The sequence below is a fragment of the Mesocricetus auratus genome, unplaced genomic scaffold (assembly GCF_017639785.1).
Source record: "Mesocricetus auratus isolate SY011 unplaced genomic scaffold, BCM_Maur_2.0 Super-Scaffold_100011, whole genome shotgun sequence".
NCBI lineage: Eukaryota > Metazoa > Chordata > Mammalia > Rodentia > Cricetidae > Mesocricetus > Mesocricetus auratus.
The window spans coordinates 41,882,520-42,026,698 of NW_024429195.1; the positions used below are offsets into that span (position 1 = coordinate 41,882,520).

At 40.8% G+C, this 144,179-nt stretch overlaps 4 protein-coding genes across 12 annotated transcripts in view; 1 reads left to right on the top strand and 3 right to left on the bottom strand.

Moving 5' to 3' along the window:
* The first annotated feature begins 1,331 nt into the window (after window positions 1-1,331).
* Window positions 1,332-40,605, top strand: Hps3 (HPS3 biogenesis of lysosomal organelles complex 2 subunit 1). 2 transcript variants are annotated; one of them, XR_005880434.1, is made up of 17 exons: window positions 1,332-1,599; window positions 7,840-8,331; window positions 9,200-9,371; window positions 9,471-9,556; window positions 14,636-14,825; window positions 16,047-16,128; window positions 17,073-17,227; window positions 18,021-18,129; window positions 21,028-21,209; window positions 22,218-22,398; window positions 23,203-23,436; window positions 24,813-24,998; window positions 25,272-25,460; window positions 27,099-27,206; window positions 32,231-32,437; window positions 33,044-33,138; window positions 39,518-39,715. XR_005880434.1 is itself a non-coding variant. In XM_040754644.1 (17 exons), the coding sequence occupies exons 1-17, from the start codon at window positions 1,383-1,385 to the stop codon at window positions 39,643-39,645; spliced, it is 3,009 nt and encodes a 1,002-aa protein (XP_040610578.1). In that variant the 5' UTR covers window positions 1,332-1,382; the 3' UTR covers window positions 39,646-40,605. The 2 variants fall into 2 exon arrangements, 1 of the variants encoding a protein (XP_040610578.1); XM_040754644.1 differs by having other exon boundaries at window positions 33,048-33,138; window positions 39,518-40,605.
* On the bottom strand, window positions 27,193-79,839 carry LOC101844412 (ceruloplasmin). Of its 3 annotated transcripts, XM_040754641.1 has the most exons (20): window positions 79,535-79,839; window positions 71,283-71,530; window positions 69,289-69,498; window positions 68,384-68,557; window positions 66,218-66,472; window positions 65,204-65,375; window positions 62,049-62,188; window positions 60,871-61,014; window positions 58,979-59,196; window positions 56,786-56,936; window positions 55,074-55,286; window positions 53,562-53,769; window positions 52,204-52,343; window positions 50,357-50,485; window positions 47,913-48,019; window positions 46,341-46,557; window positions 45,869-46,008; window positions 44,937-45,099; window positions 30,514-30,618; window positions 27,193-27,447 (listed from the first exon to the last, which is right to left on the bottom strand). In XM_040754641.1, exons 1-19 carry the CDS (start codon window positions 79,678-79,680, stop codon window positions 30,515-30,517), a joined length of 3,279 nt encoding a protein of 1,092 aa, XP_040610575.1. In that variant the 5' UTR covers window positions 79,681-79,839; the 3' UTR covers window positions 27,193-27,447; window position 30,514. The 3 variants fall into 3 exon arrangements, with proteins under 3 accessions (XP_040610575.1, XP_040610576.1, XP_040610577.1); XM_040754642.1 differs by lacking the exons at window positions 27,193-27,447; window positions 30,514-30,618 and adding an exon at window positions 39,854-40,078; XM_040754643.1 differs by lacking the exons at window positions 27,193-27,447; window positions 30,514-30,618 and adding an exon at window positions 41,218-41,507 and having other exon boundaries at window positions 79,535-79,835.
* An 18,896-nt stretch (window positions 79,840-98,735) lies between these two features.
* Window positions 98,736-115,465, bottom strand: LOC101844684 (zinc finger protein 431). Of its 5 annotated transcripts, XM_040754648.1 has the most exons (5): window positions 115,337-115,459; window positions 103,674-103,800; window positions 103,424-103,484; window positions 102,493-102,548; window positions 102,140-102,279 (listed from the first exon to the last, which is right to left on the bottom strand). In XM_040754648.1, exons 1-5 carry the CDS (start codon window positions 115,337-115,339, stop codon window positions 102,185-102,187), a joined length of 342 nt encoding a protein of 113 aa, XP_040610582.1. In that variant the 5' UTR covers window positions 115,340-115,459; the 3' UTR covers window positions 102,140-102,184. The 5 variants fall into 5 exon arrangements, 4 of the variants coding, with proteins under 4 accessions (XP_040610579.1, XP_040610580.1, XP_040610581.1 ...); XM_040754645.1 differs by lacking the exon at window positions 102,493-102,548 and having other exon boundaries at window positions 98,736-102,279; window positions 115,337-115,465; XM_040754646.1 differs by lacking the exons at window positions 102,493-102,548; window positions 115,337-115,459 and adding an exon at window positions 114,677-115,297 and having other exon boundaries at window positions 98,736-102,279.
* Window positions 115,466-120,839: 5,374 nt separating this feature from the next.
* The window catches only part of Tespa1 (thymocyte expressed, positive selection associated 1), a 30,355-nt gene continuing 7,015 nt past the window's right edge, over window positions 120,840-144,179 (bottom strand). For both annotated transcript variants that reach the window (XM_005079795.3, XM_021232839.2), the window contains exons 3-12: window positions 140,338-140,524; window positions 139,501-139,543; window positions 133,491-133,540; window positions 132,806-132,859; window positions 131,914-131,950; window positions 131,581-131,679; window positions 127,988-128,196; window positions 126,744-127,498; window positions 125,602-125,698; window positions 120,840-121,591 (exon numbers count right to left, since the gene is read on the bottom strand). In XM_005079795.3, the coding sequence (XP_005079852.1) occupies window positions 125,606-125,698; window positions 126,744-127,498; window positions 127,988-128,196; window positions 131,581-131,679; window positions 131,914-131,950; window positions 132,806-132,859; window positions 133,491-133,540; window positions 139,501-139,543; window positions 140,338-140,500 (1,503 nt within the window). In that variant the 5' untranslated portion in view covers window positions 140,501-140,524 and the 3' untranslated portion in view covers window positions 120,840-121,591; window positions 125,602-125,605. The remainder of the gene's footprint in view (window positions 121,592-125,601; window positions 125,699-126,743; window positions 127,499-127,987; window positions 128,197-131,580; window positions 131,680-131,913; window positions 131,951-132,805; window positions 132,860-133,490; window positions 133,541-139,500; window positions 139,544-140,337; window positions 140,525-144,179) is intronic.

Below are 144,179 nucleotides of genomic sequence, written 5' to 3' on the forward strand. Positions count from 1 at the left end.
ATGTTGGTAGTGCCATTGACTTTTGTGAGGTCGGGAAAAAAACTATTCTCCTCAATCTGTTTTCTGATCGGCCTGGGTGGAAGCAGTTTCCTCTGTGTTGGACCCTCTCTCCTAAACACTGACCTAAAACAAACATTTCCTCTCCTAATCTGATGGTCACAGCAGTGAACAGAGTGGTTAACAAAGACAAAATATCTCTTTCTAAAGGCCCTTGGGTGAGCCGGGTGCAAGGACTATATCAAGGGAGAAGAGGCTGTCTCTAAAGGAAGGTGGTACAAGTCTAGGATTGAATGAATCTCAAACTAATATCCAGACCAGTCTTGAAGAGGAAAATTAATCAGAAGGGACAGATCTTGTCCAAGAGAAAGAAGTATTCATGGGTGTCAGACCAGTTGTGATCTGCTTGATTCCCTCTATTACTTCTCGGTAGCCCGGTTTTCACCTGGAACCATTCCTTGTGCTTTTCTCTGATTACTGAGTTTGATGAACCTGTTGTCTCCCAGAGTGTCCCTAGTAAGGAAGGCTATCATTGAGAGGCACATGATTCATCTTCATCTGGAAGGTATGGAAGCAGGTTTGACTTCAGTCCACTTGCTCTCACTTTATAAATTCTTGGAATAAAGGACTCAATGATGACTGACACGGGAATTGCAGTTTGCTCCTTTCACTTTTGTCCCAATGTAATAAGAAGAGTATTCCTCAATCAATACATACATACATATACATAACATACAAAGTGCATGCATATATACACATTTCCTAGAATTGTTGAAAACTATTATCATATCTGGTTTATTAAATCTCCCAAAAAATAGAAATTCAGACATCAAGTTTCTCCTGTACCGGAATATTAGCCATCGGGGGATTTTGCTCCTTCCTTTCTATTATCTAGACCTCAGAGGATTCTTTTGCGAAATGCCTGCAAAATGTTCACAGATTCTTTCATTCAATACATTATCTTTTTGCTAAGCATATGCAAGGATTTGTCCTTTCCAAGAAAACTATTGTAAAATTCACAGTATTTCAGAATAACTCTGGCTTGTTTAATCCAAGTTGGGCGGTATACACCTAGTTCAGGTTTTGCAGCTCCATCTTTCAGAAGCTCAAAGGCTACGGGAAGCCAAGAGTGAAGTCGAAACCAGCACACGATCGAGTTAAGCACATTCAAAGGCCCAAATACCGGTCCAGCCAGAAGCAGTAAAGTGAAGTTCCAAGGGAAGGATCCCAGATCTCTGCCTCTGTCCAGTGCAGTGCATGTCAATGCATCCCCCAAGGAGGCAGGGCTTCTTTAAGAAGTCAAGCTCAGGGCGGGGGCACAGCGCTCACGTGATGTGGCGCAGCTAGCAAGCTTGCGGAAGCCGCTCTGCGGGGCAGTAGCCGGGATGGTGCAGTTGTACAACCTGCACCCTTTCGGGTCGCAGCAGGTGGTCCCCTGCCAGCGGGAGCCAGAGCAGTTCTGCTGCGGGGGACCGGACGCGCTGTTCGTGGCTTCGGGCTGCAAGGTGGAGGCGTTCGCGGTGCAGGGAACAGAGCTGTGCAAACCGCGCTGCTCCTTTTCCACGCTGGGCAGGGTGCTGCGCATGGCCTATAGTGAAGCCGGTGAGGAGCGGCTTTGGGGCGGGGTTCTGGGTGGGGCTGGGGCTGGTGCTTTTCTGTAATAGCTGGGGGCGGTCTGCACCGGTCACGTAGTAAAGTGCTGAAGGCATTTTGTGCAGTTGTCATAGCAACCACAGATCAGCTGGAGCGCCTTGGTGGAGTGTTTACCTATTTTGCCTGAAATCTTGGGTCTGATCTTCCGAACCAAGGTTGTTCAACTAGTAATCTCAGCACCTGGGAGGTGGAGGCAGGAGGATCAGAAGTTTAAGGTCGTCCTCTGGTATTTAGTGAGTCCTGGACTAGTCCGGGCTACAGGTAATCTTGTCTCGAGGCAAAATATAAATACTCCTCACAGACATGGGTCTACTGTGGGAAGGGAATGCTGACTGATCCCTTCCATGTCTTGAATTAAAGGCGTGTGGCTGGGTTCCGCTTATGCCAGACCCTTAAAAACATCAATGTAAGAAATTTCAAACATTGCACTAAAGAAAGAGGAGGGAAAATGATATCCTAAAGTTCACGGTATGCTCTACCTCAAAAGTTATCCTAAACCATAGCTAGCCCTTTTATGTCTGTAAGTCACTATTACTTCTGAAAATTCTTAAATACATAGAGAGAGAGACAGAGAGAAAGAGAGGGGGAGAGAGAGAGAGAGAGAGAGGGAGAGGGAGGAGAGGGAGAGGGGGAGAGAGGGAGAGGGAGAGGGAGGAGAGGGAGGAGAGGGAGAGGGAGAGGGGAGAGAGAGGCCCCTCTCTTTTAAAGGTATACTTCTTCCAAAATTTGAGGCAATGGGTGGTTTTCTTGCCTGTCATTAGTGTTGATTCCTGGAGTCCTTGCATTGCTGCTACTTGTGCCTAAGAGTCATTTAGAAAGCTTACAAGAAAAACAAACAAACAAACAAAAAGCAACAACTCCCATTCCTGGGCAACACCTTTGGAAACAATGTTAAATTTCTCTGGAGTGAAGCTAACATTGGAGTGTTTCAAATGCTTAGCTGGGTTGGGTACTAATGACCTGAGCCACACTGACTGCAGGAGGCTAGCACTAAACTGTGATAACCTCATTAATGAAACCTGGAAGAACAAAAATGCTTTTGTAATCAAGTTGGCTGCCTTAAAGAACTTCAGAGTCATGTGGGATGGTATTAGCATCATGGGCCATATAACTCAAAGGTAGCTTTCAGTCCACAGTTGAACTTCAGCCTCTGAGCGTAACTTCTTTTAATCCATGCATGACCAAACATTAATAGGCTGACTCCTGGCTGTGCCTATGCCCAGAAAACCTGCCTTTGACTTCTCCTTTAGCCTTTTTTTTCTTCCATATTCTCAGTATGTGGACCTGAAGATTTGTGTTCCCAGTGCCCAGTGTTCTCTGCTGTAGCAAATCTCTCCTTGTTTTTGTAGGTCTTCTACCCAAGCAGAAAGTATTTTCTTTTTCTTACTGTCAGGTCTAAAGGAAACCCCAAGCCCGAAACTCCAAAAGGCAGTCCAAATATCCAGAAATGAGGACTATAGGGGGATTTCTGGCAGTTGGATAAAAGCCAGCATTCCTTGTGAACTTGTGAAGCTGGTTCAGAAGGAGTCATTTCCCTTCCCTCCAGCAAAAGGGATGATGATTCTCAGATTAACCTGTGGTGCCTGTCAGCATGTCAGGGTTCAGCCTGGCCTCCAGGCTCCCTCAATCCCTACTCACAGGTACCTGTTACATCCTGGTGACCAGAAAGTAAAGTGAAACTGTAACTGGTGGGTCTAGGGTTGCAAAGGGTGGGGAGCTTTATGTCAAGTCACCTCAGGTACAAACAACTTATTAGTTAACTGAGACCATAGCCAGAGTTTGGGCTTCTGAAACTGCAATAGGGGTGGACTCCTAGCTCCTCTCTTATAGTAAGAAGTAAGCATTAGACATGGACAAAAGAATTTTTACAATCTTGAGGCAAAACAGGTACAGATTGCTCTTTACAATTCCCATTAACAAGGTATTTGACTAAATTGGTGTTTGAATTAGCTTATTGTTTCTCCTGTGCATTTCTAAGGGTGTTTACTGAAACTCTACACTTCTCTGGCACTGCCAGTTTCCCAAGGCAGGGAAGAACATGGAAGAATGCAAACAGAAAGTCACTTACAAACAGGTTCACAACAATTGTTGGTTATAAGTGGCAGGAGGTTTATCTAAGAGCTAACCCTTAGCTGCAGAGAGCCATTGAAAGCTGCTAACTTTTGGTCACAGACAGGGCTGCTGGTCATAAAGCAAGGAATGCCACTGGTAAAAGTTAATCTCTATACCAACCTACAAACACACCTCCAGAGAAGCTAGAAAACAAGGAGATCCCTAAGAGAGACATTCCTGGTCCCCCGGAGAAGGGGAAACAGACAAGATCTCCTGAGCAAATTGTGAGCATGGAGGGGGGGAGTTAGGAGAAAGAAAAGGGGAGGAGGGAGGGAGGAGGACATGAGGGACTAGGAAGACTGAGTTGAGTTGGAGAGCAAGAAAAGAGATTCCTTAATAGAGGGAGTCATTATATGTTTAAAGAGAAATCTGGCACTAGGGAAATGTCTAGAGATCCACAAGGATGACCCCAACTAAGAATCTAAGCAGTGGTAGAGAGGCTACCTTAAATGCCCTTCCCCTATAATGAGATTGATGACTACCTTAAATGCCATCCTAGAGCCTTCATCCAGTACCTGATAGAAGCAGAAACAGAGATCCACAGCTAAGCACTGAGCCAAACTCCTGTAATCCAGTTGCAGAGAGGGAGGAGTGATGAGCAGAGGGGTCAAGATCAATCTGGGGAAATCCACAGAAACAGCTGACCTGAGCAAGGAGGAGCTCATAGACCCCAGACTGATAGCTGGGAAATCAACATAGAACCGAACCAGGCCTCCTGACCGTGGGTGTCAGTTAGGAGGCCTGGGCAGTCTATGTGGCCTCTGGTAGTGGAACAGTATTTATCCCCAGTATATGAATGAACTTTGGGAACCCATTCCCCATAGAGGGATACTATCTCAGCCTAGCCCTTCCCCAAATGATGTGGCAGACTTTGATGACCCCCATGCAATGCCTCATCCTCCCTGGAAAGCAGAATCGGGATGGGATGGAGGGTCGGTGAGGGGCATGAGAGGATGGGAGGGAGAGGGAACTGGGATTATTTGTAAAATAAGATTGCTTCTAATTTAAATAATAATACGTATATTTGAAATAAACATACATAGAAATATATAAAAAACATTAGTGTGTAACTGCTGACAGGGCTGTTGACTGTCAACTCCTACTTCTTTGTAAACTACATATTTACATTTCTATATTTCTATATTCCTATTCCCGGGTTCTTCATTTTCATATTCCTATTTTTGGACCCTTCATGACAGGAAGGGACTAGAGCAAGATAGAGTTTCCAGATGTCCTGTTCCTCTAGCCAGACTCTTTTCTACAGTTCTACCTCCACCACACTAAAGTCTCCAAAATTTAAATCTACCAGTGGATTAATGATTCATTAGGCCAGAGATCATGATCTAGTCATTTCTGGAAATGTTCTCACAAGAAACAATGAGAGCTATTGCTCTAAGGTGTTTCTTAGTTCAGTCAAGTTGAAATGATGAACCATTGCAAGAATATTAAGGAGAAAGTGCTAACAATTTAGAAGGTAAGTTTTGAACTTTTCACATCATCAGGGATAATGGAAATTGAATTTAGGGTGCATGTGTGATGTTAAGAGGAGGGATAACCAACAGATAGAGAGACCAGTAGCTAGGGCAGTGATGAAGGCCCTATTGCTGGACATGTGTTTATGAGGTTTTGTGGTTGGTGGGTCAGGAAAGTGAAGACCATACAGCTCTCCTTGTGTACTGAACCAGCACAAGGGATTCTTTAGCACTTTAGTACAAGTATACAGAACTAGTGCCCCCCCTCCCCACTCTGTGCCTATATTTAAAGGTGCACCAGGAGCATAATTGTTTTCAAAGTTAGGTCCTCCCTTTAAAGGTTATATGGAACACTATAAGTTTTTATTTCCTTTCTAACAGTTTGCAGAATGAGCATAAGCCTTTGAACTAATTAAGTACGCCATTTGTTGACTGTTGCTGAACTATAAAATTTGAAGAAAGATATTTATCCCGATGGGGTCATGTAAGGATTTACAGAGAACTTAACAGTGGGCTCCTGAGACTTGTTAAGGAAGCCTGCTTCGCAAGTGCTACTTCAGCATTTACAGAACCAGTCATTAATCTGAAATCACATACAATACAATGTGGATATGACCTACAGCTTGCAGATACATTATTTCATTTGTAAACATTATATATATTTATAGATAGATGAATTAAGAGATTTTGTTGTAACTAAACAAATATACTTATTTTAAAATGTTATTTACTAACTTAAATATAAAAAATATAGGCAGTAAAAGGACAGTAGATGAATTAGATATTATCAAAATCAAAGATTTTGGGGTATGTATTCTACCAATAGGTGGAAAGAACTATTCAAAAGATTTGAAAAGGTATTTGTAAATTGGGGTCTAAAATATACAATAAGCTAATTTGGTGAGAGGAAAATCCATTAATTGATTTTTTTAATGAGCAAATGAAACTGGAGTGTATAGGCAACTGACCGAGCAAGTGAGGTGCTGGGTTTGAGCCCCAACAGCACACAGCTAAGGACTTGAATAGACATTTCTCTGAAGAAGACATGCCATGTCCAAAAGCATGCCAAAGGGACTCCGCATCCCTACTCATCGGGAAATGCAAATTCAAGTCCCAGTAATACACTCAAAACCCACAGTATAGTTCGTATTTAAAAATTATCATAAAGCAGCTGGTTGTGATTGCATAAGCACCCAAGAGGCCAGGGCAGGAGGATCTTGGCGAGTTTGAGGGCATCCTGGGCTATGTAGTGAGTTCAAGTAGCGACTGGTATATATAGCGTGCATGACCCCTGAGGTGGTAGCAAACAGGAATGTATAAATAGTTTTGCTGGCCGTCTGAATTTCAGTTATCTAATTATGGTGGTAACTTGACAGTTTCTAATAATGTTTGCTCTGTGGCCCAACATAAATTTCCAACATAAAACAAATTATATAGGTATCGGCTTATTTGTTACAGAATAAAGTATAGTGGTAATCTTCCTACATTAATACGGGAATTGTTAAGTAGCTGTGGCACGTGTGCATATAGGATATTTTTACAGATATTAATATATCTGTGTGTTACGTTGGGATGGTGCGTGATGGATAGCCATGTATCCGCATGGAGGAAAAGATTTATTCACTGTTTAAATAATTGAAGGTTGTTTCTTTGACTTCTTCCCCCCAAGAAAGTTGCTAACCTGTGTGCTTGAGGTTGTTAATTCATAAAGCAGGTATTGTTACAACAAAATGTGATTATTGAGTTAAACATGAATTTAAAAATGGCACATTGTTAAATATATTAGTATGGTATATAAAGATGACAAAAAGCCTTTCTTGACCCATGTTTATATGAGAGAAAGTGTTTAAAGTGTTTTGAAGGGGGGAGGTCTTTATGTTTTCATTTTGTATTTAATAATTTTGGTTTCTATAAAGAATGTTACTTTTACAGTTAAAACAATCCCATATAATAAACAGTTAAAAGACTACTAACTTGGATTTATATTTTATTTGGTATCTCTAGTTTTAGCCTCCTTTTTTATTTTTATTTTTATTTTTATTTTTTGGTGTTTTTGAGACAGGGTTTCTCTGTATTGTGTTGGAGGCTGTTCCGGAACTCGCTCTGTAGACCAGGCTGGCCTCGAACTCACAGATCTGCCTGCCTCTGCCTCCCAAGTGCTGGGATTAAAGGTGTGCATCACCAATGCCCAGCATTAGCCTCCTTTTTAGAGTTGTGACTTCTGTAGGAAGGGAAGGAGACGTCAAATGTAAATTCTGTTAAACTCAGAGTCCCTTAATTCCTACCTGAATTTTATAAATTACACAATATTGCTGCTACAACTTAGTAGAACTTTCAACTGTGATAAGAGTTAATAAAGTGGAAATTTTCTTTGTTATGTGAATAATAAAGGAGTTGTTGTAGGACACTCAGATGGGAAGAGACTGTATCTCAGAACTTCCATGGCTGACATCATTTAACACAGACCTCTGTCACTTAGAGGGCAGCTTTGTTCTTTTGAGTCAGTTATCCATATATTATACTATGCATCCCATTTTCAGGCAGCAAAGAAAGTGGTTGAATTTCCAAATCCAAATTCCAAATGCAATCTTGCTTCATTTTTTAGGAGACTATCTGGTGGCAATTGAAGAGAAAAGCAATACTACGTTCCTGCGTGCTTACCTGAACTGGAGGAGTACGAGGACTGAAACCTCCCGCGTGTGCATCCGGATGGTTGGGCACAGTGTGGAGGCGCCCTTCTGTGAAAGTCTTAGAGACCAGATGTCTATAGTTGAAATGCCTTTGTCGGAGGCTCCTTTGTGCATTTCATGTTGTCCTTTGAAAGGAGATCTACTTGTTGGCTGCACCAACAAGTTAGTCTTATTTACTTTGAAGTACTGTATCATTAATGAGAACTTCTCAGTGTTGGACTTTGAGCGTTCATTAATTATACACATAGAAAATGTCATTCCTGTTGAAATTTCTTTCTGTGTTGGGTATGTTGCTGTCATGTCTGACTTAGAAGTCTTAATCTTCAAACTGGAGTCAGACTCTACAAATGGAGAGAGAGCTAAACACCACCCACCAAAAACCAACAACCAACTGAAACAGAAGGAAGGTAAATGATGAATTTGACTTTCTAAAGAACCCCAGCATCTATAGTTTGCTGCTATTCTTATAGGTTTAGGTATTCTTATTACATTGGTTTGGGTTTGTGACTATCCATAGCTTATTCTGTTTCTACATCTATTTGTCAGTATGTGCGTAATGGAGCAATTGCTGTTAGATGAGGGGTTTCTAGAGAGAAAACAGTTGGTGTTCTTTTATTTTTTGAGACAGGGTCTCAATATGTTCCCAGCTGACCTGGAACTCACTTGGTTCAGGCTTGCCTCAAACTGGGGATCATTCTGTCTCAGGCTCCTGAGTCTAGGCATTATAGTTGTGAGTCCCTATGCCTGTCCTGCATGAGTTTCTAGTCTTGGCTGTCATATTCAATATTTAATGACATTGGATAGCATTGTCCTGGTTGCCTTTTTTGGTCCCCAACTTAAGTTAGAATTCTTAAAGAGTGAACTTTAATTGAAGTAGCATCTCTATAAGGCTGACCTCTAGGCAAATCTTGGGGGGCATTTCTTAATTATTGATGTGAGAGGACCCAGCCCATTGTGGGTGGTGCCACCTGTGAGCAGTGGTCCTGGGGTGTATATGAAAACAGGTTGAACAAGCCATGGGGAGCAAGCCAGTAAGCAGTATGCCTCTATGACCTCTCTGCATCAGCTGCTACTCAGAGTTCTGCTCTGACTGGCTCAGTGGTGGAGTGTGGTCTGAGAGTTGTGAACGGGAACAAACCCTTTGATGTTCAGTTGCTTTTGGTTATGATGTTGCATCACAGCAGTGGAAACATGAGGGCACATGCCATGTCCAGTGTTCATTCAGGCAGATGGTAGTACTTACAGTTGTTAAACTCTCAAATGTTATTTTTTAAGATGTCAGTAATGAAGCTTCACAGCTTGAATCAGAGGATTTTGTCATTTGCCTAAAACCCATGGAGCTTCTTGGTGAAAAATGTAAACAGTCTGGAATATCTGTTAAACTGGAGCCCACAGGATTGGCAGATGAAAACGTAAAATATTTAAGTGTACAGCACCTGCTGTATAGGTATGAGAGCACCTTTTATTCACCAGCATTTCTTATTTACAGGCCTGCTTAAAGTCTATGGAAGTTAGATCTGTCCTCTTTCTCTTCTTAAACCCACAGACGGTTTGCTCCCGATATTTCGTTCTATGCCTTGTCTGATAACATCAAGTTACATTCTCTTCAGCTGCTGCCTATTCACCAAACAGGTAAGTATAGTTGAGCTGTGGTGCAGAGAGGTGACAAGGCCCCGCACTAGAGGGAGGACCCGTGTGTAGGCATTAGATTTGGTTCTCCTTCAGAGTCTTCCCGAGGAGAGCAAAGTCACATTGGCTAGGAGAAGTGAATCAACTAGGAGGGTGTGACCAGAAAAAACTCAATTCCTTTTTTGTTGTTGTAGTTGTTTTGAAATAGTCTGTAGGCCCAGTAAAAGAAATTTGTGAGCACTGTTGGAGGAGAGATCTATCCAGGTTCCAGCTGAGTATGTGACAAAGTTTCTCTTCTTATTTTTATTTAAATTAGAAACAAGCTTGCTTCACATGTCAATCCCAGCTCCCTCTCCCTTCCCTCCTCCCCTGTGACAAAGTTTCTTGGGATGGCCTCATAAGCAAGGCGAGAAACCTGGTCTGAGTGGAAACTCATTCAGAACACTAGTTTTCAACACTGCTGCACATTACATTCACCTGGATGCTTAAAAGTACTGATATGGGAGATGTAGCCAGAGTCCCAAACAGTTCAATTAGGTCAGAATCAGAATCACCGGCATTATTTTAATTGAGGGTCTCAGATGATGACCCGTGGGTTCTAGGCTAGCCTGTGCTACATGGGACCTTCTATGAGAACAATGCTAGTGATTTTGATTCTGACTTAATAGGACTGTTTTGGACTCAGGCACCTGCATCTTTTAAGTACTCACCAGAAAAGCACCAAAATTGATACCAGAAGACTCTGCACTTGCTCATGATATGTTTCTGGAGAGATATAAATGTTGCTATAATCCAATGTCTTTATAATGTTATTTTTAAGTAAATATTGAGTAGCTACTGTTGTTGTGCTGAGTACTGAATAAAAGTAGGCAACATGCTTGTGCTTATGAAGTTAATTATCTAATGGTAAGATCAGATACTGATCAAATACTGACAAAAGTGTGGTATGGACCTAATGGCGACCATTGTGGCTTGTCAAAGTTCCAACATTTGAAACTGCAGACCACACTTTTCCAGCACCTTGTAACTTTCATTTTTAATGATTCTCAGTATTTGTTATGAGAGTTCCCTTATGCCTTTTCTTTTGAGAAATTTTGTGCGGGCTTTAAAGGACAAAAATGTGTAAAACAGCAGCCTCTTTAAAAAAATAGTTCACTGGAAAAAAAGTCCCTGTCACCAAGGAACCAGGCATCCCATTGTGCCTCCTAATTACACCAAGAACTGGAAAGTTAGAGATTTACTAGACACATCTGACCCCAAGCATGAAACTCCTACAATCCAGATCCCGAGTCTGAGGCCACTTGGGGGCAAGAGTTCAGTTAATAAATATAGAGAAGTCAGAATGGTACAGTACAGTGGGAAAAGAGCAAGACATCGGGACCTTCCACTTTTGGAGTGTGTGAGAGGAACAGGCTCGCATAGTAAGACTAAGACACAAAGGGACACACTTAGGGAGCAGCTCCATGATTACCCCCTTGAGGACGAAAATGCTCTGAAATTATAGTGGAATGTCTGGTCCCTGGGGAAGTCCTTTTCCCAAGTTCAGGCATTTGGATAAATAAGGGTCTCCATCCCTCCTGGGCCTTGAGGAAAGTTCCTGCTTGCTAAAAGCCGTCATTCTCCTTATGAACTGGCAGGAGGAACTTGTGCCCCTTCCTTGATGTAAGAGGGTTCCTGGTAGAGTTACTGAACTTCTGAGGACAATAGACATTTAGATACTAGCTTTGTTTTAGAAAAAAATGCTATAATTAAGTTAATGGCTGCTTTTTGTCCATGAATCATTGAATCTGCTTTCAATCTTTCCTGTGGCTAAACTATAAAGTACAAAAGGTGTATTTCTTTTTCAATAAACACTGCTGGCAGCCATCCTGATTTACCGTCAGACTGTGCCTCCCTCCTCCTTTCCTTTGCAAACTCCACTCAGCCACTTTGGTCCTAGACACCACTTTGCTACAGCAAGTCTCTGGCAAAATTAGACACTGGAATAATGCTCTATGGAATAATGCTTTTGCTCCTGGTAGCAAAAGCCATTAGCAAAAGACCCTGACTTTCTCTAGAGTCTAGGAAGGCTTCGTCTTGAGACTAGATCTGTAGGGTGAATTGTGCTGACTTGGGGATTCGGATGGGTTCCACAAAGGGAGGAGAAGAGAGTATTTTAAGTGGAGGAAGTTTCAAAGCTGGGCCGAGAATCTGTGTTTGAGGAACTGAAAGAGCCAAGAAGAGAGTGGAGTAAAGCAAAGGGGACGTGGTATGAGACTGCAGATCAGACGGGGCCCAGTCAGAGGGTCAGCTCTTTCATTCAGTGAGCCTCCCACAACAGCTGGAATAAAAAGTTCCAATCGTCCGTGGCCAATGTGACCTAACTCTGAACTCATCTTGTCTCAGCCTGACCTGTATACTGTTCTCTCTCCACAGCCGCCTTTCTGCCAGCCTCAGATATGGCAAGTCTCCTTGTCTGTAAAGTCTATTATTTCTTCTACCTAGACCTAGAATGTGCTTTTTCAGGTCCCGTGTGAGTGCTGTGTTCACACTATTTAGTGCACAACTCTAATGTCACCTTACCACAGAGGAGTGACTTCCCTGGTTCTCTCAGTTTGACTTACTTTTATTTTTAATTATATGGGTATATGTGAACCTGAATGTGGGCTTGCACATGTAAGTGGTACTGGCAGAGGCCAATGAAGATGTCCCAGGGGGTTATGAGTGTTATAATCTGATGTGAGGTGGGACCTCAGCAGATGCCATGGTGGGGGACAAACATGCCAGCAGGAAGAAATTATATGGGAAGGAAGTTTTTGCGGCGCCCGCGCCACAGTCAAATCCAGGGTATCAGGAAAAGAGAGACCAGACGTCCACTTGTTTGTACTAAGCATGTGCTGCCTTTATTGCCCAGAGAATGTGTGTGTGTGTGTCTTCATTGCAAGTACTAAGAGGTGTCTCTCTTGTAGGAGGGACGAGCTTTATATACAGGTTTATAGCACAGTGGAAAAACCCCAGGTAGAAGAGATCATGTTTTCTTCCTGCTGAATGTTGATGTCAGAGGGTCAAGGCCGGGGCAGTAAGCCAGGACTAGAAAACAGGAAGCACTTGGACTGGAAAACAGGTTGCACTTGTAGGCTGACCAGCAATTCACAGAGAGCCCGTGGGGTTGGGGCCCAACAGTTTTATTGGGGAAGGGAAGGGAGTGGAGAAGGGAAAGGGGGAAAGAAGAGAAAGAGACAGAGAGAGAGAAGAGAAAGAGAAGATACAGGAAAAGTCGTGCCTGCCCCTTTAGAGGAACAGGGGGTGGGGGATCAAGGGTGGGTGGAGTTTGCCTCTTAAAGGGACCTTTGCACTATGTATTGACATAGGATCCATTGGACCAGGGTATTGCCTGAGTGCATCCTGCCAGGTGACAGGCCAACATAATGCCTGAATCCTAAAAATGAGCCACCCAACTTGGTTGCTAGGAGCTGAACTCAGGCTCTCTGCAAGAGCGTCAAGAGCTCTTAATTGCTACGCTGTCACTCAGGCCCCTGGATCTCTCCATTCAGAAATCTCTCTTCACTTTAGTTTACTTGTTTGTTCCCTGTCCCAGTTCCCATCGCTAGAAGGTGAGGGCTCTGTGGAAGAAGTCACCTTGTTTTGTGCATCTCCCTAGAATCTCGAAGAGCAGCAGTGCAGGAGGCACCTAGGGAGAATGTATTGAATGCGCGAATGACTGTAGATGTGTGGTTTTGTTTGAGCTGGGTCCCAGCTGAGTGGGTATTTTAGAAGCGGAAGAATCTGGTAAGGTATTTCATAAGAGGAACCAACATATGTAAGCTGCAATATTGTCATGTGCTTAGAGATCAATTCTGTTTAGCTAGAGCTCAGATGTGTACTAGAAAGAGGAAATGGAGATGGCTTTGGGCTAGTGCAGAGTTGGACTTTCAGTATCAATGGGTATCGTAGAAGGAGGAATAAAACTTAAAAAAAAACAAAACAAAAAACTTTGGTTATGAAAAATTTGAAGCTTATTTAGATAGTGAGATAATACTGCAATAACTCCCCCATCCCAATCCACAATTTACCCATGGTAGTATCCTGCCCCATTCCCAGTTATTTTGATGAGTATTCTAACGTCTGTACATTTTCTACATAAATATCTCTCTAAACAGAATCTGAGGATGTTTTATTTTAACGAATTCAAGATGCTTCTCATGTAAAAATTCCATGCTGTTGTCAGGTCTCTTTTCAGGGTACTCGCTTTTCCTGACCCTCTAAAGATCCCTCCCCCAACACACAATCCATTTGTTTGAATGAGGTACATAAGCAAGTTAGATTTATCTCAGTTGATTTCTGTGTCTTATTTGGGGTTAACCTTCTCATTCTCTTTTTGCAATTTCTGTAGCAAGAAATTGGGCCTTTTACTGTAAAGCTTCTTATCAGAATTTTGCTGATTGAGTCTTCGCAGTATCATTTATCAGGTTCTCACTGTATCCACTGTGTTCTGCTGTGAGTAGTCATTCGCTCTCGGTCTGTGATTTTCAGTATGGTATTAACTGTAAGTTGCCCTTAAGCATTTGAAATATAACTTACAGAAACTGATATATACTGTAAGTATAAACCACAGACTTTAATGTTTAGTACTATAATCCAAAACATTTGTTTTTTTGTTGTTCATTGATTGTTGAAATGGCAGTGTTTTAGCTATGCTAAATTGCTGGACAATATTACTAAAAACCTTTTCCTGTTTCTTTTTACTTTTTGGAAACAGTAGAAAACTTTAAGTTGTAGATGTGGAATAATTACATTTTTATTGACCATGCCGATGTAGACTCAGGCTATTATTATTTGTTGTGCAAGCCCATGGTTACTGGTGAGCACTACAACATTAATAGCCATGGATGAGTGTGACTTAGTCCACTCGTTGTTGCAAAATGGTGCTTCCCTAATTAGCTCCTCCCCTTTACATGTCTTACTGTTCACGTCCCCTTAGCACCTCTGTGGTTCCGGATACAGTCGAGTCCATCTAGTCTTCACTGGAAAATCATGATGCTGATTCTCTCCGTTTGCTTACAAGCCTCAGGGCACGTCTCTCTCGCATTGTCTCCATTGCAGGTTTTCTTCCTGATGGAAAAAGTTTGTCTCAGGAAAAAGAGCTTCTGAGTCTCTTCTGTTTCTTCTCATTACCTCATGTGGGCTATCTGTACATGGTTGTGAAGTCTGTTGAGTTAATGTCAGTCTACTGGTATCCTGAGACGTCTCAGCAAGCGGTGCTCACACCACAGTTTTTGCACGTCATCACGAGGTATGGCTCTAACGCCGCTTGCTGCTCTTTGACTCACCTGCTTTTCTGTGAGTTTTCAAGCTGCTGCTGAAAACTTTGAGAATTTTATACCTGTTATAGTGGGCTTGTCAGGGTTAAATGTCTGGGCTCTGGCTTTGCCGTTGTGGTGTTCCCTTAGACTGGATTGGTAGTCTTGTAAAAGTTCTCCTGAAGCATGACTTCAATGGTACCACCACTTCTAATTTAATGCTAGCTACTCTTTGGTTTGGTTTAGTCTTTTTTTTTCCTAGTCTTGTTTTTTTTTTTTTTTTTTTGAGGCAGTGTTCTCCTTTTGTAGCTCTGGCTGCCCCAGAATTCACAATCTAGACCTAGCTGGCCTCTAACTCATAGAGATGTGTCTCTGCCTCCTGAGGGCTGAAAGGCATGTATCACCACACCTTTTCTCCTAGTTTTTAAGAGCTCATGTTTACTTCTCCAGGTTTCTAGTTTGTTTACAAAGTCATTCTTGTACTTTACAAGATGGATTTGGTAGTAATTTCTGAGTAACTAGTTTTTTAATCAATATTGCTATTGATTTAGATCACCATAACAGGTAACAGCCAGGTGTCTATGTGCCCTCAAAATATTCTTATGATTCTTTACCCTGCAGAATGACCCTGGGGTTGTAGAAAGAGGTAGAACCTCTCTAGAGGCCTCAGCCATCATGAACTGTTCTAATTTTCAAAGCAAGATGGTGAAGAGGCATTTCTGAAGAGTCCTTCTGTCTTTTAGTTTCATTTTATCGTTGATGTGTTTGTGTCATTTTGAGTTGGTCACACAGCATAATCGAGGCTGAAATTTGCTATGAGATTGTATGGTAGGCAGCAATCAGGACGCAGATTCTAATCAGGCTTCTAGCGGTCACCCATTCATACTGTGATCTGCTGTTAGGGGCATTTTGCTGTTAAGGGAGGATGTTAGTTCCAGCCTGGCCAGCCTGGCTCTCAAATGTGGGTGTACATCACAGTCAGTGCTTGCAATGGACTCCATGGGAATGAGATAGTCTACAACCATGCCTCAGGAACTCAGCGACTCTGTCTTTTCTGAGAACCAGACTAATTCACTGTCATGCGACAAGTCCTAGCACTGCCTCCGCCCTCTGCATTGCTGTTTGCCAGTGAAGCCCTTCCCACCTTCCCACCATGGTGGACACGTAGGTTCTCGAACCCCTCCTTGCTCAGTGGCATCTCCCTTCTTCCCTAGCCAAAGCCTACAGTGTTTCACGGTGCGGTGTAGCGCAGCAGTGGCTCACGAGGAGGACCTGTACATGGATACTACGTTGAAGGTTGGAGCTGGCGTCTGATGACAGTAAAACCCTGAGCTCAAGGGAGCACATGGATGCTTGCAAACTTGTTCTTAGACCTAAGCTTGGCAAAGACTAAGGGCCCAAGAAGGCCTTATTCATTATGCTGGCTAATTTTAAGTCACTATGACATAGGCTAGAGTTGTTTGAGAGGAGGGAAACCCAGTTAAGAATGCCCCGTAAGATCAGACTAGAGGCAAGCCCGTAGAGCATTTTCTTAGTTAGTGATTGATGTAGGAGGGCCCGGGCCATCATGGTGGTGGTGGGGTATCCCTGAGCAGGTGGTCCTGGGTTCTTTAAGAAAGCAGGCTGAGGAAGCCATAGGAGTGAGCCAGTAAGCAGCTCCCTCCATGGCCTCTGCCTCAACTCCTGCGTACAGGTTCCTGCCTTGCTTGAGTTCCTGTCCTGGCTTCCTTCAGTGATGGGCTATAACGTGGAAGTGTAAGCCAAATAAACCCTGTCCTCCCCATATTGCTTTTGGTCATGCTGTTTCATTATAGCAATAGTAACACTAATTAATACATCTATTAAATTTGAAGTTCTGGATAGAAACTAGTAAGCATTTCTGATGTGTGATTTGACAGTTTTTAAGCTTGTTTCAAAGTAGATGACATGCATAGGTTAGTAGTCTAAAGAACAGGAACTGGGTGGAGGATTTTTATCAAATGCACAGACTGATTTTGTCCGTTTGTCTTTAAAGACAGGGTCTCATGTTTCTCAGGTTGGCCTCTAACTCATTTTGTAGCTAACTATATAAGCCCTTGAGTAAGGTGTGAGCCACTATCCCTGGCACTATGCCATGCTGGTGATTGAACCCAGGGCATCATGTACTCTGCTCACTGAGCTACAGTCCCAGCCCTGATTTTTGAAGATGAGGTCCACATACCTCCATTCCTTAGTAAAGTGTGTAATTTTTCCTTTATTAGGCTTGCCCACCTGTCAGTATGGATGTGTGTGCTCTAAGAATACAGCTTTTCATAGGCTTGAAAGCCATCTGCCATTTTAAAAACCACATCATACTTCTGACCAAGGCAGACCCTGAAGCCATTCCAGAGAGAAGAGAGTCATCCAAGAGGCTTCTGTAAGTATTCCCCTAACTCCAGTGTCTGGAATGAAGTGAAACTGATATGTTGTATAAATGTCTTAAGTTTTATTTTTTTAAAATGAAACTCAGAATGATCAGATAGGTGTGTTTTCCAGAGAAAACAAGAAGGTGTAGTGATCTCTATAATATTGTATATAATTTACCATGGAACTTTTACAAGAAATCAATTTTAAAATAGTTTCAGTAGCTATCACCTGTACTGTGGATAAGAATGTAAAAGACACCCCTTCTCTGTAGGATTATGGGTGAGACAGAACCTGTGAGGTTAATCCTGGCTGCAAAGCTTTTTCCTGTTTCTCCTCTTAGGCATTTCAGTACTTTTTTGTCCAAAGGTCATTTTTATGTTATAAAAGAGCTTATTAGTGTATTTTTATATTAAAGAGTAATCTATATTAAAGAAAATACATCACAGTAAAAGTAAGAGATAACACTTTAAGCCAACTTACAGCGATGTGAATGTTTTACATTTTGTTTCTGTTAAGCTTTTTGTGATCCATAGCATACTGGACTCATAGAAACCATAAAGAAGAAGGCCTGGACATTTTTGGGGAGCTTAGTTTTGGAGAATTGGAGGCAAGTTGCCTTACCAGTATGTAACAGAATAGTAAATGCTATCTATATACCTGTGGTGTAAACTATGGAAATTGACTATGTGTATAGATAATTAACAAGGAAAGTGATGTCACGCCTGTATTATTTTACAGTACCCAATACTTACAGGGGAAAACAGTAATTTATTAATAAAATGCCTTATTCTCATCCTTTTCAGGTCTAGAAAAGATGCCAGTGTTAGGAGCAGAAACCCTCCTGTACCTGAGGCCGGATGGAGTCTATATATTGTGAATACCATTAAACCAGTTCAGCTATACAAAGAAATGGTACTTTTTCAGACATCGGATTCTTATTCATATAAATTTAGAGTGAAATTGAATGTAAGAGGGTGGTTCTAGACGGACATTGCTCATGCATATAAATTTAGAGTGAAATTGAATGTAAGAGTGTGGTTCTAGACGGACATTGCTCATGCATATAAATTTAGAGTGAAATTGAATGTAAGAGGGTGGTTCTAGACCGACATTGCTCATGCATATAAATTTAGAGTGAAATTGAATGTAAGAGGGTGGTTCTAGACCGACATTGCTCATGCATATAAATTTAGAGTGAAATTGAATGTAAGAGGGTGGTTCTAGACCGACATTGCTCATGCATATAAATTTAGAGTGAAATTGAATGTAAGAGGGTGGTTCTAGACCGACATTGCTCATGCATATAAATTTAGAGTGAAATTGAATGTAAGAGGGTGGTTCTAGACCGACATTGCTCATGCATATAAATTTAGAGTGAAATTGAATGTAAGAGGGTGGTTCTAGACCGACATTGCTCATGCATATAAATTTAGAGTGAAATTGAATGTAAGAGGGTGGTTCTAGACCGACATTGCTCTTGCATATAAATTTAGAGTGAAATTGAATGTAAGAGGGTAGTTCTAGACCGACATTGCTCTTGCTTGCTTTTGCCCAGTCTGTGCCCATTTTATTTCACTAAGGAAACATCAAAAGATGAAAATGAGATGGATTAAATTAATTATGCATTCAGTTTGCTGCATCCAGACAGCTTCCAGGCTCCATCAGGACAGGAAAGTAGTTTTCAGCTTCTGCCATTTGCTTTTACACTAATTTAAGCCATTGGGTCCTAGTGTACTGGTTGGTTTTTTTTTGTTTGTTTGTTTGTTTGTTTTTTTTTTTGGTCAACATGCCACAAACCTATACTTAATTTGGGGAAAGGAAATCTTAACTGGTTGATTTCTCCATCAGATTTCCCTGTGGGCAGGTCTGTGGGGTATTGCCTTAATTAATTGCCTAGCCCACTGTTAATGCCCTTCCTGGTCAGGTAGTCCTGGGTGATATAAATAAGCAGGTTGAGGAAGCTGTGGGAGCAAGCCCAGAAACTCCCCATGCCCTCTGCTCCAGTTCCTGTTTCCACACCTTGGCTTCCCTCATTGTAAACTGTTAGCTTTATGCAAATAAACCTTCTCCTTCTCCCAAGTTGCTTTTGGTCAGTGTTTTATCATAGCAACAGAAGCAGAATTAAAGCCCCTAGCAAAGAGAACCAGGAAATGGAGTTGAAAAAAAAATCTCAGATCATTTATTTTTCTGTCTTTGAAGTGTAATAGGTTCTCTCCAGGTACAGTAGCTGTAGCATCAGTCTGGTGAGGGGCCTAGAGTGCCATTCCTGTCCTGTTCCAAGAGTCATAGCTCCCTGCTCATCCCTGGCAATCAAAACACTTCTCTTTTAGATAATGCCAAGCTTAGACAAGTTTTAAGGATGAGAAGAATCCACAGAAAACCTTACAGCTGACACACCCATTGACTGGAGTCTGTACTCGTCACAATTTTCCCTCCTTTACTTCCCCAACACAGTTATTTTTCTTGGTCCATTGAAAAGTAACTGCATACATCACAACTTTTGGCTTTAAATAATAAGGTACTCTCCTATCTAACCACAGTAAGCCATATGCTTCAATAAATTTCATCTTTGCACAGTATCTAGTCCACGGGTCATATCCCACACAGTCAGTCAGTTGACTCAGCCATGGCTTATTAGCTTTCCCACCAGTCCAGTCAAGATTGGGTAATGTGCTTAATTGTCATGTCTCCTTAGTTTCCTTTAAGCTAGAATTTTTGTGTTGTCTCTCCTTTTATTTTGGAGCATTGGCATTTTAGGGAAATACAGATTTCCCCTCTACTTTCTCCTTTATCTGTTTTGAGAATGTTCTTAATTTTGTTACATTGTTTTTCATGATTAGATTCTGTTTATACATTCTCAGCCAGAAAACTACATAGATAACGTGCATTTTTTCTAGTGTATGACATTGTGGAAGCAGATAATGACCAATGATGCCTCACTGGTGATGCCAATTTTGGTAGCATGGTTAAGGACTGACTGACTTATTTCTGATATTTTTACACTAGTAATCATATCAGCTTTGTCTTGGAAAGTCTTAGCTCTCATCTAAAAGTGACTCCTAAAGTTTGATGATAAGTAAGGTTAGCCAGTGATGGTTCTTGTACACCGTGAGTATGGAATAGATGTCATATAGTTAACAGCACCAGGAGAAGCTCAACAGAGGAGCCTTGCTCTTAGTTTGAAAAAGTTAAGTCACAGACCTTTACATAAGAAGTTAATCATTTCAAATATGTTCAAAGCCTTATCAATAAGAGTTGGAGAAGGGATCAGTGGTTAAGAGCACTTGTTAATTTAGGGAATATAGGTTCACTCCTCAGCGCCCACATTATGACCACTAACTCTCCACACCTCCAGCTCCCGGTGATCTGATGTGGTACCTCTTCTGACATCCGGGCAGTCATGGAGTACACAGACACACGCACACACAAAGCACGCAGACATTCATATCAAATTAAATACATAAGTCTACAAAATAGAAGGAGGAGAAGAAAGCAGGCTGAGCAAGCCTAAGCAGTGGTCCTTTGGGGTCTCTGTTTCCATTCCCTCCTCCTTGGCTTTGATTCATGATAAACTGTGACTTGTAAGCCAAATGAACCCTTTTCTTCCCAACTTGCCTCTCAATGTGGTGCTTTTATCACAGCAATAAGAAGCAAACCAAGACAATATACAACCACTTGTTTACTTGCTTTTTGGTGTTTAATCTATATATTAATTTTATTAACAAATGTAACAGTTCTTAAGGGTGGGGACGGAATGGGGAACTGGTGGTCTTTCTTCAGCAGCTTTAGCTGTTTGTCCTCTTGTTTCAGGTAGACTATAGCAACACTTACAAGACGGTGAAAACCCAGAGCTGTGTCCATTTGCTCAGTGAGGCTCACCTGCTACTGAGAGCTGCCTTGATGGACAGCAGCCAGCTGGAGCCTTCAGAGAAAGCCGAGCTCTTAGAAGCTTTTAAGGACAGCTGTGGGCACCTTGGAGACTGTTACAGCAGGTTGGTGAGGCCTCTTAAGCTTTGCTACAGAGTTTTACATGTACTTATTGGGTTTTTTTTTTTTTAATCTCTGGGAGTTGGTTCACTTTTTCGTTATTTCACAAGCATTTGTTGAATGCATGCTATGTGCCAGATACTGTGGTCGGCTTAGAGGTACAAAATGAATATGACCCACCCAGTGTCTTGAAAGTGTCCCAGTTTCTTAGAGAAATGGTAAACCCTCTACTAACTTTTCAATTTGGAGGGTGGCTTTATTTACTTTTTATTTTATTTTATTTTTGTTTTCAGGATTTGAGGGGCACATGACCAGGGAAAAAGACCGGAGATAGCTTTGGCACTTGTTTCTCATCTGTTAGCTTGAGGGACATGTGCCACTGGAACAATCTGAGATCTTAATAGTAGCAATCAGTGCTTCCTTGATAGCACAAAGGAATACTAAGGTCAATAGAGATTTTTATTTCTGTGAACCATGTTTATAAAAGATTTGTAGACAGTTGTTTTACAGTCTTATTTGACTGGTGTAATTATAAATGACTGAAACAGACTATGCTGAACTATAAATGCTATTATTTTAGAGGCGTATTTAATACTAAAATTCACACCAGGTGGTGGTGGTGCACACCTTTAATCCTAGCACTGAGGAGGCAGAGGAAGTTGGATTTCTGAGTTTGAAGACAGCCTGGTCTACAGAGTAAATTACAGGACAGCCAGGGATACACAGAGAAACCCTGTCTCAAAAAAAAAAAAAGAAAAGAAAAGAAAAGAAAATCAAAGCTGAAAAATTTAAATTCACTTGATGAATGATTGCTTTTCTACCTTTATTGTACTCAGGAGAAAAGAAACTGCAAATTGGAGTGACTTTATAAAATCAAACTATATAGTTGCTAGAGGCAGAAGAAAAGCACTGTGATCCTTATTTTTCTGAAAGTATTATCTGTTTTATTTCTATGTTAAGTAGCTGTCTTAGAAATGCACATTTCAAGTCCTTTAAAATTTCTCTTTCTGTAGGCTTGACACTGAGCAATCCCACCTCGCCTTGCCGTACTATAAGATGTCTGGATTGTCTCTGACTGAAGTTTTGGCCCGTGTGGCCTGGACAGGAGAGTGTGAATCACAGAAATATGAGAGAGGATTAATATTTTATATTAACCATTCACTTTATGAAAACCTGGATGAAGAATTAAGTGAAGTGAATATAATTTCCTATAAAGTTACAGTTTCTGTTTTTAACTTTTCATTTTACTAATTTTTTAGTAAATAGTATTTAGAACTTGAGTTCCAAATATTTTCTTCTACTAAAAAAAGCAAAATGCTCTTTTCTCCTTTAATGATTTTAGAATTATGGCTTGGAAAAGAGTTTAGGGGTCACCTTTTCATATTTGTTTAGTATTCAGCATGGAGATGTTATCTGTTGTGATTGAGGGACCTGTCCAGTCATAGTGACATCTGTTCTGGAGTGAAGGACAGAATGAGGTCTCTGTTTTCTTTTGCAGTATGTTTTGTTCACAATTCCATTTAACTTTTCAAGTGTCCATACTTCAAATGGACCAGTGACCTCTTAAAACATTATTAAAGATTATTTTGTATTTTAAGTACAGTTGGAAATTGTAATACCATATACTTAGAGATTTCAAGGGAAGTAAAAATTTCTCTTGAATTATATTATTGAGTCTATTTTTGAACTAAGTTGTAGTTGTAATTTGAAAACAATTTAGTAGACTTTTAAGTATAATAATATTTTCTCCTATGTGATTGAAATTAGAAACGCTGGTCACAAATTGATATATATGTATCACTGATTTTTTTTTCTTATTGCACCTCAGCAGACAGATAGGTCATCTCATTTCTAGTTTCCTCAAATATTCTCATGAACACTGTGTCTCAATCATAATACTGTATTGTTTTCCACTGGTTTTGCATACTTACATTCCGTTTTTCTATTATTTTGCTTCCTATTGGCTAACCTTTTATTCTCTGTTCATTCTCATCAAAGGAATTAGCAGCAAAAGTGGCTCAGATATTTCATGTGGCTGAGCCGAAGCAACTGCCACATGTTCTCTGTAGTCCTTCTATGAAGAATATTGATCCTTTAACTGCCTTGCATTATTTAAAGAAGTTGGATACTTGTGAATTTTCACCAGTCTTAATGACCTTGACCAAGGCAGCAGTGGCCTTGAAAATGGGAGATCTTGACATGTACAGGAGTGAAATGAAGAGCCATTCAGAGGTACAGTACCATGTCTGGTGTTGACCATGGCCTGAAAGAGGATTGGAGGTGATCCTGAGGCATTTGACTTTCTTCTGGTTTCTTGAACCCCATGGCTTCCCTCCCTCCCTCCCTCCCTCCCTTCCTCCCTCCCTTCCTTTGTTTCTTTTTTTATTTTGAGACAGGGTTTCTCTGTGTAACTGCTCTGGCTGTCCTGGAACAGGCTCTGAACATCAGGTTAGCCTCAAACTCACAGAGAGCTGCATGCCTGTGCCTCCTGTGTGCTGGGATTAAAGCCATGTGCCTGCACCTCCAGGCCTAGCTCATGGTTTCTTAGTAATAGTTAACTGACAGCATTAAATGGGAACTAATCTAACTGGCACTTCATATCTGGCAAATGGAACAAAAGAATGAGCTTGATAAATATCAGCAGTACCACATATATTCAGAATATTGTTTGGCACACAAGAATATAAAAGCTGTGCCCAGAGTTAACAACTAGAGTAGGTGTAAGAGATGGTGTGTTTACTGGAAGCATAATATGGTGATGAGTTTTTTTTTAAAATATAGATGAGTTTTTTTTTAAGTATAGAAAGAAGGATATTAAATGTAAGCCATAGGAGTCGAATAGGTGCAAAAATGCTCTCCATTCCAGAAAACCACAAGAGACACCATGGAGTAGTGGATATTTAAATGGTACACCAAAGAAGGAAAGGTTTTTTTTTTTTTTTTTGAACAAGGATCATTTAGGGACAAAGACCAAAGAGGTTAATCACTTTAGGTGGGGGTGAGGGAATTATTTCTGCGCTTGTGTTATCAATTGCTTGCATGTATTATTTCATTTTATTCTTGTTTAGTGCTGAGGTCAATGTTACACACATGAGACCCCTGAGACACAGAGCTAAAATGACTTGTCTGTGATTGTGCAGTTGGCCAGCTTGAGCATCCAAGGTGCCTTTAGAGCCTGGGCCTTGTTGTTATTGTTGCTTGCTTGGCCAAATGCTCACACTATGAACATGTTTTCTAAAACAGACAAGACATCACTGTGCCTGGAGACAGTTTGCTAGGAGAAGACATCAGCATCAGGGCATCTGCTTAGAAGAATAGAATTCTGAAAATCAGAGTTTTCTTTCCATAATTTGGAGATGCTTAGGAGATATATCTAATCTAAAACTTTTTACAAAAATGGAACACGTCTAAGTTTAGTTGTCTATCAATAATTTATATAAGATAGCTAATAATATCCGTCTTGGGGTAAGAGCTAGTGTTTTGTGGCTAAAAAAAATGGAAATAAAGTATTAATATCTTTCCCCTAAATGGCATTAGGATATATGTATGCAATGAGTAATGTTGATGTAATGTACACTTCATTCCAACATTTCTTTCTCAATCTGAAGATGAAACTGGTGTATGGCTTCATTCTGGAACCTCGGCTGTTAATTCAACAGTGGAAAGGACAGATTGTTCCTACTGAACTTGCAATTCACTTGAAGGAAACTCAGCCTGGATTGCTTGTAGCTTCAGTCCTGGGCTTACAGAAGAATGGTAAAATTGGAATTGAAGAAGCAGATTCTTTCTTTAAGGTTTGTCCAGTTGAAAATACAATTTTTCTGAATGACCTGATAGAAGTTTATAATGTAATAATATATAATGTAAACCTACAGATTAAAAGAATGTTTCTGTGAAACTTCACACACACAACCTAGAATCTGTTTCTTATTTTTTTAAAAAAATGTATAACTTTGCTGTTACCATGGCAGTCAAGCCAAATTTATAAACTACATGTCCACATGGTGGAGAGATAGCTCTGTTGTCACATATGGCTCAGCGTTTATGTGGGGTACCCTGTTTTCAAGGTGCTGTGTGGAAAGGATGAAGACACAGTACCTCAGCTTTTGGTAGACTTCTGGGAAGCTCAGCTTGTAGCTTGTCTCCCAAATACGGTACTTCAGGAACTCTTCTTCAAGCTTACGTCTCAGTACGTCTGGAGGTTATCTAAAAGGCAGTGTCCTGACACCGTACCATTGAGGACAGCGGAGGATTTGGTAAGATAATGAAATAGTGACTTAAATGCATACAGCGCATGCCGCAATACTTTGTTCTTGGTTTTATTTTTGAGAGAGAGAGAGAGTGTGCACGCACTGTGTACATGCACAGATGCAGATGCTCTGTGTGCAGAGTTTAAAGGTCACTCTCAGATGTTGTTCTCAGGAACTCTGTCCATTCTTTTTGCAACAGAGCTTCTCAATGACCTGCAGGATATCAGTTAGCAAGAGAGCCCCAGGTATCTTCCATTCTGCCTCCTCAGCAGTGAGATTACAAATGGGTACAGCCACACCTGACATTTTTCTAGGTTCTGGGAATCAAATTCGGGTCTTCATTCTTGTGAGGTAAACACATTACCTCCTGAAGCTATCTTTCCAGCCCCTACCCTGTTTTTAATGCTTAGAATGTACCTGAAGTTACGCATATCTTATGTACTGTCCCATCGTATACCCCATGGGGCTGCTAAGGGCTTATCAGGTAAAGTCCTTTTCTGCCAAGTGTTATGACCTAAGTTCTGTCCCTGGGATTTACAGTGGGAGAACTGACTCCTGAAAGTTGTTTTCTGATCTCTACATGTGCTCCATGACACATAAAAACATACACACACAAATAAAGATTTAAAGACTATCACCCAGAAGGAAGGTGTCATGGCATATGCTTTTAATTCTACCATTCAGGAAGCAGGGGCAGGTGGATCTCTGTGAGTTCCAGACCAGCCAGGCTACACATGAGACCCTACCTGTGCCAGATTCCACACCCTCAAAATAAAGAATGCTCGTGTATTCCTTTGCTACCACCTCGCGGTGTCGCAGCGTGTGCAGGGCTTTTCCCAGAACACGCTACATCTGTGCTTGTCAGCGGAAGACTGAGGACAAAGGGACCTCTCTGAGGAACTTCAGAAGGCAGTGGACAGTAGTCCTGTGCTTCCATTTCCTGTCAGGGGCACACTGGGGTGTGTCAGGGGTGCTGTGGGCAGCTGTAGCAGCCGTTGCTACCCGTCCTGCTCTCTTTTCCTCTTCCAACCCCAATTCCACGACTGCTGCAGCTATGCTGTAGTTACTGAGAAGGTCACAATGCAGTTTGTTAGTTAAAGCATGCTCTGTGGAGATCATGTTTAAAAGCTCACACTCCCAAAGTGATAGAAGTAAAAATTATTTCCACTGTTACCTTTAACATTTTTTAATATAATTGTCTTAAGACAAGTGTTACTTTTTTTTTCCTAGAAAGCCCTTTGTAGAATATTTTTAAATTTCAAAATATTAGGAAAAAGTTATTGCAGATTATGTGGTATGGAAACAATGAGACTGCACCCTTTTCCAGGAAATATATTCTAAAAAAATCTTCCTTTTCCTAGGAGAGTCTATAACTGAGTCTGAGACATGGCAAAGTATTAATGGACAGATAAAGAAAGTGTTTGTCTGCTGGGCGGTGGTGGCGCATGCCTTTAATCCCAGCACTCGGGAGGCAGGCGGATCTCTGTGAGTTCAAGGCCGGGCTGGACCGACAGCCTCCAAAGCAATACAGAGAAACCCTGTCTCGTAAAAACCAAAAAAAAAAAAAAAAAAAAAAAAAAGTGTTTGTCTGTTTGTTTTACTGTTGTTATGTTTGGCTTGTGATGCATTTCTTTAATGTTCCAGATAAACGCCTGCAGTCATTATGGCTTAGTCTATCCATGGGTTCATGTCTTAATATCATCTGATTCCTTAGCTGATAAAAATTACACAGAAGACCTTTTGAAATTGCAGGTAAATATAATGTCTCTTAACTTTTTAAGTATGCAATATATTACAGTATAATATACCATTTAAATACGATGCGATACCAAATGGTTTGTTGATTTAGAATATAGCTTTTGGGGGCAAAGCTCTGTAGTTGATTGCATTCAGGAGAATTGGCATCCTGCTTCTGCCTGCTGACAGATGGGGCATCTACGCGGAGAGGCTGGTCTCATTGCAGGTAAATGGGTAAGGGTGTACTTGAAAACACCTATGAGAAATAAAAATATTCAAATATATAGGGGTGTTTTGTAAGCATGAGTTTTGTTTAATGTGGCCTCACACAATTCAGACTTCTTACCCAAGCCACCACTACCATCTGTCTCTTGAACAATATGTCAAAGCAGTCAGTTTATCTGACCCCAGAAGAGAATTTTTCAGAAGAATTGTGGGACACAATTTATGGGGAGTTCTGACTATAACTGTTTCTGCATGTGCTGGGGTAGGTCAGACAGGGCTAAATGTGTGTATCTTTTAATATTGTTTGAAGGCCCAAAGATTGAATATAACGTTTGCCTTTCGTTTGTTTGGTTTACTCACTGTAGCTGGCCACATATAAAAATCAGTGTTTCATGTTCGGAATTCCGAGTTCACAGATACTGTTGAAAAATCCAGGAGCACTGACCACCTGTGCCCTCTGGAGGCCTGCTCTGACAGATTTTCTTTTTGTTTTTTTTCGAGACAGGGTTTCTCTGTATTGTTTTGGAGGCTGTCGGTCCAGCCCGGCCTCGAACTCACAGAGATCCTCCTGCCTCTGCCTCCCGAGTGCTGGGATTAAAGGCGTGCGCCACCACCGTCCGGCTCTGCTCTGACAGATTTGAGTAGCTCCTGTCTGAGCAGTGCACAGTCTGCTGTGTCTGTACCACTTTCACCTCTGTGGTTTCACGTCCAAATGCTGAGGGCCCCATGTGGTTTTGTTCTGCTTGGTACCTTTAAGATTTTGGGTGTGAAATTCCTGATAACAACTTTGCGAATTGATGTAAATGTGGTTCTTATCGATTATAGAGCCAGCTGGTGAGTTAGGGAAGGAAAGTCGAGAGACTAGATTCTACGGACACAGACTTGAGATGACCTATTAAAATCACCAGAGTTGGACATGGTGGTACATGCCTATAGTTCTAGCACTTAGGAGGTTGAGGCAGAAGGATCATGAATTCAAGTCCAGCCTCAGTAATTTATCAGTTAACCGCAACAACAGTATATCACCAAAGAAGAGTCTTTCACTGTCTCTTATCTCTAGTGTCTGTGTGACACTGTGCTAGGTCCTTATTTGTTGATTTTTATGGCTACTGTCTGAGAATGAGTTGTAAAAATGTGGTAGATGGCATTGGGCCTTATCCTCCAGGACATCCAGAGCAGTGATGTATATGCCTAAGAGTGGAATTGCTGGGTGTCATGGTAGACTTATTCCCATTTTCCTGAGGAATCTCCATACTAATTTCCACAGTGGCTGTACGAGTTGGCACTCCCACCAGCAGTGGAGGAGTGTTCCCCTTTCTCCACATCCTGTCCAGCATAAACTGTCCTTAGTGTTTTTGATTTTAGCCATTCTGACAGGAGTGAGATGGTATCTCAGAGTTTTGATTTGCATTTCTCTGATTGGTAGGGATATTGAGCACTTTTCTTAAGTGTCTCTCAGCCATTTTAGACTCCTCTATTGAGAATTCTCTATTTAGTTCTGTAACCCACTTTTTAATTGCATCTTTTGGTGTTTTGGAGACTTGCTTCTTGAATTCTTTGTAAATTTTGGAGATCAGCCCTCTGTCAGATGTGGGATTGGTGAATGTCTTTTCCCATTCTGTGGGCTGCCATTTTGTCTTGCTGACTGTGTCCTTTGCCTTACAGAAGCTACTCAGTTTCAGGAGGTCCCATTTATTAATTGTCGATCTCAGTGTCTGTGCTACTGGCGTTATGTCATCCTGTACCAATTTGTTCAAGGGTATCTACCATTTGCTCTTATAAAAGGTTTGGTGTGGCTGGATTTATGTTGAAGTCTTTGATCCATTTGGTGTTCTGTGTGCTTCTTGTATCTCGTATATTTGCCTGTTTCTCTCAGTTACTATAGGGGCATATTTGTATAATTATTAGTATAAAATCTACAAGTCACTTATAGGTAGATAGATAGATATCTGAGAGAACACTGTCTCTTCCCATTTTTTCTTGGTTCCTATCCCTCCTACACCACCTCCTCATGTCCTTGCCTGTAAAAGTAGAGAGTCAGAGAAATCTTCCAAATCAGAGCTGAGGTAGAGGAATCTTGATAGGAGGAAGGAATAAATGTGTTAAAGGTGGAGAGAGTTGATTTTCAGAACAAAAAAAAATGAAAATGTCTAAGAAATCAACCTCAGCATTAGTTTATGAGTAACAGTAATCTTTAGGCCATTTTTAGTTCAGTGATAGAAGTTTTGTTGAGTATTTATTTGTTTGAGACAGTGTGTCATTCTGTAGCTAGGCTGACCTGGAATTCACTGTGTGGTCCACATTGCCACCAAATTCTGGGCTCAAGATTTCATCTATCAATGCTGAGTTTATAGGGTATGATGCTGTGCCTGATTATGTTGCAGGAAAAGTGAATGGACCCAGAGACAGATTTTGGGTTCAACCTAAAGATAGGGAAGCAAAGCAGCCAATCTACCAGACAGGTCTTACCTCTAACAGAACTGGGTTGTTCCTATTCTTAATGTGGCTGGAGAATGAATGCCTCATACTGAATACTGAAGACCCTGCTTCTATCTTTTATACCCCTCTAGTTCTGGGATTAAAGGCATGTGATCTATTACTCTTTTAGACTGTTGAATCTCATGTAGATCTGGGTGGCCTTGGACTCACAGAGATCCATCTACCTCTTAATCCTGAGTCCTAGGATTAAAGGTGTGCACCAGACTTCTATGGCTTGTGGCTGACTTTGGTTTTTGAATCCTCAGGCAAGCTTTAATAAACCATAAATAATACATAACCACATGATTAAGAGTTGTTTAGTATTACTTATACTGACTTTTAAATTTTTAGCAACGTAGTTAAAAGGAACTAAACCTTTACAAGTAATCCATTTTGTGCTGTTTTGGCTAGTTTCACTGCAGCTCTGGTTTGGTACCCATGCTTTTCCTCTTCCTGCTACACCCATTATCCCATTAATCAGGAGTCAGTAGAGAAGTAACCTGTGCCTCATTCTGTGTTGGGAGATACTATGAGTGGGAGAGCCTCTCTATTTCATGTGTGCTATCTTACTGCCAGGAAATTACTCAGAGAAATTATTTAGATTGGTAAGAAAAGATACCTTATTTTCCAGGCCACTCCTTGGTAGGCATCTGGCATAAAATGATCATGCTGATTATGAATGTGTAGTGGATGGTCCAGGTCATCCTGTAACTCTGAGAAGATGCTGTAGCAAAAGAAGATATAGTGAAAGAAAGCAATAATTCTGTCTCTCAATATGAAAAGGCAAAATGGAGATTATTTGGGTGGTAGAATAAAAAATGCTACAGAGTTTAAAAGTAAGAACTAGTAGAGTTGCTTAAAAGGAAACCCTAGTAAATGTATGAATATTGACATAATGCCTGTGCCTGTCATTCAGTATGTGACAGGTGGTATTGACACAAATGACTAGGTTCTAAACAGTTACTTTGAAAGGAAAAAATGCTATTTATCTGGGGAAGCAGTGAAATGCACATGCCACAGTATATGTGTAAGTCAGAGGAAAACTTGGGGGATTTACTTCTCCCTTTCAATCATCTGGGTCCCAGGGAATAAACCCAGGTCATCAGGCTTTGGTGGCATGTTTGCTTACCTGCTGAGTCATCTCCCCATCCTGCAATTACTTTTAAACAATAATATTCAGTTTTCTTTGTGGTTACTGTTCTAGTTTTATCCTGTTGCTGTGACAAACACCAAAAGCAACTTAGGAGAGGAAAGGGTTTATTTGGATTATACTTCCAGGTCACAGTGCACCACTGATGCAAGTCAGGGCAGGAGCTCAGTAGGAGCCGGAAGACAGGATGGCCTGCTATTCTATGCAACATTACCTTCAATAAGGGAACTCACTTAGAGCCAAGGAAGCATAGCAGAAATCATGGTGGATGTTACTCAATAGTTATCCTGTGCTCATGTTTAGCTAGTTTTCTAATGCAGCCCAGAGAATAGTGTTGCCCACGGTGAACTAGAGCCTTCGCCATCAATTAGCAATCAAGACATTACCTCATAGACACGCTATAGACCAAGCTAATAAAAGCAGTTAGTCCATTGAGATTTGTACATGTTATGATGACAGTTAATGCTAACAAGGATAGTTACATACATACCCCCCCCCATACACACAATGCTCCTCATTGGAATTTTGGAAAAGACAGGGAAATGTTAAAAGAAAGTAAAACAAACTTCGTCCCACCACCTCATTTCTGGCTAATCCCTGCTTCAAACTGCAGTACTCTTCCAGAGATCTTCCTGTAAAGGTTTTGTACACTGTGTGGATTTTACAACATTGGTCATGCTCTTCATGCAATTTTACCTCAAGACATCTTGGCTCAGTTCTGTCATAATTATTTTCCTCCTTAATGGACATTTGGAAATATAATATTGGCAATTCTATCATGTTCTGTGAAGTATGCGCCATAGTTTATTGTTCTCATTCCTTCTTGTTGGACATGTAACCACCCATGGTCTTTCAGTATTACGAATACACATGCAAAACATTGTGGGGCAAAAATCTCTGACCACATGTTAGTCATATCCTCAGGTTAGAGTCCTAATTAAAGAAGACCGCTTTGTATTTAATAGATTTATTTGAACTAGAACTGAATTTAAGATTGAATTTAAGATTATTTCATACTTCAGTACAAGCGTTTCAGGACCAAATTTATGCTTTCTAAAGTTGCATTTTCTTTCTTTTTTTTTTTTTTTGGGCAAAGTGGGATTTTATCATTTTGAAAAATGATACTATATGTTGTGTTTTAATTTGGGATGTCTCATTCCATAACATTTTGCTTTTCTGCCCATAGTCTCTTATATGTGGCCCTTCATTTGATGTAGCTTCCATTGTTCCATTTCTGGAGCCACTTCCAGAAGATACTGTTGCTGGCCTCAGCGCTCATGTGCTGTGTCATACACGATTACAAGAGTATGAACAATGCATAGACACTCTGCTAGAGAGATGCCCGGAGGCAGTCATCGCGTACGCTAATCAGGAACTCAAGGAAGAACACTGGGTATGCACTTCAGATTGTGTGTCTAGTCTTGATCAGTGGTGAGAAGACTGGGCAATTTTGTTGGCTTATCTGCAGAATGAGGACTATTTTTGTTAGTGTAGCTTTACTGGACTGTGTGTCCAAAAACATGTATGTTTAATCTTAGACATTTTGGGTACTTTTAGATGCTATTAAAATACATGGGGATGATCTATCTCGTCTTTTAAGAGCCCTTGTTTCTAGTTGAGATCAGTGAGTACTTGAAGGGCTGGGCAACATGTCTGTGGTGGAGAAACACCTTCACTGTATTGGGTCTTTGATTTAGCAATTAGTAGAGTTTTAGCTTTAGCATTTCTTTTGTTTCTTCTTGCCAGCCAAGATAAAAGGACATGTCTGTGTTTTTCTTTGAAAACAATTGTGTACATGTGTACCTCAAATTACAGGACTTTCCTTTTATTTTGGGTTTCATCAGACACCTAGCTGCTGATAAAACCCTTTTTGCAACAGAGGGGATGCCTTGACCAAAGGATACATTTTTCTGTTTGGTCTAGCCTGTACAGCCTTCTTACTCTCATAGAAATTTGAGAATAAGATGCAACAAACTAAAATGCATTCATTTTCCCTAAGATAGATTCTGTGGTGGAAAAAACTGCTGCCTGAACTTTGTCAGAAAGTCAAGTGTGGTGGAGAGAAACACCAACTTTATCTGTCATCTTTAAAAGGTAAAATTCTCTTTTTTGGATGATTACGAATTTTACTCTCAAGGACAAGTTCTTGATTTCTGTAGTATTGTTTGTTTGTCTTCATGATATTAAGTGAGATGCAAAGGTCATAAAAGTCATCTGGAGGGTTTTCAGCTTCCGTGTTGCACCTCACACGTGATTCTCACTCAGTATCAGTAGTCACAGAGCTGAAGACCTTTAGCAGAATATTGTCATGGAAACTCATAATTCCTGTTTTTAAAATATTATGGAGGTTTAGAAGTTTGGCTTTTTAATTTACTTCATGTAGGAAATTAAGATTGGTAGGGGCCAGGAGAGATGACTCAGAGGTTGGGACTTCCACCTTGAACATGTTAATTCCAGTTTTTGGCAGCTTCAGAAATATTTGGGTTTTTATAATTCATAAAATGCTGGAACAAACACTGAATGCTCTGTGTGATTTACCATTTTTAAGTTATTTTTTTATTACATTTTTTAAGAAAAGAGCTTGCTTCATATGTCAATCCCAGTTCCCTCTCCCTCCCCTCCTCCCGCAACCTCCACACCATCCCTCCAAGCCTCCCACCCTATCCCCACTACCTTCCAAATAGGGGATATCCAATACTCCTCAAAGTGTCCCAATAGAAGCGGGAGGCTCACTGCAAACTCTTTTTATGAGGCTACAATTACCTTGGTACCCAAGCCACACAAAGACACAACTAAGAAAGAGAACTATAGACCAATTTTCCTCATGAATGTCATTGCAAAAATACTCAATAATATACTGGCCAATCGAATCCAAGAACACATCATCCACCATGATCAAGTAGGCTTCATCCCAGGGATGCAAGGATGGTTCAACACACGAAAATCTATCAATGTATTCCACCATATAAACAAATTGCAAAAGAAAAATCACATGATCATCTCACTAGATGCTGAAAAAACCTTTGACAAAATCCAACACCCCTTCATGATAAAGGTCCTAGAGAGATCAGGGATAACGGGAACATACCTGAACATAATAAAAGCAATATACAGTAAACCAACAGCTAACATCAAACTAAATGGAGCAATTCCTCTAAAATCAGGAACAAGACAAGGCTGTCCACTCTATCCACATCTCTTCAATATTGTACTTAAATTTCTAACTAGAGCAATAAGACAACAAAAGAAGATCAAGGGGATATAGATTGGAAAGGAAGAAGTCAAACTTACACTATTTGCAGGTTATATGATAGTTTACATAAGTGACTAGAAAAACTCTACAAGGGAACTCCTAGAGCTGATAAACACCTTCAGCAAAGTGTCATGATACAAGGTTAACTTAAAAAAAAATCAGTAGCCGTATTATATACAGATGATAAAGTGGCTGAGAAAGAAACCAGAGAAACATCACCCTTTATAATAGCCATAAACAGCATCAAATATCTGGGGATAACGTTAACCAAAGACGTGAAAGACCTGTATATCAAGAACTTTGAGTCTCTAAAGAAAGAAATCAAAGAGGATACCAGAAAATGGAAAGATCTCCCATGCTCTTGGATTGTTAGGATCAACATAATAAAAATGGCAATCTTGCGAAAAGCAGTCTACAGATTCAGTGCAATCCCTATCAAAATACTGGCACAATTCTTCACAGACCTTTAAAGAGCAATAATCAACTTTACATGGAAAAACAAAAGACCCAGGATAGCCAAAACAACCCTATACAATAAAGGAACTTCAGGAGGCATCACCATCCCTGACTTCAAGGTCTTTTACAGAGCTATAGTCCTGAAAACAGCTTGGTATTGGCACAAAAATAGACAGGTAGACCAATGGAATAAAATTGAAAACCCTGTTTTTAACCCACACACCTATGAACACTTGATTTTTGACAAAGGAACTAAAATTATACAATGGAAAAGACAGCATCTTCAACAAATGGTGCTAGCATAACTGGATATTGGCATGCAGAAGACTGCAGATAGATCCATGTCTATCACCTTGCACAAAACTTAAGTCCAAACAAATCAAAGACCTTAACATAAATCCAGCCACAGTGAAACTCTTAGAAGAGAAAGTGGGAAATACTTTTCAACGAATTGGTACAGGTGACTGTTTCCTGAACATAATACCAGTAGCACAGACAATGAGATTGACAATTAAGAAATGGGACCTCCTGACACTAAGAAGCTTCTGTAAGGCAAAGGACACAGTCAGCAAGACAAAAAGGCAGTCCACAGAATAGGAAAAGCTATTCACTAACCCCATATCTGACAGAGGGCTGATTTACCATTTTTTAGACTGCTGTATTTCAATGGTTGGCATAGAGTTTTATTCATTTTCGTGGTACAGTCTCCTTATCAGCATTGAGTTCCTACAGGGAAGGGTCTGTGGCTGTGGCTATTTATTGATGGAGTCTCGTTTCGTTGAGGTCTTTCTGTTGGCAGCTATAGTACTCTGAGAAGAACCTAGCAGTAGAGTCTTTGGAATTGGGACTAAGTTCTAGGTCTGTCATTTATAACCCAGTTTTTTTTTTAATATTAGATTAGTGAGAAATTCTTAACTGACTCTGGTATACAGTATTGAGTAAACTTACAAGATCAGTTTGAAGGTGGTGAACAGGGACTTGCACAACACATTTAGGAACCTGAAGATTTCTTCATCTTTCTACTGTGGTATTACTCAAACTTGTCACTTTGCTTTGGAAAATTATCTGTGTTAGAAAGGCTTCCTCCCCATCCCATTAAGGATACTACTTAGCATTTTTGGCTTCTACCTCTATCACCACCACCCTAGTTATAATAAATCCAGTATCTCCAGAGGCTGCCAGTTGTCGCCTGAGGACAGAATTATACTAGTTGGGAACTAGTGCACTAATGCAGAGATGTTGAAACGAGAGTGAATGGGTAGCTTATTTAAGGAAGAATTTGTTAATTATTTTGAAACAATGAACTATTATTTTTTAATTTATTTTTATTTATGCACTTTTATGTGCATGCATGTTTGGTCTATATGTATGTATGCCTATCATGTGTGTGCCTGCTGCATTCAGAGACCAATAAAAGTGCATCAGATCCCCTGGAACTGGAATTACAGACAATTGTGAGCTACCATGTGGATACTGGGAAATCAAATCCAGGTCCTCTCCAAGATCAGTCAGTGTTCTCGACCACTGAGCCATTTCTCCAGCCCACTATTATTTTCTTAAAGATCTAATATTGCAAAATATTGTAAGCATATGGTTTTAAAAGTAATTTAAAATCTTGACAGTGAAATTAACTATTAACATTTAGTGAATATATTTTAGACATACTGGGGAATTTTAAGTATACAGACTTACTTCTATCTAGATCATTCTTTGATCTTGTAGATTTCAGTAGCTGGTGAATAGAATAAAGCAAGTAATATTTGTGTTTGTGCTTCTGCAGTGTGCATATGCATGGTGTGCACACATATGCATGTGTTTGAGCATACATGCTTAATTAGTTATCTGAAAAGATCCAGTGTTGACATCAAGTGTCTACCTTGATTGCACTCCACCTTACAGATCGAGGCAGGGTCTCTGTCTGCATCTAGAGGTGGCTGTTTTGGCTACTCTGGCTTGCCAGCCAGCTTGCTCTGGGAATTCCCTGTCTCCTGCTTCCCACACACTGTAGTTACAGATGGGTAGCTAAGCCCACCTGGATTTTTATGTGGGTTCTGAGGCTTCCAGTCATTGTGCTCTCATGGCAAGTACTTTTCCACATTCACAGCCCACATTTTTACATTTCATTCATTCATTCATTTATTGTGTTCATGTGTGTGTATACATGCTTGAATGTGTTATGATGCACATGTGGTGGTCAGAAAACAACTTTGGAGTTGGTTCTCTCTGTCTACCTTTTTGTGGTTCTAGGGATTGAACTCAGATCATCAAGTTTGTCTGGCATATAACTTTACCTGCTAAGACATCTCACTGCATCCTTCTGCCCCCTATTTTAATCTTTTCTTATCTTCAGTTTCTCCAACTGAACCACACATCATGCCTATTAGTATATTCTCTTTGGAATGAGGCCTGAATAAAATAAATAAACACATTAATGGATTCAGGGAGGGAACCAAATGAGAGGTTAGGAGGAGCCCTTCAAATATTGCACAGAGGGCTTCACTCTTGTGAGAAGAGAATTGAACAGTGGTAATATTTTAATGACTTTGTAACTGCTCAGTACTTAACCCCAGGGAAAAGTTCTTGTATCCAGGCTACTACTTAAAGGCTCCACATTTAGGTAAATAGAAGTGTTTGATAGGAAAACACGAATAATTTATGTGTTTCATATGAATTTTGCAAACTAGTTAATGGTTGCTGTTTATTAAGATCATTTTATATGTTAGAGAAGTACCCTATTGTACATCTCAGAGAACTCCTGAAGCTAGCAAATGGTACCCAGGATGTTGTAGAGGAAGACACTCACTTGGAAGACTCAGTTACTTTTTATAAGATTTATTTTTATTATTTCAAATTATATGTAGCTGTGTGTGCATCTGAATTTGAATGTATGTACATGAGTGCAGATGATCTCAGAAGGTGTGTGTGTGTGTGTGTGTGTGTGTGTGTGTGTGTGTATGTGTGTGTGTGTATGTGTCTGCATGTGGATGTGTGCACATGAGTGCAGGTGACCTCAGAGACCTGAGGTGACAAATCTGGAACTGGGGTTACAGAATATTGTGACACCTGACAAGTGTTGGGGAAGTCCTGTGTATATGTCAATAAAGCACTGTTGGCCAATAGGGAAGCAAGATAGGTGGGACTAAGAGTTGAGGAGGACTCTGGGTAGGAGAAACACAGGAAGTCAAGATGTAGCTGCCATAGGGATAAGAAGCCCGGAAAGTTCTCCAGTAAGAGAAATACTTAGATTAACAATTATGGGGTAAATACTTAAGTCAGAGCTAGCCAGTAAGAAACAAGCAAGACCAACAGCTTCCTAATTAATACAGCGTCTTGTGTGTTATTTGGGGACTACAACACAGCAGAGCCCAGGACACTAGCAGGGGATAAACCAAAGCGGCTAGCAAGGAAAGGCTTCACTTTACAGACATGGGTGCTGGCAACCCAAACAAGGGTCCTCTGGAAGAGCAACAATTGCCGCATGTAGGTTGAAGAGTATCTATCTATTCTCAGATGTATCTGATTGCAAAGCTGAAAGTTCTTCCATGTGTCACTGCTGTAGAGTTCTTTAACTTCTTAGTGACAGGACAGGCCATCCCATTGTGTGAAGGATGATTTAGATTGACAGATCCTGAGTGTGTTGTACAGTAGCCCTGCAAATGGTTTGTAAGGAGCACACAGGAGATGATACTGGAGTAGGGATAAAGATGGGAGAAAAGAGTGTTTTCTAAGGAACACTATTATTAGGAGAACAGGGTCTTGAAGACATTCTCATTATTTATTCATTTTTGTGGAGCGAGGGAATGTGCATCTGTGTGTACATGGTCATTGTTACTCAAGAGCCTTCAGCCTCTTTTTGAGACAGGATTTCTTACTAGATCCTGGAGCTAAGTAACCAGGCTGAGCTGGCTGGCCAGTGAGCTGTGGGGATCTACCTATCTTTGCCTTCCCAGGTCTGGTATTGCAGGCATGTATCAATGCCTGGCTCTCCTTCACATGGGTTCTGGGGATTGAACTGAAGTCTTCAAGCTTGTGTTACAAGCACTACACCGACTGAGCTATCTACTCAGCTCTCTGAAGTCTTTGTTACTAGGATAGGGCAGCACTGATTAAGAAGTAATAGAAACATTAAATTATCTATTTAAAAAGGTTTGGCAACCCCACCTGCACACGTTCTTTTATTGGTGCTGAGGAGTGAATCCAGAAATTGTATACCATAGTCAAGGGCTCTATAGTGCATTCCCAAACCCATTACATTCCTTAATATTGAAAATGTTTACTAGAGTACTTTATTATTTAGAAGAAAAGGTATATGGTCATGGCAAAAGATTTATGCTTATTAATAACATGAAATCTCATTATAGAGAGGAACCTATTTAGGAAAATGTTTCCTGGTAAGTAATGGTGTTAATGTCCTAGCAAATAGTCTTTATATACTAGCAACAGTCCCAAAATTAAAGCAACATCCAAGTGATTATATTTTTCATTAGAAAATGGTAGAAATGGATTAAAAGACAGCATAGCAATCTATCAGTGAATTAGTAACTCAAATTCCAGGGACTAACTACAAAATAAAATTTGAAGGGCTCTAGAAGGAAAACATTAAACATTAAGAATACATGATATATGAACTAAAGAGGTGTGTGTGTGTTTATAATTCTAACATTTTGTTACTTGAAGGAACTTTGAATCATTAAGAACAAATCTGTAAAAAGAAAAAAAGTGGACTTTAGTTGTAACCCATGCATTCTTCTTTTCCACAAACAGAAGCTTTGTCAGTTATTGCTGTGGGACTAGACCTGAAGGATTTCTTGAATGTTCTCCCAGAAGATGGTGCTGCAGCCTTTTTCCTGCCCTACCTTCTTTTTTGCAGCCAAAAGAAGTCACTGACTTGAAGTTATCCTTTGTAGCACATAAACGACTGTACTTTAAATGCTCAGCCCTAGATAAAATTATCCTAAAGGATGTTGTGTTAATGTGTATTGCAGCTAATTTATGGTGCTTGCTTCCCTTACCATGTAATGGTAGCTATTCACTTAATCTATAAGCTGAACCCACTTATTTGTCTAGAATGTAAAAAAAACCCTCAAGATACAAGATCTCTTCACATGCATTTCCATTTTAGTTTTTATTGTTTTTACTTTGTATCCTACGTGGGCCTGGAGCTCATTACAAATCTTGTGCTGACTTCAATCTATGCAAAACTCCCAAGTGTCACAGGTGTGAAGTATCATGCAGGCATTTTCAAAGCTGGACACAAACTTCTGTTGTGAGTAATGTCATGGATTCACTGCTGGGAGCATGACAATCCTGTCCACCCTAGAGCCACTGGAAGAAAATACATTGCAAGTATGCACAAATGCTCCTCTTGCTGGTCAAACAATATCTTCCTTATTACAGATTTTTGTATTTGGATTATTATTTTGTTTTTTCTTTTCACTTTAAGTATGGTAAAGGCGTAATGTTTCACTCTGGTGAAAGACTGCACACTTGGCTTTTGAGCTACTTTTGAAACTCATGGTGTGCTTCTCTCAGAATTAGATGAATGTACTCATTGGACTGTTAGCATGACTTGTTGAGTTCACATATTTTCAGTCAGTATTGTTTCTATTCTTTATATGTATATACCCTTAATCTTTCAACCACAGTATATGAGGAAATAAAACACAGTCATGATGTTCACATCTGCCTTTTTAATAACTTTCTGGTTTGTTGGTTGGTTGGTTTTTTGAGACAGGGTTTCACTGTATAACAACCTTGGCTATCATGGAACTAGCTGTGTAGACTGGCCTGGAACTCACAGAAATCCACCTGCCTCTGCCTCCTGAGTACTGACATTAAAAGTGTGTCCCACCGCTGCTTGTCTTGTTTGGTTTGTTTTAAAGATGTACTTTTTATGTGTATGTGTGTATGTCTGAGTTTATGTGTGTTCATTGTGTACATCCAAGTGTCCAAAGAGGCCAGAAGAGGGCCTCGGGCTCTCTAGAACTGGAGCCACTCGATGTGGGGGCTGGAACCTGAACCTGGGTCTGCTACAGGAACAGCAAGTGTTCTTAGCCATTGGGCCTTTTTAGTAACCAACCTCTTGTAAATTATAATGTCCTAGTCCAGCTCATTGCTAGAGCCTGTGAACCCAGTAAGGTCTACCTACTCAACAGTTTCTGTGGAACTCTGACTTAGTCTTCTTACTGGCAGTTTCTTAATTATTGTTTTATTATCTGAGTTTTATTTTTTAAATTCGATACTGTTGGACTCTACCTTTCTCTAGCTCCAGATAGCATCTTTTGACCATCTTTTCAGATTTCTGTAAAACGCAACTTGCCGTCTTCATTTTTCTTTCTTTTCTGTACTCTTAGCCCCACCCCTTGCCTCCTGGTTTGTTAGAGCGATTGATGAGAAGGCAAGAGTTGGAGACCATTCAGCGAACTTTGTAGTGATCCTGTGAGACAGCCAAAGACAGCATCTGGTCATGTGCTTTTGTTTATTTGGTACTGTTTTACAAAGTCCTAACGATGGGGGAAAAAGTGAACTATGTGAAGCAATTCTGTTACCCAATGAACAAATACATTTCTTGATTTGATCTGTCCATTGGAAATAAGGCCAGTTCCCTCACAAATGAACAGTTATGTGGCTTCGATTTTTTAAAAAAAATGTTACAGCCAATTCAGCGTAAGTGTTCTATTCAGTGTCACATACATCGTTATAAACCATTGTTCTTTTTTCCACTGATCACGTTTCATTCAGCCAGATTTAGTCTCTATAGAAAAAGAAATTTTAAGATGATTACTTAAAATACTGTGCTTTATATGGCTAAAAAGTCTATACATGGATGCTTTACATATATTCTATTTTTAAAATAATAGTTATTTTGATTCATTCTTAATTCATTTATTTTTTCATATGTTAAGGGCCTTACCCTGTCTGGGGAATGATGTGGGGATTGGGTCGGGGGCTGGGGGGGCTGGTTGAGGGACAAGGGAGGAGGGGTGGGAGAGGGAGCTGGGATTGACATGTGAAGCATTCATGTTTTTAATTTAAATAAAAACATATATTGAGGAAAAAATCTCTCATCCTGCTTTAATTTAGGAAAATTTGTTTTCTTCTTTGCAAAAGATCCTAATTAATCATAAGAAAAAAAAAGTAAATGTACTGTGGAAAATCTTGGCAGATACCACATTCACCCAAAGCTCCAAGTTCATCAATGATAGACGCATTAGGATGTAAGGCCTTCTGCTAGAAGGGATGAGCCTGAGTCTGACGAGGAACACTGAGTGAACTCACATCGCAGAGTCTATAAGGTGACAAGTGCTCTGTATTACAAAATGTACCTGGAGGGTTTGATTCCCAGCACCTACATGTTGGCTCACAACCATCTATAATTCAGTTCTAGGGATCTTTTGACACCTTTTTGGGGACTCTGTGCACTCCAGGTCCACAGATATTCAATCAGGCAGAACAGCTCTGGACGTGGAATGAAATTTAAAACAAAAAAGTTTGGGATGTGAAAGACAAAAGTGAGAAGTCTCCAAGGATCTTTGTGCGACCTGGGGTTTTCTTTCTGTGTAAAGAACACGATGGGATGCTTGTTGAAATCTGAAAAGGAGCTATACATTTTTATTATTTTTAAAATAGTCTTGACACTGATGGTGGTATTGGGTTATATGTAAGAATATAATTAGGAAATACAAGTTTATATATTTGCACACAGACATGTTCAAGGGTAGGATGGGTTGATGGGGTGAGAAGGAGAAGGCAACTGTAACTTTCTAAATATGGAAGGTCTGTGGGAATTCTTCTGCAACCTTTTAAGTCATGCCTTAAGCTATGTCCAAAGAAAAGTTCCAAAAATTCTACTTTATCAAACGAAAGTTTTTAGATACTCATCTAAAACAGTTTGTCATAGAATTGACTTTCAGTTTCTGATGGGTACAGGCAGTGATCCATAGCCAAGCACTGGGCTGAGCTCCTGGAGTTCAGTTGGAGAGGGGGAGGAGGGAATCATATGAATGAGGGGCTTAAAACCATGATGGGGAAAAACACAGGGACAGCTCTCCCGAGCCAGTGAGAGCTCAGGGACTCTGAACTGACACCTGGGGAACTTGCATGGGACCAAACTAGGCCCTCTGAATGCGGGCGACGGATATGGAGACTAATCTGTTTGGCGACGGGACTGGCAGTGGACTAGGACTTATCCTGGATATGTGCACTGGCTTTTTTGGAGCCCATCACCAATTGTGGGATACCTTGCCCAGCCTAATTGTGGGGTGGGGGAGAGGCCTGGTTCTGCCTCAACTTGGTATCCCAGACTTTGATGACTCCCCAAGGGAGGTCTTATGCCCTTAGTAGTAGATGGGGTGGGATGGGACGAGGTGAGAAGGAGGAAGAAGGGGAGGGAGGAGGAACTGAGGTTGTGATATAAAAATAAAATCTTTACAATAAAAAGTTTATCAGATGAAAGTTTTTAATATTCATCTAAATTGAGATCTTCTCTTCCTTCCTTCACTTCATTCTTTCCTTCTTCCTCCTTCCTTCTTTGTTTTTTTTTTTTTTTTAATTTGGTGTGGGCATTTTGTCTGCATGGCATGTATCTGTACATCACTTGGGAGCCTTGTACCCACAGAGACTAGAAGAGGCCACTAGATCCGTCACAGTTGCACAACTGGAGTTACAGAAGGTTATGGACATGTTGGTGCTGTGGATTGAACTCTGGTCTTCTGGAGGAGCAGCCGGTGCTGCTAACTGCTGAGATATCTCCCTCACTAGCCCCACAAGCTGGTTTATTTAGAGCAGTGGTTCTTCACCTTCCTAATGCTGTGACAGTTTTAACACAGTTCCTCATGTTGTGGTGGCCCACAACCATAAAATTATTTTCATTGCTACTTCATAACTGTGACCTTGCTACTGTTATGAATCTTAGTGTAAATATCTGTTTTCCAATGGTCTTAGGTGATCCATGTGAAAGGATCATTAGATCCTGCAATGGGGTCATGATCCACAGGTTAACAACCACTGATTTAGGAATTTTTTTTCTTTGTGTAGCCTCATTGACTTTTTTACCTTGGTCATGTTATTGGCATTAAACCCAATAGTTTAGTCTTGGGTGGTTGTGTATTACCAGTAACTACTTTTTCCCCCAAAAATGTCTTAAGACGCCGGGTGTTGATGGTGCACTAGGGAGGCAGAGACAGGCAGATCTCTGTGTGTTGGAGGCCAGCCTGGTCTACAGAGCAAGTTCCAGGACAACCTCTAAAACAATATAGATAAGCCCTTTCTCGAAAAAATCAAAAAAAGTGTTGTAAGAGCAAAGATGAAAAGTTTATTTACAATAAGGAGTAATCTTGAGTGACTTAGATTTGTAATACATTGACTTGGAATAGGAACACAGCTCAGTAGTAAAATGCTTTCCTAACATTTGCAAAACCATTGTCTCTGTCCCTAGGACCAAACACACACACACACACACACACTCATACTAACATGCACACACATGAACATACATGCCCACTCCTTTCTATTATTTTTAAAGAAGAATCATATTCTGGATGTAACTTAGCCATTTCTATTCCTAAAATTCTCAAGTACAGTGCTAGAATTTTACTTTTTGTTGTTGTTATGTATTCACAAAAAGATTGCTTATTTTTCTGTGCTCTGTGTATGTGCAAGTGTGTGTGTCTAGATGTCTGTGTACACTTATACATGTAAGAGTTGAAGAAGAAGGAATTTAAATTTTAGTTTTTCCCAGGTCCTTTAGAAACAGACCTTCTCTGGGAGCACACAAAGAACTGTTCTGGGTGGGGACTGAAGTTATACTGGGCTGGTTCTTGCTTCTTTGATGTGGGAGGTACTAATGTTTTCTCTTAAGAAAAATTAAATTCTAAATGTTCATTTATAAGTCATGTTGCGTTCTTGTTAAAAGAAATAATGTAATTGTTCCCTTACACCAGCTTTGGGTGTGATTACACTGCAAAGTTGGTGTTCATTGTACACTTAGACAGTCAATGCCATTCTAGATGAAGTAAATGATATCCCACTGACCTAGCACTAAAACATTCTGTTTAGAGGTAGAGAAGGAAGACATCAGGGCTGCCAGTTCATAAGGACTTCATACTGGAAGATGTATTTAGACAGAGCAAGAATCTTAATTGTACTCACAATATATACCTAGAGCTACTATCTGGATATTCACCTTGATTTGGTAAGACAGTGTAGGTAGTTTCCATTCCAGCATGAACATGGTCAGTCACGTGGCAGTGGAGTAACCAGGTTCCAGGTGTTTGTGGAAACATCTCTAGGGTTTGATATGTTCCAGGGAACAGGTCAAAGACATCAGAACTGTAAGTTCCCCTGTGCTTTATTAGAAAAATGATAAATATTAAAGTTTATTCAGTAGCCTTTCATTGGCCAGCTCAAAATATTGAAAAAACAGAAACATTAAAAAATGAATCCCTCCATATTTTGTGTAGTGAAATCTGTGGTCCTAACCTAAAGCCTCATCACTCTGAGCCATCAAGAAAGATGTGAAAGAGGACATTGATTAGTCAGGGTGACTGCGTCCAATACCATAATTCTGGCTTGCCTCTTTGTCAGAGACTTGAGCTACACAAAGCAGCCAAACTAACTTGTGCTTGGATCTATGGTAGTCTATCTTGTTTATGAAACTGTAAGGTAAAGATAGTATACAGGAAGCAGATAGAGAATTTAAATAATAGTGACAGTTCAGGCATTCTCAACCCCTGTCACTGGCATATTTCCATGTAAATGATATTGAAAGCCCAGTACGGTATATGTACAGAAAACAGTACAGATTATAAAATAGACATTCTGCAGTGTGCCTTTTTCTTTTGGAAACCAGTGCATTTCAACATTAGTTTAAAAACAGGGGAAAATGTATCCTAAGAGGACCATTGCTTTCACTATGTAGTAGTTCTGGGGATGTGAGTTGCTTGACACCTAAGTGTTAATTCACCTAATCCAAGATGTGAGGAGGCTGGTATAGCAGTGAGACTGCAGTGCTGTTTGAGCTTCCCCTTTTCATAGATATCTCTGATGAAATGCATTCTTGACTTCAATTAAAACATATTAAACTGAGCAAGAACGACTACTGTGGGTGGCTCTTACCTTGTATTGGAAGCTGTGGCCATGAAAGTGTACGGTGTGCAAGTCTATTTCATTGCCCATTCCCATCACATACCAATTGACTTCATCTCCCACATGCATTGTGAGGCCTTGTAGATTTCCAAACATTTTTCCATTAATAGCTGAGGAAAATTTGATACATTTCAGAATAGTTTAAACCCATAATGGCTTCTCAGGAATGATTACTAGGTCAACATGACAGAGCTTACTTCACCAATATCACTGCTACTTTTCAAGTTATTTCTTATTAAGAGCCTTAATCCTAATTGTGAATTTATTTAAAAGGGAACGAGGGTTTGGAATTGGGAGAGGAATTAGTAAACATAGCTCTATTTTGATTTTGAGTAGACTTTTACATTACAATATTTTTTAAATAAAACAGCCCTACAACATGATTTTCTTTGAAAGAAGAAGGGAGTAAAATAGGAAAGTGGTTTAGAATAGTGTCTCATACCATGCATTTTATTGCTTTCTATGAATTCCTCATCCTCTTTGTTTACTTTCTCTGGGTGGTCAGAGTACATTTTGATGTTGTCATCTAAGTACCAAGATTCATTCTCATCAAATACTAGAAACAAAAGGAAAAACTCCATTTTCTTTATAGGATTGAATACTTTCATGTAAGACTTCCGACAAACAATCAGTGGGCCTATTAGTCCACTATAGAGATCCTGAAAACAAGCAGAAACTGCAGTTATCTTGGAAGTATTGGTCAGCATTTCAGAGAGCCAGGACCTTATCCATCTTCCCAGCAGTTCTGAAGGGATTGGTTTTAGTGGGATACCTAGCCCAAAGGGAAACCACCACTTTAGTATCTTCATACTTGAAATGGTTAAGTTGAAACAATGATGAAATGTAGGTAGGTCATGTGAGTGATGTGGAACCTAAATTTAAAAAATGACTTAACTCATGATCTACCTGGATGAATAGTGTTGCTTGTTTATTTCATACGCTTGTGGACTTATCAGGATGAGCCAGTCACTATAAATCCATGGCTGAACCTGAATGAAACAAAACCTTTTGCTGTAGGAGAAATGAATAGAAGCCAAGGAAATTGTCCATTGTCTTGGAGAAACAGAATACTAATGAATACCTATGTGAAAGGCCACAATTAACTCTTAAACGTCTGAGGCATTTGGTGTGGTCAGGTGTCTGTGATGGCAGATTGTGTCTCATATCATTCTTGTATTAGTGCTGTACTAGTGAAATTCAGGCAATGTCATGAGTAGCCTCTGAAACACTGGACAGAGAACAACAGTAAATCTACATCTTAGTCCAGTTATATTGGTCAATTGAAAGAAGACGTGGAAAAGTCTGGAGCCTTGGAGGCAGCAGTTGAGACAAATTACAAAGTACTGAAGTGTGAAAATGGAGAGAAGTGGGCTGGGCAATTGTAGGAGCAAATTATCTGGGTTAGCTGAGTGGTTCAAAGTTCTTGCTTGAATGAATGGACAGAGCAGTACTTAGATTGCTGGTATTTTTCAACAGGAAATGGAGGGGAGGAAGACCCCTTTAGAAGGTGCTAGGTTTTAAGTCTGGGAATTTAAGGTGGAGGTACCCAGCATGAAGCTGTATTGACATGTCAGAAACTCAGAAGGGATTCTGATCAAGATTTTGTTCTGCAGAACAGTGTACCATCTCACTTGAGAGGGTTGTTGGGGATTTTTGGTTCTGTGATATTTTATTGAACAATACATACATACAGTTCTGATTGCCTGTTGGGATTGCTTTTTATTACAACAAAGAATTCTGAAGCTGCACATCTTACTTTTTGCACTTAATGTTTTCATAGCAAAAGAAAATTGCAATTTTTATCAAGTGTTAGCAATAATCAGCCAGAATGAGATAACTATGACTGTATATTTAAAAGCAAACAAACTAAAAATGCAAACTGAAATAGATTACAGAGCAACTTATTTTCCTGGGATTTTGACATAGATTGGAGCACAGGAAAACTCTAGCTTTCTCTTCTTTCAATTGTCTCTCTATCTGGAGAACTCTTATGGAACAAATGTTTAAAGTTTACCTTGACTTGATCCACAGTTGAGTAGTAAGCCCATGGAATACAAGGCGTGTCCTCTACTCCAGCACCTGATCTCTCTGGGATTTGCCATACATAAGTGCGAGTTTCACCTAAATTAATCGAGAGTTACATGTTAAAAATAATAGTAGTCAAAATTCTTTCAGGAATTTAGTGAGTGTATGTTTATGAGTGTGTGTGTGTACATGAAAGTTGGCATAGTTTGTGAGAGTGGGTTTTGGAGATGGAACTTAAGTTATCAGGCTAAGCACCTTTACCCATTTAACCACCTTGATGTCCCTGGAGTTCAGTTCTAAGATACACTAAGGTATTTTTATGTAATCATATACTTACTATGAATTAAGCAGCTCTCATTTACTTGTCAGAACAAAGTCAGAGGCTTGTCATTCTAATGTCATAGCTTGAAGAAAATGAGTGGATCCATCTTTCCTTACTCTGAATTAGGTTCCATTAATATCTTTTTATCTGCAGATACCATGTGGTTACTCCCCACCTCAGCACCTTGCTCATGGTGTTTCTGTACTGATGCTGCCCTGTAGATTCAGCTTCCCCTTCCCCTTCTTTCCTGCTTCCTTCTCACTGTTTTGCTCAATGAGCTGATGATTCCTTACAAGGAGCCATGAGACCATTGAAGGTCACTGATTTCTCCCACTTCTCTCTACTTCTGTTGTTATCTGATTCTGTCACACTATGTGCTTCTTTGTCACTATTCTGTCACAAGCAAGACATATACTGGTTCTTGCTGTTTTGAAGATAGTCAGTGACTCTACCCCCTTACTTTGTCATGACTCTCTTCCCATGTACTCCTGGCTCTCCTCCAATCTAACCAGTTACTTCAGAACTTCCTGTATATCTGTCCACAGACTTTGACTTATGACTACTTTCATGCACCGGTCCTGTCAACCGTCTGTCTAGTTTGTTTAGATAGACTTTACCATACCCCATGAACATAGTACTGTCAGAGTAATACTCTGTGGAATCAAGCAAGAATTGAGGTCTGTTCTGAAGGGATCTGTGGGTTTTTCTCCCTTTTCTCAAGCCATCACTTTTAGTCCCAATGTTATCATACCTTATCTAAGCAGAAATTCTTTCTTACCAAGAACATAAAATGTAAATGTAGCACTTCACTGTCTCACCTCTGCCCACCACTCTTATTTCCATAGGCTGCTCTTCCAACCTGCTCTGTCACCAGGGATTGATTCCCAAAGTCACCATAAGACTGTGCTCAATTTTCAGCAGGACTTTTTGGTATCACAGTCAAGTAGACTTGCAGTATGAGAACGTCTTACCCCCTCCTCTGTTTAGTCTCATTGTTAATTCTAATTCTGGTGTCTTTTCTTTCATCCGTTTGGTGCAGAATTTCCTTAACTGATCTTTAATGCTGCCATTTTTCTCTCCCACAGTCACTTACTCATATGTCACTCAGAAGAGCCTCTTAAAAATTGATAATAAGATAAATCCTCTTTAGCTCAAATCCTCAGGTTGAGTGTTTAGTATAAAACCTTGAGTCCTAGTCATAGCCTCACAGGCCTTTACTCCATCCAGTTTCCTCTCTCCCTGGTTCCCATCTGCTACCTTTCTGTTCCCTCTTCAGTCTGCTCTCATCTCTGGGCTCCTCACCATTTCTAAGAGACATGAAGCATGCTCCCACTTAAAGACCTAGAATCTTACCCCACAATTAACCTGAGCTGCACGTCCCTTATCATTTAAGTCTTCACCAGTGTCCAGGCCTACTGATTGTCCTACCTAAAATAACACCAGTTTCTCTCTTACTCTGATGAGTCTTTTTCATAGCCTTGGTTACAACTCAATAGTATCTATGTATTTCTTAGAAGCTCAAATGAGAAAATTTTGCTCTCTTTTTCCTTAAATTTATAAGAGTAATTCTACAGAGTACTCTTTTTTTGTTGTTTGATATATTTGGGACCTGATAGGTTTTAAAAACAAATCCCTTTCCTGTAAAATAATTTTAATTTGTACTTGAGTGCACATAATGTATCACAATTTTTATCTTAATTAAACATCTGTTGATCTCTTGGGACATGCCAGATACTGAAGCAAAGATCTAGGCTTTAAATTCAAAACCACAGACATTGTTTGAGAGTCTGCCACATAAATATTCTACCCCACAGTGTAGCAGATGCTACTTCAAATGTGCTCTAGCTGAGTGGAGGGAACATCTCTCTAATTCACTCTTCCATGTTTGTAAATGTTGGGTACTTCCATGCTTCTTTTTACAGCCCTTCTGCAAATTGGTTTGGTACAAAATACTTGTACTCAGTCACCCACACAGAGCTGGTCCCTGCGTCTTCTCTCCCCATCTTTACAACCCCCACAACGTACTCATTTAGAAGGACTGTTCTTTACAGAAGCTGGCACTTATGGTGTGGCTATAATATCTGCATGATACATCCCTCTGCCCTCAGTACCTGGCAATGTTGGAACAACTGTAGAACTCTCTGTTTTCACCCCATGGGCATGTATTGAATATGGCCTGGTTGCCATATTTTTAAAGACAATTCTAATTTTGTCTCCAACATCTGCATGAATTTGTGGACCTGGTAAGAGTAAAAAGGAAAATTAGTTTACTGTCTTGTATTTTTGAATTTCTGTGTTAGTGACAAAGACAAAAATCAGGTAACTTTTCCTCCCATGGCTTTGAGCTGGTCCCAGAGGATGTACATAAAAACACTAGATAGAGCTTCTCTAAATATGAAGTCATCTAGAACTCTAGGAGACACTGTTGCCTGAAAATCCTCTGAGGGTCAGAGTTCTAATACAGAGAGCTGGTGGCAGGCCAGGATCTGCTGTGCACAGTTTACTTTTAGGGCTCAGTGTCTGGACTTCCAGGCAAAGGGTTGTTCGGGTAAGGATGAAGCTGGTCCTACAGCTTCTGCTCTCTAGCCAGCTAGAGCTGTTTCCTGTCACATGCATTCCTGTCACCCTCAACAATGCCATTCGCTCTAGAGCTGCAGTTCTCAACCTGTGGGTCTGGACCCCTTTAGGAGTTGAATGATTCTTTCATTGGTATTGCCTAAGACTATCAGAAAACACAGATAGTAACATTACAATTCATAACAGTAGCAAGATTTCGGTTATGAAGTATCAATGAAAATAATTGTATAGTTTGGGGTCATCACAGCATGAGGAACTGTATGAAAGTGTGGCAGCATTAGGAAGGTTGAGAACCACTGCTCTAAAGTACTTCACTAGGGAAACTGTGATATTGGGGAAGTATTGAAAGGTTGAGGAGTTCAGCACCTCATGGGTTGCAGGTTATACATTCTGCCTTAATGTGGCTCCTGAAAACCTAGAGGCAACTTCCCCCTGACTCAGTGTAAGGAAACACATTTTTCATATATATATATATATATATGTATATATATGTATATATATATCTTTTCTTATGCTTAATTACATCTTACTTTTCAAGTAAATAGTTGTGCTTCTTTTTGCAGGGGGTGTGTGGTAACAAGAAGAGTTTGGTTAAGGTTTTGGTTAGGAGGTAATTTCTAGGAACTTCACCAAAGCTATAGGCATGCAGTAAAAAAAAAAATTTCTGAGACAGGGCTTCTCTATGTAGCCTCAGCTGTGTTGGAACTCATTTTGTAAACCAGGCTGGCCTTGAACTCAGAGATCCACCTGTCTCTGCTTCCTGAGTGCTGGAATTTAAAGGCTTATTCCACCACCACCTGGCTAAGTATAAATAATTTTATCAGTGTACGGATTAATAAATTATTCCTGATAGAAATAAGTGATATTATATTTATGCTTCAGCAATCACAAAATTCTCTTTTTTATTCAACGATTTTTAAAAATATTTTTGATATATGAACTAGAAAAATGCAATCTGATGGGGGAAGTCCTGTGTATATGTCAATAAAGCACTGTTGGCCAATAGGGAAGCAAGATAGGTGGGACTAGGAGTCGAGTAGGGCTCTGGGAAGGAGAAACACAGGGAGTCAAGATGTAACCGCCATAGGGATAAGAAGCCCGGAAACTTCTCCGGTAAGAGAAATACTTAGATTAACAATTATGGGGTAAATACTTAAGTCAGAGCTAGCCAGTAAGAAACAAGCAAGGCCAACAGCTTCATAATTAATACAGCGTCTTGTGTGTTATTTGGGGACTACAACGCGGCAGAGCACAGGCGACTGGCAAGTGGCTGACAAGGAAAAGGCATCACTCTACAGCAATCTATATACATGGATGCCTGTTGCTGCAGGAAGCTCTTGTTGCTAACCCAAGGCTAGAAGGATGGGGCTGTTCACCTTACCTAGGATGCCCAAGTGCACATCTTCATCTTTTCTCTTCACCTGTACTTTGAACGTACTGTCAGTAAATTGCCGATACACAGCTTTCTTGTACTTTGAACCTATGTAAAACTCTTCTTTATCCAAAAACACATTTGAAACACTAGAAAAGACAAATCAATGTAGGTTATTATTTGTTTTTGCAAAAGAAAAGAAATTGTTTTAATTTTTGAGTCAAAATTCTTGTGAACAGTTATGTTCATTTAAAATTGTCTTCCACCCCAGTAAGAAAAACAGTTGATTTTAGAAATAGCAAGGTGTCATATAAAGAGGACTCTGTAGTGTGCTGCTTCAGTCTTGGCCCTGACTCTTGCCTAGCTAAGCTGACCTTTCAATCAATGCTGTCTGTGGAAGACTTAATTGCTATACCCCCAAAGAGAGGCATTGATCAAATCATCTCATCACATTTTCCACTCTAATATGTTATGAAATCCAGATTCAATCAATCAGGAATTAATGCAGTATTTCCAGTCAATAGTAGCACATTTTTATGGTCATTTTCTTTTTCTAAAGTTTTAGTTAACTAATGATTTATTTTAACCACTATCCAAATCACAAAATAACCTTTTAGTCCTTTCTATCTCAGATCGCACTCATCACGGAAACCAAACTATCTGGTTAGCCACTGCTAGCCAGAATGTTTTCCTGGGCATTCTGGGCCTACCTGTCCCACAGTGCACCCTCATCCCCCAGATCATGTGAACATGAGGTCACCTGATGAAATGACATGATAGAGCAGACATGCCTGGGAAAATAAAAAAAAAGGGGGGGAACCTAGAAGTATCAGATAACGCTATATAATGCTGAGATAGATGGTTTTGATGTTCCTGTGGCCATTCATGGCTTGAATTTATTCTTACTGGTTTTTGTTGTTGTTGTTGTTTTGTTTTGTTTTTTAGTTTTTTTCAGTGTCGGTGACATAATGGCTTTAAACCTATTTTCCTTTAAGTTCTTAGAAGAAAGAACTGCTAAGCATTTAAGAAGTGTACAGCAGAATAAGGAATATGGAATGACTGATTATTATACTAGAAATAAAATCAAGAGGGGGAAAGAGGCAACACTGTGACTGTTCTCAATTTGGTTTGAAGGTGAGTGACAGTCCATCAGAAAAGCAATGATGCCACAGGATCAGAATAGGTCAAGGGAAGTTATCCTGTGATGCCAAGAGAAGTACAGGTGAATGAGCACAGAGTCCCAGAAAGTGGGCATTGCTATTGCTTAATAGAGCTGTTGCTTTTTCTAAGGGTTAGTGTAACTCTTTAAGAAAAGGAGACCTAAAATTACAGCTGAGCGCTTTGGCAATCTGAGACTGGAAAGTTACTTTTGTTCTTGCAAATGATGCAGCTCCTTTTCCCAGGCCCTGCTTGGAGAATAGTCCCATTCCACCTCCACTGCTGCAACATAGTATGTCCTTTCTCCCAGGTACAACGTGGGATCCTCCGAATGCTGCTTGCACTGGTTCACAGTATACTTTTGCTTCATACCACCTGTGTAGTGATCTGTTGTAAGACACTCTACATCAAAAGTCCCTGGAGTGGAAAAATAGAAAAGTTATCAATCAATACTTTTTTGCTCAGCGCTTTTATCTCTCACACTTACTTAGCATCAGTTATTACCTCAGATCACAAAGCTTCCCGCAGCTCTGACCCTCATGCCACCCACTGTTCACTTTTCTTCAATGGCAGAAATCTCCTCACTGTTGTAAGAACCAGCGAGGGGTGTATCTTGTCTCTGGCCATCAGCTCTTCCCTCTGCCTGGAACTTTACAGATGTGTGCATAGCTTATGGCCTTACTTCATTCTGTCTCAAGAGAGAATATCTCTCCTCGTTAGCCATCACCCCTTTTTCTTGCTTTAGCTTTCATGGGCTTACCGTTACCTGATCTTGAGTATCACAGAGTGAATCAAGTGTGGCTAAAAGCAAGTTAGTATATTTTCATGATAGGATTGAAGTTCTTTCATCTTTGTTTTAATATAATTTACCCACTGAGAACCAGGCCCACAGATGTGTCTAAATATGCAGGGCTACTGGTCTCATTTAGAATACCTAGTTGCAAGCAGTTAGAAGTCAACTCCACATCAAAACTGTAGAGACATAATGAAAGTTTACATGTTGAACACATGCAGGAGTCATTTTCTCTAACCTGCTTTATCACCGTTACCTTTAAAAGGATTGAAAATGAACCATCTCTCAGATTCTGCTCTTTGAAACAAGGAATACTCTCTCTCTCTCTCTCTCTCTCTCTCTCTCTCTCTCTCTCTCTCTCTCTCTCTTCTCTCTCTCTCTCTCTCTCTCTCTCTCTACTTATCTCCTCCTCTTCCACCCATAAATAGGAAGGATATTTGGTTTGGGAGGCATTGAAAGAGTTTGTCACCTGATATGTTTTTCAATAGGATTTTCAGCCAGAACTATATAAAATTTACTGTCATGGCTAGTTTTATGTCAGTTTGACACAAGCTAGAGTCCTCTGAAAGAAAGGAACCTCAGTTGAGAAAGTGTCTCATAAGATCCAACTATAGGGCATTTTCTTAGTTAGTGGTTGATAGGGGAAGTCAAAGGCCATTCTGGGTGGTGACACCCCCTGGCTGATGATATGAGATTCTATCAGAAAGCAGGCTGAGCAAGCCATGAGGAGCAAGCCAGTAAGCAACTCTCCTCCTTGTCCTCTGCATCAGTTTTGGCCCTGTTTGAGTTCCTGTCCTAATGTCCTTCAGTGATGTACAGTGATACAGAAGTGTAAGCCAAATGACCACCCCCAACTTGCTTTGGACATGATGGTCCATCACAACACTGGTAGCCCTAACTAAGACACTGACCAATAAAAGAAATGTACCTTCTGTATCAGGCTTCATGAGAAGGGTCAGACTTGTATGAGGGAAGAGGTTTGCAGTGTCTCTTCTTTCTCCTTTGGACAGATATGTGTTTCCTGAAAAGTATATCCCATGAACATCAGCCTCATTTCCAGCACTGAACAAATACCACACAGTGGTATCTTCTAGACACATGGTGAGGCCAGGCTGATTGCCGTACATGAATCCATTCACAGCTGCAAGCATTGGAGTGGGGAGGAGAAAAGGGGTTGAAGATAACATATCCTATTAAATGAAGATTTATTCTTAATGTGACTTCCTAATGTAAGGACACTTTCAAACCTGCCCATTGCTTATGTCAGAAATGTCTTTGCTGTCTCCAGAACAGTCTCTGGCTACAGGGAGCAGGTCTGAGTTAACAGAGCATGAAGTTCTGTCTGTGTCCCTACCTCACTGGGGATTTCAGTGTTTTCTGCTGGAATGAGATTTCAGCTGGTTTTCTCACTGTGAGTAATAACAGCTTACTCTGAGTGTCACACACTGGGAATGTATTTGTTGTTTTACATGAAAAATTCCTTAATTCATCTTGGAAAATGGGAACAATCTAGTGCTGGAAAATTTCTCTCACTGCTGTTTCCAAAAGATGACATTCTTGACAAGTCCAAAATGCAAAATGTAGAATTTAAAATAATATTGAAAGGATTGTGGGTAGTGTGGGTAGAATCATTCTAGCATAAAACAAAATCAAAACCAAAACCCAAATAGCAAAAACTATTAATTGGCACTGAAACTTTACAATTTTTTACTTCTACCAACCATAGTAAATGTTTACTGTTCTCTCTGAATGATGTGGGTCTTTGGAACAATTAGCCCACCGTCTCTAAACACTAATCACATATAAATTAGTTAAAACATAAAAAAATCTGATACTCATCCTCATTTAAGTAAAAATGATGCAGATTTCCTTGGGTCTTAGGAGTTTTAAAGTTGTCAGTTGATTTTGATGAGCAATCAAGCATGGGAATTATTATGGCAGAGTTCATATTTTTGAATCATAATGAAAGAGTTTATATTTTTAGATCATTGAAAAAAATAAAAGGAGACATCTGTCATTACTGGGCTACTAATGAGAATAGCATATAGTCCATTATTCTCAAATAGAGCATGTCATTGGAATCAATTAAGGATTTGTTAAATACAGATTCCTAGGACTTACTGCAGTGTTTATAATTCAGTAACTCAAAAATGGGTCCAAGAATTTGCTGTGCTCACAAACTCTTGGGCACAGCTGAGGCTGCTAATCTAGGAAACACAAAGAAACATGCAGGGACCAGCAAGATGGCTCAGCTGACAAAGGCCCTTGCTGGGAAGCCCACCAAACCCGAGTTCTGGGAAGAGAAAACTGACCTGTTTTGGCCCCCACAGGCACCATGGCATGTGTTCATTATCTCTTCCTCCCTCCCTTCCTCCCTTCCTCCCTTCCTCTTTCCCTAGTTCCCTTCCTCTCTCCCTTCTCAATAAACAAACTTTTTAAAAGGCACATTCATCATATTAGTATGTCTGTTATATCTAGTTATTCTGAGGTATTTTTATAACCAAAGATATTGCCTTAGCAGCACTACTACATTGTTTATTGATAATTAATGAAAGATGCTGCTTACTTTGGGCTTAGTTGGTACTATTACACATGTGCCACTGAAGTAGCCTGGGCAGGTGGAGTAGATGCAGTACTCACAGTGCATCTTATTGGACTCCTGGAAGTCTTTATCTTCCTTATCCACACGATCAGGTGCAGTTGTGAACATCCTGATATTATCATCCAAGAGTAAACTCTCATTCTCATCAAACACGGTGGGGAACAAATAGAACTCCTTGTCGACATCTTTCTGCAAATAAAAATAACAATGAGGTGAAGATAGAATGAGTAAAGCAAAAATATTTCTATTTACATAATACTCTGCACAAACCATTTTGAAGAAGGGCAACAGAAGTTTCTGTTCCCCTTTAAAACTTGGTTCATGATGAATTCCACTTGGTTACCCAAATTTCATTGGCGTCTGTTGAGGACTTATGGCTTAGTATGCGCCTCTGGCATCTCAAATTTCACATTCCCTTCTTCCTTCATGCCCACAGTTGCCCGTACAAATCGAAACCACTAAAACAGTTTATTAAAATAGATTTAGATTGATTTGAAATGTCCCCAAAGCTAATGACATTGTTGGAGACTACGCTGGGCCCAGTTGAAGGAACAAGATCACTTGGATTGTGCCATTGAATACAGTAGAATATCTCTATCCCTCTTCCTCCCTCCTCCATCCGTTCCCTTCCCCTCTCCCCCTTGCTTCCCCTGACTCATGCACACCTGATTGGCTATCATGAGGATGAACAGGTTCCTTTGACTATATGCAAGTGTGTTTGTCTACATCATAAAATGGAATGGAACTAGCTGGCTGTGATCGAACCCTCTAAAACCAAGAGTCAAAATAGACCCCAGGTATTTTGTTGCAGTGATAAAAATTTGATGTGGGAATGTCTGTGTGCTGGAATCAGAAAAGAAGCCTTCAACATTCCTGAAACCAGTAAGAACCCTATAACCCACACAGATCATCTTCAGTGAAGAAATGTTGTGAAGAAATGAGCCGGAAGAAGGATCCACACAGTCTTCAGGCAGATTAAAATGAAAACAAGCAAGGAAGTAGAAATACTATCTGGTTTTTGGAATGGTCTAGTCATTCAGAAGACAATCAGTCAGTGGAATCAAAACAAGTGAGCCCTTGGGGAATAGAATACTGAAGCTCTGTTTGTCTTCCTCCAATGATTCATTCAAGTGGACAACAGTTTGTTAAAGTGAAAAAGACCAACTAAGGTGCAAACATGAAGGTTAGATCCTACAGAAAACTTCACCGGTGATGAAGGTTGTCTACGATGAGTTTCTTGGTGCTGTAGCTACATTTATGTTACTCATGCTTCTGTAAGTAACTCCAGGAAAGCCACTGGTTCAAGGAGCTAAACTTGGGTAAGATCACTTCTTTGGTCCATCTGGGGTGAACAATACTTATTCCCATCTCCATGGGAAAATTAATACCACAGTAGCCCAGAATAGCCTCAGATGCCGTGTTTGTTTGTTTTATTGAGACAGGATTTCTGTGTATCCTTGGCTGTCCTGGAAGTCATTCTGTAAACCAGGCTGGCCCAGAACTCAGAGAGATCCATGTATTTCTGCCTCCCAAGTGTTGGAATTAAAGGCATGTGCTATGATGCCTGACTGACTAAATGTAGTTCTTTTTTCTCCCTCAAATACTGGGATGGAGGCATGTGTCTCCCTGCCCAGCTTAGGAGACCCTGTCTGTATAATTTTGTTTGAAGCAGGGTCTCTTGTAGCCTAGAATTGCCTCACATTCTAAGTAGATGAGGACAGTCACGAGCTCTTTATTTTTCTGCCTTCACTTCCCAAAGACTTGGCCTACAGGTGTGTAGGATCACATAACAGGACCCCTTATCTTCAGATATACAACATAAAATACTTCACAAATTTGAAAAAGTATGGGATTATAATAGTGAGTCAAGGGGTTATTTTCTTATTGCTATTTTTATCACAAAGACTATGCATTCCATTTATAATGAAATTTCTGATCAACTTAAAGTATTTCCACCAGAAAAAATGCATAATACATTTTAATGCATTTGATCTTACTATGAAACCCAGAATGGTTTCACACTTTTGATCCTACTGCCTCATCTTACCCTAGTGTTAAAATTATAAGTATATAATAGTATGGCCAACCATAATACAGATCTTAGAAATCTGAGAAAATTTTAAAATAAGACATATGTAGACTCTTCAGCACCTCAAAGCCCAGAATTCTCCTTGTAATTATAATTCAAAACAGATTGGGTGTCACTTTTGCTCTCCCCTGCCTGGGCTTACCTGTCTCCCATTTGCAAGTAAGCTGCCTTTCTTGCATATTTTCATTGGCCCAATCAGCCCAGTGAATATATCTTTGGTAGGGTCTACACCAGAATAATACATCCTAGATAAGCACACAGGATCTGCATGAGTGGGTCCCATTTCTGTGGGGACAGTCCATTCATACATAAAGGTTTCTTTGGGTGCCACATGAGAAGCTGCTTGAGGATGAGGCACACCTACAAGAAAGGTCACAGCAGAGAGGTTACATTCATGTTTTCTAAGGTGACTATAGAGCCACCCAGGAGGCTAAATTTAGTAATTCACGTCTAAGTTCCTTTGTCCCAATTAGAATATAATCTCCTTTGTGCTTTCCTGCCAGGTTTGACAGATTGGTGTGATAAACTCAGGAAACCCCTAACCCTGCTCCAAACCTTTAGGATTGATGCCCCTTTTTGTGCTCAAAGAGGGGATATGTGCATTTTCCCTCAAGATGCACTAGCGATGAAAGCAAATATCACCTCTTGTATCCTATCAGCTACAACACTGCCTGTCAGTAGGAGGTAATCAGTCTATTTTCTGTTGACCAAACTGAACAGAAAGTAATTGTAGAATTGAAAGAAACTTAGCCTGTGATCCTTTACAAATTATCTAATTTTTTTTTTTTTTTTGGTTTTTATGAGACAGGGTTTCTCTGTATTGTTTTGGAGGCTATCGGTCCAGCCCGGCCTCGAACTCACAGGGATCCGCCTGCCTCTGCCTCCTGAGTGCTGGGATTAAAGGCGTGCGCCACCACTACCCGGCCAAATTATCTAATTTTTCTCTTGAAACTGAAGCCAGAAAGCCTCAATAAGCTGCCTATAGTTACATTACAATTAGTGGCGAAATCATGAGATTTCATTAGTAAGCCTCAATAAAAACTGTTAGAATATATCCACATTATTAAATATTTTATATCACTAAAATTGTATTAATAAATACTTATAATGTTAAGAAAGCAAATATAACAAAACTGTAATGCCAGATATATTTGTATACTATGAACTCAACCATATTTAATGTATGTTATATATACACACATAAAAGCAGGAGGACTGCATATATGTGTGTGGAGGTATATGATTACTATGGAATTGTGGATTGTTAATATTTTTGGTTATACCTTTCTGTATTTTTCAAATATTCAAAAATGAGCTTCTAACCTTAATATTGAAAGAACTTTAAAAAGATCCACCTTAGTTAGGGTCATCCTTGTGGATCACTGGACATTTCCCAAGTGCCAGATTTCTCTTTAAACCCATAATGGCTCCCTCTATTAAAGGTTTCTCTTTTCTTGCTCTCCTGTATTCTTCCATGACTCAGTCTTCCTGATGTCTCATGTTCTCCTCCCCCCTCTTCTCCTCTTCACTTTTTCCTACTCTTCCCCCCATCCCCTGCCACCACTCCTGCCCTGTACTCCCAATTTGCTCAGAAGTTCTTGTCCCTTTTCCCCTCTCCTGGGAACCATGCATCTCTCTCTTAAGGTCCTCCTTGTTTCCTAGCTTCTCAAATGATGTGACAGACTTTGATGATCCCCCATGGAAGTCCTCACCCTCCCTGGGGAGTGGATGGGGGGTGGGATGGGGAGGCTGGTGCGGGGCATGGGAGGATAGGAGGAGAGCGAACCAGAATTGATAATAAAATAAGATTTAGAAAAAATTCACCTAATAAGAGTATTTCAGAAATGTATAATTAATACAGCCCAACCAATTTCGTATTAGGATTGTCAGTAGTTATTCAGTTAAGACATAACAAGATTCTATAAACTAATTGGAAAGCATAGGAAAGAGGTTTATTTGCATTTGCATAATTCTTGAAAGGAACATGATCAGTACTTGGCATTCAGCTTACTCAGGACTGCATTACCTACTCACCTCCCTTCAGGGAGTGGGCATAGTATGTACCCTCATTTTCCACAGTGAATCTCACCCCCGTTGGCTGAATGCTGAGAGGGTAAGGCCCTTTGTTATGAAAGGTGACTTTAATGATGTCTCCTACTTCTGCCCAAATGACAGGACCTAGGGACAAAGAGAGAATTTGTTATCTTTATCATTGTGTGACATATAGAAAGTGCAAAACAGTTACTGGATTTAGCTATGTCCTCTGACAAGCATCCCAGGGTCAAGGTGCAGATGTGGTGTTTAAAAAATCCATTATTGCTACAATGTGGCAAATTTGGAAAAATGCAAAATTCTTTTAATCCAACTTGAGGAAGATTAATTTGTTTATTATCTTTCTTCAAGTCAGTAAAATTTGTACACCACAAAAACTAATTCATAGTGTCTATACACCTACAAAAAATCTGGAATATCTACACATTCTTCAACCTAGTCTTCTGGGCTATGTGGCCTTTGTCCCCCAGTCATGGTAAGTTTAAGATGAATTGTCTTGGTTGTGAAGGGTAACAGTGTTTTAGAATGTACAACTCTAAAATTAATATTGTTATCAATTATATAGATATAGCTATATAGTATACAACTGTTTAATATAATATTCATAATGGCATTTATTGAGTGAATCTGAATCTTATCCCTACTTCTAAGTGTTTATGTCTAATATCTCATCTAACCCTTACTAAACTTTCTTCTAGTAGTAACCATTATTATCTCTACTTTATAGAAAAAACAGGCACAGAAAATTAAGTCACTTTCAATAGTCACCTATCTTGTAGATAAAGAGGAAGACTATCTCCTGACTGTGTTTACCAGTTATGAGAGAACTTGGTGCTCAATGGTAGCAGCCTCTAGGATAGATCCAGCCTGGGTCATCAGTAAGCCCATGTTTGGTTTCTGAGAAAGAGCACTTTGGCTAAGTCAGTTATTTAAATTGTCAGACATTTTCCCTTATCTCTTCACAATGTAGTGAAGATTTATGGCTGATAATTTACTTTTGACAGAGTAACCAGCTGCTATGTGCCAAGTGGTAACTGATCTTCTGTGTGCCTGGATTTTATCTGAAAATCATGCTGCAGCAGGTCCTGACACTTTTCTCTTTGAAGTTGGGACAATCAAGAAGAAAAGGTTCCAGCCTGCTGTGCTCTGCTTGGCCTTACCCAGGATTCCAAGATGTTTCTCATCAGGGCCTCTCTGTTTCCGGTTTGTGAAGGAGGCATCTGTATATTCACGATAAACCAATTTTTTATAAGAGCCACCAATTCTCATAGCACCTTGTTCAAAAAATACCCTCGAATCACTGCCAAAAAGAAAAGGGGTTAATTGTGTGTGGAGGTAGAACAGAAGTGGCTATATAGAATCCTAACTGAAGAAGGAAAGTCTGTGTAGTGCTTAGTGCTGCATTGCACCCATGAGTGACAGTCCACACGAATTTCACTGAAGAGGCACACAGACCTAGGCCACTCTTGAGGTGTAGTGAAGCAGAAGTTGTAAAGTGAAGTAAAAACAAGTTTCAGTATGTCTATGTCACCCCTGTTCTGCAAGAGGACCTTTCACACCATTGTATAGCAGCTGTCCTTTGTTGGGTATGACCATCAACTTAGTGTTTGCCTTTACTTGCTAGAAGTCACATGTAGTGAGATTGCTAGTTTTCTCCCATTTATAAACAAAGCAATTCAATTTCAGAAAGTGATAGGATTTTCACAAAGCCATCCTGTTGGTATTCAGGCATCCGTACTGGTCTACTCTTGGGGTTCCAGCAGGATATGCCCTCAGCTGCAGCCACTAAGAGCACCGCCTGTGCACATTCTCTTTGCCTCTCCTCTTTTGCTGTTACTGCCTCCAGAGGACAGTCTACTCCCTCCCCTTCCCTCCTTTTATGATCCTTTTCCCCTAATGAAAAAATACCTCCATGTGAATTCTATCTCGTGGTGGTTTTTGTTTTGTTTTGTTAAATTACAACACACTCCATTTATCTCTTCTTTTATTTGACAAATGGGTTAGCACCAGATTTTTGCCAGCATCCTTGTACTATGTTGATGAGGTAATGCCGGGCAAGCAGAACTCCTCATCCACATGGACCACGTGTCTATTAGAGGAGATCAAACTCTGATTATACAAGCTGACCGCATGTAGTCCAAGAAGTAGAGTGTTGTGGAGCATTTCTCCTGAGGAAAGCAGTTAAGGCCACAGTATAGAAGCCATTAGAGGTGATGTGTGGATGGTGGAAAGAAAGGGCAGGATGCCACTACATGTAGGAGACTTGAAGGAGCAAGAGTAAATATGTCATGAGTATGCCAGGCTCTACTGTGATGATATTTAGTTTATGCTCTAACAAATAAAGCTTTCTTGAAGATCAGAGAGTGGAGGTAGCCACTAGTTAAGGATAGCAGCCAAGCAGCGGTAGCACACATCTTTGATCCCAGCACTTGGCATCTCATGCCTTTGATCCCAGTACTTAGGAGGCACATGCCTTTAAACCAAGTACCAGGGTGTTGGAGATAGGAATATAAGATGGGCGGAGACAGGATCTCTAGGGACCTAGAGGAATATAAAGGTGAATGGAGACATGATCTTTCATCCATTCAGTCTGAGAATTCCTAGAGACAGGAGCTGAGCCCCTTAGGTCTGAGGATACAGTAGAGGTAAGACGTCTCTCTAGTGGCTGGCTCTTTTACTTCTCTGACCTTTCAGCATTTACCCTGATATTAGACTAAAGGTCTTTATTATTAAGACCAATTAGATTTATGCTTCACTCCGCAGCAGGGGTCCTTAAGCCTTCCTGCTCTAACCTCTCTTTTGCCTGAGAAGTTTTTACAAGACACCAGGTACAGAGATATATAAAACAGATTTACAGATCAAATATTGCAGATAAGAAACCATAAATTTATTTAAAGACAATTTTTGAAATGTTCATAATTTTACCTCCTATTTAAAATGAAATAAATTTGCATACTATTGAGCTGGCTGTGCTTGTTTATCCTCATGAAAAGAATTAAGTGTTGGCTGAATATCTAATACTGCAGAGTACAAGTCTTCAATATTGTTTAAAGCAGATTAATATTTTGGTTTTCTAATTGTTAGTATGGAAAATACAGTGTACAAAGCGATACAAGTAAGTTTAAGGTCATTTCAGAAACTGTTGGACACTCTGCTTTAATCCCAAGCAAAGGTCCATTTAACAATTGTGTGTGTGTGTGTGTGTGTGTGTGTGTGTGTGTGTGTGTGTGTGTCGTGAAACTCAGTCAGCAATGCAAACGACAACTTTTTTGTTTTGATTTTTTGTTTTGTTTGTTTTTTGAGACAGGGTTTCTCTGAACTCCCTTTGTAGACCAGGCTGGTCTCAAAGTTGAATTCACAGAGATCTCCTTGCCTCTGTCTCCTAGGTGCTAGGATTAAAGGCGTGTGCCATCAGCACCCAGCTCTAATGACAATGTTTAAAATCAAGCCTTGTGACAAATACAGTCCAAAGATATACCAGTCTGTGCTTGATGCTGAGTGACAGAGGGAAGCAGTGAGGTTTTGTTTGCTGTCTGTCAACATTACGCTTGTATAAGCACAGGAAACTCTGTATATACAATAACAGCACTACAACTCATAACATACAGCAAGTGCCTTGAGTCTGAGCTGAGGTTTTTCAGGCAGCTGAGATGACAGTGTGTGGCACAGACGCATGCAAAATGCATGTTATGCATTTAGGCCCAAGGCCGCAGAGAAATCATGCAATCTGTGTGTAGACATGGGTTAATGGCACAGATATTAAAACAATGAACACTTTGGTTTATTTTATGTATATGTGTCCATGTGTGCTGTGGTGTATATATATAAAGGTCAGAGGATAGCTTTCAAGAGTCAGTTGTCTCCTTCCACCCTTGTGGGCCCTAGGGATGGAAATCGGTTTATTAGGCTTGGCAGCAAGTACCTTTACCAACCGAATCATCTCGATGATGCCTACCGACTTGAGATATCGCCTTCTCTACTTTGTGGAAAGTTGCAGACAGGAAAGGAACACTAAGAAAGAAAGAATGCATCAGCTTATGAAAGAGAAACCTGTGTGCAGCAGACATTGTTCAGAGCGTGAAAGACTACACAACAGAAGAAAAAACTTGGCTAAGTATCTGATGAAGGACTAATATTCAGGTTAAATAATACTCCTAAAAAAGTAAATACCAACAGAAACAAATTACTCAAGGCAAAACTGGGCAAAGGACATAGATGGACATTTTTCTGAAGAAAATACATGTATGGCCAGTAGGCCTTGCCTAGACATTTAATATCATTGCTCATAAAGGAAATGGCCTTGGTGGGGAGCTACCTTTCCGGGGCTGTTAAGTTGTCTCCAGTGAAGATGTCTGTGCCAGAAGGAGCATAGTTCCAGATGATCTCTTCAGCAGCAATGTAATAGTGTCTCACATGTTTCGCCTGGGTATCAGCCTTTGGTGAAGGCTTGTTACAGTTTTGAACTTGGAAAAAGGCCTGCAAACCGGCTGAAACACCAAAGAGAAGGCTCTGGTGAGTTGTGGCAATTTCTGATGAGATGAGATGAGAGGTGGAAATTGAATCCATTGGCAGAGATAATTCAATAAAACATGGCAAACAGCTATGAACAGACTACCAATCAAAAATTTAAGTTTTTAAACAGATATGAAGCTTTTAATGTATTTATGACAGAAAAGAGACATTAAGAGACATGTGAGTTTTCAAAGTAAGATACCAGTCTTCTGTGGGATTCTTCACGAGACGCTAGTGAGTCTGTGTCACATAACCATTAAAACTTTCATTGAATAAGCCCTTTATTCTGAGGGGGTTGGCTGTTTTAAAATGAAAGACTAATTTCCTTGGGAAGTAAATTTCACAAATAGGTTTTAAAGGCTGAGAGTGTTCTTATAACTTGTGTTACAGAAACAGTAATGATATTTGCAAGTTAAGACAAAGAACAGATATATCACATAAAAATAAAAAAGCTTGGTTTTACTTAACACAAGTAAAAAAACCAAGCTACTTTCCAGCATAAAGTATAAATTAGTTTTTATAGAACTCTATTGAGAAACTACAAGTGGTACTATATTTTCAAGGCAGAAGTCATTGCTATATTCCAGAAGTTAATATTGTTTTCAGATTTCATTACTTTATAAACATTCCAGGCTTACCTGTTCTTGTTGCATTATGGTACAAACATTATGGAGATAAAACTAAGGTAATAATTCAGTGTTCAGATTACTTAATTCGCTGTTTGATTCTGCTTTTCCTAAACCATCTCCTACTAGTAGAGTAACTAATACACAGCTGTTTTTACAACTGACAGTTAACTAGAGGTGAAGATGATTACCTTTCAGGTGGTTTAGGTTCTGACAACTGAGCATCCAGACTCCAGGATTCTTGGCCACCATAAAAGCATCAAATAGGGAGGCAGGGAACAGGTTGATTGTGTCAGTACGGTAGTTCTTGCTGGTCAGTGCTTGTCCGTGAAAGAAAGCTGCATGTATATCAATTTCGTTACCCATGCCAAAAAGATACCATTTCACTCTGTCTTCTGCACACATGAGAAGTCCTGGAAGGCTTCCAAATGTATATCCATTCACAGCTGCAAGTCAAGATTAGAATTTTTGCCTGATAGACATTGGTGTTTGGAATACTGATAGCTCTACAGAAACAGAATCAGTTTGGTATAGAAAATATCTGCCACCCTTGCAGTTACCCCACCCCATATCCATGCCAGACATTGCTAAACAATCACATACTCTTTATTTGGGGAACCTTAGCTTATGCTAAGTCTCACTGTCAATACAATACTGAAGATGAATGTAATATTAGAAGTAAAAACTTACTTGGTCTCTGATGTTTATAAACTATTTACATTGATTTTATGTGTGTATGTGGTAGATGTAAATATAGATATATCTATATATATTTATAGAGAGAACACTCAGTTAAAGGTAAAATATTGAAGGTTATTTAATAATCAGTTATTAACCGTGCTTGTAGGCAAAAGGCAGACTATTTAAATTTCTTCTTTTTGCTTAGGATTTTTTGGAGTTAATGAATTTCTTTTGCAATAACAAAATCAAGTAAAAATATTTCTAAGATTGAATGACACAATTAAAAGAGATTTTAAGAAAGAAGAAATTCAGGAAATGGCAGCAGGGACCAAAGCCAGGAAGACCGTAAAGTTCAAAAGCAGTGTGGCTTGAGACCCTTGGAGAAAACTGAGGGTCATTGCATAAATTGGGCAGACCTAGGAAGCCCATGGGTAGACACATTAATGTTAAGGACCATTAATATACCAGAGGTGACAGGGGCACCAGACTAGAAATTGGACAATATTTTTCTAATGTTTGTTTTTGTTAGCAGGATGACAGAGAGAAGGTAAAATGTACAGGTAGGAGACATTCATGTCAGATGAAAACAAAACAAAACCTTTTAGGTAGAAGAAAGCTGTAAATAAATTCACTTTCTCATTTGGAAGTAAAGTTATTGTTTTCTCAGTTTTCAAGTGAAGATCATTTTAAAGAAGATAAATGAAAATAAAATCTGTATTTTTTGGTATAGATAATATTAAGGTACTTAATACTTAATTTACTATGTAAATTCTGAGGACTAGATAACTTAATTTCATTATTTATGTCCCTGGAATTAAGGAAAAGCTTGGACTGTCAAGAAGGCATTTCTAGAAGACACAAAGTGAACTAAAATATTTAAATGATATTGAATAGGGATCTTAATGAGGGCAATGTAGTATGTAAAATGGATACTTTTTAGAATTAGTGATCTGAATTATTTCATTAAACATAGTTGGATGATTTATAGTGTAAATCTAGTTTTAAACACTTGCTTAAATAATCCTAATTGGATCCTTCAAATAACCTACAGAATGAACTTGGAGGATAAACGTGTGTGCACTAAATTCCAACTGATGATTTTTCTTGTAAATTAAGGAACACCTTTGGTGATTCTGGCTTTTTCCTGGCCTCGTATTTAAGACAGTGTGTTGGCTAGTTTTGTGTCACCTGAGATAAGGGAGCCTCATTTGAAAAATTGACTCCAAAGATAGAGCCATAGGCAAGCCTGTAGGTCATTTTCTTAGTGTATAATTGATGTGGGAAGGTCCAGCCCATTGTAGGTGGTATTACCTATGAGCTGGTGGTCCCAAGTGCTGTAAAAAAGCAGACTCTGCAAGTCAGTAAGCAGCACTCTCCATGGCCCCTGAATTAGCTCTGACCTCCAGCCTCCTGTCCTGTTTGAGTTCCTGTCCTGACTGCCTTCAATGATGGACACTGGTGTGAAAGTGTAAGCCAAATCAACCCTATCTTGTCAAACTTGCCTTTGGTCATGGTGTTTCATCACAGCAATAGTAACTCTAGCTAGGACAGACAGAAATCAAATTGCATGTCCAACGTGCTTTTGTTATTAGGGCCTCTGTGTAGGAGTATGTATGTGAGAGAATAATCTTGGTAGAATTATTGAAACAAAGCTGATATATCTTTTGTAATCTTACAGTACATCCTGTTGCTCTCCTGGAAGTCTTCGTTGTCTTTGTCAACTTTCTCTGGTTCAGAGCAGAAGGTTTTGATGTTATCTTCTAGATACCAGCTGAGATTTTCATCCACCACAGAGAACATTACTACAAATTCTTGGTCAATATTTTTTTCTTTTTCCTTATCTAGAGAATCTGAAGTAGAAATTTGTGATTTAGCAGATCTGAATATTCTGCATGTGATTCAACATGTTTTCTGGGTGATTGGAGCTTCTTTTTTAAATTTAGTGTCCATTTTCTTAATAAACCACAGATCTGGACACGCTACTCCACTTTGTGGAAACACTCAGGGATGCTCATGTCCTGTGCACTGCATGCACTGACAAAACCATTAAACTTTGGCAACTGAGGAGGTTATAATTCAAATGCGTCCATTTCTTCTTGAACACAAATATAGCCACAAGCCAACACAAGAAGGCTTTGCAGGTAACTATTGGTGCAATAAATATTACATTTCAATCTCTTGAGTTATGCTTTCTTCATGAGGTGAGGAATACATGTACTATTATTATACTTATCAATATAATACAGGTAACTATACCTATTGCTAGAGGGTGCCCCTGAGGTAGTCACACATAGTAAAGTCAGGTATCGCCATGTAACACCATTGTTGGAAGTTATACCCAGCAAACCTATCTCACAGATAACTGATATCAAGTTTCACTGGCATTTCCCTCTAAAGGTCTATTCCATTTTTTCATGTCATCAGTGCCAATCCTGTACTTTATTTCCTTCTTTATTTACTCTTACCATTTATCTATTCAACTGCTACATAGAATAACTTATAGTTTAAAAAACGAATTGAAAAAAGAAAACAAACTGCCTTGCGCCTGTCTCTCATATTGTGAGCAGTGAAAAAAACATACCTTTTTTGCAGAGTATTAAAGGTCCTATGAGGCCTGATGCAATATCTTTTGGAGCGTCAACATGGGAGTGGTAAATCCTGGTCACACAATTGCTGTCTCCGTCAACAGGACTTCGCTCACTGGCATGCAGTACATACAAATATTGTTCTCCAGGAAATACTTTGTCATCTGCTTTTTGAAAATCTGTGGTATTGTCAGGGTAGACAGCCCCTGGAAAGCAGCAAGTAATGCCGTTAGAAAGTGAGTACATATGAACATAGTTGAAGGAATAGTCAGTCCTCAACACCTAGTGGGTGCCCTTTGGACATTCAGTAATGTCCTATTTGAACACACAAAAAAAGAAACAAGAGACTCACAGAAGTAATTATTATTAATTTGGTAATTTATTGAGTCATATATAGTACATATTACAAAATGAGCATAACTTTTATAATTTAAGGGAAAGCTTTCACCTGGGGTCATGGTATAAAGTGTAGGCAAAAAAAAAAAAAAACCAACAACAATAAAAACAAAAACAAAAAAAACAGCCTCTCAAATAATTGAAACTTCTTATACAATATCTGATTTGTGTGTATATGTGTGGAAATTACAGAATGCAAATATTTACACTTAACTTTAGAAATTTTCAAACATGTGCAAGTTGAAATGAACTATCTTCCTCTAAGTGTTACTGGATTTTAGTGTATCTATAAACCCAGATTTAACAGTGGTAAACTGAAAGCCATTCTTGCTTTTTTCTATAACCCCACTCAGCTTTATCTTTAGCCATATGAATTTTTTAAAAGAAAATTCTAGATATATCCAGTTTATAAGTACCTGAGTATGTATCTTTAAAAATTAAGATCTTTTCCTTTTAGCACACACGAGCTTCCTACTATCTCTTGAAAGTTAGCATTAACTCTAATATACCATGGTATTGTAAAAAAGAAAAAGCATGATAGCTGATCGTTATACTATTAGTTTAACCATTTCGTTAAGATAGAAACATAAAAGAGATGGTGTGATGTGGAACTCTGTCCTCTGGTCATGACATGCCCTTGCAATTTTGCAATCAGAGCAGCTGTGGTTAGCCACAGGAGACTCTCACAAGATTGGACCCAGAGAGGGCAGGCTCATGAGGTACCTCAGGAAACAGTGTTCCACGGCATCCCTGACTTCCCCTAAGGTATTACATGATGCTATGATGCTCTTCTTTCATATCACTGCCTGTGCATTGCCATGCTCCTGCAAGTGAACCCAGTTCAGCTCACTGGTTCATCATGCAAGACTTAGGGAGCATCATTTCTTGAGTGCCCTACGTGGGGTACACACTCAAAGGTCTATGTCTCTTCAGTAAAAGACACACAACATCATTCACTTTCTAAAAATTTACCTCTTTAAAAATGTAATTTATTTTACATTTACTCCTTTAGAGTGTGTGTGTGTTTGTGTGTGTGTGTACATGCACACACACATTGTGGTGCATAGGTAAGCTGAAAACCTGGGGGAGTCAGTGTTCCAGTGTTCTCCTTTCACCACATGAGTTCCAGGGACTGAACACAGGTCCTCAGGCTGTGTGGCTGGTGTATGAGATTATTCAGGCCACCTTAGCTGGCCTGCTTCAGGATGGAAGGTGATAGAAGCCACTGAATGATCACCGGAAGAATTCCAAAGATAAGACAGCCTCTTCCCTGAATCCTTCTCTTCCCTCTGGCTTCATGCCCCCTTCTAAGCTGTCTACATCTCATGTTCTCCTTCTGTTAGATGGGGAATTAATTACTGGTGGTTCAGCTGATATCAGTACCTAGTCTGTTTCTGCATGTATGGCATTCCCACTCCAGAAAGTCACATAACTAGAAGAAACAAAGCACTTATTGTGATGAGTTCAAATCCCATTATAAAAGAGATTGGTGTTAAAACTGTAGTTACAGGTTCTACCTAAAGATACTGATTTTAGAAGTTAAAAGGTTTTCCTACTGATAGGAAACTATAACCACAGTACACACTGAACTTACCCTCATTCTCCTTGTAGTAAGTTACCCCATGTGCATGAAAAGTGTAGGGCCTAGAGGCAAAGTTCTTTAAAAGAACATAAACTTTATCTCCAACTTCAGCTTTGATAATAGGGCCTAGAAACCCTAGCCAGACTGGTTTGTCTATAGTCTTGGTAAAGGTGTCATCTGTGTACTGAACATAAAGGGCCTTCTTGTATGTTCTTCCAATACGATCTGGGCCATTTTGAAGATACAGATTGGACTGTTCCCTGCAAAGGAAAAGACACTTTCATCAGAAGCCTTCATTTCTGGAAATAGCATTAGAATTTAGGAAAATCAATGATCACATCAACATTCAGCCTTTGCCTGTTGTATAAACACCTCCAAAGACGAAGAGGAGAGTCGTCGACTGTCTCTATTTTAATACATGAGATGTTTTGTATCAGAAGCATGGTAGAGAACCACCTGTGAGGGCCTTGCAAAACCATGGTGCCAAAAATAAAACAAATCAAAAGTTAGTGGAACTAAATTAATTTTATTTTTTAAATTATTGATTTGAGTGTGTTGCGTGTGTGTGTGTGTTGTGTGTGTGTGCACGCACATTTGAACGGGCATTTGTGCACGAGAGCACACCCACCTGTGGTAAGGATGTGGAGGCGGGAAATCTGTTTGGACCTTCCCCCATCACTTTCCACTTTAGCTTTCGAGACAAAGTCTCTCACTGAAGTGGAACTCCCCGTTTCAGCTGGCCAGTGAGCTTCCCAACACCCATTTCCAGAGGCTGTCTGCCTCTGGTCATGTGATTCATTTTACCCAGCTGTGCCCTGCTTTACCTGGTGTTGGGTATCAGAAGGCTTGTACAGCAAGTACATTACCTACTGAGCCTTCCCCACAGTCCAATCTGTCATTTCTTTTAGGAGTCCTAGAAGTATTGTGTAATCTGTATGAGTTTAGAAATTACCTTTACATTTAAATTACCACTTGTATTTTTAATCCTTGACTATCATAGATACTTCACATTGAATGCTTGCATTCTGATTAATGCCAAATAATAATTTGAAAATTCTCCTAAAAATATATCAACATGATAAATAGAACTAGGAAGGGGAAAAAAAGAAACTTGGGGGGAGTATATTTGATATTTACACCTATATTTGTTCTTACATACTGAGCTTACAAAGTTAGTTTTCAGTGGGATCTGTTTGTGAACAGTGCCATGCAACCATTTAGAAGGACTCAACTAAATCCTGATTTTAGTAAGGTCTTCCACAACCAAGGTGTTGCATTTGTACTGTGTATGTGAGTTGTCTGGTATAGCGCATCAGTTTTCATTTACCACACTCCACTTAACCATTGCAGAGCAGGATAACCTGACTGAAAAGTAAACTTTGTCATGTTCCCTGGGTTGAGAGCTCTTCAGCAAGGTTCGGATACACTTTTCTTCTCATGTTTAAGACAAAGATGGGGCTGGTTAGGGGCTCTGGAATTGCTACAGAAGTTGAAAATGTGATTCTCAAAAGTCTAGGGCTCTAGCCTCATGTTTTCTAAATGTTAACCTTAATAATTATCCACTAATACACTAGGCAATGCACAAATAAATTCCTGGCTTCCGTTTGAAGATTCTGACTGGGGCAGAGGGGAGTGGAGCACAGGCCCCTTCGGTTTTTAAGCAGCAGCCTAGTGTATTCTGGTGCAGGCAGCCACCTTGGGCTTGCGGGAACCTGTGAGGTTGAAGGTGATGAGAGCATCCAGTGCAGAGGTAGTGGGCTTCCTTGACATTATGAGACAGAAACGCAGAGGCTTCTGTTTTCAGCTGGTACCATGGTGGTGCCTGATCTGTGCATGTTGCTGCTGTACAGTTGAAACCTGGCTACTTTGGTCAGAGAGCACCACCACTTGGCAGGGATCCTGGAGCTGGATTTGGGCAAAGGGAACAAGAAATAGGTAGTAAAAGAGCCACATTTTTCTGGATTGACTAAGAACTTCTAGAGTGACACTCTCAGAGACACACATATGTTGACAACTGATTGTATAAACACTAGGACTCTCAAAGGAAGCAGAATTGCACACTGAAAAATAATGGAGATGGTATTACTTGCTCCTTCAAATCCATCTTGGTCTGATGGTTATACTGGAAGTAAGAAAAATAAAGCAGTTAAAAACGCACCAATTGTGGGACAGTAAAATACTACTAAACATTTGCTGGCTGTGTCTTGCTTGTATTACCTTATAATTGTTATATGCTTCCCATTATGGTAAAGCACAGCAGAAGAAAAAAATGGAGGCAGCTTGGAGACTTCAAGAAACACATGAATAAAGACCAGAACACTGGAGTGAACTCTGCCCCAAACCCACAGAATTAGTTTGGACATAAGGAATTTTAATAAATACATGCTTAAACAGCAACTAGCTGTATGGCATTGAAGACCCCTGAGGTCAAAGGCCAAATGTGTTAAGAAGTGCCTACAGGGAACAAAGTCAGTCTGAGCCAGCTGCAGCTGATGTCTCCATTCCTGTCTAGCCAAAAGAGCCTTGAGCTAGTTGTAGCATAATCAATACATGACCCAGAGACTGATATTGGAGTTCAAGCTTCAAAATGACAATTAGAAAAGCAAAGCAGCTGGCCACTAGCTCTTACTCTATCTTAGACTGAAAGGTGATCCTGGCTCCACCAAACCTCAGACTACAATCCCAGACTGCTGTGCTCTCCTCAGTATGACTGGAGACTCCTGAGACTTCAACGTCTTCCTGTCCTCAATGTGGCTGGAGAATGAATTCCAGCTCTGAGGAGCTCTGTTATTTTTCAGTCGTGTGTAGGTTATGGTGGCCTCGAACTGACAGAGATCTGTCTACCTCTTAATCCTGAGTCCTGCAATTAAGAGTGTGTACCACCACTGCCTGATCTCTATAGCTTGAGGCTGACTTTGCTTTCCCTTTCCAAATTGAGAAATATCTAACTTCAGGGAAGTCTGCTTATGATGCTGTCCTCCAAAGGAACATCAGGAGGCCACTCATGGTTTGGGGACAAAGGGTCAGTGACCTACTGGAACCTTGTGGGAACAGTGCCGGTCAGATGTTCAAGCACAGAGTCTACTATACTTGGACTTTGAGTCAAACAAATTAGTCACACTTACTTTCGGTCTAGTCCTTGTTGGCAGCTGTAATCCTTTCTACTCATTACAGAAAACAGGTTTCTCTCCCAGCAATCATACTTCCTATTTTAGCCCCCTTTTTCACTTTTAAGGGGAAAAAAAGCCTACTCCTAAAATATCTGGTAAACTGAGAATCAGAACTGAGTTTTGAATGACAGATAATTTGTCATTAATACTACTATCATTAGTTAATAATACTGTTCCACTGGTAAGTTCAGAATTCAATGAAGTTGTTTTGGTCTATTCTTACCTTGGATCTCCCAATTATAGAAGAGTTTTGACTTCACTTGACTTCATTAGATTTTCATTACTGCATAACAAATCATCACACAGTCACATGAAGTAATACCTGCTTATAACTCACAGTTGGATGAGTCATAGTCTGACAACTCATGGCTGTGTTCCCTGACCTAGACATTGCAGCACTGAAATCAAGGGGATGCCAGACTAAGCATTCCCCTAAAGACTTGTGGAAAAATCCACTTCCTGAATCAGCCAAGTTGTATGCACAATTCAGTGTCTTTAGTCTGTAGAATTCAAATTACTGTTTGCTCGTGACTGATGTCTGGGGCCATCTCCCAGGTCTTTAAGCCTGCCGATATGCTCCTCAAGTAATCTTTCCACTTAATTTCCCTTCATCTCTGCAGCTTCTAATGTTCTCTGTACCCCCTGCAAACCCATACCAGTGAGCCTCTCCAACTCTACCTGGACTAGTGATGCTGTTAACTAAAAGATTAATCCTGTATGTGATACCTCATCCTTCCCTCAGACTGTGCAGATTAGGACAGGAAATCTTTTGCAAGACACTTCAGAAATATTGCCGTTAACACATAGAAATCATATAAAAATGGTCTATTTACAGGCATTTCACTCCTCCAGGGGCATGTAGCACAAGTCTCAGTGAATTATACATAAAAAACAGTTAAGTTATGCAAGCACAGAAATATAAATGGTTATAGCAATTAAGGTTGTTTAATTAGTGTGTTCAGAGAGGCTGTCCTGTGTGAAGTGCCTCTCCCTTACAAACCACTGCTTGTTATTTTTATTTAGCAACCTCAGAGAGTGGGACATTGTAAGTGAATTTTCCTAACAAGCATGAGTCAAATTTTGTACCTCTTCTAAAGATTTGAAAACAAAAATTTAAGGCAAAGTCTCATGTACCTCAGGTTAGACTCAAACTCACTGAATGGGCTTGAGGATATGAATGCTCCTAGGTAGGTTGAGGAGTCTTAGTGTAGACATGAGGGAGAGAACAACCAGAGGCATTTGGAAGAGTCCAGACTGAACCGGGCCATGAGATGAGAGAGATGGGATAAGAGCAAGAAAGGAAGAGAAGAGAGCTAAGAAGGCAGAGTCCAAGAGTGAGCCAAGAGAACCAAGAGACAGGGCTGAAATGGGTGGGTTATAGAGGAGACAGAAGTTGGGGGAAGGGAAGGGAAGTCTCTGGGATGAAGAGGTCTAGGGTAGGAGGCAGAGATGAGAAGAGCAGAGAGGAGGCATACATGAGAGAGCCTATATGCTTTGTGTTTTGGCATCCTGATAGGCAGCAGAGCTAGCCATTTATCCTGGGTTTCTTTGGGACCTGATATTAACCATGTAGTCCTTAAAGTTTTTGAAATTATTTTTGAGGGAGTGTTAAAGTAATTAATCGGCAAGCCATTCAGTTGAGCCAGGCCTACCAACTTGGGTGTCCATATAAGCAATCCAAAAAGTAATTTAGTGTAAAAGGTGTGTCCAAGCTCTTGACATTACAATATGGTATTGCCATCTACAGATGTCCTGGGGCACTTTCACAGCTGTTCTCTAAAGGTATGTGCAGTGCAAGTTGAACATGTCTGACAGTAAATGATAAAGTGAAACACGGACCTAACCAATCAGAAACTAATAACATCTAATTAGAAATTTTCCACTTTAATTAATCTGATGCAGTGTGTTAATGTTGCTTCTGGAAACAGCAGTCTTGCAACCCAGTGAACTGCTTAGGTGTGAAGAAGCTCAATTCATGTCTGACAGAATGGTCAGGTAAACTTGTTAATATACAAATGTGTGTGTGTTCTTTTGTTTGTTTGATTTGTTTTGTTCTTGTTTTTGAGACAGGGTCTCTCTGTGGAGTACTACCTGTCCTGGAGCTTGCTCTTTAGACTGGTCTAACTGGGAACTCACAGATATCCTCCTGCTTCTGCCTCCAGAGTGCTGGGATTAAAGGTGTGTGCTACCACAATTGGCCAAATATATTTGTGTTGTAATGTAAAATGTTACCTTTGTTGAAAATTTTTTCTCTCTACAATAGAGCTTATTTCAGAAGTTGCCTTTTACCCTGGTAATAATAATAAGTGAAGATTAACACTTTTGTATTGGGTAATATCCAGATTAGCATAATTCTGATTGTACCATTGGAAGTATAGTCTTAGTTTGTTGCCTGTTTCTTTGGTGAGAATTTGAATTTTTGTTTGTTCCTAGTCATTAGGTTTGCTCATAATGACATCATTATTCTACCACCTAACCTTCAAGCACAACAGACTGTGAAACTAGATATCAGTGTTTGCAACATGTTAGAAAAGTCACAATTCCTAAACAAAAGTCTGTGAAATTAATTGTAAAGGGGTTTATGATAAGTTTTTCTTGTGTTTAAAGGACACTTAGCTTCTTACAGTTCACTAGAAAACAAAAGTAATCAAAAGATAATGTAATTATTACTATTGTTACTGAATGCAGCAACAATACAACTATTCAATGCATATTTAATCCTGATCATGAACACCCTCCCCCAAGCACACTATCAGGTTTTGTAATTATTTATATATACCTTTCTTTTATTTAAGTATAAATTACCTGTTTAAAGAACTATATGTTTTAGAATGTTTTTATGTTGTTGGAAGTAGCAGTACTGACTATAGCTTACGGATGTTACTTTCTACCTAACTTTATTAGAAATGAATAATGTTGGAATTAATCCCAAAGAGATAAGACTATTTTCCTAACCAACAAAACAGAGTAAAAATTTTTATTCATTTTTCTCCTTTAACATCTGCTCTTGTTTTCAGTTTCACTAACTCTAGTAGGCCATCTAGACTCACTTTCCTATTTTATTCTGTTGCCTGATTAATTCTATAGTGTGAATTTATCCATTTGGGAACAAGAAAAAATTTTTATAATATGTCCTGTAATTTCTTCTGCCATCCTGCTAATCTTTCTTTGACTTTCATATATTCACAAATATTTATTTAGTGTGCTCTCTCTCACAGACACTTGTGACCAAGCAGTCATCATAGCACAGACAATCCCTGCCTCTCAAATGTGTCTTTTTTTCCTTATCCCAGACCTTTTAAATCAGCATATGACTTCAACCTAGTTCTCCAACTGACACTCATTTCAGGGCTCTTTCACAACTTCTTCTTCATCTTATTTATTTCTGCTTTGCTTTGTCTATAACACAAGGAGCCACCATGTCTGGTGACATTCTGACATGCTTCATGGACTGACTCACACACTGCTGATTTAAGGCGAAGGAAGAAACAAAAAGTTGCTGCCATGCTTCTCTGGTAAAGCTACTGAAGCTCCTGTCGTGGTTCACGGAGCTGAGGGAGAAAACTTACATGTCATAAGATGATGGGAAAGTCACAGGAGACAGTGCAGCAATGCAAAGAAGAAAGCTGAACTGAACTGAAAATGTCCAGTTTTCCTTCTGAGCACCCTTGAGTGTCCCTATTAAGTTAACAATGGGGTAGGCAAGCTTATCTTCCCTGAATTTCCTAGCTGGAACAGACATGTCATTAGAATATCTGAAACCAAGAAATCACCCCCTGAAATTCTTACCAACCCTCTTCATCCTTCTACTTCCTCATACCTGGAGTTTACCACATTGGAGCATGGCCAGTGCATTGTAGTTTTTACTCAATAGACTGACTTTATTTTTATTTTAAACAATTACGTGGGTAGATGGAGCACTGAGCAGAACAGTATTTTTCATTGTTTTAACTAACTTAGGGGTGTGTGTGTGTGTTGTGTGTGTGTGTGTGTGTGTGTGTGTGTGTGTGTGTGTGCTGCTGATAACTGAACCCATGGCTTTGAACCCATACTTGCTAGGTAAGTACTCTACCACAGAGGTTCACTCACAGTCCAGTTATTTTCTTTTGTAGTATGTCTGATCCCTTTCCTTAGAAGTAAACATTACATAATTTACATGGTACTTAATTAGGAAACAATGAACCATACAAAACCAGGCTTCTAGTGACGCTGAAAAATATGTCTGACTATTGTGAAGAGAATACTATCTCAAAACCAGGCTTCAAAACAATCACAAGTTCTATTTGTTGTCTTTGAAGTCAGTTATTGACTCAGAACTTTTTCTTGCAGAACATTGCTAAGTTAGTAAAATAACAATTTGATATTATCATTAGCAATGTGTTTTTCCTACCATGAAAAATTCAACCATATATAAAATTAAACAAAATTCTCTGTATAGAGAATATTGCTTGATATAAAGCAACTAAAATACAAAGACTTTTAAGTTCCATGGTGTTTTATCAGGACCTCATAATAAGAACATAACATTTCTTGCACGTGTTATGTGTGGAGCTGTGCTAAGAGCTTTTCAGGCACTGTTATAAAAGCCCGGTGAGGAGTGCTTGATGTCTCATTTTATAGATAAGAACTCAGAAACTGTGAGAGAGATTAGTATCATTCATTCACTGTCCTGAATCTCAGAACAAGTATTAGGCAGAATCATATTTAAGTTGCATTTCATTTTTATGTTCTATATTTGAAGAATTAAAAATGCTCTACTGTCACCATTAGGAACATTTTACATAGTGAGTTTTTTTTAAAGAACATCGCATCTAGAGGAAGAGTACATTTGGAATATAGATAATGGAATGGCTACCCACAGGAAACAGTGAGAGACCAGCACAGTTCCCTTGGAGCAATGGGAAAAGAGCAGGACAGCTTCATAGTAACAAATCTAGGGAACACAAAGGAAACCAGTAAAAGTATTGCTTTTCAAGTCAACATTTAGCAGTTTCTATTTTTAACAAATTAAAGAAATACTTTTGTTGTTGGCTTCATTTTCTAAGTTGTTAATTTACAAGCGTGGCCCATAAACAGCAAAGAATAGTGACTTACGTGTCAACTGAAATAAGTTTCTTTTCTCCATCGTCAGAAGCATAGTTCCAAACTGCTTCAATAATTCCAATGTAATAATGTCTATCTCTTGTCCAGGCTAGGGGAGTATACAAAAATAGAAAAGTACCAAGCAGCAAAAAGTTCATTTTTCTCCTGTCTTGGAGACTGAGATGAAATAAAATGAAATCAGGAAGAAGCAATTTTATAAGACTTTCTTCCTTTATTTGCTTAATTGACACAACTTAATGTTGCACAAGAGTAAATCATTTCATTAAAGCAAACAACATTTTCCAACTCAGTTTGCCTCTGGTAAACCAGGAAGAGGGAAAAAAAAACCAACAAAAAACAAAAAAAAACAAAAACAGTTCCCGGTTGCCAGGCTTCTCTAAATACAAATGGAATGTCATCAGTTACTGTTGGACTCAGTGTTTGTAAGGCTGAGCCTTCTTCCATTCATTAAGTTAATTCCAGGAAGACAGAGAACTTCTCTAAATGCTCCCTTTGTTCTAGCAATCCCAGGCACTACAGCATTCTGCCCAAAGCCATTTCTTAGCAAGCCAAGATAAAATGAATCAAAGCATGCAGCTGTTAACTATTCTAAAAAGAGTAACAGAAACTTACTTGTAATTTTAAAGATATGAAACATGATATTTAGCATATCATAAAAGTAGTCAATAGGAATTTCATTTTGAAATTTTATCTACTCTGTGTGATCAGGAAACTTCCACGTAGAAACTTTACCAAATTGCCCTGGATTTCTGTGTAGAAATCAATAGCATAACGTGCCAGGAATTGATGATTTTGTTTTAATTATCAAAGATACCAGTCATAAACCAAACGGTGTGTGTTTGTGGTCCCAGTTTGGGGGGAAGCTGACACATAGGAATTCATTGAATGTAGGAGTTTAAGACAAGTCTGGAAAGGAAGTGATATCGGTATCACAGAGAGAGAGAGAGAGAGAGAGAGAGAGAGAGAGAGAGAGAGAGAGAGAGAGAGAGAGAGGGAGGGAGGGAGGGAGGGAGGGGGAGGGAGGGAGGGAGAGAGTGAGACAGACAGACAGACAGAGACAGAGCAGACAGAGACAGAGACAGAAACAGAGAGACAGAGAGAAGGAGGAGGAGGAGGAGGAGGAGGAGGAGGAGGAGGAGGAGGAGGAGGAGGAGGAGGAGGAGGAGGAGGAGGAGGAGAAGCAGCAAGGAAGGGAGAGAGATAGGAAAGAGAAAGACAGGAAAGGAAGAAACCAACCACAAGTAAGCCTGTTTTCAGAGGCAAAGAATGATTTTTCTCAATTGAAAAAAAGTAAACCCTTGTTTACTAGCCTAGAATATCTCGTCTTATACTGTGTGTGAGCTCCAAGGTAAAAGGTGGTTGATTAAAACCCTGTCTTTATCTGTGGCATGTATCTAAATGTACAAAACAGTTTTAAGCCAACAGCCATCCTGATGAGAGCAGTTAACATTTTGTGTTAATTCAGCTGTTGTTGTTGCTGGTTTTCAATAGGACTCTGTTTAGCATTAAAGGCATTTGCAGAAACAGACTGCTGTGAAAACAGGCACCCTCCCATGTTAACAGATCTCTCACTTAGAAAATACTTAATGACCTCTGCTGCGGGCACACAGCAGTGGATAAAGTCCACGGAGCTCAATTCCATTTAGGAGGAACTAACAATAAACATATAAAAATGAAGAACATAATAATGTCAGTCAGAGGGTGTGGGGAGAAATAAATCAGGGTGAGAAAACAATGAGAACCAGCAAAAATGTTGGGATAAAGTGAAAATCTTTGCATAGTTGTGTAGTTGAGGAGTCTCTGCACTCAAAAGATTCAGCACAACAACATAAATTGAGCCGACAAGGAATGTGAGCAGGCATAAAAGAAGAAACTCAGAAAGCATAGAGGAAAACAAGAGATGCATCCCAAGCTGCAGGAATCATCTCTCTTAGCTGTGCCTATAAGAAGGTCTTCAATTCAGAACCCCAGGGTATGCTTTTGCTGTTATAAACAAGCATCACAGATCTGCTTGGTGACATCACTGCAGTGGTACAGCACACGTTTCAATCATTTTACATTGCTTCTTTCTCGTTGTCTTAATGGTTTGTGGACTGAGGGAGTCTCTTCTATATTTAGCATCAAGATTCTGAAGTTGATGACTGCTGAAATCAAGGGGGCAGACCCTCTTACCAATCCCACTTTGGTTTATTTCTGTCAACTAGAATGAAATCTCTCTGAACCTCTAATATTCCTGTTCAGGTTTCTTGTGGGCCCAGTGAGAACTGTTAATCTGTATGCCAACAGAGCTACAGAGGATGAGTCAACACGAAGGGCTGTCCTGTACTCTGACAGTGTGAGATTTAGTATAAAACAACAGCAGGGCATTCTTCCTAGAGCAGTCAGATCACTACCCTGCTTGCTGTTATTGAGTGAGTTGTGCAATTCTGGAATTTTATCAGTGGTGTGGACACCTACAGGACTTTCATTATGAGTCTACTGACTTAGCTCCACAAAATGTGAGTGCTGCCACCACACTTTCCTGTTCTATTGATCATTCCATGGCTACTTAGGGATGGAATTCTCAGAAGACTCTGGTTGCTTCATACTCCTTGGCTGCCCAGTCGTAGGTCATGACCCAGCTCATCTGTTCTGGCATGCGAAGCACTCACAGGCAGGAGAAGGAAAGCCCAGGTTGGCTGCTGCAAAAAAGCCCTGTTACTGTCAAAGCTGACCACACAATGTGAAATCAAAGGGTCCTTTTAATTAAATGGTAGAAGGGTTTCAGTTAGGTTTTCATTTTCATTCGATTACTGCCTTGAATGATAAAGACCCAAAGTATGTTGCTTATCAGCAGTGAACAAAACCTCCAAGACTGAGGTGGGTTAGTTTGGATTTTTTGTTTGTTTTCTGTTGTTACTGGCCTTTTTTGTACCTTTGTTTGTTTTTTAGAGACAGGGTCTCACTCTATAATTCAGGATAGCCTGGAACTCACTAGCCTTGGACTCATGTGGAGCCTTCAGTCTCATCCTCCCAAGTTCTGGAATTGCAGACAGGAGAGACAATGTCTGACTGAAGACTTTTCTTCTTGTAGTTAGGGAAGGTGAGGCAGGGTCTCACTATGTAGCCTTGGATGGCCTGAAACTTGCTGTATAGACTAGATTGGCCTCAAACTCATAGAGTTCTGCTTGCTTCTGCCTATTTCTCCTTTTCTTATTGCTTCTGCTCTGTGGTGGGTCGATAAACTCTGCAAAGGTCTTAAACATTGCTTTGTCCCAGGACTTAGTTTGTACAAAGTAATTGAGTGACAACATAAAACAGTGCACCTCAAGTATTGAAAAATGTACCAATGCTCACAGTTGCCCTTGAAGCAAGAGTGCAGCATGCTACACAGGGACATGTTTGGAAAACCCTGAAGCTGATCAGGAAAAAGGAGTGGAGGTAAATAGAAACATAGGCCACTGGCCTTTACTGGCAATGCAAGGTAAACAGTTTCAGATTGGCTAATTTGAAAAAGCCCAGTTTGTTTAAGGGCAGAAGTGTCTACTGTCTGGTCCTGCATCTAGTATCTGGCCTTGTGCTGAGTTTGGGTGGAGAAAACAGTAGCTTGGTGCATTAGAATCAAACAAAGCAGGTTTTGGGGAGTATGTGAAAGACCTGTTCATCAAGGAGTTCTTTAATACCCCCATGTGAGTTAACTTGTTTTAGAAAGCCTGTCTTTTGTCAGAAAATTCTCCCCTCTAAAAAATGTTATAGCACCATAAAATATGGAAAAACTGGTGTTGGAGAGATGGCTCAGAGGTTAAGAGCACTGCCTGCTTTTCCAGAGGTCTTGAGTTTTCAATTTCCAGCACCCACACGATGGCTCCCAACCATCTGTAATGAGATCTGGTGTCCTCTTCTGGATTGCAGGCATTTATGCAGGCAGGACACTATATATATATACCTTAAAAATGAAAAAAAGTTTATATAAAATATAAAAAACTATATAAAACAATATGTACTTCCTAGTAGAAGTAACATGTATGTGGCTATCTACTTCATTATGCCAAGCCAGTTGAGTATTAAATCCTAAGTACTTGAAGTAGTGTTAGACATACAATTTATTGAAAGAAAAAACAAATACAAATTACAATAATACTCACATATCTTGGATGATCATTGTATGTGAAGCTCTGTGTCAAGTTTCATATAAATTCTCTTATTTAACCCCTACACAGCTGTTTAGGTAAACACATTGCTTCTATGGCTACTGTAACAAATTGCCATGCACTTAGGGTCTAATAAAGCACAAATTTTCCTTGTAGTTCCATATATATGAAGCATATGTCACTAGGCTAAAATCAAGACTCAAGGAGGCTACACACCTTCTGGGAAGTCCTGTGTATATGTCAATAAAGCACTGTTGGCCAATAGGGAAGCAAGATAGGTGGGACTAGGAGTCGATGAGGACTCTGGGTAGGAGAAACACAGGAAGTCAAGATGTAACTGCCATAGGGATAAGAAGCTTGGAAACCTCTCTGGTAAGAGAAATACTTAGATTAACAATTATGAGTTAAATACTTAAGTCAGAGCTAGCCAGTAAGAAACAAGCAGGGCCAACATCTTCATAATTAATATAGCCTCCTGTGTGTTTATTTGGGTCTGATTGGCTCTGGAACCAGGCTGGCGGGAAGGCTTCTTTTTACATATGGCATTTTCAACCATCCTTAGTACTTAGTGTAAGCTATCCTCCCCCAACCCTCTTCTCTAGTCTCTCCTTCTATCCCTCCTCTCAATTAAACATCATTCCCCATTATTATCCTTGTCCCCTCATATCACCCATGGTCTATTATCCAACCTCCCTTAAGATCTTTCTTCCCTCTCTCCACCAATGTCCCCTGCAGTTGGAAGCTTTTCTGTTTTGCTCAGTACCACTGGGATGGTTTCTCTCTACTTTCCCCTCTGGGTTCTGTAGCCACTTATGAAATAATCATTCAGAGGGTAATATTAAAGTATAATTGTTTGGTTGATGCTCAAACATATTACTGGCTAGCTCTGCCTTATAAATTAGTACATTTTTATTAATCTATATACTGCCACGAGGCTGTAGGTAACTGGACTGATCCGGCATGGTACTCCTTCCACAGCTACATGACATCTCCCTGACTCTGCCTTCTTTCACAGTAGCCATGGCCCGGGGCCACTGGTGAGCCCTGTGGCCCTGTCCCTGACAATAGAGTAGCCCAGTGGCTCTGGCCATATCCTGGGGAAGCCCTGGCCCTGGCCCTGGGAAAGCCCAGTGGCCCTGAATCTGGCCCTGGGGAAACTGTAGCCCTGGCTCTGACTATGTGGAAGCCCAGTATACCTGGCCCTGGCACTTAGGGAAGCCAAGTGTCCCTGTTGCTGGGCCACTGGAGAAACCAGGTGACCCTGGCACTGGACCAATGGGGAAGAGCAGTGGCCCTGGTTTGGGACATAGTGGAAACCCTGTGAACCAGGCCCTGGTCCACTGGGGAAGCCCAGTGGCCCTAACCCTGGGCTACTGGAGAAGACCAGTGGCCATAGCCCTGAGGCACTGCAGAAACCAATTGCTCTGGTCGTGGCCCTGAGGTTCCCCAATTGGCCCAGGCCTTGGGTGACTCCGGGACCCCATTGACCCTGGACCAGGACCACGGGGGGAGGGAGAAAATCTCCAGTTGACCAAGGTGCTGGGCCACTGGGGGCCGACAATTTGCCCAGACCATGAGCCACTCTGGAGTTTCTGTCAGCCCTGACCCTGGCCTCGGATTTAGGCCAACCGAGGAGCCCAAACTGACCCAGATCCTGTGCCACTCGGGGAGCCCACTGACCCTGGCCCTGGCCCTAGACCACTGGGTGGGTTCCAACTGGCCCAGGCCCTGGGCCAGTCAAGGGACCTGATTTGCCCTGGCCCTGGCCTTGGGCCGTTGGGCGGCCCGAAGGGCCCAGGCCCTGAGCCACTCTGGGGGGCCCCATTGGCCTTGGCCCTGGCACTGGGCCATTCAGGGAGCCCCATTGGCTCAGGCCCTGGCCCAGTCTCCGGGACAATGGGGAGCCCATTGGCCATGGCCCTGGATCTGGGTCACTGAGGAAGCCTAAATTTTCCCAGGCCCTGGGCCCCTGGAGGGCCCCATTAGCCCTGGTCATGGCCTTGGTCCTGGTCCACTGGGGAGGACCCCAGTTGTCCCAGGCCCTGGGTTACTCAGGGGTCCCTATTGGCCCTGGCCCTGGCCCTGGACCACTGGTTGGGGGACCCAAATAGCCCAGGCCCTGGACCATTCAGGGTGGGTCATTGGCCCTGGCCTTTGGTCATTGGGGGGGCATTGGTCCAGTCCCTGGTTCACTCTGGGAGCCCCAATGGCCCTGGCACTGGCTCTGGTCCACTGGGCAGAGCCCCAATTGGTCCATGCCCTTGGTCACTTGGGGTATCCAACTGGCCCAGGCCTGATCCATTCAGGGGCCCCATTTACCCTGGCCCTGCCACTGGGACACTTGAGGGGACATTTGCCCAGGCCTTGAGTCACTCTGTGGCCCTATTGTCCCAGGCACTGGCCCTGGTCCTAGGCCACTGTGGGATCCCCACTTGGACGAGGTCCTGGGCCACTTGTGGGGTCACATTGACCCAGGCCCTGACTCGAGCCCTGGGCCACTGGGTGGGAGGGTCCAATTAGACCAGTTCTTGGGCCACTCGGGGGGCCTAATAAGTCCCTCTCCCTGGTTCAGGGCCATTGTGGGAGGCTCAATTGGCCCAGGCCTTGAGCCATTCAGGGGACCCAATTGGCCCTGACCCTAGGGCCCTGACCCTAGGGGATACCCAATTGGACCAGGTCCTGGACTGCTCAGAGTGCCCCATTGCCCCTGGTTCTGGATCTGGCCCTAGGCTACTGGGAAGGGTCCCAATTGCCTCAGGCCCTTTGCTACTCAGGGGCCCCATTGGCCCTGGCCCTGAGCCCCTGGGGGGCACAATAGGCCCAGGGCCACTAAGGGTTCGCCAGTTGGACCAGGTCCTGTGCTACTCTGCTGGCTCCATTGGCCCTGGGCCACTGGGGGGCACTAATTGGTCCAGAACCTGGACTACTCTGGAGGACCCATTGGCCGTGGGCCTGGCCCTTGCCATGGGTCACTGAAGGAGGCCACAAGTGGCCCAGGTCCTGGGACACTCAGAGGGGGGGTGCACATTGGCCCTGGCCCTGTCCCTGACCATGGACCACTGTGTGTGGGGTGCAATTATCCCAGTTCTTGGGCCACTAGGGATCCCATAGTCCCTCCCCCTGGTCCTGGGACATTGGATGGCCCCAATTTACCCAGGCCCTGGACCACTTAAGGACCCATTGGCCCTGACCCGGAGCCACAGTGGGGGGCCCAAATTGGCCCATGCCTTAAGCCACTCGAGGGGCCCCTTTGACCCTGGCCCTGGGTCCCCAATTTGGTCAGGTCCTGAGCCATTTGGGGGGCCCTGGCCCCGGCCCTGGCCTTGGGTCTCTGGTGGTTGCAAATTGGCTCAGGCCCTGGGCCACTCTGGGGCACAATTGGCTCTTACCCTGGCCCTTGGTCATGGGCCACTGGGGATGGGCAATTGGCCTAAGCCCTTGGCCACTTGGTGGGCCCCATTGACTCTGATTCTAGCTCTTGGCCATTGTAGGTTGCCCAACTGGGCCAGGCCCTGGGTCACTCGGGGGCGGGACAATGGCATCGAGGCTGGACCTGGCCCTCATATTGAGCCACTCGCCGGGGGCCCCATTGTCCCAGGCCCTGGGATCTGGGCCTGCACCACTGGAGGTGGGGTGGCAATGATTGGCCCTGACCCTGGGCCACGAGGGGGTCCGTATTAGTCCTGGACCTATTCCTGGGCCACTGAAGGGGGCCCCAATTTTTGCCAGTGCTGGGCCAATCGGAGGGACCTATTGGCCCTGGCCCAGACCCTTGGCCACTAGGGTGGCACCACTGACCCTGACCTTGGCACATGAGTGCTGTCACACTGTACATGTGATTGAGTGCTGTGACACCTGTACCTGTGAGTACTGTAACAATGTGTCTGTGAGTACTGTGACAGTGTGCATGTGAGCGCTGCGACACTGTACATTTGAGTGTTGTGACACTGCATGGCAGCGCACTGACAAGGTGCGTGTGAATGAGTGCTGTGACACTTCATCTGTGTGCTGTGACACTGTGCATATGAGTGCTGTGACACTTTGTGTATGAGTGCTGGGACAGTGCATGTGAGTCAGTGACATTGTATGTTAGTGCATGTGTTCAAGTGCTCTGACACCATGCGTGTGCGTTAGTGTGGTGACACTGTGCACTTGAGTGCTGTGGCACTGCCTGTGAGTGTTACATCACTGTATGTGAGTGCTGTGACTATGTGCATGTAAATGATGGCTGTGACACTGTGCATGTGAGTGCTGTTGAACTGTCCATATGAGTGTGATAGAGCACATCTGTGCTGTGACACCGTACATGTGTGTGCTGTGACACTGTGCATGTGAGTGCTATGACTCTGCATTTAAGTCCTCTTAAACTGTGCATATGAGTGCTGTGACATTGTTCATGTGAGTGCTGTGACACTGTGCATGTTAGTGCTGTGACACCATACATGTGTGTGCTATGACAGTGTGTATGTGAGTGAGTGTTGTGACACTATGCACGTGAGTGCTATGACTCTGCATTTAAGTCCTCTGAAACTGCATATGAGTGCTGTGACATTGTTCAAGTGAATGCTGAGATACTGTGCAGTGAGTGCTGTTACTCTGTGCACGTGAGTGCTGTGACACTGTGCATGTGAGTGAGTGCTATGACACTGCATGTCTGGGCTGTGACACATTACAAGTGTGTGCTGTGACATTGTGCATGTGAGTGCTGAGACACTATGTATGTGAGTGCTGTGACACTGCATGTGAGTACAGTGACACTGTGCCTGTGAGTGAGTGCTGTGAAACTGCATGCTAGTGCTCTTGCCTTTGTTGGCTGTCAGTTTGCTGTATATTGCTTTTATTATGTTTAGGTATGTTCCTGTTACCCCTGATCTCTCCAAGACCTTTATCATGAAGGGGCATTGGATTTTGTCAAAGGCTTTTTTAGCATCTAGTGAGATGATCATGTAGCTATTATTTTTCAGTTTGTTTATATGGTGGATTGCCTTGAGGATTTTAGTATGTTGATCCATCCTTGCATCCCTGGGATGAAGCCTACTTGATCATAGTGCATGATTATTCTGATGTGTTCTTGGATTCGATTTGCCTGTATTTTATTGACTATTTTTGAATCAAGGCTCATGGGAGAGATTGGTCTATAGCTCTCTTTCTTAGCTGTGTCTTTGTATGGTTTGGGTACCAAGGTAATTGTAGCCTCATAAAAAGAGTTTGACAATGACCCTTCTGCTCCTTTTGTGTGGGACACTTTGAGGAATATTGGTATTAGCTCTTCTTTGAATTTCTTGTAGAAACCATCTGACCCAGGGCTTTTTTTTATTTGGGACAATTTTGATGACTGCTTCTCTTTCACTAGGGGTTATAGGTCTATTTAAATTGCTTATCTGTTCTTGAGTTAGTTTTGGTAATTTATATTTATCCAGAAAAGTATCCATTTCATTTAAATTTTCCAATTCTGTGGAGTGCAGGTCAAACTGTGACTTGATGATTCTCTGGAATTCTCTGGATTCCTCTTTTCATTTCTGATTTTTTAAATTTGCATGTTCTCTCTCTGGCTTTTAGTTAGTTTGGATAAGGGTTTGTCTATCTTGTTGATTTTCTCGAAGAACAAACTCTTGGTTTGATTTATTCTTTGTATTTTTTCTTTGCTTATACTTTATTAATTTCAGTCCTCAATTTGATTATTTCCTGGTATCTACTCCTCAAGGGTGAATTTGCTTCTATTTGTTCTAGAGCTTTCAGCTGTTAATTTTCTAGTGTGACTATTCTCCAGTTTCTTCATGTGAGCAATTAGTGCTATGAGCTTTCCTCTTATCACTGCTTTCAAATTGTCCCATAAGTTTGGGTATGTTGTGTCTTCATTTTCATTGAATTCTAGCAAGTCTTTAATTTCTTCCTTTATTTATTCCTTGACCCAGGAGTGATGCAGTTCAGCACTGTTCAATTTCCATAAGTTTGCATGTTTTCTGCAATTTGTGTTATTGTTGGATTCTATTTTTAAGGCATGGCTATCCGATAAGATACAGGGGTGTTTTTTTCAAAATTTTGTGTCTCTTGAGGTTTACTTTGCTGCCAAGTATGTGGTCTGTTTTAGAGAAGAATCCATGTGGTGCTGAGAAAAAGGTATATTCTTTTGTGTTTGGATGGAATATTCTATAGATGTCTGTTAAACCCAGTTGTCAAAGTTTCCGTTAGTTCCTGTTTCTTTGCTAAGTTTCTGTCTGTTAGTTCTATCCAGTTGTGAGAGTGGGGTGTTGAAGTCTCCCACTATAAGTTTATGGGGTTTTATGTGCGATTTGAGCTTTAGTATTGTTTCTTTCACGAATGTGGGTGCCTTTGTATTGGGTGCATAGATGTTCTGAATTAAGACTCATCTTGGTGCACTTTTCCTGTGATGAATATGAAATGTCCTTCATCATCTCTTTTGATTAATTTTACTTTGAAGTCTAATTTGTTAGATATAAAGATAGCTACACCAGCTTGTGTCTTATGTCCATTTGACTGGAAAATCTTTTCTCAACCCTTTACTATGAGGTAATGTCTGTCTTTGAAGTTGAGATGTGTTTCTTGTATGCAGCAGAAGGATGGTTTCTGCCTTTGTATCCATTCTTTTAGCCTGTGTCTTTTTATAGGCGAGTTAACAACATTGATACTATGGGATATTAATGACCATTGGTTGTTAATTCTTGTTTGTTTTGGATTTACTAGTAGTTGTAGTATTGTGTATGGATTTTATCCCCTTTTTTCTGTAAAGTGGGATTATCTATTGCCTATATTTTTATGAATGTAGTTAACTTCCTTATGTTGGAGTTCTCCTTCCAATACTTTCTGTAGGGTTGGATTTGTGAATACGTATTGTTTAAATCTGGTTTTGTCTTGGAATATCTTGCTTTCTCCATCTATAGTGATTGAAAGCTTTGCTGGGCTGACATTTGTTGTCCCTTAGCATTTGTAGAAAATCTATCCAGGACCTTCTGGCTTTCAGAGTTTCCATTGAGATGTTGGGTATAATTCTGATAGGTCTGCCTTTATATGTTACTTAGCCTTTTTCCTTTGCTGCTCTTAATATTTTTCTTTATTATGTAAGTTTGGTGTTTTGATTATTATGTGGCGAAGGGACTGTTTTTGCGGGCCAAGATTCTGGATGGTCCAGCCTCTCCTGGTATTCTCCCAGAGGGAGTAGGGTGGTCAAGACACGCCTGGTGCTCTACTGGTTTTGTGCTGGCTCTCCTGGAAGTCATTGGGGGGGGCAAGACTGCAATGTGGGCCGACTCTGGATGACCCAGAATGCCAGGGCAGGATTAATACAGGCCGAGAATACCCAGGAAATCCAAGGACAGGACGTGATGGGGGAGGTGGGCCTCAGCAGTGTCCACACAGACCCCTCCTGGAGGGTGTAGGTGACCTAGCCTGTGATGTGGGCAGACTCTGGATTCTTGCCTTGCATTTCTTTGTCATGTGCCTGCCTTCCCTTGCCTTGTCTTCCCGTGGGGATTCATTGACATATCTTGTAGTTCTTTGTCATGTGAATGCCTTGCCTTTCTGCATTTGCCTCGCCGTGCACGTGCTGCCCCTTGAGCTGCTGTGCACATCCCTTCCTTTCGCTTACATTCCCTTTTGATGCCCATTCCCTGACTTCATTTCCATGTCATGACTTGCACTGGATTACCTTTTCTGTGCCAGACTGCCCTCGCATCTTTGTTCCTTGCCTTGTCTTTCCACGCCTTGCAAAACATTGCCATTTCATCAAATGTTCATGCCTGAACTGACTTTCCTTTCGTTGCACAGGCTTCCGTGCCTTGCTCTGACTTGCCTTGCTATCACATACAATTCCTTTGACTTTACTTGCCTTGCCTTCCTATTCGCATTCCTTGGTGTACATTCCCTTGCAAAATGCAAGCATTTTCTTCACGTGCTTTGCCTTGTGTGAGCATGGCTTGCCTTTACTTGCCTTGCCATGTGATTTGTATCCCTTTCCTTCTCTTCCCTCCCCTTTTCTTACTATCCTTTCCTTCCCTTTCTTTCCCTGTCCTTTCTGTTTTTTGCCTTGCCTTGCTTTAACATATCCGTACATTACTTGACATCTCTTTCTCTCGCCTTGCTCGCCAATTCACGTGCTTGCTTTGCTTTGCCTTGTCCTGTCCCTCTTTGTCATGTCTGCGTCTGCATTGCCATGCGTTTCCTTGTCTTGCCTAGCCATGCCTTGTCTTTTCTTGCTTAGTCATGAGCATGCATTGCCTTGAATGGCATATCATTGTCATGTGCAAGCCTTCACTTCCCTTGCCTTGATTCCCATTTGGAATTCGTTGCCACACTTGCCTTTTCTTTGTCCTGTGACTTACTTGCATTTCCCTCACTTGCCTTGCAGTGCGCATGCCTTCTCTTGCATTGCTGTGCACGTTCCTTCTATTTCCTTCCCCTTCCTTTTAATGCCGATTCCTTGACTGTGATACCACGTCACGCCTTGCAGTCACTTACCTCATGCTGTGCCTTGCATTCTAGTTCCATGCCTCGCCTTTCCTTCCTTTGTATTGCATCGCCTTGTCATGGCATGTATATGATCTGCACTGACTTTCTTTCCTTGCCTGGCTTCTCCTCGCCTTGCTTTGCATTGCCTGGCCAACATATGCGATGTCTTTGCCTTTACTTCCTTGTATTCCTATTCACATCGTTTGGCTTACATTTTCCTGCAAAATGCCTACTTTTCTCTCTCTTGCTGTGAGCATGGAATGCCTTTCCTTGTGTTGCCTCTTCTTTCTATTCCTTCCCTCAACTTGCCATGTGTATGCAATTCCTTCCCATCCCTTCCCTACCATTGCCTTTCCTTTCTTTCCTTTCATTTCCTTTCCTTCCATTCCCATCCCTTCCCATCCCTTCCCTTCCCCTGCCCTCCCCTCCCCTCTCCTCTCCTCTCCTCTCCTCTCCTCTCCCTTCCTTGCCTTAAATTTCCAAGTACATGCCTTCCTTCCTTCCCTTCTGTAACTGTTCCTCTCCATTTCTTTCCTTTCCTGTTTTATTCCCTTTTCTTTTTTTCCTGTTTTTTCTCTTTTTTTTCTTCCTTTTTTAAAATTTAAGTTAGAAACAAGCTTGTTTCACATGTCAATCCCACCTCCCTCTTCGTCCCCTCCACCCCTGCCCTCCCACCAGGCCCCCCAGTTCCCCACCCATCTCCACTCCCATCCTCAGAGAGGGTGAGGCCCTCCATGGTGGATCTCCAGTATCTGTCATTTTATCCAGGGCAGGGCCTAGGCCCTCCCATAAGAGTCCAGGCTGAGAGAGCATCCCTCATTGTGAGATGGGCAATTAAAGTCTACTTGTACGCCAAGGATTAATACTACCCAAGGCCCCACAGATTACCTAGGCCTCCTCACTGACACCCACATTCAGGGGGACTGGGTCAGTTCCATGCTGTCCACCTAGCCATCAATCTGGGGTCCTAGAGCTTTTCCTTGTTCAGGTCTACTGTTTCTGTGGGTTAAACCAGCCAAGTCTTAACTCCTTTGCTCATCAGTTCTCCCTTTTTTTTTTCTTTTCTTTTTTTTTTTTTTTTACGAGACAGGGTTTCTCTATATTGTTTTGGAGGCTATCGGTCCAGCCCGGACTCGAACTCACAGAGATCCGTCTGCCTCTGCCTCCCGAGTGCTGGGATTAAAGGCGTGTGCCACCACCGCCCAGCCAGTTCTCCCCTTTATCACTGGATTCCAGGAGTTCAGTTCAGTGTTTAGCTGTGGGTGTCTGCCTCTGCTTCCATCAGTCATTTGTTGAAGGTTCTGTCTCCCAGACTCTCTGGCAGTGGGATTGTATGCTGGCACTCTCCTGATTCATGCCTAAAATCCATAAATAAGTGAGTACACACCATGTTTCTCTTTTTGTTACTGTTTTACCACACTCAGGATGGTTTCTTCTAGTGCCATCCATTTGCCTGCAAATTTCAAGATTCCATTGTTTTTTTCTGCTGAATAATACTTGATCCACTATTCAGTTGAGGGGCATCTAGGTTGCCTCCAGGTTCTGACTATTACAAATAATGCTGCTATGAACATAGTAAAACAGATGTCCTTGTTTAATGAATGTGCATCTTTTGGGTATATGCCTAAGAGTGGAATTGCTGGGTCTTGTGGTAGACTGATTCCCAATTTCCTGAGAAATCTCCATACTGATTTCCAAAGTGGCTGTACAAGTTTTCACTCCCACCAGCAGTGGAGGAGTGTTCGCCTCTCTCTCTCTCTACATCTTGTCCATCATAAGCTGTCTTTGGAGTTTTTGTTTGTAGCCATTCTGACAGGAGTAAGATGGTATCTCAGAGTTGTTTTGATTTGCCTTTCCTGGATGGTTAGGGATGTTGAGCACTTTCTTAAGTGTCTCACAGCCATTTTAGACTCCTCTACTGAGAATTCTCTATTTAGTTCTGCACCCCACTTTTTGATTGGATCTTTTGGTGTTTTAGAGACTAGCTTCTTGAGTTCTTTGTAAATTTAACATGTACTTGCACTACTTGACATCTCTTTCTCTCTCCTTGCTTGTCAAATCATATGCTTGCTTTGCTTGGCTTTGTCCTGTCCCCCTTTGTCATATTTATGATTGCATTGCCATGACTTGCCGTCTTGCTTTATCTTGGCATGCCAAGACTTGCCTTGCCTTTTTGGTCATGACCATGCTTTACCTTGGGTTGTATTTCTTGTCATGTGTATGCACTCCTCCTCCCCTCCTCCCTCCCTCTCCCCTCCCCTCTCACCTTCCCTTCCCATGGGAATTCATTGCACTATCTTGCCTTTGCTTTTCTTGCTTTGCCATGCGTATATCTTGCCTTTCCTTGACTTGCTGTGCACATGGCTTCCCTTGTGTAGCCAAGCACACTTCTTACGTTCCCTTTGCTTTCCTTTTGACGCCCATTCTTTGACTTTTGTGTGCATGTCATGCCTTCCATTGACTTCCCTTGTCTTGTGCCACACTGGCCTTGCTTTGCCTAGCCTTGCTTTGCCTAGCATTGCGTTGTCATGACGTGTGCCTGACTTCAACTTCCTTTGCCTTGCCTCGCCTTGTTTGTCTTGCCTTGTCATCATATGCAATGCCTTTAGCTTTACTTCCTTGTGTTCCATTCACATTCCTTGGCTTTCATTACCTTGCAAAATACATGCTTTTCTTTCCCTTGCTTTGCCTTGCTGTGAGCATGGAATGCCATGCCTTGTCTTCTGTTTCCTTTCTTGCCTTGGCTTGCCCAGTGCATGCCTTTCCTTTGCTAGCCTTCCTACCCTTCCCTTTGTTTCCTTTCCTTTCCTGTCCATTCCTTTCCTTTTCTTATGGACACTGTCCTGAACCAGTCTCAGTCTCCCTTTGCTCTGCGGTCCTCCCACCATACTCCATTGGCTATTTTCATCTTGGATGACTTTGAGGTCCTGAAATTACTAACTCTACTTTCTAAGTACCATGATTACAGGCCTCTGCCACCATGCCTGGCTTAGGTGGCTTCAACTTCACTTAGTGAGGCATTAGAATGACAGGGTGAGTAACATGAGGAGTTGGACTTAACTATATTCAGAATCTACTTATCTTTGTGAGCCTGGGTTTCACCATCTGCAGAATAAGGCAGAATTCTTCCCAGGTACTTTGATGAGTTATGACAGACTCAATGATAAGGAAAAATAGTATTTCTCATAGTTGGAAGACAGTGGACTTTAAGACAGGAGGCTGCATTTGATGGGAACCTTCTTCTGTTGCTGGAGTTGGGACCAGAGACTGTGTCCTGGGTACCCTAACCAGCCAGACTCAGTCATTCATCCTCATTAAGTCAATTAAAAGAATCAAGTTGTCTAGTGACATGCCCAAGTACAATACAGGCACTCTGAAGTCAAGATGGACAGATCTCTCTGATGTCATAGGGCAGCCTAGTCTATAGTGTGAATTCTAGGCCAGACAGGAAGTCACAGTAATACTATTCTCAAAAAGAAGAGAAAAAAATCATACAAAAGGGAAAATGACAAAATTGATAAAAACATTTATTCAGTTTGACTAATTTGGAACAATAAAGAAAATATATGGTAAATAATCAATTCCTGGGGTCCTAACAGGCTTAGATAGAAGGCAACACTAAATAATCTAATGAAGCCAAATAATGAAATTTCCCCTTCTCTAAAACACTCCCACATTCTCAGTTCCTGTTTATCCTGTAAGGTGGTCAGATGAGAAGTAAATGTTTCTTCAACAGAGGCATTCTCATTTGGAAGACTCAAGTCTTTTCTCACAATGAGATTCCCAGGAAAATTAGAATTTTATAGGTCTACTGTTTCCCTAGTTGTAGGTCATAGAGAGTCTCTTTAGACTGTTCTTATTGCTACCAAGAAGGTAGGTTACAGATATTGCTAGGGTAGGCACTGAGAAGCTTTAAGGCCCAAGTTGGGACCACAAAGTGGGAGCCCACAGGGAATTTGTCACTGACAGCTACATACAGTTGTCAAAACCAGAAAAGAGTGGAAGACCTGGAGGGCACTGCTTCTCCACAGGTTGAGTGGATACAGGGAGCACAGTGTGCCATCTTGTCCTCAGGTACACACCAAGCATTGCTTTCTGGTCATTTGACCCTGCACTTTCACACCCAAAGCTCCCTCCCTAACAAGTCCTCTGTACTCTATAGCTCTTTATAAATGTCAGAATGCCCCAGCCTTAGAGTGACTTCAGTCTCAGGACCACAGACCACCTGGTTCCATCTGGAGTCACCACACTTAAGGACTCCTAAGTGACAGTTTTACAGGCATCAAGTTAGCAGACTATCATCCCAATCACAGAAGTCAGGCTTCATACCTGCAAGTTCCTCGTCTCTCCTTACAGGAAGTATAAACTGCAACAGGGGTACACACGACATTGTGTACAGTTTGCATTGCTGTGCACTTATGACATTGGAGATAAGCTCAGTCTTGTGGCTTTGGTCAAGCAGTCAGATACTTTTTAAAGAGTTGTATTGTTTGTTTCTCTCCTGGTCATTTTTTGTACTCTTCCCTCATTTTGTGAATATTTGGTTTTGGAAACTTCTTTAAGAACCATGTCTAAATTAGTTTTGGATGCTGTCAATCTTGTATTTGTTTTTGGGTGATGTGGGCTGATGTAAGATGAAATCAGGATCCTCCATTCACACCTTACTGCTATAATGAAACATTCACAAGGCTAAATAGATGGTTCAACACCAGAGAGCACTGCATGCTCACCCACAGGGTCTGACTTTTATTCCCAGCACTAGAGACAGCTCACAACTGTCTGTAACTACAGGCACTGGGGATCAGACACTCTCTTGTGACCTCCACTGTTCCTGGTAAGCTCTTGATATACACATTGGCAAAACCTATACACCTACATTAAATTGTATTCCTTTTGAAAATAGCAGACATGATGAAAGCCTTTTTAAAATATGAAATCATATATATATATCTGCCTTTTCACCTTTTGTATGTCTGGTACCCTAGTCAAGAAGAATGCATCAGATCTCCTGGACCTAGAAATATGCATTGTTCTGAGAGATCTGTTGTAGGTGCTAGGAACCAAACTTGGGTACCCAAAAGGAGCATGACTATTCAGTAAACTCCCCAGCTCACAAACATGTCACTAAAATATAGATGGGGATGCCAGATTACTCCTTCCATCCCTTGAAAGTGATGAAAGTGCCCACTAGATGGTTTCCATAGGATTCAATGGCTTTCTATCCCTGAGAATGGACTCTCAACTTTGCTTCTTATTTTCATTGTTAACAAAATTCTCATGATGTGAGCAGAGATAACAAATGATGACAAAGCTGATTTGTTGAAACCAGTCAGGCTCCAGTCAGATTATATAGGAAAAGTTCCATAATTTGAGATATGCCTTTTCTTTTAGGAAGTTTTTGAAACAGGATACCTCTACATAGCTGTGTCTGTCCTGGAACTCACTATGTGACCCAAGCTAACCTCAAACTTAGCAAGATTGGCCTGTCACTGTCTCCCAAGCACTGGAATGATAGGAATGTACCTATAAGCCCAGGCATGTTATGATTTTTAAATTATGCATCTTTAAATCAGACAATTAAAGAATAAGATTTTAAAAGAAATCATCATTGTTTGATGAACCGTATCAGCTCTTGAAATTCTGTAATAACAATGTAAACTGACAAATGATTTCATATATTATCCATAACTGGGTTATTTGCTTTATTAATTTTATTCATTTAAAACGCTTGAACTAAGCCGGGTAGTGGTGGCGCACACCTTTAATCCCAGCACTTGGGAGGCAGAGCCAGGTGGATCTCTGTGAGTTCCAGACCAGCCCGATCTAAAAGACAGCCTCCAAAGCCACAGAGACAGCCTGTCTCAAACCCTCCCCTCCAAAAATATCTTAACTATGTTTGTAGGTATATACCTGTGCCATCATGTGTATGTGGTAGTAAGACACAACTTAAAGGTGTCTATTATCTACTTCTCCTATGTGAGTTCTAGAAATGAAACCCAGGGAGTCATCTGGCTGCAAGTGACCTCAACGATGGGTTTAAAAGTTATTATGTATGTGCCAGTGTGGGAATGTGCATATGTCACAGCCTGAGTGTAGAAAGAAGTGAAAAACTTATAGGAGAGATTTGAGTGTTCCTGAGATTGAACTCAGGTCATTAGGCTTACCAGCAACCAACTTTACCCACTGAAAAAACTCTATGGCACTCAATTGTGGTTCTGAGACAGTGTTGGGGACAAGTGTTTGATCCTCAGAATAAACAAAAGAGGAAAAAGAAAACAAAACATATCAGTATATCATTTACATTTATGAATAAAATAGGATCTATTAGTCAAACTATCCTGTTTTCCTCTTTCCCTAGATGACAATATGTTTACAATCTGAAAAGAGGATATTTTACTGATAAAATGTTTCAATTGATCTTATATGAGCAACAGTGAGAAAAGTAAGTGAGAAATAGCTGTGTACGGCTGGTACCTGACCTTGATCACCATATGAAGAAGGTCAAAGGTAGACACCACGAAGTTGGCTTCTGGTCTCCACGTAACTTTCATGGTCTAAAACCTATAATCACATTACAGACACACACATAACAGAAGTTTCTTTGTTCTGTTTTTAATAAATCTCCTTGCCATTACATTGTAAGGCATCTCTGGATAATCCCCTTTGAAGGCAATACTTCAAGATGAAGTGCCCCATGGGAAAATAATGTGGACATGAAGAAGCATGGAATTTCAAATAATAATTACTTATATACATAACCGTAGCACATGAAGCTATGTTGTAAAACAATGGTGTGGACCACATGGTGACCATTGCTGCTTGACAAAGTTCCAGCATTTCAACACTGCAGACCAACCACACATCTCCAGCACCTGCAGAGGCAGGCAGATCTCTATGAACTACAGGTCAGACTGGCAGAATGAGTTCCAGGACAACCAAAGCCACACAGAGAAACCCTGTCTCAAAAGACAAAACAAAAACAAAAAGACACAAAGTTGTCTTCTAGTCTCCACATATCTGTCATGGCTTAAATAGTCACACAGATACACAACAGATTTTTTTTTTAAATAAATGTCATTCTCATAACATTATCGGGATCTCTGGATAATTCCCATAGGAGGTAATACTTCAATGTGATGTGCCAAGTAGATAACTGATGAGGTTATGAAGATGCATGATATTTCAAATAAAATATACATATTCATGACACATCAAGGTATATGGTGAGCCGGGTGTTGGTGGTACATGCTTTTAATCCCAGCACTCTGTGAGTTCGAGGCCAGCCTGGTCTACAGAGTGAGTTCTCGGACAGCCTCCAAAAACAATACAGAGAAATCCTGTCTTGAAAAACCAAAAAAAAAAAAAAAAAAGTATATGGTGAAATATACAGTTGAATGCTGATTATTCTACCTTATTAGATCTCTTCCAGACAGATAAAAATGTTTCTTGGGACACATACATAAGGTATTTAATGTTTTCATATTTTCTATTAAGTATTTTGACATTACCATTGTTAAAATGTGATGACAGAACAGGAAATGTTGGGAGCACATCATCTACCCTTAGACTTGTATTTCCAAGACTGACACATGAGGATCATGAGCTCAAATGTATCCCTGACTAATCACTAACCATCCAGGCTGGATAACAAGCAACATTTCAAGGGAATCTGTGAAAAAATATGAAAAATAAAACCAGGACAAAAAACCACCACCCTTTCACATACAGCCTCACTTGAAAAGTATGATGACACATAGCCTGATATGACCACTTATATGATGAACACTTTCTACACATTGCAGCATAAAAATATCTCTCACTGAGTGAAAGTACAATAAAAGATGAACAGAAGCCACTGAAGAAATGTAACAACCACCAAATAAAGTTCACTAAATGGACCACACATATAGCACACTTTAATATATACCTTAAATGTTGCAAAATAGCAGCCACAATGAGATCTTCACATCACTCTTTAGTGAATTTGGTACATAATTTACTTACTTCAAGGTTATATTGAAAGAGAGATGAGACAAGTTTGTTTTCCTGAAACTGAGACAACTGTCATGTCTAAAGTATTTACCAAATAATTTACATGAATAGGGTTTTTTTCCTGTATGAGTTCCTCCATATGTCCTGATATGAAAAAAAGCTTTAAAATGTTTACAGGACTAGAAACATGACCGAGTCCTTAATATTAGTTCATTCCCTGGACTAAGGTCAAGTTTTTGAGACCTCCCAGTAATTCCTGCTACAAGAAGCTCCAAGGGTCTAACATTTGTGGGAAACAGAATGTACATGCACATACCCACACAAAGAAAGACACAGTGACATTGCATAATTAAAATTAAAACAAATCTTTAAGCTAAATTTCACTAATGAATATTTTCTCTTGTAATTCTTGTGACACAGGTGTTGAGGCATCTAAAAGCTTACAGAGTTTTTCTCCATCATGAATTGGTTCATGTAACAGAACCATGAAATCATCATTCTCAGTCTGTAGAATCACAGGTGAAAATTTAGGTCATGCTGCTCTGCTGGAAGAATATCACTGGGGTTGGCCTGAGAGTGAACATCTGCATACCGTTTTCATTTTATACTTTCTATTTCATACTGCAGGTTAAGGATACGAATTCTTACCTTCCTACTTTAGTTGTCCTGTCTGACACCTGATTCCATGTCACTTTTATGGTAATGCTCTATTGCTCTGGAACCAAGGGTCAAATCAAACCCTTTCATAAGTTCACTTAGACATAATGCTGAATAATAGGAACAGAAAAGGCACTAATGCACACCCATGAAGTTCATACCTCGAATGATTATCTCATGCAATTGAAGTATGAAATCTAAAATGGATAGCTTATCATTTACATTTATAGGCCTTTTGCCCATGTGGGTTTCCTGGTGTAAACAAAATAATGAGGGATAACATAATGCTTGAACAGATTTTTGACACTTGTCAGATTTTTTTTCTCCAGAATAAATAATCTTCTGTAACTGAACATAGGTGTGTTGACTCAAGATCTTATCAAATGACTTATTTTCAGGTTCCCTTTGGTATGAGTTTTTTCAGATTTTCAAAGTCTATTATATTCAAAGGCTTTAATATATCAATTACATAGTAAAAGATATATTCTTATATATAAAGACTACAATGATTTGCAAAACTATGTTACCCTGACTACATTTAGAGGGTTTCTCTTCAGTATGGTTTTTGCTTGTTTTCAAAGATTATTGATACGTGCAAAGTCTTTCTCACATTGATCACATTTTTAGGGTTTCTCTCCAGTATGTGTTCTTTCATGTCTTTGAAGATGACTGTGTTGTACAAAGACTTTATCACATTGATTACATTCATAGACTTTCTCTCCACTGTGCGTTCTTTTATGTTTTCGGAGACTCTTGTGACACGCAAATGCTTTACCACACTCATCACATTCATATGGTTTCTCTCCAGTATGTGTTCTTTTATGTGTTTGAAGATTACTGTATTGTGCAAAGGCTCTACCACACTGATTACATTCATATGGTTTCTCTCCAGTATGTGTTCTTTTATGTATTTGGAGACTGACTAGATGTGCAAAGGCTTTACCACATTGATTACATTCATAGGGTTTCTCTCCAGTATGTGTTCTTCTATGTGTCTGAAGACTACTACGTTGTGCAAAGGCTCTACCACACTCATTACATTCATAGGGTTTCTCTCCAGTATGTGTTCTTCTATGTGTTCGAAGACTCTTGTGACATGCAAAGGCTTTACTACACTCATTACATTCATAGGGTTTCTCTCCAGTATGTGTTCTTTTATGTGTTTGAAGACTACTGTGTTGTGCATAGGTTTTACCACATTGATTACATTCATAGGGTTTCTCTCCATTATGTATTATTTTATGTGTTTGGAGACTCTTGAGACATGCAAAGGCTTGACCACATTGATTACATTCATAGGGTTTCTCTCCTGTCCTTTTATGTGTTCGGAGACTGATTTGACATGCAAAGGCTTCACCATATTGAATAACTTCGGAGGGTTTCTCTCCAGTATGAATTATTTTATGCCACTGAAGATGACCGTGACATGCAAAGGCTTTAACACATTGTGTATATTCAGAAGGTTTTTTGCCAGTATGACTTCTTTCATGCCTGCAAGAAAAATCGGCACATATAAAGCTTTACCACATTTAGAATGATGTTGAATCAGATTCATATCTGTATGAATGAATTTTACAATTTGATCTAACTGTAAAGATTAACCAAATCTTAAGCTTTTACCACTTTGCTTACACTCACACTCCCCTTCATTAAGGATTGTTTAGCATATTTGAAGATGCCTGTGATAGTAACAGCCTTTATTACCTGGTTCACATTTATGGCATCTTTTTCTCTGAGATTTTTCACATATTTGAAGAGAACTGGAAAAAAATCAGACTATTACCCCATTCATTCCATTTATAAATGTTCCTATACTGTGAGTCATATTACAAATGCAAAATAACCAAGACAAACAGAAATATTTACACATTCCTAGTGCTCAGGGATTTTCTGCAGGATAATGCTGTTAATGCATTCCAGCTTCATTAACCTGGAAAATCAATTACTTGGAAACTCAAATCACATTCAACATATCTACTCAACAGGGAGACTACTATATCTTCTAATTGTTCTCAGATGGAGAGAGTTACATTGTTCTTCCCATATCCCTATGCTCATAAGGCTTGTATCCAAAGTGATATATGGTATACCTATGAAAGGAAGAATAACAAATAAAAGGTTTCCATATTGAATTTACACAGTTTGACTTTCTCTTCCTCATAGACATATGGTACATGGACTAAAGTTTCTTCAAAACAAGCCCCTTAAATCTTGACTGTAACTAACAATCTCACTAAACTTAGCAAAGTCAGAACAATTATATGAGTAACACTAGCTTTATTATGAACTATTTGCTCATTAGGTTTTGGATACTTATCACCTATTCAGTCTATATACCTTTTGTAACATGAGTGATTTGAAACTAAATGTATTGGCAGTTCTACAGCATAGCTCTGATAGAGCTACAATCCAAGATGGTGATATCTGTTAAGATATTCATTCCTTGTCTTCCTTCTTAAAAGAATGACTTGCAAACACAATTCACTGCCATTGAGGTATATGGTTTTGTGAGAATTTAATGATTATCAATGCACTTTAAGCTGTGATTATTTACACTGCTGCTTTTCTTTAAAACTTACAGATACAATAAATGTCTTCAAAGGCACATCTGTATCAGCATACACATGAAAATTACCTTCCATGTCTTCGAGAACTTTGACAATGTTCTTCAATATTATCATCTTCCCATTTGTAGCCTAAAATATAGTATCAGGAAATGTGTATTTTTGGAAATTGTACAAAATTTCAGTTACTATCTTCTGTGATCCTTAGAACTATGCCTGATTTAGTCACCTCATTTTCAATCAAAATTACAGAAGAGCATCAATAACCAAGAAACAGCTGTCCCCTTATTTTAAAACGTGAAGGAAACTTCACAGTATTACCTATAGCAGTGAGGTTTGTATAGGTCTCCAACATCACATCTTTGTAGAGATTCTTCTGGGAAGGATGCAGCAACGCCCACTCCTCCCAAGTGAAATCAACATGCACATCATTGTAGGTCACTGCATCCTAAAACATGCCATATAGGTATACTTAAAAACATGATACTGACAACACTGTAAATGTATACTTCTTTGACAATATAGTTATATAATTCTGTTGATTCCCACACTTATTCTAGGACACAGACATTATAAAATAATCATCAAGTCAATTTAGAAGGAAACTGACTAGGAGGTTTACCTCTATCATTTTTGAACACTTAGAATGGGATATCACCTTGCAAGAGAAAAGACCATTAACAGACATAGAGAGGCAAGCAAGCCAATCAACAATACTGAGTATACATCAGAGAAATTTTATGAATGATTACTAACTAGAAAAAATCTTGAGCAAGGTGGGTGTATTGGTTCATGCCAGTCATCCCAGAACTCAGAGGCAGAGGCTCGTACATCTGCCTCTGAACTGAATGCTGGCCTAGTCTATGCAATCCTTTCCAGGACAGCAAGAAGTGGATATTAAGAACCTGTCTCGCCGGGCAGTGGTGGCTCACGCCTTTAATCCCAGCACTCGGGAGGCAGAGGCAGGCGGATCTCTGAGTTCGAGGCCAGGCTGGACCGACAGCCTCCAAAACACTACAGAGAAACCCTGTCTCGTAAAACAAAATAAAACAAAAAACAAACAAACAAAAAACCCAACCAACCAACAAACAAACAAAAGAACCTGTCTCCTGCAAAAATCAATTTAAAAAAAATAGGAAGAGCTCAAATTTTCTATTGAAGTTCCTACAGAGCTAATGGCATTCACTCGAGTTCTGTATTCATCTTCCAGAAATGCGAAGGGGTCTAGTTTAAACTGTAATTTTAATAAATCTTACTAAAATGGACCACATGTTTAAAGCAGTTCTAAACTGACAGATGAAAACATGAGCAATGTAAATACGGATCATAAATAATCAAGACAGGGCAGGTAAAACTGCTCAGAAGTTACAAGCCCTTGCTTGTCTTGCATATAGGTAGGTTAATTGCCAGTACTTACATAGGGCATCACAACTATCCATTATTCCAAGCTCAGGGAATTGAAGGACATTTTTCACGACTGTGAGGACCAGTCACACATATGGTAGATATGCATGTATCCAGGCAAAAGAATCACATTCATTTAAAAAACAAATACAACAAGCAGGAAGAATGCCACACACCTGTAATCAGATGACACAGAAGGCCCAGGCAGTACTAATGTCATGAATACTGCCACTCTGGGAAAGAGAATGATGCCCTCTGGCAAATTTCAAAATTCAAGCTGAGGGTGAAGCACAGGTGCAAAACCTTACATTCTAGGCCTCTCACCCCCCAAAAAAGCAACATATATATATATATGTTGATATATATTTATATATATAAAATCAAGGAATGTTGGCCCACCTTTAGTCACATCATTTGGAACAAGCCAGGTGAATCTGAGTTTGAGGACAGCCTGTTCTACAAAGCAACTAACTTTCAGGACAGCCAGGGCTACTCAGACAAACCCTGTCTTCAAACACAAGAATAAAAGCAACAAAATTTAAAAATCAGGCTAGCAAAATGGCTTAGCACTGAATAGCAATTGCTTCCATTGTATCTAATATGATTTAGCAATACCTTTATAATGGTGCTGAAGTCAAGGCATCACAAGAAAGAAGCTGGCTGATCAATTTCAACCATCACACAAAAGCAAAAAAAAAAATTAACAAACTGAAAGCAGTGTGCTATCAAAATGGGTTTGTACTAAACAGCAATTTCTTCCTTCTACTGTATCTCATATGATTTAGGGTTAGGGATATAATGGTGGTTAAGGCATGATAGCACAAGAAGGAAGCTGGCTGAGCAGTTTTAACCACAGCACAGTAGAAGCACAGAACAGGAATTGGGTTCAAGCTATAGACACTCAAATCCCATCCTCAATGAGGAATTACACTCAGAAAGGTTTCTACTACAAAGGTTCTATAAGCACCCCAAAGAAAACCATCAAGGACAGACACATGTTCAAATACATCATCTTTTCTGAAAGCTTTTCTTTCAGTCAACTAGATTCTGACCCAGGTAGGCTCATGGTCATCCATGAAGAAAATGCATTTAGTCACTTCAATGATCCTCATGGTCTGCAACAGCCTCTACACTGTCCAAATGTCTAAAGGCTCTTCTGACACCCAAGACAATCTCTTGACTGTGCCATCTTGTAAAATCAGAAAACAAGTAACTCTTTCCATCATACAATGGCACAGAATAACCATTCCCATTCCAAAGGAGAGGAAGCTTATGCTCTCCCTCTCAAGACGCATTAAAGCTGTTCTGCAGAAGGATCCTAAGTGTGCCGCGTCGTTCTTGCTGGCGAGACGGTAGCGCGGGACATCTGGTGCCGAAACCCGGGAACTCAGACCTCATCATCGTCAGCACCATCGGAGACCCCTTGGATTCAAGGAGGATTCAGAACTGCAGGTAACTACGCTCGGAGAGGTATGTTATTCTGGGACTTTGGATTGGAGCCTCTGTTACAACTGTTACATCATTACAATTGTTAGGATAAGTGGCAGTGCCTGACTGTGTGCTTTAGTCTCTTGTAGATAAAAGAGCTGCGCGTGCGCGGTCGTTACTTTTGTTTCATTTGAGCCTCAGGTGTTTATTTTTATCATGGCTCCTCTCAATCCGTCTAGCATGTCAGAAACCCAGCGTAGTGAGAGGTTAGGTGCACGTAAAAAGAAACCGGTTGTAACTAAGAAAGATAACCCCCCCCCGGTAAATTTAAGGATAAGGGGGAGCCCTTACAGTCCCCAAGAGGGACATTAGAAGATAAACAAAAAAGGGGAGAAGGATTATACCCTTTTCAGGAACTGGAAGCTTGCACAAATGCAAGTCACACATACTACAGGCCTGCCCTACAATCCTCAGGGACAAGGCATCGTGGAGCGAGCACATCGCACACTTAAGTCTTACCTAATAAAACAAAAAGGGGGAATTATGAAGGAGTTGCTCCCAACACCAAGAGTGGCTATTGCCATGGCATTGTTTACTATGAATTTTTAAAATCTGGATGATAAGGGTCAAAATGCAGCAACAAGGCATTGCTCGGATCCGCAAAGACCCAAAGAATTTGTAAAATGGAAAGATGTGCTAACTAATGAATGGAAAGGCCCGGATCCTATTCTAATAAAATCCAGGGGAGCTGTTTATGTTTTTCCACAGAATGAAGAAAATCCCTTTTGGGTCCCAGAACGACTCACCAGAACCGTTATGGAGCAAAAGGATGGCGAGACATTCCCGTGACAAAGAGGAACAACTTGACATTGATGGCACTAATTGCAATGAATTGGACCTATGAATTTGAGCAGATGCTTCGCGAATTGAGGGTCGCCATTGTTCAGATTAATTCTATCCGCCTTGACCTGTCCTTCATGGAGGGATTGTCTTCGTGGATTTCTTCAGCTGTTTCATATTTCAAAGAATGGGTGGGGGTGGGATTGTTTGGAGCAGTCCTATGCTGCGGAATAGTGTTTATTCTCTGGCTGGTCTGCAAGCTCAGAACCCAAAACAAAAGAGATAAGGTGGTCATAGCACAAGCACAGGCTGCGCTCGAGCAAGGGGCGTCAACCGATATCTGGTTGACTATGCTTAAGCAATAGGCTGCCGATAGAACAGCTCCTGCACACCTGGAACTTAGGTTCATTGCACAAGGTAGAGTGTTTAGTCTGGCCTCCCAAGAGGGGTGTTGAGCAAAGGCATCGCACAGAGAGATATTTTCCTCTGAGAGACATGTTGTCCTGCATAAGGGTTACCTGCTGTATTTTTTCCCTTTTCCCAAAAAAAAGGCAGAGGACAGGTCGGAAGCATCCCGGATTTTGATGAATCTAGGGATAGGTTTCGTACACGTATCACTAATTTTGTTCTTTGGGAAGTTCAACCACTGTCTCTACCCTCTAATGTCCTGGGAGAGCCTGTTTGCTATTAAAACAAAAAGGGGGAGATGTGGGGAGCCGCCCCCACATTCTCCATTACAAGATGGCACTGACACCCGTTGTCAGTTGGAGTAAATAACCTTGGTGCGCATGTGCCTGCTACTTTTCCATCCCTTACTCTCTGCCTCTCCCGTGGTATCATATGGGCTGACGAGCAGGAGCCAGTCAGGAGATGACACGTCCCAGGCGGGGACTGCTGAGCTATATAAGGGTTGGGCTTTTCGTTCCCCGGGTCTCCACTCTGTAAGCTTATGCTCTCCCTCTCAAGACGCATTAAAGCTGTTCTGCAGAAGGATCCTAAGTGTGCCGCGTCGTTATTGCTGGCGAGACGGTAGCGCGGGACAGTGGTGATGTATTATTTATTATTTATTAAACCTTGCTTGAGGATTCAGAAGGCAAAATCAACCACAAGCCATAAGCCTTTAATCCTAGAAGCTAGAGGTTAGGAGGTGGCACACACCTTTAATCCTAGGACTCATGATTAAGAAGTACCTGGATCTCTGTTAATCCAAGGCCACCCAGATCTACATAAGAGTGATCCAGGCCTAAAGCAAAACAGCTCACACAAAGATGATCTCAGCACCTGGGATCAAACATCTTTAATCCCGGCATTGGGAGGTATATAAGACAGAAGCAAGGTGTCAATATAAAGCATTCATTCTCCAGCCACACTGAGAATAGAAAGCCGTTCAGGTCTTTGTCTTACAGAAGCTTCTTAGTTTCAGGAGGTCCCATTTCTTAATTGTCGTTCTCAGTGTCTATGTTACTGGTTTTATGTTCAGGAAGCAGTCTCCTGTGCCAATAGGTTCAAGGGTACCTCCCACTTTCTCTTCTAAGAGTTTCTGTGTGGCTGGATTTATGTTGAGGTCTTTGATCCATTTGGACTTAAGTTTTGTGCATGGCAATAGACATGGATCTATCTGCAGTCTTCTATATGACATCCAGTTATGCCAGTACCACTTGTTGAAGATGCTTTTTTCCAATGTATAATTTTAGCTTCTTTGTCAAAAATCAAGTGTTTGTAGGTGTGTGGGTTAGTATTGGATTTTCAATTTGATTCTATTGGTCTACCTGTCTATTTTTGTGCCAATACCAAGCTGTTTTCAGGACTATAGCTTGAAGTCAGGGATGGTGATGTCTCCTGAAATTTCTTTATTATACAGGGTTGTTTTGGCTATTCTGGGTCTTTTGTTTTCCTATATAGTACTGAGTATTGTTCTTTCAAGGTCTGTGAAACAGTCAACAAGACAAAAAGGCAGCCCACAGAATGTGAAAAGATATTCACTAACCCTACATTTGACAGAGGGCTGATCTCCAAAATTTACAAAGAACTCAAGAAGCAAGTATCCAAAACAACAAAGTATCCAGTTAAAAAGTGGGGCACAGCCAGGCGTTGGTGGTGCACGCCTTTAATCTCAGCACTCGGGAGGCAGGGGCAGGCGGATCTCTGTGAGTTCGAGACCAGCCTGGACTACCAAGCGAGTTCCAGGACAGCCTCCAAAGCCACAGAGAAACCCTGTCTCGAAAAACAAAACAAAACAAAACAAAACAAAAGTGGGGCACAGAACTAAATAGAGAATTCTCAATAGAAGAGTTTAAAATGGCTGAGAGACACTTGAGAAAGTGCTCAACATCCTTAGCCATCAGGGAAATGCAAATCAAACAGCTCTGAGATACCATCTTACTCCTGCCAGAATAGCTAAAATAAAAAACACTGAAGACAATTTATGCTGGAGAGGATGTGGAGAGAGGGGAACACTCCTCCACTGCTGGTGGGAGTGCCAACTTGTACGCCCACTTTGGAAATCAGTATGGAGATTCCTCAGAAAAATGGGAATCAGTTTACCACAAGACCCAGCAATTCCACTCTTAGGCATATACCCAAAAGTTGCACATTCATACAACAAGGGCATCTGTTTCACTATGTTCATAGCAGCATTATTTGTAATAGTCAGAACCTGGAAGCAACCTAGATGCCCCTCAACTGAACAGTGGATAGAGAAAATGTGGTACATTTACACAATGGAATACTACTCAGTGGAAAAAAAAACACAATAGAATCTTGAAATTTGCTGGCAAATGGATGACACTAGAAGAAACCATCCTGAGTGAGGCAACCCAGTCACAAAAAGACAAGCATGGTATGCACTCACTCATATATGGAATTTAGGCCTGAAACAGGGAAGTGCCAGCCCACAATCCCCAGCCAGAAAGTCTGGGAAACAGGGAGGTCCCTAAGAGCGATATGCATGGTAACTCAGAGAAGGGGAACAGGACAGAATCTTTTGAGGGGATTGGGAGCCCAGGAGTGTGGGAGGTAATGGGGTTGGGGGGGTGAAGAAGCTGGGAGAAAGAGAGGGGGTGAAGAGGAGGGGAGAGAAGGACATGGGGCAGCAGGAAAGTGGAGTAGAGGGAAGAGTAGAAGAGAGCAGGATGAGAGATACCATAGTAAAAGGAGCAATTATAGGTTTGAAGAGAGATTTGGTATTAGTGAGATGTTCAGAGGCCTACAAGGATGACACCAACTGACAATCTAACCAATAGTGGAGAGGTCCTTAAAAGCCCTTCCCTGATAACGTGATTGACAACTTCCTTGTGGGCCATCCTGGAGCCTTCATCCAGTGGCTCTTGGAAGCAAAGGCAGATACCCACAGCTAAACACTGAACTGAACTCCTGGAACCCAGTTGCAGAGAGTGAGGAATGATGAGCAAAGGGGTTACGACTTGGCAGGTGAAACCCACAGAAACAGCTGACCTGAACAAGGGGGAGCTCACAGATCACAGACTGATAGCGGAGTGTGTGTCAGTGAGGAGGCCTCAGGCAATATATCAGCACATAGCCCTGTCATCCAGATGGACTTTGGGAGCCCATTCCACATGGAGGGGTGCTGTCTCCACCTGGACACATGGGGGTGGGCCTAGGCCCTGCCCCAGATCATATGACAGACTTTTGAGATCCCCCAGGAAGGGCCTCACCCTCCTTGGAGAGTGGAGTGGGGATTGGGGGCAGGGTTGGGGAAGGGTTGAAGTGGGGCAGGAGAGAGGGAGAGGGAGCTGGAATTGACATGTGAAGCAAACTTGTTTCTAATTTAAATTAGATTAAAAAATAAATTATAAAAAAGAAAAAATACCAAAAGAAAAAAAAAGAAAGAAAGACATTCAGTCTCAAGATTTTCTAACCAAGCTGGGGAGAGAAGCAGCAGGATCGGCCCATTCAGCCTGAGATAGTGGTAAGAGCTAGTAGTCCGCTACTTTGATTTTTTGTTCTTCTGTTTGAAGAAGATCTGCCTCTGGATATTTTATTTATCTTGTAACAAAAGACTGGAATGGTGCTATCACTTCTAGAGGGGAGAAGAGTTTTCTCATCTCGATGTACTTAGTATACAAACTAATCTTTCATAAACACCCCAGAGAATAACATGACCCAGATAAGCCCTCACAGGTGTGCCTGGAGGAATGTCGCTTGGCTGAATTGAGCTCTTAAGTTGAAAACCAAAATTATTCATCACATAAAATTTGCAGTGTAGACAGAGAAAACATTCTTTTTGGGGGGGTACCTCAAATACCATTGAGTTATGCTTGAGGCCAAAGTATATAAAACCTTTTGAGTTTGGACTTACTCCTTTCCCAGATGTATGCAGCAATTTTCTGAGGCTCTACAGGACAGGATAATGAACCTCATGTAGAGTAAGGCACAGTGCAGAATTCTTCTGACCCATGCTTTTACCTTAGTAAATCAGAATCCTACAGAAGCCTCCTCAGGAACTGACCTATGATATGGTTACCAATGAGACAGAGAGACAAAGAGAAGGAGAGAGTAAGATACACCCACACAGGGAGAAAAAAGAGAGAGAGACAGACAGAGAGAAAGAGAGACAAAGAGAGAGAGAGAGAGAGAGAGAGACAGAGAGACAGAGAGACAGAGACTGAGCCTCTCTAAGAACTCATTGAAATGGAACTTACAAAGTTACCAAAAGTGTAACATGGCTTTGTATCAATTTAAGTGTAGCTCTCCCTCAAAACACCACACTTTCCCAAATCCTTTCTACTCTCCAGGCCTAGCCTATCTACTACAGAGGGTGTTCCAGGCCAGACAGGGTTAGAAAGTGGGACTGTGACTCAAGAAAGACTCACTCCAAAAATTTCTACTTAATACACCTTAGGGCTGAGAAAATGGTTTAACAGATAAAGTACTTGCTGACCTTGCAACTATCCCTTTACTTCTGTATTACAGAGACAGTTGCAACAGTATATGTCTATAATCCACTGGCTTTTGAGGCAAGACAAAAGGCAGACAGAAGGAATCCTGCAAGCCTATTCACATGTGATAGCAAACTAGAGACCCTGTCTCAAACAAGCGGAAGGGAAAGGACCAACACCCAAAATTATTCTCTGACTTCTACACCCAAACCATGATATACACGCATACCTTTCCACACATAAATGAGAGCTTACATACAAACAATCATAAGAAAATAAATAATAAAATTGCAATTGGATATGTGGCACACACCTTTTATTCTAATACTAGGGTGGCAGAGGTAGGCAGAGTTATGGGAGTTTGGGGCCAACCTCATCTACATTCTGAGTTCAAGGACAGCTAAAGATACCTGTCTCAAAATAAATTCAAATTCTGAATTATATTGACCGGTCCTGAAAGTCCTTTTCCAAAATGCACTAAAGTGTCTCAGCTTAACCTCAGCAGAGGTCCCAAGATTCAGGACAATATCTCTTAAAGTCATTTCAGATGTCAACCTCTGGTCCCTGTCAAATCATTCTCAGAAATGAATATAGCCAAGTATGATAGCAGAACCAGGCAAATCTTGAATTCAAGTCAGTTTGGTCTTCATAGAAAATATGATAGTTAGACATTTCTCAACAACACATATACTCACAAATATAGTTTTTCTTTGTTGTTTGAGACAAGATCTCATTAGAAAGCTCCAGCTAGCCTAACACTCACACTGTATAATTTAATGAATAGTTTATATTGAATATTTTAAAACAAATTCCAGTAAGCATTTCATTCTATACCATTGGTTCAATGTTCAAAGCAAAACAGCTTTCTATGAGAAGAACTCAGTGATATCACTTACTCAAGACAAGCAGACACGGTCCTTGAACCCCATGACTGCCACTGGGCAGTCTATAAACAGAAATCAAGAGCAATGCTCTGCTCTGTAAATCTGGAGAGACACCACCTTGACTTACCCTGAGGATCCTGACCCTCAAAACAGATGTCTGTTAGTTGTTTGGCGGGTCTTTGCCATGTTGACTGAGCCATGCTGACTGACTGCACTTACCACAACTGTTACCAACACACAAAACCACAATCTACAGAAACAGCAACAATTTATAATATCAACAAGATCCATAATTCTGGCAACAGCCAATATAACTAGTTTTTGCCTCAAAACAAGTTATGAGTTTGTTTACTTTATTAGCACTTCTGATTTTACCAGTGAGCTCACCTATGATGATTACCCATGCTGTCCCAGGAACATTCCAAGACTAGCAGTCTCTAAACTCTCAGAAGACAGTGGGGGAGGGAGACATGGAAAGCTCTGTAAAGCAGCTGGGTACCAGGAAGTATTTGGAAGGCATCTGCATCTGGACTCAAAGAAGGATCTATAGAATGTCTTAGAGAATTAAAAAAACAGAAGGCAGCCTGGTTGCAGGAAGGTCCTTAGAAAGGACAGGTGGACACCTGTCACACTAACCCTGAATCAGGTTCTCACCTATGTAACCATGTAAAGCCGTTCCCAGCATCCTGCCACTCCTAACAGCTAAAGCAGCGGCACTATGACCTTCGCCTCTCTGGTTTCGTCATTAGCTCTGGCTGACTCCTTGACAAACTCAATACAGGTCCTGGGGATCTCCAGGGACTAATTCCCAGGCTGCAAGTGATCAGGTGAGGCGGCACTCCATGAACACCTCCCTCAGCTCCACAGATATTTGAGATGGGCAAGACGAGACTGGGTTGGTGCTCAGGGCCTGTGAACTTGTGCTGCCCCACCTTCCTGCTTCCCTGAGACAAGCCTCTCAATGGCCTACTAAACACACCCTCCCCCTTCCTGAAGCAAATGCAACAGAGATTCCTCCACTCATCTCCTCACAAGCACAGCAATGCCCAAATGCACTCTCAAGCAAGTCCCTCACAGACACACCCATACAACATGCTCCTAGACATTGTCCCCTCCCTGGTAATACCCTTCCAGAAATTACTTTAGCCTAAGTCAGAGGACCTGAGAATCCTGTGGTGACCTCAGGTTTGAGAAAAAGGGGCAGAATGGGGGAATTTACAGCAACTAAACTGGTGAGCTGCTCTAACACCAAGGCCAGTGGAGACAGCAGGACAACCCCTCCACTGCAACCACAGGGCCCGAAAAGAGACCTGGACCTCCAGAGCAGGAACCATACAGGAACTGGGAACCCAAAGCCATGGTTGGCAAAGTAGACAGACACTGAGTCCTGCAAGAAGATCCCTGGTGAAGGAGAAAACGTTGCCAGTAGACATAGTAACATAGAGAATCTGAGGAGGGTAAATCTAATGAGACCCTCTCCCTAGACAAAGTACTACAGGAAAGTAATGACCATTGAGAGAGGGAGAATTGTTCTTTCCCAGGGGTGAGCCTCCTAGTTGGTTATCCAAAACAAAGTGGTCTGCCCTGAAACCATATAAATAGAAGAAATGTCAATTAATTAAATATTTATGTACACAGACATAGAATGCATACATGCAATAATAACAGCAAAAGAGAAACACAACCAATTTGAAACAGAGTAATTGGGAGAATGTAGCAGGCTTTCTTTTGGGCCAGGAACCAGATCCCAAATCATCACATGGGAACTTATTAGTTATGAATTCTCAGCCTCAGCTTAGGCTCCTTTCTTGTTAGCTCCTACAACTTAACCTGTTTCTCTGTATCTACGTTTTGCCTCAGGGCTTTTTACCTTCTGTTCTGTCTGTATGTCCCACTTTCCTGCTTCTGTTGTCTGGCTGGCTGGTGGCTGTCTGGCTTCTCATCCGAGGTGTGGCCCTCTCTTTCTCCCTCCTCCTCCCCTTCTTCTCTCTAGATTCCTCCTCCTCTTTATTCTTTCTGCCAGACAGCCCCAGCTGTCCCTCTTCTGCCTAGATATTGGCAGATTTTAGACCAATCAAGGGCCTCAGGCAGGCCAGGAGACAGCTTAGCAGTGAAGTGCTACCCAACGCGTGAGATGCCATTTTACAAAATCAACTATAAATGGATCATGCACGTAAAAGGTTAAATACCAATGCTGAACCTCTAGAAGGTACTGAGGCAACTAGGCCTCTCCAAGTTTGGCAACGTGCTTTCCATGGGTGCATCGAAAGCATGTTCAAGTTGAGTACAGGGATGTATCTACACACAACTCCCTGCACCCAATGCTCAGAGCAGACTCAGCCCACTGAGCACAATTATTCAGAGGCCTGCCTCCGGGTCCAGGGCATTTCAAGGACTGCATGGACCCTCAAAGTACAGGGAGTCTGGCTGCAGCTTCCCACCCAGATCCAGGGAATACACATCACGCCGGATCTAGCACCTCACCATCTGCCACGCCCGATCTGGGAAGGACAGCTTAATCCTCACTCACCATGTCGTGGTTTCCCAGCTTGTCCAAGCTCTCAGCTTCCTGCAGCAGCTCTCCAAGCCTGGTACACAAAACCACGGGCGCTGCTCCTCTTCAAAGCCAAACCTGAAGCCTGGCGCCCGGAAGAGCCCGGCACCACGCTTGACTGGCAGCTCGCCTGGAGGTCCTGATTGGCTAGTGAGGCCTGAATGACAAGAGCACCTCCCATAGTGTTACGGCTGCTTAAAGACCCAGCACAGGGATTCTTGATCCTGCCTTGCACCCCAGACAAAGACCTTTTCTAGATCTGCAAAAATATGCGTTTCAGTAGTACAAGCTCCTGGCTCCAATAGCAGACCCTGCTATCTTCCTGCACTCCATAAGCGCTTTCCCTTCTTCCCCCTGGACACAATGTGGCTAGCTAGCATGCACAGCTCATTATTCTATGCCGGAGGAGTGTTTCTCTGACCCACAGAGGGAAGGATACCCAGAATATGAACAATTAAAGAGAGATTTAGGGACACAAAAGAAGATGTTTGTTCTGTGGTTTCACGCTAAGGTCAGATGAACTGAAGGTACTTTTTACCTGGTTGTCACAGGGACTTCGGACAACTAGGAAAGAAAAGCAGGAACCAGATCCCAAACAAGATAGCAGGTTTTCCTCCCATCGGAAGGCTGGAAGATAGCTCCATTGCTGTAGGAGTTTTATTCCTGAAATTCAGGCCAAACTCTTGCCAAATGAAAACCATTAAAAAGAGTGGTCTTCATGGAAAACTGAATACTTAGAGAATAATGGGGTTAGGAAGAATGTCTATGGGCACTATTCCTAGCACATCTTCCTCGGTGGGCAGTGGAAAAAATACAGCTGCATTGTTTAAGGTTCTCTACATGAACAGGACCGGTAGAATGAATCTATGCATTTAGAAATTGGATTTATTAGAATGCATCACAAGCTGTAGTCCAGGTACTCTAGCAATGGCTGCCTACCAATGGAAATTTGAAGAATCCAGCAAATTGCTCAGTCCGTGAGGCTGGATGTCTCAGTTGGTCTTCATTATACACCAACATTCCAGAGAAGTAGGCTCCAATGTTAGTAATGGTAGCCAGAGATAGGGCAAACAGGCAAAAAGAGAGTGCTTCCTTCTTCAATATCCTTTATATATGTCAGCTGCTACCAGAAGGTTAGATTCAGATTAAAGGTAGATCTTCTTTCTTCTTCTTCTTCTTCTTCTTCTTCTTCTTCTTCTTCTTCTTCTTCTTCTTCTTCTTCTTCTTCTTCTTCTTCTTCTTCTTCTTCTTCTTCTTCTTCTTCTTCTTCCTCTTCTTCCTCCTCCTCCTCCTCCTTCTTTTTATTGTTTTTTGGGGGGGGTTATCATAGAGACAGGGTTTTTCTGTGTAGCCCTGGAACTCATATTGTAGATCAGGTTGACCTCAAACTCAGAAAATCCAACTGCTTCTGCCTCCTGAGTGCTGAGGTTAAAGGCGTGCACTCCCATAAGCAGCTAAAAGTGAATCTTATCACCTCAAGTGATTCAGATTAAAGATGGGTCTTCCATTTCAAAACCTTTAAGAAAAATCCCTCATAGGTGACCCAACTCTTGGGGTTTTAGTTAATTCTCGAGGTAGTCAGTTTGACTGTCAAGAATAGCCATCACAGCAGCCAATGCAGAAGAAATGGGAAAGATCTTCTACCTGCAGGAGGCAAGGAGTGCATGGGAGTTATTTCAAAAACAATGTTTTCCTAAACAAAGATTTTTCTTAGGGAATCTGGACACGTAGAGTTGCGCCTATTCCTAAGCATGCTCGGTTAGCAAATTCACTTTTGAACATGATCACAATGGAAAGGCAGAGACATTTAGGGGCATTCTTACACCAAAGACATGCAGGAACATATTTAAATCATTAAGATGATGGAAAGAAATGCCTCTGGCATGTCCATCTTGTACCATAAGGTCTTAGCTGAAAATCAAGGAAATGACACTGTGAAAAGTAGGTTGCTTTGGATCCTATTCAACCTGTCAGTCTTGATGTTTGATCTAAAAAATAACTGTACCAATGCCACAATTCTCACAAATGCAGAAAACTTCAAGGAAAAGTCACATAACAGTACTATATACTCTGTTCTTAGGTGAACCATTATGATGATCTCTATTAACTTCAGAACAAAGTTGTTTTTGCCTCTGACCAGGCTTGCACAGCAGAAGGCCACAGCTGCCTCCATGCAAGACCAGAAGGGTTCATTATAACTATCCCTGGCTCACCCTCTGTCTGACGGCTGTGATATCACTGCAGAGAATTTCATTCTTTGCTTTTTCTAACTTTTTTTCTTATTTATTTTTAAATTTAAATTAGAAACAAGGTTGCTTCACAAGTCAGTTCCAGGTCCCTCTCCCTTTCCCTCCCCTCCTCCTGTGCCCTCCCCCTGACCCCCCAATATCCCCTCATTTCCCCAGGGAGGGTGAGGCACTCCTTGGGGGTTCCATAGTCTGTCATTTCATCCAGGGCTGGGCCTAGACCCTCCCCCAAGAGTTCAGGGTGAGAGTGCATCTCACATTGTTGGATGGGAGTCCAAAGTCCATTTGTATACTCCGGATAAATACTGATCTACTGCCCAAAGTTCAATAGATTACCTAGGCCTCCTCACCAACACCCCCATTCAGGGGGTCTTGATCAGTCACTTTTTTTTAAATTTAGTTATATGGTGTTTTGTCTGCATTTGTCTGTGCACAGTACCTGCAGAGGCCAGAAGAAGGCAGGAGATGGCTAGGACTGGAGTTACAGAAAAATCATTAGCTACCATGTGGTTTCTGGGAATGGAACCCAGGTCCTCTGTGACAACACCCAGTGCTCTTAATTGCTGAACCATTTTTCTAGCCCCTCTTTATTATTTAACATTTATTTCCATAAATTGTTAATGAAAAGATATTGCATCACTTTCCCCTTCTATCTCTTCACTCCATCCATTTCCAAATCCCTTCCAACTTCTCCCTTGTTAAGTATGGGTGAATAAATATGCTGAAATATATGATTACAACCTGCTTCATCCATTTTGGTTGGTTGTATATACATGGATAATTGGCTGACCTCGTGGTATTGGATACACAATTAGGGAGCTCATCCCTGCCTGAGACAAATTCTCTCAAATGGAGGAGAATTCCACTTTAAAATCAGCATCAGGTATCTAACTCTGACTAGGCTGCCTTGGACAGAAAACATAGTCAAGAATAGAAAACTCCCAGGAGTACAAAGGGAAGTAAAACTGACCCTCCCTCTCCCAGCTGCTGTTAATGCCAATAGCTCTTCACCCAAGAATGGACTTAGTGCCCACCTCTCCTTTTCATGTTGGAATCTGGTCTGGTTTGAGCTTGAACAGGTCTGGTGGATGCTGTCCCGAACACTGTGAGTTCATTCGTGCACCTGTCCTGTTGTGTCTGGAAAACATCCACTGCTCCTGCCTCCCGCGCTTTCCTGACCCTCCTCTGAAATGATCATGGATCTTAGAAAGAAAGTGTGTGATACAGATGTCTCAAGAGCATCTTCTTCAAAGACCTGAAATCCTCTTGAAAGTTAAGCACTTCTTCATAAAAACCATTTTCCTAAGATTTATTTACTCATTTGTGTGTGTGAGTGTGTGTGCGTGTGTGCCTGTGTGAGTATATTTGTGTGTGTGTGTGTGTGTGTGCGTGTGTGAGTTTTGTGTACCATGTTTGTGCAGGTGCCCAGAGAGGCCATAAAAGGACATCAGATTCCATGAAGTTGTAATTAAAAGGAGTTGTGAGCTGCCTGGTGTGGGTGCAGGAAACAGAACCTGGGTCCTCTGCAAGAGCAGTAAGTGTTCTTGACTGGTGAGCCTTTCCAGAACATCACTCCTTTCTCATTAAACTTTTCCCAGAGAAGTTTACTTGAACATTATTTCCATTTTACTGATGGGGAATCTGGGGGAAAGGGCAGTATGGTAACTTGCCTCTAGTCACACAGCTAGTGAGTAACCAGATTCTAGCATTATTTCTACTAACACATAGATCCTGGGCATCAAGGATCTCTGTTTTATATGAATACTGCCAAGAATGAACATGTCTAGGTTAAAATCACTTTAATGCTATTTCATTTCATCCAACACAATAAAATAGATAAGACTGAAATTTTTATATTTATCACATGAATATGAACTAATGTTCAGCACCTTTGCTAAATCAAGAGATGGCTTTGTGCAAATACACTCTTTTGTAGGTATCCACTACCTCTGGCTCTTCTGGTCTCTCCAACTCTTCTAAAATTATCCCTGATCTTTGTAAAGGGTGTGTAATATAGTTGTCTCAAGAACATTTTCCTCATGCAATTCAACAATTAAAAGCTCTCAGCCCGCCAGGCAGCGGTGGCGCACGCCTTTAATCCCAGCACTCGGGAGGTAGAGGAAGGCAGATCTCTGTGAGTTCGAGGCTGGCCTGGACCAACAGCCTCCAAAACAATACAGAGAAATCTTGTCTCGTAAAACCAAAAAAAAAAAAAAAAAAAAAAAAAAAGCTCTCAGCCCTTCAGTGCTATCTCTGGCACTAACTTTGAAGACTGACAGATCCCTCAAAGAAAAGGTGAAAAGGTTGTTTGTTTTTGCCATTTTTGATATTATCTACAAGAAGACCAGCTGTTTTCTGAAACTCCCAGTAGCAACACAACATAGCAGTTGGAAATATATCTGTTTGATTTAGGACCAAGTGCATCTATGGGAAGGAAAAATCATATATTACTGACACTGACCTAAAATAATTATAGCTGATCAAGATGTGTAACACAAAACAGGACAAAATTTGAAGTAGTCAATAGTCCACAGTGAGAGGTGCTTGTTGCATCTGGGTTTGATGGATAATTAAGATAGTACAGTGCCCAGGGTGTGATTGCCTGGATTTTTTTTTAAAGTAAGGATTTGAGTACTAAAAAAACATGGAATCTTTATTCAAATTGGTTTACCCCACAGATGCTAATTAACTAACTCTTTTCTCTCCCCTTCTTCTGTTCCTTCATTTATGATTCAATTTGAGACACAAAAGAAATTTTCTCTGTCACTGCATAGCCACATTTAGTCTGTGTCTGCCCCCTGTGGTTGGCTTATTTCTGTCCTTATTTGATATAATTTCTTTTCCCTAACCCTCAAAATTATGATTTTCTTCAAAACACCTAAAAAAATCTTCCCTTTTATTTTCTGCATTCTTTTTCAATTTATTTGACAATGGGGTGGTCTATTGATGGAAACATATATTTTTTCTTATTGAACACTTTTTCTTGTTGGAAGAAAGGGCCTAGGGTGCTTTCGAACACTTAGCAGAACATTGTGCTTTTACCTGGTGCTTGCTGACAAGATATTTTCCCTCCAAAGATATGCACATCTGTTAATTACCTCACCAAACACATCACAAACCTAATGTGGTGGCAAATGCATATATTCCCAGCAATAGGGAAGATGTAACAAATCTTGAATTCAGAACTTCTAAAAAAACCCACAAAACTCAACAACCATCACCAACAAAACTGCTACAGTTTAGAAGTTATTTTTATTGTTCTCTTCCGGCAGAAAATTTTGCTTTTGTCTGGTGTGTGTGTGTGTGTGTGTGTGTGTGTGTGTGTTTCACATAAGCAAAGATAAAGGACCCTGAGGCCAAGTCATTCATTTTTCTAGGAGGGCACAGAAATTTGGAAATAGAGAGCAAGTGTGTTTAAGGGAAATGTTCTAAGGATATATCCTTAGATAAAACATTAAGAAGAAAATAAAACTATGAAGTTGCAGAAGATCAGCAGGAATTTAGTTAATACTTAGGGATGAGGGGAGGTCCACAGGAAAGCACACAAGGTCTTTGAGCATGAAGTTTGAATTTCTCCTTCTTCTTGTAACTTTGACCTTTTAACATCATTGAGGAATACCTTGCCCCCCCCAAAGATGGCCATTCGTATGTCTTCTGTCTTTGTTGGTGTCAAAGTTTAAGAGAAAATCGAGTCTTTGTTTAGTTCGCCCATATCTGTACCATGTGAGTAGCATCCACCAAGCAGCTTGTGCAGAAACGAAGTTTCATGGAAGTCTGTCTCTCTGCATACAGTTGCACCAACATCAGGATGTACTGTTCAATTCTCTGTGTGGTCTTCATCCCAGTGTCCCATGCTGCCACATGGGGAGGCAAAGAGCAGGATCTGGCTGCTGAGGATGGTGTGACTTAACTTCAGGATGAGGTGATAGTTTGACGCTTCCGTGAAGCCCCTGCTGTCAGGTCATGCTGTGTTGGTCAAGAAAGCCTGTCATGGTAGTTCAAAAGGAATGTAATGTGTATCTATTTTGAGATAAGTTAAATAACTGATGGTCGGCAGGACTACTTATGTCTCACCTGTGGATTTCTTTCTCAGTGCCATAAGTAATATTTAAAGTTATCAGCAATAAAAGCAACAACTACAATAAAGTCATGTGATTTAAGGTTTCTGTTAATTTCACAATAAGGGAAGACTTCAAGAAGGGTTAATCGCTTAGTCTTTAATATTTAAAAGACTTGACAGTGTGCTCTTTATAGTTCTGACATTCTGCAGCTATAATTACCTCTGTTTGTAAGTTAATAAACACTAATCAAGAAATTCATGAAACTACCCTTGATTCTACACTACGACTCAAATCTAATCATTCATGTACTCAACTACCAATGAGTACTTCTTTAAGAAAATTTTCTCTTACTTAAAGAAATGTTCAATGTCTTAGCCATCAGGAAATGCAAATCAAAAGGACTTTGAGATTCCATCTTACACCTGTCAGAATGGCCAAGATCAATAACACAAGGGGCAGCTTATGCTGGCAAGGATGTAGAGCAAGGGGAATACTCCTCCACTGCAGGTAGGAGTGCAGCAACAATGGTGGTTTGAATATAATTGGCTCCTACAGCCTCATAGGGAGTGACACTATTAGTGCTTTGTTAGTGTGAGTATAGCCTTGTTGGGAGAAGTGTGTCACTGTGGGGAAGGCTTCGAGGTTTCCTATGCTCAGGATACCACCCAGTGTTTCAGTCAACTTCCTTTTACCTGCAAGATGCAAGATTCAGTATATCTCAGACTCCTCCAGCACCACATCTGTCTGCTTGCTGCCATGCTCCCCGATGTGATGATAACAGACTGAACCCTGAACTGTAAGTGAGCCCTATCATTAAAATGTTGTCTTTATAAGATTTGCCATGGTCATAGTGTCTCTTCACAGCAAAGAAACCCTAACTAAGACAGCTACTATGGAAGTCAATATGGCAGTTCTTCAGAAATTAGGATTATTTACTTCAAGACCCAGCTATACCACTCTTGAGCATAACCTGAAAGACAGCAACATACTTCCACAAGGACACTTGCTCGGCTATATTCTTAGCAGCTTTATTCATAATAGCCAGAAACTAGAAACAGCCTAAATTGTCCCTCGACCAAAGAATAGATAGAGAAAATGAGGTATATTTACATAATAGACTATTAGAAATAGTCTTCTCTCTAGTCCTTAGAGTTTTTGTACAGTAAGTTGGGGGGTAGATTCTGAGCCCTGTTACCCTAGAAGGTTGAGCATCTCTGGGCAATGAAAAATTTTCAGCTGAATAGAGTGGCCGGTTGAATATTGCTATCACACTAGGAGTGAGGTTTATTCAGTATATCTCAGTCTATTTCCCCTTCATACTTATCACACAGTTGTCAATCTTGGAAGTACTGAGAAGTTTCTGAATCACTTTGTGATTCCTTAAAGAATGATGGACACAAGTTGAGAGTGGTAATTTGTGTCTCTTTTGAAAACATCTCACTGGGGAAATGAACTACTCTTAAGGGCAGGCCATGTTTGCAGCAGTAGATGTCCAACAGAAAATAAACTCAGTGGCATGTTTGGAGATTCTTTGTCTCATAATGTCATGTTGGGCACCTTTCTTTTTAAAATTTCACCTTTTAAAAATTCTCTCCCCACCCACAGTTCCTTTGTGTATGTCATATGGCTTCCAGGCCTGTGTTTCTATGGGATACCCGAGAGTGTAAGTGTCTCTGTATCTGTATCTGTATCTGTATCTGTATCTGTATCTGCTTCTTAGGACTTTTCTTGGGCTTTTTCTCCTGTTTGTTTTGTCCTGTTTTGATGTGCTTGTTTTTACTTTATCTTATTATGTTTTATTTCACTATTATCTCTTAGATGCTTGTTTGTTTTCTAGTAAGAGACAGAAAGAGAGTGGATCCAGATGGGGAGGAGGTGAGAAACTGGGTGGGGCGGAGAGAGAAGAAACCATAAATAAGATATGTTGTATGAAAATAATCTATTTTCAATTTTTAAAACGCATATGGAAAAGATTGGAAATGACAAGACCCCAAGACTGAAACAAAGACTGTCTGGGGAGAAATTTCTGAATCTCCCAGGTATTCACAGGAGAGTAATATTTAAAATATTTTGATTTCATATTCTTGAAATTCTAAGTACATTTTTCCCTAAAATTATTGCATGTCATTGCATTTGGTTGTCTCTTATAGGATTTAAAATTATTTGATATTGCACATGAACACTTATTAATTAAAATAAAAATTTGACTAATGATATAAATTCTAACATGCATACTAACTGTAGATATGTTGCAGTTTTGAAAAATGCACATGTAGGACACAAAATATAACGAATGGCTAAGCCTCCTGTTAAGATAAAATCTTGTTACATTCATAGGAAACAAGACCTACTCGTTTGCTTAAAATATATCTCTTTGCCAGATAATTCTGCTATTTTTGGACTCTGAAATTTATTCTGAATGGTTTCAGGTTCTTGAGGGGAATTGGCATTAATGGACATCTTGGCATTTTCTTGTGTGAGGCTGTTACGTGGTGGACAAACAGCATAGGAGAAGAATTTTGTATTTTAGAGCAGATGTCTGGCAAGGCAACCAGGCTATGCGGGGTGCTTCACATGTTTTCTATTTTAATTCAGTGAGTCTAGGATTTAACTTCCTTTCAAGTTTCTGTATGCCTGGGTTTGAATAGCCTTTGAATGAGTATTTATTCTTGGTGAATCTTTAAGACATGAGGAATAAAAATTTTGATAAAGCTAGTGTTATTTTTACTGTCTGCAATGGATTGTTTAAAAAGATAGCCAAAACCTTCCCATCCCACATGTCTTTGTACTGCATGATTTTGTCATCCCATTAAATGTGGAGGCTTTGCCCCATCCTTTTGAATATAGGTTGGGTTGTTACATATAACGAATGTGAGGGGGATATTAGACAACTTTCTGAAGTTATTACAGCTTTGGTTTTGTTAAATTTCCATGGTAGAAAGTCAGGCTGGATACTGGAAGATAAAAACAGCCCATCAGACCTTCAAGATGAAGGTAACAGACACATCATTAATCCTTTTTCCCCTCTCCCTTTTGAAACAGAGCCTCAATATACAGCCCAGGCTTGTGTGGAATACAACCTTAGCTCAGTTTAGCCTCAAATTTGCTATCTTTCTTTCACAGCACCCTGGTGCTGGTATTACAGGTCTACATCAATAACTTAAAAATTAAACTACATGTGCTATCTCCTCGTCTCTCGTATATATGTCTCAATAAATAATTACATATATACAAATATGCAGACCTAGAGGTACAGGTGAAAGAATAGAGGTGAGCATTCCAAAACTATAAAGAAGTTGCATTAAATATGTTTCTAGGCAAATAACACTGAAAATTTAGACTACTAATCAAGATGCTTTTAGTCTTGAAGGTACATTAGAAAGTGCATGCCTGTACAAAGTGAAAGGATCTCTAAGTAAAAGGTGTAACCTAATGCTATTTTCTTTGTTATCCTAGTAGAGAGGTTGTTCTTATCTAGATCAAATTGTAATCCATTAAGTCTGGTGGAGGGGGGCTTTGATTCTCCATTTATAGAAGCAGCTTCTGGTAATGGTGTGCATTCTTACAGCTGAGGTTCTGTAAAATGTCCTCTAGAACAGTAGCATTTGAATGGTGGTCACCTGAGAGTCAGATTCTTGTTAGAGATGCATACCCTTGGTCCCTGTTCAGATCTACCAAGAAAGAAACCATGAACTGAGATCCAGATATTTGAAATTTCTGGACATTCTGATATATGCTAAGCCTGAGCACCAATCACACTGAAAAGTATTATCTAGCTCTATCTGTGGAATTTAAAAAAATAATCAGCTATGGATTCTGTGCCACACTAGTAAAATAATTGTACTATGTGGTAAGTTCCACTGTGGATGTTCATATATTTTCACTGGGGAGAGGATGTGTCTGCATATTGAAATACTGCCTGACACACACTTACTTCTTCAGTCTCCTCCAAGGGAAGTATGGTAGAAGTAGGGGTGCCTGGATCTGCTGGGCCAGCGGCATTCCTCCTCTTCTTCACCGTTGCTTTGTACCTGTGAACAAGATCCCATCGTAACTCAGACAGAACCAATGGGAGACAGGTGCAAGGAAAGGTCCAGGGTAGAAAGGAGTTAAGAGGGAGGATGCATTCCAGGTGTATCCTTCTTTTGCCTTGTCAGATATCTAGTTGATATCAGGTATGACTTATATAACTACAATCAATGAGTGGGAACACACATGCGACTTAAATTGTAAGTGATCACAGATTTTCTGTATGACTAGGATTTGAAAGCTTTTCCAAATAACCTTGACACTTGATGGCAGTGCCATATGTACATCAAGGTCAAAGGAATGCCAAGTTTTAGATGGTCCATGGAGGGAAAGAATAGGAAGAAATAGATGGGGCAATATCTGAAGCCTGCAAAATCCCTTCTCAAAAACTGTGATTACCTAGAATCACAAAATCTGCTTGCCAAATGACCCTAAGTTGTTTGCATAGACCAGAGCTAGTTTTGCTCAGTGTCTGTTCTTGAAAGAACCTCTCCACATCAGGATGTACCCATAGGTCCACGTTATGACCAATGGATGGCTGATTGTGTAGGAAAGGGCTATGCTAGCTACATAGTTTACGGTGTTTACAAAAGTGTGTGAAAAATCTTTTGTGGTTCCAAATATATCTAGATAAAGAAAGAAAAAGGAACCAAGTGTGGGTCTAGGAAAAAGCCACACCCACAGTTAAATGGATAAAACTCTGAGATTTGGAACCAGAACTTCCAGATATTAATGACTACTTATGTATATACAAGATGTATATTATTAAATAATGTGTAGCTTTGTGTGTAGCTAACATTTCACTTATATGAAAAACATCAGTGCATATTTCATGAGAAACTGAACTCTCTTAAGAAATTACGGATTTCTTTTTGTAAGTCTTCATTAGCACACTTAACAAAAATTTCTGAATATTCACAAGTTGTGATTTATTTTGTCCAATGAGAACAAAAGAATGGACTTGTTTTGCTCGAGATCACTATTCTTTCATCTTCCGGGCAAGAATCTAGAGTAATTCATGTCCTTCCTTCACCTCCAGACACTCACCTGTTCCAAATCAGAAGCACCCTGAAGCTGCTGAGTTAGAGATTGGTGTAGCTCATGTCTGGCTTGGTTCTGCTTTCGTTTCTTCTGGGTGATGAGCAAGTCCAGTGATTTAATCTTGTCCAAGGGAGGACTCTGAAATAGGCTCTTTCTTGCTTTGCTTTTTTTTTCCCATGGACTCTCACTCTCAGCTGAATGGGGCTTCTCATTAACGGCCCGTAGACCCCACAGCTCTCTCCCTACCTGTGCAGAGTCCATGTTGCACTGTGGACCTGCCTTGGCTAGAGCACGAGCGCAGCACATGTCTCCCTGGGTTTCTTCTTTAGGGTAGAAAACACATGGAAATGAAGGAGTGGACAGCTTTGTGTTCTGTACTGGTGGCACAGACTCTTTCTGAAGGACTTGCCCATGCCCAGGGTCTTGCTGGAGACCTAGCTTTTCTCCTTTCACTCTGTCCATCATTTCCCACACAACTTGGTCCAAACTGTTCCTTTTGGGGTTGTTGTGAGATGGTGACAGTCGATCTCGAGAACCTGTATACAGGCACATTTTAGAGATCGCTTTCCGGAGACGCTCTCTGGGTGAGTGGGGTTCAGGTTCTGGAGCCAGAATCCTGATGGATGGCACATCAGTTGGGTCACAATTCCAGAACACGTTGGATGGTGTGAACTTTTGGACGGGTGTCTTAGACACGTAGGAATAGAGACAGAAGAAAGCATCAGCAGTGACAGCCAGCGTTTGCACCTGCTTAAACCGGCCTGCATAGAAGGAATGAAGATGGTGACTCCAGGAGCTCATCAGCAAATTCCATTTTTAATACATTCACTGAAAAGCCTTCCCACAGCTTTAGTTTCAGAGACAGGTACCAACTGATTCATTGGTGATCCTCCAATTTAGATTTTAGGCACCCGGAGACCCCTTCCTTGGCTTGCAGGCTCCATAACACCAGTAAATAACCCAACAATGAGATTTCAAACTGGAATAACATGCAAGAATTTTGTGCTGATTTGATTCAGCTGATGGACAAAAGACCTAAGCAAAACATTAATGGCCCTAGGTTTCCTGAAGATTGTTTCTTCAAGAGGAAAAAGCAGACACAAAAGTGTTGCACTTTTGGAAAAATATTAAATGAGAATAGAACAAACAAAGGACAAAGTTAACCGAGAAACAAATAGGGCATGGTGCCACTGTTGCAGATGAGAGGAAGGTAAGGGGGAAGAGCATGGGTGGAGCTAAGTGACACTCACTGGCCAGCATCAGGCAGGGGTCTTCCATCTCAATCCTCTGCATCTGAGATTTCAGGAAGAGCTGGAAGTCAATGCCCTTGGCCTGAGAGGGGTTGGTGAAAAATCTTGCAGGGATACGAGATGTATCTTTGTGGTCCTCATGGCCAAAGCCCAGGTTGAAGAGGACATCTTCTGCATCTTCTTGTACCTGGTCCAAAATCTCTGAGATGCTAAAGAAAGGGAGTTTTGATACATAGGACAACTTGGAGATATATGCGAATTCATAATAAATGTGGTGGTTTGAATGAGAATGGCCCCCATAGGCTTATATATTTGAATACTTAGTCACCAGGGAGTATTACTATTTGAAAGGATTAGAAGGATTAGTAGGTGTGGCCTTGTTGGAGGGAGCATGACACTGGGGGTAGGATTTGAAGTTTCAAAAGTTCAGGCCAGGACTAGTCTCTCCCCCCCCCACCCTCTCTCTCTCTCTGCCTGTGGTTCAGGATGCAGCTTTAGACAACTGCTCCAGCATCATGCATGCTGCCACATCCTCCACCATGACAATGGACTAAACTTCTGAAACTATAGGCAAGCCCCCGATTAAAGGCTCTCTTTTGTAAGAGTTGCCTTGGTTATGGTGTCTCTTCACAGCAATAGAACAGTGGCTAGAACAATATTTAATAATAGTATCAAGGCTGACATTTTTTTCCCTTGGGCATTTCTCTATACTCTATTGTGGCTTTGAAAAGAGCTTTTACTATTTGAACCTCATTTCTGTGTCTGGGGCATGGGGAGTATATTCTGGATCTGTTCATAAAAACTATTAGCATAGGGCTTAGAATTGTTTCTAGAGCTGAAAACAAATTTAAATACATGTGGAAATGGCTTGAAAATGAAGAGCAATACGGAGTCAGTGTGTGCTTACATCGCTAACTTGTCAGTCCCCAATTGTGTGCTGCCACAGATCTGGCTTTTGCCAAATGCTTAGCAGTTTATCTGTCACTGTACTTGCCTTAGTAGCCGTGTGAGAGAACTAAACAAATAGTGTGTAAAGACCACAGATCTTATAATATTCTCATTCCTAACTTAGGTACATTTGATAACTGATTTAGAGAGGTCCCTTCTTCTGGCTCTTTGCTCATCTGGAGAAGTGCTATTTCATAGAAGACTAAATACTTCCCCTCCCCTTATTATACATTCCGGCACCACACAGAATCTGCTTGACACTTGTGTTCAATATTTGTGTTTCAACAATGGAAGCAAGGTGTGTAGACTGTTTGGGGCCCAGGCTGTCACTATCATTCTCTTTCAGAAAGGATGCCGTGGTTTTTTTTAGTCAAAATTGGGATCATTTTGTGAATTAGGATCTGGATTGTGAAGTCCATGAACCTCCCTTATGTTGCTAGCTCCATGCTCCTTTAACTCCACCATTGTAAGTTTCCTTACCTGTGAGCTGCTGACGTAGATTTGCCTGATCTTTGCTCACGACCATGTTAGAATCATCTTGCTAAACCAGCGAAATCCCTAAGTGAATTCTAAGTATTTATCTTTATACCCACAAATAAGTTCAGTCCTCATGCCTCATCAAGGAACTTCTCTTTGCAACAGATGGAGACCATTACAGACAAGCACAACCAATCAAAATGCAGAGTTTTGGAGCATCGTCACGGCTTATATTTCTACAATGCAATTCCTACACCTAAAGGATCATAGTGAGGCAGAAAACATTTCAAAAGCCAAATGAGCATGGAATTTTCTGTGAGATTCTGTCCCCTAGGGTGCTGTCTTATCATAACCTGGACAAGAACAACAGCAGTAAACATGCCAAAGTGGATGAAGGGAAGCCCACGAGGCCTCCTACACAAAGAACTACAGGCAACTAATGAACTTATGAATGATGAGAGCAGGAGAAATAGTCTTCCACAGGGATGAGCGTACTAACTGGCTAACCCATACCAACGGTCAGCCCTGAAAACATACATAGAAGTAACATTATACAGACTGAGCAGACTTTATTTACATTTTTGGAACATACACACACACACACACACACAAGCAATTAATAAAAAAGATGCCAAGAATTTGAAAGACAGCAAGGAGGAGTATCTGGGGGGATTTGCAGGAAGCAAAGGGCAGGGGAGAATGCCATGATTACATTATAATTTCAAAACTAAAAGAAATAATTTTTAAAAATCTAGGCATCTGTGGTGGATATTCTTGGCTGCCAACTTGATTTCATCAGGAATTAATTAAAGTCCAAAAAATGGAGGGCACACCTTTGAAAAAGTGATTTTTTTTCCTTAATCTAAAGTGTGACGACCTACTTCTCATCTGCTTCTTTGTGGCAGAAAAGACCCATCTTTAATCCAGATCTTTTGAGCTGGGAAAGCCTACCTGTAACCTTCTGATAGAGGCTTGCCTGTACAGAAACATGGAAGAAGGAAGCTTTTGTTCTTTGCCTGCTTGTTCTTGCCTCCCTAGCAAGTTGATTCCTTCACTAGCATTAAAGCCTACTTCTTTGGGATTCCAGAATATACTGGAGACCAGCTGAGACCTCCAGCCTGTAAGTCATTCTAATACCCTTTCTATATATAGGGAGAGATTCATTCTGTAAGTTATGTTACCCTAGAAAGTCCTGACTAATACAACACCTAAGTCCTACTTTTTTGTTTGTTTGTTTTTTGAGACAGGGTTTCTCTGTGTAGCTTTTGAGCCTGTCCTGGAACTACCTCTTGCAGACCAGGCTGGTCTCAAACTCACAGAGATCTGCCTGCCTCTGCCTCCCAAGTGCTGGGATTAAAGATGTGGGCCACCACCACCTGGCCTGAATCCTACTTCTATACATTCCCATTTAATTGAGTCCCATTTAGGTAAGTTTAGTCACATGCAAGTAAAATGTTAAGTCTCAGTATCATGTCTCAAATTAAAACTTTGTCCCCAGATTTCTGACATCCTCATTATATCCCACTAGTTTCTGCTTTTTTGTTTTGTTTTGTTTTTTGGTTTTTTGGTTTTTCGAGACAGGGTTTCTCTGTATTGTTTTGTAGGCTGTCCTGGAACTCACTTTGTAGACCAGGCTAGCCTCGAACTCACAGAGAGCTGCCTGCCTCTGCCTCCCGAGTGCTGGGTTTAAAGGCGGGCACCACCAACACCCGGCAGTATCTCACTAATTTCCAATACTTTCTATCTTGTATGTATATCCTGCCCATTCTATGGAATAACTGAGATCCTGAAGACAAACCGTGCTTCAGCTTTCCAAGTTCTGTACAGTCAATCCCTGGACTGAACAAAACTTGGTATTGCTTCTATTAACAAATTAGTTGATTACAAAATATAAAAGGTTTATTGAATACCTATTATACATATAGATACTGTGATAGTACCTTACTTCACCTCTTGGAGTATATGTTCAGTGGAAGAAGGCTCTTGTGTTTTATACACGGCATCCAAGACGAAGCTTCCTCTACACCCCTACCTATTCTTGGTGCAAACATCATATTTCTTGATTGTACATAGAGAATGCATGAATGCTCCAGTATGCAGACCCAGAGCTCGTTCTTCACGGCCTCTCATTCATCAGTGAACTTAACCCTCCAAAATTTTCTACCTACCTTGAACTGGTTTTGTTGGTCCCACCAGTCATGCTGCTGGAAGCCAAACTACAGCCAAGATCAAGTAACTGGCAAGGCCTGGTTGTCTGGAGGAAATTCCTGCAGAGATCAAAGTTAATGTCATTCAACTCCTGTTTCTAATCTATACCTGACCTCAAGCTCCCCCTACTGGGTATACTCTTCCTGTACTGAGGAAAACTAGACTATGCCATCCTTTGCTGGTTAGAAAGCCTTCTTCTTTGCCTCTTTGCTTAAAATTTCTGATTCTGTACCTCCTTCAGTTCATTGTCTCCTTGGGGGACACCATTCAAAGTGTCTGAACTTCATACTTACCTGGAGAAGATGTTTCCATTGGTGGCCAGTAGTGTGGCTGGATAGGAACAGAAAGGTAAAAACAAGTTAGAAGGGAAAATGAAAAGCATCTGTGTTGTTTCTCTGGCCATAAAATAGCTCCACTGTTTCCCTCTATTATTACTGCAAGCCAGGTCAATGGTACAGAGTTAAGGATTTCAATGTCATCTAACACAGCCTAAGAAGTGCAGCAGATATGTCAACCAAACACCTAGTCTGGAGTTGGAACTTATGATTGAGGCCTGTTCAATGGCCTCCCTGACCTGAGCATGGGAGTCACTCAGGTATTTAGGATCTTGTTCCTGCCCATCATAAGGGTCTCTGACAAGTCTCTGGAGATACCGGCAAGAGGGAGTGCTTCTATCTTTTATCTAAAACCTTATCCTCTGCAGCAAAATCTACCCCTTAAAACCAGTTATCAGGGATGGGGATAGAGCTCAGTGACAGAGCTTCTGCCCAGAAGGATGGAGCACTGTGTCTGATGCCCAATATAAGAAGATGAAGTAGAAGACAGGGAAGAAGCTCTCACACTTCTTTGGTTCTTTGGGCTTTTAATAGAGAAAAGAAGTCATGAGGATAACTATACAGCAAATTTTATGGTGCTTTGATATTGTGCCCTCAAGCACCACAAAAAGGTTGTCAGAAGTCATACTAGGCAGGTGAGGAAATATTTCTAAATCTGGGATACTTTCTGAGTTTATCTTATATCAAAACAAATAACAAACAAACAAAACCCCCCAAACTATTCTTTCACTCCAGATAGAACCCCAGGAAGACGCGGATTCTTCATTATATTTCCTTTCCACCCTACTGTTAAATCATACCATGCGATCCTTCTGCACTAATCCCAGCATCATACAGCTGTGCCACTCACCCTCTGCTCCAAGACTCAAGTCGTCTTCAAAGCTGGTCCCATGGCTGGAGAACCCTTCCAAAACAAACATCACAGGAAAGTTACAGAAAATAGTCAGAACACAACACACACACACACACACACACACACACACACACACACACACCTACATACTTAAACATCTAAACATGTCCTTTGACTAACATAACTACACAAACATGCTAGATAACTACATGTTCACAAACTTTCCTTCAGCTTTATGCCAACAAACACAGTAATGTTTCGATTAAGAATTATATACATTCATGTGTAACTTATCTGTGTACTTTGTCACACATAATCATATACACAATCCCCTGCCAAGTATTTAACACACGAAGGTGTGTGACCACACTCAGAGACACACAAATATAAATTCACACAGTTCACTAGGTTCTTCTCCAATAGCAGCTGTTAGCGAGGCAACCACTAACAGGTAATCTATTAATATTAGGGAACATTTGCTTTGAGGAAGCACTTCTTTTGAATTCTCTAGACTGTTCTATGACAAATAAGTGGTATTTTTTAGAAACTAAAACACTTATAATCTCAAGCATACACATAAATGTGGATATGTATAAAACACACGCACACACACACACACATACACACACACACATACACACAAGCACAGCATCCAAGAAGAAAAGAAAACAGAACAGCTCACCATTGTAGTTGGGTTGCCCTGCTTCTTCAGAAAGTCCCTCCTCCGTATCTCTAAAGCCAAAAGAAAAAAAATCACATTTTCATGTCTTTCTTCAAATATCTTCCACATGTTCACATAATTTTTTATCCAGTGAGAGTCAGCACTATTGAATTTGCTTTCATATTGAAGATAATTAGGCTGTGGCTACTTGACTCACAGGTTATTAGAAGTAGTGATGAGTGCCTGAGATTGGAGTGTGTTGTATTTCTAAATGTGCTGCTCTTGTTATGGCCATGTAGCCTGCAGATTCCAAAGTTACAGAGAAACCCTGTCTCAAAAAAACAAAACAAAGACAAACAAAAAATAAAGAAAGAAAAGAAAAAATACAGAAGTAAGATTGGGAAATTTGCTAACAGGACAGAGGTTTTTGATGCCATGATTTCTATCATTTCCTAGCGATCTAATAGCTAGAGTTTGACAATTTCTGGTAGCATAATTTCCATATGACATATACAAATGTTAATCTTTTCAGGCTTTTGTCAGTTCACCATATCTACCCACATCCCTTCCCCTTTCTAGCACCCACACTCTTACTTGAATATCACATCTTTCCGGAAACAGAAGAAGCTGCTCCCTGTTAGATAGCTTTGGGTTTTGTAATGATGCCTTATCACACAATCACCATTGTGACCAGAAGACCAAATAGAAATCAGCATAACAGATTGCAAGAAGCAGCAGCAGTTTGGCAAAAAAAGAAATTCCCTTCATCTGAAATATGTAAGCAGAGCTTTAAGCTGTGATCAGAGCACCTGGGATTCACTCTTGGCTTCTCATAGTTTACATATTAAGTAACACAACAATATAGTTATTGGATATAATGTTTAAAAGAAGAAAATGAAAAAAATTTCAGGTTACAAACCTGTCAACTCAGAACATTATTTAAAAAAAAGAATATTTACCTTTTCTAAGTTAACAATACAATTTTTAAAATAAAAAATGCAAGGAATGCATTTCATGACTTTTCAAGACTAATTCCAATTACAGTAGTCAATGGGGGTGGGGAGGAGAAATGCCTAACTTTAACAATCATGCCTAGAAGAAATAACAGAAAGGTTGAATGCACATGTCCTTCTATGAAAATCAGAAATACTAGGATGGAGTCGAAACTAGAATAAATATAACAATATAGCCTTTTCCATGATTCTTGGTTCCTTTTGCCTGCACTTTGCCCTACTTTGGCACCTTATTTTCAAGTACTATTTTTAGGCATTACTACCTTTGGAGGCCATAGAGGATAAGCCCTTTCCTCAAATCAGTTTTAGAAACCTACCTCTTGTTTCCCTAGTAATACTCGAAAGGGAAATGCCATAACTGCCCCTTCCTAGGATCTAAAATAATACATCTAAAATGTCAGGGCTTCTTTGAGTTGCATTAAGGAAAAGTTAGTTATTTGTGGTCAAAAGAGTGGGATGCCAATTCTAACTCTGTGGAGATAGGACATTCTGATCTGTCCCAAAGATTAGAACATTTCATACTATTATTTCCTTTCTTAAGAGTTAATTATCTAAGCCTGTCAATCACTTAACCAGAAGACCACTGTGATTCTCCTGAGGACATGCTAAAGGATGGGAGGAATAATGAGACAATGTACTCACATTTTGAGAAGCTCACCCACAATGCACTCTCTTCCAGAGCTTCTGCCATGCAGCATTGCTAAGCTTGCATGTTTTTCTGAGTTATAACTAAAGAAGACTGTAACTTTTCCTATTCATTCTTCCCCTCTCCTTCTCAGACACCAGTGAAAAGCTCAAGAATGTTCTGTCTCATACTCTGAGCATCCTAACTCATTCTCAACATGCCAGATCCTTCCGCCTTGTTGGTGTTTACCAACTTCTGAGCATGGATACAATGGCTTTCTTGAACTATAACTCAAAGGCATGTTATTTAATCACGAAAGAATTACGCCATGAAATTTGCAGGTAAATGGATGGAACTAAAGAAGGTTATATTGAGTGAGGTAACCCAGACCACAAAAGACAAACATGACATGTTCTCTGTCATCAGAGACCCCTAATTCCATATCTTCAGTTGTAAGCACACATCCTGGAATAACTGTAGAAACCAGGAAGAGTAAAATGGGATCATTTCTGGGGTAGGTGTATGTAGCAGTAAAGAGGGGAATAGTGGGATACAAGTAATCTGATGGGGAACATGGAAAAAAAGGGAAGGGTTCTAACTAGGAAGGGGAGGAGGATAAATACAGGTGGGAGGGAGAAGGTAAAGCAATAGTAAAGACGTATGAAAAGTCATAAGGAACTTCCTATTAACTTCTCCCTAAAATATTTTCAAATTATAATACATGTGGGTCTATTTATAAAACATGTCTATAGTTTGAATAGGATTTTCTTACCTGGGCCAGCAATGCTCCCTCCAAGAGCCAAAGAACATCTAACAAAGATCTCAATACTAGACGCGATAAGCCCTCTTTTGAGTTATTGCTCAAGACTGTCCATGGGACTCCCAAAGTATTACAAGATATTGCTATTGCCCTTGGAATCCCACTGCCCAGAGGTGTAAGGTAAATTCCTACTGCTGAAGACACCATGTACTTCAGACACAGGGCCCAGAAGCCCTTAAACTGGAATTGACTAGAAAGCCTCCTTCCTGAGGACTAGCTTTCATGGTACTATAAAGTGCCAAGCAAGTTTCCATAGGATGAAAAGTAACCAATATTCCTACCCAGCTATAGTGCCCATGAACTACGGCGAGGACCAGCACTGCAGGATAACCCTAAAGATGCAGTAGTGGCACACATATCTTAGCAGTATTCAGTAGCTCTCTAATTGGACTTGACACCTGCTCAACAAGAGGAAAATCATGCCTGGTACTGAAAACCTATTCAAATGACCCAGGGCTAGTGAAGTTATGGGTTGAGGAGGAAACTTACAATCATCATTTTGCTGAATTGTTATAATCCCTAATTACACTCATCAACAAAACTTTTGTTTGCAAAAGATGGAAACTATTGCAGAAAACTTCTACCAATACAAATGCAGAGTTTTGGATCCCAGTCCCAACTGATATTGCTATAACACAGCTTCTACACCTAAGGCCCAGGGATGGGGCACAAAGACTGGAAGAGTCGGAGGAACAGGGAGTTTTCTGTAAGATTGCTTCTCCTTTTAATGTCAGAAGCTATGCATACAAAATCTCACCAACATGGCTGCCTGAACATGTGCTGAACAAGGACAATACTAATTGATATGCCAAAGTAGATGGAGGAAAGCCCATGAGACCTCAAGCCTATGAAGACTAGCTAAGGAATGCTGAGAGTGGGAAAAATAGTTTTCTCTGGGAAAGAGCACAACAAATGATCATGCAATACCATTATCCAATATCCAAAGATCAGCCCTGAAACCATACATACAAGTAATATTACAGTCGGATCAAATTACATATATATATTCACACATGTACATATATGTATGTAACAACAATTAACATAAAAACAGGCTATGAATTTGAGTGAGAGGAAGGAGGGTTTGGAAGAAGGAAAGGGTAGAGGAATGGTATAATCATCGTATAACCTCAAAAATAAGAGAAATAATTCTTAAAAGGCATAACCTTTTCTCCTTCTCTCTTCTGTCTTCATCTATCCAGCAGTTGCCATGATTTATAGCTTGTCTGTCCTGTTACTTTTACCTCAAACTCTAATAAAATGGTACTTAAGTTTCATTCTAGGTCTATTTCCAAATTCTTTTTTAAATAAAGGTAAGAACACCAAAAGGGAGCCATCTAACCCTACATAAAGCACTGATATGTTTTGAGTTTTGCAGTATTTGCTTTCCCAATGTTTTAAAAATGGAAGCTATGGTATTCCTGATGCCCCAGCTGGAGTCTGGAGTGGAGAAGTGTTGGTAAAGGGAGTTAGCAAAGGCTTAAGTGTATCTGGTGGGGCTAGTACTAAGCCAACCTTCCCTTTTGTGTGTGTCAAACCCTGTCCTTAATCAGACAGCTCTTGAAGTATCGTAGATATTTAACAATGGAAATGGACTCATAACAGTTCTGTAAAGCTGTGCTTCAATTTTGTGAAATTAGTCAATCATGAAAAAAATGTCAACTATGTTTCCAGAATTTTAATTGTTATTTTGCTATGACAAAACTATGTGTAAAGTTACATAGTAAGGGATGAAATTATAGCAATCCAATTAAGAGTTGATAAGGCATAATCCAACTTGATATACAAATACATACTTCTCTACTTAATATATAATTACACAGAAATACTTTGCATATTATACTACATATATTTATTCATATATTAATATAAATTAATTTCTCAAGAGTATTAAGCCACTTATAACCAATGTAGTTGTCTACTATTAGAGTGTTACAATAACTGAATTAAATAATTATGTCATAGACAAATCATACAAGGTGTGTATCCTTTACTCCTCAAAATATACTAGATTTGGGATAATTTTTCAGACTGGAATATTTATGCATGCATAATGATATCTTGGGAAAGAGAATTAAGACTAACAAGTCTAAAATGTGAAATTTATTGATCTTCTACATATATGTAAGTTGGCATGGCAGTAACTTTATAAAATATTTTATACAAAGTGCCTGCATTTCAACTTTTTCACACACATGATGTCATCTTAGCATTCAGAAAGTTCCATAATTGGAACACTTTGGATTAGAGCTGCGATTTCTTCAAATGTCTACTATCATCAGAACTGCAATTAAAACAGAATATTATTTCACTTACACATTACTTAATAAAAATGTCTGCATATATTCAGCAAAAGAAACTGCTCATAATAACCCAGAAAGAATGTGCCAGAATCTTCTGCTTTTAGAAAGTGAAAAAAAGGTACAATAAACTATGTAAGTTAATACTGAACAACAATAAAAAGGATTGACAGCTTCACAAAAATGCATAGATGAACATCACGAATAATGCAAAGCCAAAGAAAACAGTTCAGAAAATGACAAAACTTATGTATGGTGTTATGTCAAGGTATTGACTACCTGACAAGGCAGAAGAGTGAATGGAAAATAATAAAAAAGGTCTTTAAAAATGCTGGTGGCGTTCTGTTTTAATTATCTTGATTATAGTCCCTTTGTGAAAACTCATTTAACAATATTAGTTCATAGTCATTTATTTTTAAGTAGGAGTATTATACGTCAATAAAATTTAAAGTAAAAATAAAATGGCGCTGGTATGATATTTACATTTCAATGAAATTTACATTAAAGTGCCACTGGTCAACTTCCTGATTTCTGTAAATCAAACTTCATTATCAGAACCTAGATATAAGACTCTCACGCTATAGTTTTCTGGATTTTCCTGTGTATGACTGTCATGCAGAGATATAAGGGAGAATAAAAAAAAACCCAGAGAAATTTGGAAATGTTTTCAAAGCATAACAATCCCCCTTCAAGAACAAGGGTAAGTATGTTTGTAGGGTTCTTTGGAGTATACAGTAAATTGTTTTCAAGAAACGAGGAAATATAGTTTAAAATCTCTGAACTCTTCATGGTTTTGAAGCTCCTGAGGTCCTCCTGTGTTCTTCTACTAGGTCCACTTCCAATGCAGTCAGAATGGGGAAACTGAGAAGATGCAATTTCCATCTCTCTCTCTTGTTTTGGGGGGGACAAGATTTCTCTGTATGGCTTTAAAGCCTGTCCTGGCACTAGCTCTGTAGACCAGGCTGGCCTTGAACTCACAGAGATCCACCTGTTTCTGCCTCCCAAGTGCTGGGATTAAAGGAGTGAGCCTCCGCCACCCCGTTCAGATATCCATTTACTCTTAGTTCTAGCCCAGATCCATCCTGGATTCTTAACCTTCCAAGCTGAATTTCATCTCAGCCCTGAGTTACATTTGACCCACAGCCTGGATCAGCAACTGATCCATGCCTGCACACCAAACTGATTCTCACTATCTTCCTGTTTCTGAGTCCACAAGGACCACGTGCACCATCACAGTCATCCACCAGACACATCTTAGCATTTGAGCACTTACCCACAGCCCTGCAGCCAGTCCTCAATCTTATTGATTGGATTCCCTAGAAAAAGCAGACATTGGGTAATTTGGAAACTGAAGAAAACAGCATCCTTCAAATCACACAAGCCACAGCATAACTCTCCTTACCCATGGAGGGGGGAATATGAAAGGGATGTACTCTGCAAAAATAACGAATATGTCTCCCCTCCCTGCCTCTCTTCCATCTACCTCAGAAAATGGAAAGTTCCTAGTGTCCAGGCTACCACATTTTCTGCTTTCTTTTCTGAAAGTTTCAGAATAGAGATGGTTCCTTCCCCAAAACTAAAAAATTAAAAGAAAAAAGGAAGGAAGGAAATATCAGAAAAGTCCTATTCTTTTATTTCCTAGTAAACAAGGGTGGGTTATTGGTCCAGAAGTCTTTGTTTCAGACTACATTTCTGGTCTTTGAACGTCAGACAATATAGGTATGTGAGAAAGGAACAACTGCTTCGTTGAGCAAGAAAATCTTCAGAGAGACTTCTCAAAGGTCACACAGTTGTCAGAGCTGCAGCCTGAATCTTGGCATAGACTGTATGTAGTCTTGCTGCATAATCAAACTTAATTCACAGACAAACCCTCTTCCTTTGACTCTTACAGAAGTTTCTCAGGATGGTGCCAAGGTGTCCCTTTCTGTTTCCTGTCTCCTCCTCACACAATTCGTATATCATGTGACACTATACCTATCCCTTACACTCACCTTCGAAAGGAGTCATAAAGAGCCCCTGTGAGGCTCTATTAAACAGAGACCACTTTCCATCCTTTGTAGACCTGTGCAAGACACAGTGGCTAGCTGTGTGATGCCCAGCAGCTCCTTACCTTCCTGGAAAACATCATCCAGGCTAGAAGGCTCAGGATCCAGTGCATCCTGCAGGGCAGCTGCAGCCTCCTCTTCCAGGACCTGGGTTTGCCAGTTACGGCTCTGTTGTAGCCAGGCCCTTCGTTTTTCCCAGGATGTGGGGCTCAGCACAGATGCTTCCATGGCCCTGGGCCCTTTCAGGCCTTCCTGGAAGTGGAAACAGGAGGAAAGTCTTTTACCCTCTCTTCCGAACCCACTCCTTTCAAGGTGACTCTAATTTTCTGCCTGTACAAAGAGCCTGTTCTCTCTGCCTAATCAGGAAAGAAATGATGCGAGGCCATTTGCTGCTTCAACCCCTCCACCACCACCACCAAAAAAGGGAATGCCCTGAGAAATCTAAGTACCAGGTCAAGGCTTTCAAGTCAGTGAGTCTAAAAGCTTCAAACATCACAGGAGCTAAGGGCCACTGAGGAAACTTATTTGACTTAAAGTATCTCTATTCTCATAGTAGTTGGAATGTTCTATTATGAAACACTTTTCTTAAAGCAGGCTTATTAGCTCATACCTGTAGCTCTAGCATTCAGAAGGCTGAGGTAGATCAATTTAAGCTACAGTTCAAAAGAGACTCTGCTGTTTTGTTATTTTACTCTTTAATATTTGGTGTCTCAGAATCTACCATTGCAACTAAAATATTTGAGGGGCTGAGGAGATACCTTAGTCACTTAAGTACATGGCACAGAAGCATAAGGATCTGAATTCAGATCTCCAGCACCCACGTAAAAGCCAAGTACAGGGGTAGGTCTCTAATCGTGGCTATGGACACAGAGCTGGGAGGATGATTCCCTGAAGTTTGCTTATTGACTAGACAACCTAGCCAAATCAGTTAGCTTCAGGTTCAGTGAGGAAGCCTATCTCCAAAAAATAAGACCAAGAGAGATTCAGGAAGACTTTGCTATTGATCTGTGTCTGCACGCGCACACACACACACACACACACACACACAAAATTTACATTTTATTTTTGTTTCTAGACTTATTTGGTTTTCAGTTTGATATATTCTTTTCCCAGGAAAAGAAAAGAACTAGAATAGAACCAAGGAGATACTGAACTTACTCTTTTAAGCAACTGGAAGACCACACCTTCCAGGTGGTCACTTTCTAATTTGTGGACTTGTATTTCCACATTGACCGAGTTACTTACTCAGCTTGTCAATGCAATTGTCGGTCCACAAGTGATACTCATTTGGCACCTCTGTATTCTTCCCCCAAATATATAACAGTGTCTCTAGACACAGAATCCGAGAAGAACAAAGGGTAGGATTCATTCAGCTGTCCAGATAGAGCTTGAAAGGCAGGCCCTAATGTGTACTCCGTCTCAGTCACATCTCTCCACCAGGAGTGAGTAGACTTGCAACAGGACTTTCAGGTCTTATCGTCCCGTTTCTCTGGAGCTGCCACCATGCATAGCTTCATCTTCCAAATTACACTTTGAATTGTTATAGTCAGGGAAAAGATAAGAGAAAAATAAAGGAATTTCAAGAGTCTTCCTTTACGACTCAAAAACAAAGTCATTAGTGAAACGTTCAAAGACTCAGGTACTAAAATGGCTATTTTTAAAAGCACACCCTGCACATAAAATGTTTTGCTAGCGCAATAAAAGTGTTTTAGTTGCTTTGTCTTGCTACAGATAAGATGTATACCAAGGAAAGACAATGTGTATTGTTGCTGTCTAACCTTGGGGTCTTCTCTTCAGGCCCAGTCCAGGTTTTGTCTTCTAGAGAAGGCAGCTGTTAGCACTGTGAGACTGTTATGCACTGCACTCCTTTTTGTCTTTTAGGGACTATTCCACCACTTACCTAAACTCAGGTCAAAGGGAAGCTGCAAAGAGGATCAGCAGAGGGAACTTGCTGGCGTTAGGTGACAGAAGATGAAGTCAGGAAGTCTCCATAAATCCTGAATCAAAGTGTGTTTTCCTAGTCCCACCTTCCAGAATATTGAATAGGCTGCTTCCAGACAGCCCAGAAAAGAAAATGCCAAAGGCTGACTTGCCTATTTCTTTAATTCCCTTACATAAATCACAGGGTATCCTTGGTGCACAAGGCCATTTTTGGTGGTTAGGAAAACTTAAAAGAAGGAGAGCAAGGAAGAGAAGCATGGAGGGGAGGGAGGCAGAATGGAAGAGGGAGGGACAGATGGAGGAAGAGATAACGATGGAGGCTGAGGGAGTTGGGAGAGAGAGGGAGTAATAGGGAAGGAAAGTGAGGGGGAAGAGTGAGGGAGTGAGGAAAGGGGAGAGACGGGGATGGGAAGGGGTAGAGAAAAGGACAGAGGAGGAAAGGAGGGACAAAATGAGGAGGGAACATAGGGCTGCCCCTCTGTACTCTTACCCTCAGTACCAAAAGCCTCTGGAAGCACCTTCTGGAGCTGACGCCCTACCTGGGATGACAGGTAAAGGGTTTCAGTGCCCTCTTTCATGTCTCTAGTATATGTTCCTCACATCTTTGAAGTTCTCATTCAAATAGGCTAGTTTCCTCTACACCTCTTTTAGTCCTGGTTTTTAAAAAATACCTTTTCCTTTCCTTTTACACTGTGTTTGCTGCATTCAACCCACAAAGCCCACAATCCATTCTCAACACATTTCCTCCAGGAAGCCAGATGTGGCTTCTGTAGTTGCCTTCACCCTCGTCCCTGTGTGACTTCCCTGCTTGACTTTTCTTCATGGTTATTATCATCAACACACACTACACTTTTATTAACCTCCCTCCTGTTTCATTTACTCCTCTAATTGGAACATAAGTCAGAGGTGTTTGTTTGGATTGTCCACTACTGTGTTTCCAATGTCTAAAACAGAATCAAACACATTGTTGGCTAAATATACATTCTAAATAAATGAGTGCTTCCTAGATGACTATGCCCCATGGGATCCCAGGGCATTTTACAAGACATACACAGACCTCAGCTTTAAGGCTTCCATAAGATGTAATTATGTTGTTGGGACAGAAAGTTGTGAGGGGAGAGAGATGACATTTCTAAGGCCTGCTTCTGCTCTGAGAGTTCCTGCATTTGAGAACAGCATTTATATGTGCCTGAAAATGTTTTTTCCTCATGTATATATCCCTACACAGAATTTTTACTTAAATACCTATAGGAAAGTATACATGGAAACAGAGTTCTGCTTAATGCTTAAAGAATTCCAAAGAAAGGCCTACAAAACTGGCTGTAATTACAGGCAGTAGAAAGAGCTCTACCATTCACAGTCATTTTCTGGAAATTTGGATGAGAATGGAATCATTTACTCACTTTAAAAGACAACTATGACAGGGGCTGAAAAAATGGCTTAACCTGTAAGTGTTTGCCATGCACTGAGACCTGTACCACATGCCTGTAATCCCAGCACTGAGAGTGCACATATGGTATTCCTGGGTCTTTCTGGCCAGCTGGTCTAGCAAATTCCACAGTCAGTGAAACATCCCATCTCAAGATTTAAGATGGAGAAGAATGGAGGAGAATACTTGATCATGACTTCTGGCCTCCACACGGGCACACACGCACACACACACACTCACACACACACACATACAGACACCCCCCCCCAATCATCTTGAGAAAGAAAATGCAAAGGAACCAACCTCCCCAAATGTGGCTCATTGGTGTGGGACTTAAAGTAGAAATTAATTTTCCCTAACCTTTGTCATATCTGGGTTATAATGAACTGTTCACAAAACTGGAACTACTGTAAGAATGGGTGGCAATATTGGGAAGCAGAAATAAATAGAGGGGCCTGGTTCATGGTCATAAGATGAAAATATACTGCTGGCCGATAAGAAGCTAAGTACTCTTTCTGGAAATCTGGAGGAAGTGGC

What these genes read in the sequence shown, in the direction of transcription:
- LOC101844412 (XM_040754641.1), bottom strand. Translation starts at nt 79,680, where the DNA reads ATGAACTTTTTGCTGCTTGGTACTTTTCTATTTTTGTATACTCCCCTA. An exon ending in GAACCTAAACCACCTGAAAG is followed by an intron (nt 65,376 to 66,217) that starts GTAATCATCTTC and finishes TTGGTGTTTCAG; the next exon opens with CCGGTTTGCAGGCCTTTTTC. An exon ending in CATCATTTGCAAGAACAAAA is followed by an intron (nt 52,344 to 53,561) that starts GTAACTTTCCAG and finishes TGTCTTTTCTAG; the next exon opens with TGTTTCAAATGTGTTTTTGG.
- LOC101844684 (XM_040754645.1), bottom strand. An exon ending in TACAAACCTCACTGCTATAG is followed by an intron (nt 103,485 to 103,673) that starts GTAATACTGTGA and finishes ACTATATTTTAG; the next exon opens with GCTACAAATGGGAAGATGAT. An exon ending in AGTTCTCGAAGACATGGAAG is followed by an intron (nt 102,280 to 103,423) that starts GTAATTTTCATG and finishes TTTTTCTTGCAG; the next exon opens with GCATGAAAGAAGTCATACTG.
- Hps3 (XM_040754644.1), top strand. Translation starts at nt 1,383, where the DNA reads ATGGTGCAGTTGTACAACCTGCACCCTTTCGGGTCGCAGCAGGTGGTC. An exon ending in GAGTCATCCAAGAGGCTTCT is followed by an intron (nt 17,228 to 18,020) that starts GTAAGTATTCCC and finishes CATCCTTTTCAG; the next exon opens with GTCTAGAAAAGATGCCAGTG. An exon ending in TGAGGACAGCGGAGGATTTG is followed by an intron (nt 25,461 to 27,098) that starts GTAAGATAATGA and finishes TTAATGTTCCAG; the next exon opens with ATAAACGCCTGCAGTCATTA.